This window comes from Hetaerina americana, unplaced genomic scaffold (assembly GCF_022747635.1).
Source record: "Hetaerina americana unplaced genomic scaffold, ioHetAmer1.1.p SCAF_8, whole genome shotgun sequence".
In the NCBI taxonomy this organism is placed as follows: domain Eukaryota; kingdom Metazoa; phylum Arthropoda; class Insecta; order Odonata; family Calopterygidae; genus Hetaerina; species Hetaerina americana.
This window is the reverse complement of record NW_027287427.1, coordinates 52,816,681-52,960,859: the sequence shown is the minus strand read 5'-3', so window position 1 is coordinate 52,960,859 and position 144,179 is coordinate 52,816,681.

The following is a 144,179-nucleotide window of genomic DNA, read 5'->3' as shown; positions in this document are numbered from 1 at the left end:
CCGTGAGTGGCGTCGCTGTCTGCCCTTCATTCGACACATCCTCCTCACGATGCCGTACAGCTGTCAACACTATGAAGTGCTAAAATGCTGCTAAAATGTGTTACTCTTGGATTACAGTTGCTGGAAACGACGTATTTTAAAATGAAAGTCCCTAGATGTAACAATGTCACGTGGACATATGCTCATTTAGCCTCCTCACTTGTTCATCAGCTCCATCTGGTGAAGTGTAACTGATGTTGTTCAGTGTTTTTTCTAAAATGCTACTGATACTGCTTTGTCTTAATTTGCGCGAGTGAGTTTTTTCTCAATCTTTGGTGAATTTTTGAATAAATTTCACCGCTCAGAATGGAAATCAGCAGTCTTTTCAGTCTTAAAGAATGGAAGAATTCAGTCTTCTCATCTGGAAGAATCTTAACTGATATGTGTTTGGTGTTAGGTCACGGCTTGAGCTTTTCTTGAGTTTGAGTTTTCTGTGTATTTATGTGTCTGAAACTGTGTTGTGAGTGATGTTTCTAGAGCATTTACAGTACTTCGGTGCCTCAAACTTTGGTGTAGTTTTCAATGAATAGCATCACTGCAAGACCTTTTAATGTGTTGTCTACTTGACGTCTAATTATATTTTCCTGGAAATTTCTCTTTGGGTTTTTCTTTGGTTAACTAAATTCGACATTGGATCTGTGAATTGTGCGTTTGAGTCAAAAAACGGACTTTACAAATGGATATACATACCTGTCCTGCGTTTGAATTCACTTCAACAACACTGGAGGATAATGGATCTATGATTTTAGTTATTATAGTGAAGAGAATTTCGTTTGTAACTGCGGCTTTCCTTTTTTCCCGAGGGTTAAGTCTTCCAAGTGAATGGAATGAAGTGATGCTAAAGTGACGTGAAGAAATCTGAAAGGAATCACAAATAATTTTTACGTCCCTTGCTGTCACCTGTGGGCGACAATGCTTCTGTGCTTGTGCGTAGCTTGTGGGACAGGGACAAAGCCTGTTGGGGATGAAGTGGGACGAGAGCATGGTGGAGACAATTGAAGGCGGATTAAGTCGGCCTTGCGCACGCGGCCATGACAGATTAACGTCTTAGCGCCCTGCTCACTACAGTGGTTTTAATCGACGTGCTGGTTTCCATCCCACCCCCTTCTCCTTTCCTCCCCCCACTTTACCCCTTACCAACCAAGCTCCCGCACCCCATGCGTATGCATCGCTTGCTCCTTGGCCTCGAAATCTACGAGAGATATTCCCTTCGATATTCGTAAATATCAATTGATACTTGGTGAGGTAAGGAGGGTAATGTCAAAGAACTGTTCACTGCTAGTTAAGTTGGTATTTTAGAAATAAATCGCTATTAAACGCACACATTTTTTTACATAGCAGCACCATTTTTTTATTCAATATTAATTTTTCTATTCAATAAATTTCAGCTATTTTTATACGGTAATTTAAAATCTTCGCATAGGAGAGAAAATGATTGAGTGAGATTGAGAGACCCTGCCGGTTAAAACTGATCCGATAAAGCGATAGTTACTTTTCCTAAATACGTGATAAAAGATAATTGCCTATGTGCTACATATAATAATTAATCCTAATCATGTGTTAGAACTTAATACATGGTATTTTTTATTTGAATAATCCCAGAAAGGCGACAGAAATAAGGTTCTAATTCAGGATGTAAGGAGCTTGATATTTTGTTATAGTTCGGAGTATACCGTATTTTATGACGTTAAAATTGAGAATAATAAGTTTAGATCAATGGAAAACGATTGTAGGAAAGCGTAAGATATTGAATATTAGCAGTTTTTATTATGAAATTAAGAATACGGAAATAGCTAACATGGCTGAAATACTAAAATAACTTGCTCACTGGATATGAATGCTTACTGATTAAAAACATGAACATGTTAGATTTTCATTGTAATTTATCATTGCTTTATTTTGTAACACTACAATACGTTTTCTCAAGCACCTTCTATAAATGATATTTCGAAAAGATAATCAGTATTTCAACCAGCATAAAAAATTAAAGAAGAATGACTGGTAATTCATGCGGAAAGATAAGATTGATATAATAACTACACATTCTCTAACTAATTTATGTGGTAATCTTTTTTCACCATTTTTTGACGACGAATATCCACGGAATTGAAGATAGTGAAATATGATTTGCTTCTTTTCATTAGCGATTTATGGTGTTTCTCTGAACATGTTTTTACGTTATTACCAGTTACCAGTATATGCATGCGTATATAGTTTATTTGGGCATATTTACGAAGGTTTTTCGAAGAGTAGAATTAGGAGTGGAGTCAAGAAATTACTGGAGTAATTGAGCACGACGTTTGAAACACTCATTTGAGAGAATATTTTGGCCATGTCTAAATATTTTGTATGGTTACCGGAAAAGTTCTCTTGGGTAATCAGTGCATTTTCCTTAGCGACAATAGCTAGAATTAATTGCCGTGACAACTTCAATTAATATAGGAATAAAAGATGTCAGAAGAACGTTTGATTGGCCCAAGAATATCCAATTAAATGAAGGTATTTTTCTGTTTCCATAATCCTAGCATATTCGAAAATAATATGAATTGTAACACTATAAAAAATTTTCAAAATCTAACTATAAGTTTAGCACTCTGACGTGATTGTATTTATATAAGTAATAATTCACTATCAACTCCAACAGTTTAGATCGTTGTATGGAAGTATATTTAAAAAGTCATGAAAATCTAAAGGGATCGAATTTTTCGGCCAGCAAAATTGTTTGAAGGAAAGAAGATTGATCCATTTTGAAAAGGATACCGGTATAAATATATTAATTTTAACTGTCACAAAAAAGAATTAAGTTTGGCTCTTCTTCTATCAATGAAGATATTCCAAAGGTTAATACCCTTGCGATAATCGATATACAATTAGTAGTAAATCTTATTTAGAGGAACTTATGCGATTGGAATTTTGAAATGAATTTAGCTCAGTATTAATTGCTTAGCATGCCAACAGAATTCATATATTAGGAAGAAGATATTGGCTTTATAATGGGTATAACCATTGAAGAGGCTACCAAATCCAATTCTATACCCAACCCAATGATTTCTACTCGAGATTCAGGGGCTGCAAAACCTTTGGATGTTGAAACGAACAATAATAAGATAAATAGGTCTCACCGCTTCAGAAACTTTAAGATATGTAATTTACAGCTTTATTATTATTCGTTCGGTTATGATAAAATATTTCTAATAGTATCCATGAAAAATGCGGGTTATCGTCACTATGTCCGATAAAGAATACAAGTGGTTACTCTTGCAGTATTTTGGTAAAAACTACGGACAACCAAAATAAACATATAGAAAATGAGACAATTATCTCCAGATGCAAAAATATTTTATTTTGTGTGTTTACAACTGCAGGAGAAGTCGAAAACAAAATATATAAATCTTAACGAAATAATATGAAATAAGTTAAGCACGGAGAAATAAGTAAACTTCTACCAAACAGAAAATTAAAAGGTGACAGTTCTTGACAAGATATTTCCCCTCAAATATTTTCTCTTAATGGTGAGGATAGGTTTTCTTCTACTGCCTTTGATGAATAATCACTCTACTTATCTGCACGAATTTGAATTTTGTCATGCCTGCATGCGGGGTACAAGATATGTTAAATCATGGCGAAAACTAAAATCTAGGTTTATGTATTCATCGTGGTTGCCAAGCTACAACTACAGGAAACTATTTAATGAGAAAATGCAAAAAATATCGAAATTCCCTGTCATCCCTCCATTTCTTTTTAACGAGGGCTCAACAAATTACGACATAATTTTCGAGATGTAAACATTGCTACTTCCTTTGAGAGACTTCATTTAAAGTAAATAAATATTATTGAAGTTTATCAATCAAGGGAACTGATGAAGTGTACAATATTTCAAAACAGTTATAAAAATCACTACGAAATTAACAAATTTACTATCAATTTTAAAACAACCAATGTGGATGGTTGCAACTAAAAAGGGCCATCCATAATCTTCGATAATGACCGAGTCTTCTTTTCAATTCGAAGTGACAGGGACTTTGCTGGGGCATTTTCAGCAAAAATACACCATACACAGTAGAGTATTAAATAAATTATTTCGTGTTAATACTTTGTAAGTTATACTTCTACTGCTCGATTTCATTTGTTTGTACCCATAATCTAAAATCAAATATTTTTCCCGCTATCCGGAAAAGATATAACCACTATTCAATGTACTCGAGACGCTTAACGATGTAACATCATGGCAAAGGTAATATAAGCATAGGTACAATGACTCTTATCAATTTATTTCCGCATAGGCAAGCGAATTTTTCAAATTATAATATGCAGTTGTCACGATTTTATAAAGAGATTTTACAAACGTAACTTACGTGTATATGTATCCAGAGGACGTGGTGAAAATGAAATTTATATTAGGTTCTTCCCTTCACACCTTGCTTACTTAGACACTTAAGCTTTTAAGAAAATTGTTAAGAGTTTCAGATTATATAATGCGATAGTTATACAAAGCGTAACTCAGGGAAATGAAACGCCTGCAAGCCATATTATTTATTTTCGTTTCAGGCTTAATTTTATTCTCATAGCCTTTTCGATTTACTGGCAAACTTACTGTTTTTCGTGAGTGGGGATACTTTTTATTATCATTAATATCCGCAAATAACTTCATCCCTTCGCAGGGCGAGGGGGAGAATATCATCCAGACCCAATCTATGATAAGTGACACCAAATATTGGTTGAGTTTACCAAGACTCCTATGTTATCATGGCTTTGAATGATGGAATATGAATAGCGACATTGTTTCACTGGAACAAAAATTAAGATTATCTGCGGGTTGAGGCGAAGAAGACCCTACCCCCCCTGTGAAATATTTTATCTGTACCACAAAGCTTTTCGAAAAGCCAAACATGAGGAACGTCAACATGTATAAAAGACATTAAATCTTCTTTTCGCCAGGTTAAATTGGTACTTATCTAAACAGTGCGTCATATCGGATTTCTTTTCACAGAACAGGTAATGACCTGAAATAGAGCATTGAGAGCCGTTTATTATTATTCTTCTCTTCTATTATTTCTATATTCTAAAAAGGAAACCTTTTGTCTCACTTTCCAGTTAAAATACCTGGCCTGGTTGTTTATCCTCTATTCTGATTATTTATGGTACCTACTATTTCTTTTATGTCATCATTCCTCCGCAGTTGTCCCTACTGGATGACTTTATATGAGTGATAACTTCTTTTCCGCAAACGCCGCATGATTTATAATTGTTGGCGAATTGATTAAGTTAACACCTTATTTATAGACCTATACATTCGTAATTTTTACTCAGTATTGATTTAGTATGACTCGTGGTTCTCCGTGAAAGAAATAATTGACTTTACCGGAATTTGAACCGAATATCCCAACTATCGTTTAACACCTGCATTAAAAATTCTCTTAGAGCTAGGGAAATTTCTACTCGGAATTATTAACCGATACTTAACGTTAGCAAAATGAATACAAAGCCGGTGCAATTTTTAAAAACATTTAACTTTTAGAATTATAATAATTGGTTTTCCATGATTTACTCTCATGGAGAACCACTTTTAGGCAATGTGTTTTGATTTATGGTGTCCGAGAGTTTTAAAATTGTTATTCTTTGAAATTAAAATAAAGAAAAACATTTGTTTTTTACCCTCAAATTTACAGTTTTCTGTACACCTATTTGGCACATGCACTTAAGCGTTTCGGGTTTGGTTGCCTTCTGCATGTATCTACATGATTAGTGCGGGAGTTGAAGCTATAAACCAAGAAACAAAAGGTCTACTGTGGTAAAAAGCGAAGCGAAATATTTCCACCCCGTCGGGTACCACGACAGATGTGAAGAAAGCGACAGGTTACGGGAAATATTAGAGGGGTGACAAGGTCGAAAACTCACCCTGCAGATTCATGCCGGCCGGGAACATTGCGGCAGCCGCCGCCGCCGCAGCCCTATGGTGGTGGTGATGGTGGTGATGATGGTGCGGGTGATGTGGGTGCATGTGGTCCTGCGGCCGTCCTCCCATGACTGCGCACTGACCTGGGGCCTGCATGGCGGCTGCTGCAGCCGCCGCGGCCGCCGCGTGGGCTCCTCCGCCGCCTCCGGTCGCCCCTCCGTGCCCCATGGCCCCTACGACCGAAGGGTGGTGGTGGTGGTGACCGTAGGACCTCATGGCTGCCGCCGTCGAGTAGGCCGAGCGGTAGGCCGCGGCCGCCGAGCCCATCTGTCCCCCACCGCACTGCGAGGACACCACGAGGTCCCCGTGGTAGGCTGATCCCGAGACGGAGCCCCCGCTACTCCCCACGGCCCCGCCGCCTCCGACCGAGCCGCCGCCCCCGGCACCCGAGCCTGCGGCGGCAGCCGCGGCGGCGGCTGCGGCCGCGGCCGCCGCCATGTTCGCCCCCGCCGGGTCGCCCATCCCGGATAGGGAGCAGCTGGAGGCGTCGAAGCCGGCCTGGTTGAGGTAAGAGTAGTCCATGGCAGCCGCAGCTTCGATAGCCGACGCCACGGCGGAGTAATCCACGTGCAGATCAATGATTTCGGCCTTCTGTGGACAGGGTTATCGAGAGAAGAGTTTTTATTTCCTTTCCCCTTGAGAGCCGACTTGTTTTTTCTATCGGAAAGGGCCCCTCAAAACAAAACCTTATGTAATATTACCAGCCCACTTTCGGCATTTTGCCTACATAGATAAAGCCCATGATGGTCACCAAAACTTTAACACGATGCTGGAAAAGACTCTCAATAAACTTCGAGTAACTGAGCAAATGTCCTCAGTTTTCCAAGCACGTTCAGATCCTTACTGTTTTATTAGGTAAGCAAAAGCTAAATACCTCTTCACGGCTATAGCTTCCTCTTTAACCAATGATTTTCTTCAATAAGCCTCATTAGACAAGAATTCTACTCTGCGTTAATGCTTTGTTGTTTGCTCAAAACCTGTCGAATCAAGTCAGAAAGCCCAACGCAATTAAAGAGCGTAATACGACAATTCTGTGGACCTTGTTCGTCCGGAGTTCTTCATATAATGTTTTCAAGTGTCCATTTTGGCATTGCAAATGCACACTTCACCCACGCACACACGATTCTTAGACGAGTATGTCACTGAATGTTTTTCTTTTCCCGTCGATTGAAAAGTCTTGTGGGACGGTGCCTCCGCAATACCCGAAGATTAAAAACCCTGGAGTGTGTCCCGAAAACCCCTCGGTTAAAATTGACGATTGTTTATGTAAGAGCGGGGAGAAAAAAATATATATCCCGTCCGCAAGACGGAAACGGAAGACGAGAAAGGGGCGAGGTGGAGAAAGAGTAGACGAAAAAAAGATCACGACGATGATGATGATCGCCTTATTCTCCCGACCGACTCGCTTCGGGGATGGGAGGAGATCCGGTCGACGGCTTGTAAACGAGGTTATCGCTGAAGAGCTACATAATTGCCAATCTTCCCGTGTTCCGTGGCGGGTTCCGAAAGGGATGAGATCGGGGCGGGGGGCGGGAGGGGTGTCGGAAGGGTGGAAGAGGGTGACGGAGTGTGTGTGCGAGAGTGAGAGAGAGAGAGAGGTTTATATTGAGTGGGCAAAATGATTATGGAATTAACTTACTCACGAGCTTCGGGAGAGATGGGAATAAAGAATGGGAAGCGAGGTGCGGAGGAAGAGTTGGTAAAAGACGTCGAAGGAGACGGGGTGGACTAGAGGGATGGAGAGAGTGTGTGAGAGAGAGAGAGATGGGGATAGTCAGGCGAAGAGGGTGAATAAACGCTGAAGAAGATGAGAGAGAGAGAGAGAGAGAGAGAGAGAGAGGGAAGTGCGTTTTGGTGGAGCGTGTTGTGTTGCCTGGGCGGAGAAAAAAGGTCTTTACAGGGCAGATCGAGGAAGAAGGGCGATCCGCGAAAGAGCACACCGAGATCACGGACGGAGCAAGTCACCCACTCACACAGACAACCTCCGGAGCACACCCACACAGATTCGCACACATACGTACGGACGGGACGGAAAGGCCCACCCTCCCCCTTCCTACCCGCAAGGTCTCTTCTCCCAGCGCCGAGTTATGTAATGAGATCAAGGCGAAGATAAGGAATCTATAAATGAGTTGGGAGTGCTGAGTGGAAGCTATGTTGAGAACGGAATGAGATTTTGGGCCGAGGGTCAAATCGATGCTAGTGGGGAAAGGGAAAGGGGGGGAGAATGGGAGAGGGGAGGGGATTTGGGGAGAGGGTGGGGGAAGGACTGGCGCGAGAGGGGAGGGTCCGGGAATGGGCGGAGTGTGAGAGAGGGGAGTGGTAGTGGGGAGAGGTATCTGGGGGGTCGAGGGGGGACGTCTTGGAGGGAGAAGAGGAGGTGAGAATCGTGGCCGGGCGTGGTGTAAGAAGGGAGGATAAGGATGCCGCGGGACTTGTGAGAGGTGAAGGAAGGTTGCGATGGAGTAAGGAGTGGGCATGTGAGACGCAAGAAAGACGCGGAACACGCTGAGACTTCAAAACCGGCAAAAATAACAGAGGAATCGTGATTCAGTTCCGTCGAGACTGTTTGGAGATGGCATCAGAGCTTGAATGTTTGACTCGGGTTTAAAATTGAACTACGGAGACGAGCGAACATTGTGCGTTTTTTGTTGTACTAAAAAGAAGCTTATCTTGATGTAATGCCGTGGAATGATGAACTGAGGAACGCTCGGGAAATTATTTTCTACTTTTACATAGAAAGTATTTGTTTCCATTGGTGTTAGTCTCTCTATTTGTTCGGTGGTTTGATAATTGGAGCATATTATCTCTAATCACTTCAAGCGGTAGACAATAGACCTGTTGGGCTGTATGAATATTGGATCAAAATAATTCTGTATCCATTTCCTCTTCAAGTTCACGGTTCCACGATTTCTTTGAAATTGTGTGCCAAGTTGTTTCCAATCAATATTTCGTCATTTCCTTCCAGTGACGACAAAATGTGTTAATCTTATTACGTATATATATATATATATATATATATGTATATATATGTATGGTATATATATATATATGTATATGTATATGTATATATATATATGTATGTATATATATATATATGTATATATATATATATATATATATATATATATATATATATCTTTATGAACTTAATTTATTCCACGTGATTTAAAACCAAATAAATTGGAAAAATGTGGACGAAATTACTTTTATATCGACAGCCATAAATCCTCGCCATGAGGCTGGAGGACATGGTTCCAAGTCACACAATTTGAAAGTGGGTTGCGTCTTTCTTAGAAGCTGTGACCTTTGCGGCCATTGTCACTTGTGAATTTGACTCTTAATTAGCTCGGGCGAAAAAGGAAGTGACATTCGCGTCGGAGGTTGTGAATCCGTCACTGGAAGGAAGGGCGGAATAGTATGTTTTGGGGGTGGGGGAACAGAATTAAAGACAGCGTTAGGACCGTCCCTTTTTAAAACAATTACTTTTACCAACCTAGGACAAGTGACCAAAACGAGAGAAGTCCTCCAGGGTCCCCTCCAGCGTTCTCCAGGGTCGTCTCCCTCCTCCTCCCGCAATTTGAATCCTCGCTCTCCCCTGGATGTCAGGTTCACTCTGATTCGCAGAATCCCGTCGCTCCGCCCTCTCAAAGTGGAGTCCTTCCTCTTCTTGAAAAATGTCTCGCTCTCTCCCTCCTTCCACTTCGCTCCTCCCAAATCCTTCTTTACTCCACCCCTTTCCGACTCCCTCTACCACGGGAGACGTGAATCACTCACGGGGACACGCGTGATGTGAGGTGCCGGGCGGGCGCCTCTTCCCCCGCGCCTTCCTCAGTCCCTCTCCTTCGGCTCCTCCACTGCCGGACGTAAACAAACGCACATTTCCCCAACGGATTGTGGGGATGGGGTGAGAGAATGAGGAGAGAGGAAGGAAGACAGCGGCTGTCGACGGCTTCGCGAGACGCGAGTGGGGGGCGTTGTACACGTGGACACTCGGGGGGAGTCGTTAGTCAGGCGTGCAGAGAGGTGACCGGACCGCAGGGCCGGTTGATTGACAAGCCAGTGGATGTAAACAGTGGTAGAGATGTGCACATGATGATATCTTACGATGTCCGCTTCCGTTGGTTCACTTTTATTCACACCGTCCTTTCGAATTGAGTGGGAATTAATCCGCCGCTAATGAAACGGAAACCGTCCTTGAAGAGCCTCGTCTTATATTCTTCTCCCTCACTTTGGTTGGAAAGGGTGTATTATTTTTTTATACGAAGGGGGGGGAGATAAAGAAGAGTTGGGGTGGAAGAGAGGTTTGGTGGATGAGCTGAGTGGAACGAGGGGAATGAGGGTTGAGTGGGAGAGGTAAGGGATGAAGTGGTGGTGCTAACTCCCTTATCTCCTCGCGATGATCGTAATCGGATCACACTTTAGGGGGGCGGGGAAAGGGGTTTCGAAGGTAGCCGAAGGAAACACCTTATCACCTCCTCCTCCTTCCCGATACACCAATCCTCCCACTCGGATCCTTCTCCTCCCAACTCCCCCCTCCCATGAAAACCCTTCCGCCCCCAGTGCTCTCACCCCTAACCCTCGAAACCCCCTTAACTAACACGCCACCCAAACACGATCTCGCCCGCGTTCGCTTCACTCCTTAGGACTATGGAAGTCGACCTCTCCGGAGTCGGGGGATGGTTCAAGCGGGGCGGTTTGGGGAGGGGTGGATCGGTAGAGGGGGGTTAGGACGAGGCGCAATATTAAATTATCGCGATTACGGATAATATCCGAGGTAAGAGGATGAAGATTTCGGGGGCTGGGAGGAAGGAGGGTGTTTGTTGGAGGGAAAGGGCGAGGGCTAGTGGGAGGGGGTGGATGGTGGGTCGGGGAGAATGGAGGATGCCCTCGGAAGACGAGGCAGTTGGACGATAGATGGAAGCGAGGCTCAAAGAGGAGATGAGATGTGGAGGTTCGGTGTGGCGGAGAGACGCCCGGGGGGCAGGAGGAAGGAGGTTGGTGCGTTAGTGGAGTACAGCGGGAGGGGTAGATGATGCGAGCCGGGCACCGTTGGCGTTCTTACGGCGAAGGACCCAGACGGGACCGGATAACTTTCTCACCCTTAGTACGTTTTGGAGACTGCGCGGGAAGGTGGGGCCTGCGATACCGGGAAACGACACGGCCGATCGGTCGGGAAGTCCGCCTAAAAATGCCTCAGCTCTCCGGAGAAAACCTGCGAAGGACGAAAGTTCCCGACGTCCGAGTGTAGACTCGCAAAAAAGGGTGACTCGGTTGCTTCCAAAACAAAAAAACCTGAGGTCTTTCCAGGAGAACCTCCTTCTACTATCCTCCTATTTTTTTAAAAATTCCCTGCTCAACAGAATTGGATGTGACCATAAACAAGAATCTGTCATTCCTACTCTCCGATCCCACGGGCAGAATATCTCAAAAAACCAATGAGAAAAGGAAATTTTTCCTTCCCCACCCGACCAACCCTCCCCGGAGTTGATGGTCAACGGAAGGAAAAATATATTGCTAAGAATCAGCTTCTAACCTTTGGCAGGTCGAAGGCCGGGGACCTTAAAGAAAAACTCGTGAAGTCAGCGTGAATCAAAATACAGGGCTAGTAGCACACGTGAGCGCGTGGGTTAAGGGTTCCGAGGAGCCCCAGACCGTGACACCGGACCGCCGCCATCCAGACACGCGACCTCGCTTTGTTTTTCCCGCGCGCACTTTCGCACGCGAGTTTTCGGGACCCGCGACCCCGACGGCGGACGAGAAGCCACGCGGGCGATATCGGCGCCGACGGAGGAGCCGATGGGATGGGAGAACGGCGGAGTCGATGGGTGGAGGGCACGGGGGGAGGAGGAAAGGAAGGATGGAGATTAAGAGGGTGGTTCGCCCTACGGAGTTAAAGAGATAAGAGGCCGAGAGGGTGAGAGAGAGATAAAGAGACGGCGAGATATTTGGGAGAGAGATTGAGGAGGTGGAGGTGTATATGGCGCGACCGTCCTCCTAGGTGGGCAGAAATCAAATGATGGCCCTAATCCAATAACGAGCGGGTGGAAAAACGGAGCCTGTTTGGACCAAGGGGTCTCTGAGAGCGTAGGTTGGGGAGGGGCGGAGGGGAGTGAAGTAGAAGGGGAGGGAGGGGTATCGGGGAGAGTCAGGGTTTGGATAGGGTAGGGTACGGCCGGGAAAGTGGGGCGAGGGTACGATGGGTCGGGGGAAGGGTGGGTAGGGGAAATCGTCCCTGAAGAGTAAAAGGGGGGCGGAGCCTACGCCGCGGGGCGCACGAGGGAGGGGGTAAGAGGGGTGCGGGTTCAGTGGGTGGAGGGGGGGGGTGTGGATGTAGGCGGGAAAGAGAGGGAGAGAGGGGGGATGGTAAGGGGAAGTGGGAAGCCTTGCGGAATCATGCGCGGGGGCGGAGAGGGGGGGACTAGGGGTATGAGGGGTGAGGGTGGGACAGGCCAATGGGAATGGAGTAAGGGCCCGACGGCCGAGGAACGCGATTGGAGTGTCGCAGGGATGACGTCACGTGACGGATGCCTCCCTCCCCTCCCTTCCCCTTCCACCAGGTTCTCCCTCTCTCGCCCCTCTCTTTCTCCCATCCCACCCCCAACCCCGACGCTCTCTCTCTCCCTCAATATCCCTATCCCTTCCTCCCGTCCTCTTCCTTTCTTTCCCGTTCAGACCGACGCGTCGTGGCGCTGTTCCCGACGCTCTGGCTCCCGGTGAACGCCGCCGCCGTTCCCGCCGAATCTCCGTCGGACGGTAACGGCGAGAGAGGGATAAAAAAAGAGTGGGCTTCAGGGAGGGAACATTCAGGGAGGGCTTGGGACGGATTGCATTACTAAATAAGTGGCCGCGGAATGAAGTGGAGGCAAGAAAGGAAGGGATGCGAAAACGCATGGGAGGAGGGAGGGGTCCGCGCGATTAAGGGGTTTAAGCGGAAGGGAGATTTGTGCGGGAACTCGCACCCGCGGCCAAAAACTGACCCAGTTGAGGCCGTGCGAGGTTTTTATGGCACGGGGTTTTCTCTAGCCTCGTAGGATAGCGAATTAGAGGCAGGGAAAGGAAGGAATGAATTAGCCGGTTGTGTACAACCCCCTTTTGTGTCCTAAATCAATGGTAAATCAAGGGGTGGCGATCGTATAGAAGCAGGGAATCGTCCTTCCCACACGAAATTTATGACCGAAGAATAATCGAAGGGAAATACGCCACGCGGGGTGGAGTGAATGATACCATGCCTCACTCGCGTCATTATGAGCACAAAATAGGAGAATCTGATTCTCCGATTAAACTAACTGTGATAGGTAATTGTAATGAGGAGTAAAGAAAAGGTGGAGTGTCAGAATTTTTTGGTCGCGTTCCTAAAATTACGCCTTTAAATAAGCTATAATTTTATGTTTCTTTTACTTAAAATTGCATCCACTTGGAATACTCAGTACAATACAACACTTGGAAGACTAATGATAAGCTGTTGAAGAGAGTCGTCGAGGGAAAAGCGAATGATGTAATTAGATTGAGGTTTAAGTTTGTGCAGGAAATAGTGATAAATGTCATAGGGAAGAAAAATAGTGTTAAATAGTTCATATTTTATAGTTTGCGGCTGCACCTTTTTGGCATTAATTCATTCATGAGTTAAACATACTCGGTGATGTGTATTCTATTACTCCGAAAGCTGCCCACCCCCATCACCTAACTGAACCTACGACTTGAGACTCCTCCCCATATCCCCTTCCCAGTCATCCTAATCCTGTTCGACCATTGGCTTGTGTATTTAAGGGTGACTCGTTTTGTTTATCTTTCAAATTAACCCATGAAAATTATGCCAAGACGTCGGAACTGGTCGTATATATATTCAAATAATAATTAATCTGGAATAACGTGTGAGTGTTCTTTTTATGTGTTCATATATTGTTTGTTTGCGTCCAATTTTTTTTATTCAACACTTCCGTGTTACTTCCAAGTAATTATATATATATATATAATTTATATATATATAATTTATATATATATTTATTTATATATATATTTATATATATATATATATATATATATATATATATATATATATATATATATTATATATATATATATATATATATATACATATACGCGGATCGCGGTAGTCCAGTGGGTAGAGCGTTGGACTGCTGATTGGAGGGTCCCGGGTTCGATTCCCGGGCAAGGCACTGTGTGCACCTGCAGCTCCACCCAAGCTTAAGTGATTTTTCGGGTACCAGATCTTCCTGGGAAACCATAACCGGCACAGGGAAAGGAACTGGCCCCCCTACCCTGATGTGTGAATTTCACACGCCGTATAGGGCATAGTACTGGGTGATCTCTACCATCACCTACTAAACCGACCTTCGGGTTGATTACTGTGTTTATGGTTTTTTTATATTCATACACCTGTATATTCCAGGTCCTAGTTTTTATTTAGATTTGAAACTAAAAGTGGAAAGGTTCTAGTACATACGAAATTGTTAATTTAGTGAATAAACCGTTGGAGCCAGCCATTTATATTTTATTATGAACGTGTTATTTTTCCTAGTGAGAACAATACTGGTACACATTTTCTCATTTCGTACATTACTGTCAACCATTTCTACTCCAGTTACATATTTTGGCTCTTGCTCTAATATTGAAGTAGTATATTCATTGGTATACCTTCCTCATTTGAGAGACTCGATAGAACACTCTTTACTCATTCAATAATAGCCATATGTTCGATACCATCTGTTCAATTGGCAAATGATAGAAACGCTAGTGTTTCTGGCAATATCCTACCACTGGAAATATTCATTGATGGATAAGCAATTTTGTTTTAGCTGGACGCACCTATTCATTGTTTAAATTGAAAAATGACCAATGCCACCTCACAGTGTTTGGACTCGTATCGGAGAATTTATAACTAACTGCTATATACGTGTATAGTACTCACATGTTCGTTCCGGTAATTTGGACAAAGGTCAATAGACTAACGTTTAGGCAAAATAAACCATATATCCCCAGAGTATACTTTTAGAACTTGCAACATTTGCCTTCAAACGCCCAGCGAGCTTACTGTGGTATTTTGTTGCATTTTCATCCACTAAAAACCTAATTATTGACAATATATTGATCAATAAATCAATAAAAGTATTGTAAAAAGGGCATAAAGCTACACTGAACGAAATACATCAATAACCGAATCGGATCGCGTGCGTTGTAGACTAGCCAGCTTAGCTAGATTTGCTAAACGTTGTAATAGTGAACTTAATAGTGTATTTAAGTTATTAGAGGAACTAGGTTGAGAATCACACGGATGGACGGTTAACTTGTAGATGAAATCTCTTATAATAATTGGAAGCGGGTCTTTTCAGTGATGATGTGGAAAATGTATAGTTGTAAAAATGGAATAATGGTAGGAGTGATCACGACAATAAAATTAAAAAGGTTGTGTAGAAATGACAGATTTAGATTGTGTAGAAATGACAGATACCATGTAAATACGAAAAATAATCGGAATAACCATAAACGGTCATGTAATGGGAAAAGTGTTTTTATTTTTTCATTAGCCTAGTGTATTGTCATAATTTCACCTAACCTTTATTTTATTGTCTTTATTTTTGCTAGCAGCCTTTCTCGGATGCATAGAGAGGTTTTCACACTTGTACACCATATTGTCTGTACATGTGGCTAACAATTTATATATTATTTATATAGCTTGCACATATTAGGAACTGGCTGACAAAGCTTAGTTTAGAATGATGGCTCAACCCTTGCCACTCATCCCGGCGGTGATATGCAGTTTACCTGTTTCCATAAAAATTGATATAAATGGTCGTGTAAACTTACAAAACAGTAGGAGTGAAATTCCAAAGGTTTGGTGGACTGAAATTAAAATATATTTACGGGGAAAAATTAAAAAAGGAATAGGAGAAGGGTATCACATTGAGGTCATTTGAGCCATAGAGTCGTAAAAAACGAAGTAACGCCCGAGAGGATAATGCTTTTGGAGCATTATGAAAAAAATTCTCTTTACTCAGTACGTCGTCCACATAGTCATGAGAAAAACCCTGCATTTGTGAAATAAATTAAGGAGTTAAATTTATCCCTTACACAGTGATATCAAAAATACTTCACGTTTTAACGATATGTTTATCCAAAAACATAAAATAAGAGCATTACAGCCGAGCACTTGTGAATTGATTAGACTGCCTATTTCCTATGAAATACTCGTCGTCTCATGAAAGCTAAACTTCAACGCTCCAGTATTTTTTAAGAAAACACCTTATTTTCGTGTATTTTCCTTTATCAGCTATACACAATTCCCTAATTTTAAATAATTAAGACTCCTGTTATGCAGCCTTGCAACTTTATGAGTTACTGAAGTGAGTTTTTACTCTAGTTAGCCGCGGACCCAGTTGGTTTCCGCCTCCAAGCATTCAATTCAGCATAGTTCAAGCAATATCAAATCTTTGAATTTGTAAAAGAGAATAAATCTGAATTGAAAAAATGTTCTTTCTGCAGATGGCGTTCTTTTAGCTGCATTTTTAATGTATTTGTACGGGAAAGGAAAATACTATTTTTCCTTTGATTTTCTTCAAATTTTATTATTCATTCTCGCTTCAAGGTTTTGTTTCGTTAAAAAGTTCTTCTTACAAATACTATTTCCAGTTAAACATCTATTTATAAAAATCATCTTATAGTACTTATTATATCCTAAACTGTATCACTGCATGTTCTTTATATCCTTTGCGGCATATTAATCAAATATGCGGACTCAGAATAATTGAAGTTAGCCACAATCTGTGCCCTCCCCTTCACTATTTTTGGCTATTGCATTTTTAATTGCTAGTGAATTATTAATAAACTAAATTGATATACATTGAAAACATGCATTATTCTTAGATTCAAAGTGCCCCCTTCTCTACCTTTGTGTATTTCATACGCCGTATGGCTTACTACGAGGTATATTTCCTCTGACCAACCAAATCAATGTTTGGAATAGTTACTGTGGTTTTTTAGTCCAAAGTTATGGAGTTAGTATTTTACATACACGGTTAGGGTTAAATCTGTGATGTCTTTCAGAGAAGTCAGCGATATTCTAGGTAATTCATGCACAAGTCTTCCATGACAGTAATATTTTTAAGCGTGAATAAAATTGTGTCTCAATTGTTGAGAAGGAGGTCTAAAATTTCAATTTCAAATATATTTGTGGATGTCTTTACGAAGAAAATTGACTATATCGTCTGCATACATACATTTTGAATAATTCATAGTTATATTAATTGATTTACTTATAAAAATTTAGTTTGGTGATCAAGTTAAGACATGAAACATGGGTTAATGTTACTAATTTTTTAAATTCAGTCGATTCTTTAAACGTGCCAATATATTGAGAAAATTGCACTCCCGAGCGTTATAAACTTATAATATTTGCATGGTGCTAATAAAAAGGAAGAAGTCATAAAACAATATCAGTCAAGAGGAGACAAGATTTGTATCTGTTTCTGGGTAAACGTCTTTTTTTGTGGAAGAGCTTTGTTTTCTAGATATCTTTATTTTCAATGTTATGTGGGCAAATATAAATCAAGAGATGGCGATTTGAATCCTGCTTTGGGATACGCCGCTTAATAGACGCCTGAATTCTTACATCAATTGCCTAATGAAAAGGTACGATTGGGCACCCTGAAGTAAATAATAAATCAAAAGCGTCGGTTATAATATAATTTTTCAAAAATTTGTCCTTATTTTTTTAAAGTGGTAATTATTAACTCAAACACTGCAACAATTATGGAAAATTTTGGTGCTTCTTGAACCGAATATTGCATATTAAGGCGTTGAAAATGCAAGATAACTGACGTGCTCGTGGATCGTCCACCATTTAGATAGGCAATTAGGAAAATTGATAGGTCTCCTCTAATAGAATTGAGTTTTGTTTGACCCCTTATTCCTTTTCTCTCCTCTCTGCGAAACATTATTCTCTTCATGATTGATTACGTTAAGGTATGATTTAATGAATGAATCAGAAAAATTAGGTATAGAGAACAAATGAAATGAAATATTTTATAGTAATCGCTATTATTGGAAACGCTCTGTTATTTACCCTAAAGTCGGAAAATTTTTCGAAATATCGGAAATTGTGGCGTTCCTCGGGTGAAGACTTTAGTGATTGTTATATTCCGCCCTTCTTGGAATTTTGCTCGGAGAGCATAACGGTGAAATTTTACAAAAATGGACGCCCAATAATACGATTTTCTTTTTTTTATGACGACGTTGAACATCGAAACCTGGGTCGTGTTTTAAATAAAGTGTGTGGAATTACAAAGTCAATAATTTCATCTCATTTTAAGAAATACGATTCTCATTAGAGGACACTGGGAAAGAGATTTCTTTGTATGCAGTTACTTAGATGTAATTGTTTAATTGCCACATTATATTAACATAGTGTGCCATATTATTGTAATTGGTATAAGTATCTCTCAAATAAGTCTATTTTAAAATAAAATACATTGAAGGCTTAGCTCCCAACGTCTTTGGAAATCAAATTACCTATATGAAATATTTCTTCACGTCTTAATATTTTTCTCTCCCTTTGAAGAGTATTTGTTCTGCCGGATTTATGCGTATTTCATTTTGTTCATATATGCTTGCAAAAAAGCAGGCTCTCCTTTAAATAGAGCACATAAAAATAACAAATCGTGGGCTTTTGGATTTAATATTGGAAATAAAACCTTTCATTCTCTTAAGGATTTCTTGTAATGGAAATTCCCACCTTAGTTATTTCATTATTTGAAAATCCGTGGTTTATTGTATGTATTGTACGTATTGTGTATTGTAAGTATTGTATGCATTGTATGTTATGATTGTATATTTGCTGATTCTATCGACATTTTTATTAGGCGCCAAAGATTTTAGCTCTTGCATTGTGGAATTAATATTTTACTTCACCCGCATTTGACACTTTGAGTAGATTAACAGCAATGTGTTGAAGTTGAATTTAAGTTTCGAGAGACACGGTGACAATAACTATGTCTGTCAAAACGCATATAATGTCATAGTAACCGTATTCATAATTCTATGCCTGCACCACACAGTGTGTGTGATGACATCCGCATTGGCTAATGTAATTTAAATTGGATTAGACCAATATTATTTCGTTTCGACAATGATTAGTAAATTTCACCTGACTTTTGCTGTGATTTTTGAGTAAAAACAGGGCCTAGGTACATCGATAGGGATCTTAACGCTCGTGGAGACTATTTGAAATTTATTAATGGAGTCGTAATTACGCAGTTTCTATGTAGTCCTTCGTTCGTTTTATCGGTATTGGCTAACTTAGAGAAATTAAATAACCTATTGCTAACTAACTTAGCGGTTGCCATAAATTGAACCAAAACATGGAAAGGTTTTATTTATTCAATTGTTTATGGCTCAACTTTGTGGAAGTTCATGTTCATTAAATGAAGAACCTCTGTTTTTTATTTTCGTACTTCTAGTTGCAACGCTTAGGCGTCCTAGTGGAAAAATACATTGTGTTCTTCATTTTATGATGGGAAGATTTGCTTGTATTGAACTCTGTAAACATAAACCTTACTAACTAAAAATGAGAGGATACGGGTACGAATATATCTATATAAGAATGAATCTACGCGTGAAAAACTAGTAAAGTCTCAATGTAATCCACAGTAATATGCTTGTGTTAATTTGATTTGTAAAACCTTTTTATGCTAGGTTAATTCAGTTATAAATAGCTAGACTCTGTTAGTATTGACATTGAAATTGTTTAGGGGAAAAACCCATGTTTATGTAATAAATGGTCAAATACGTCGAGAATTTGATGAAAATACAAAGAAAGCATTAATATCTTTCCTTATTTCTTATTGGTTCAATGACATTTTCGCATTTCGCCAAATTTAATAGATCAAAAATGGAGACCAGTGATTATTAAAAAAGATTTTTAATAGCTGTGAAACTATTCATCGGATATTTTGCCGTTCGTACATCCTAAAATATTTATGATACCCAGCTCTGTTTCTGTGTTTCATTGGAACCGCTTTGTGGTAATACATTACAATTCTGGACTTAATGTGTTATGTAAACTATTCGTTTTGTGTTATAAGTATTTCTTTAAATATTCTTCGTTAGTCTTTGATCTCTCTAAAATTATTTTTTCAGTTTTCTCTAATATTTGCTCTTTGTAATTTGTGTAATTGGGAACATAAATTGGAATTTTTGACCAAGATATAGGTGTGTTTGTAATGTTTGGGACAATTTTCACTCTAGAAATGGACGATTAATTTAAACATGATTCTAATATATTTTTTGAACTATTATTTCTGAAGTTTTGAACAATAGAATCCAGCCAATTGAAGGATGAGACGCACGCATCGATTCTAAAAAAAGTTGATGAACAGCTCTAAGAAAGGGCTCAATGAACTGACTTACCGGCAATGTAGACACTCTTATTTATTTGCAGCATAATAGTAATCAGTATCCGTTGGCTGAGATGTTTTAATTGAGAGTTTAAAATTTACATGAACACTTTTGACATTGGGTCTCTGTCAAATTTAAGACGGCTTTCAATGCAAATAAGTGTACCGGTGCCCGGTAATCTGTGTATGAACGACGATGCTGTGATGACGTTAAAGGAGATATTTTTTTCTAAACTGGAATCCCCGTGCATTTTCTATGACCCCGACAGGTAGGCAAAAAAGAAATAAAATCGACTGCCATGGATTTGCGAATGTGTGCGCGCGGATGTGTGTGTTTGTATGTGTTAAGGGGCCGGAGATTTTCCTTTTTTTTCCTCCCCCTCCGAAACAATTTTTGCACTCGCCATGGTTTTTAACTCTCCGAATAACTGGGGATGGGCTAATCAAATTTATCACCTTGGAGATAAAGCGAGAGACGGAGAGAGCGAAAACTGCTTGTATGGGGGATAACTCACTTAACGAAACCAATTCTGCTCAGCCTCCGCTCCGAACCTCTTCTCTCTCTCTTTCTCTCCCTACCCTACGTCCCCATTCCAGCCTCCTCCTCCCCTACCCCCACGACATTGCCACTTTTCCCGTGCCTCCACCTCCTCCTCCTCCACACTTCCTCCGGAATCCCCTTCACTCTATCCATTGGGGAAGATCTCCTAGGAAGCAATGGATCCTCATCCACCGCCCCCCTCTACTACTTTTCCGACGCGAATCCTCAGATTCCGCTCCTTGAATCCGCACGCGCAACACTTCCTCGTTTGCACGACCCACACATATTCGTACACACACACACACATACACACACATCTTCAGTGTTTCATCGTCCCCATGCTACTTTTGTCTTCCCAGTAGTATGTGAGAGTCATGCTTCTGTCATGATTAATACTGTACCTTTCCTTCCTCGTTTTTCACTGTAAAAAATATCTCTCGGAAACGTTCGTGGTAGGGTCAGGTGGATAAGATTTAAAATCCAGGATGCATTCGGATCTGTCCCGTTGCTGAGAACACTACTCGACGGAAGCTATGCACTGTTAAGGAGAAGCCTCTTTTTTATACTTCAAAAGAGCAGAAAGACTCATGCTTTTGCGACAAATATTTGAAGAATACATGGATGGTAACTTATAAATGTTATAATTCAATTTTTTGATTGAAAGATTTTGCGAAAAAAATGAAATGAAAATTTCAATTTTAGACAACATTCTTGCTAGCGACAATCCGTAATTAAACTTATTTATAACAAATGTGAATTTAAATATCTCAAGATAGATATTTTTAATTAAAAATATGAATTAGTGCCTTCCAACCTCAAATAATTTTAAACATAATGGAATACCTACAAAGCTGTAGGCCAGATGAATCATCAATGACACCAAGGATCTTAATTTTTAAATGCATTCTTTGATGTCGTCCTGTTGGAATTCACTACAAACTTTTTTAGAAAAATTCCCTTTTTTATACTATTCCTCCTTCAATAAAAACTGAATTTTTTAGATATGAGAGATCTGTTTACTAGCCGCCGCACTAATTCAAACCAAGGAGGTATAATCACAGGTATTGGTGGCAATATTGCAATTAATTTCGCAGTAAAACAAAATTATTTTCCGGAGTCTTCATTTCTCATAACCAAAGTATAAAAATAGTTTATTTCATGCTAATTTGAAATGATTATACTTGAAATGCTTTAACTGTCCCAAAGCTCCGAATGAACGGTAGAAGTGGGGATTGCAGTAATCCTTATAAGTAAACTGGAAAATAAAGTGAAATGGATCAAAAGACAAAACTACGTACATGTTATTTTCGTAAAAATCGAGCAAAGAGAATCACAAGAATTTATAACTTCGACAAAACAACGTATTGAAGTCGACGTAATGGAAATAATATCAAAATTATTTTAATGCTAGGAGCAAGTGATTAAGCCCCCTGGAGTTTTAACTGTACTCGAAGCGAAAGAATTAGGCAACCGACGAATTATTGAAGTCAATGAAGCCACACATTAGTATAACCCCAACTAAACATCATTTGCTACCGCTTTATCACTCAAAGCAATTGATTTGTGGACTGAGTCATTCTATCTAATGGTTTAAGGTACATGTGAAAATATTAATTCCATATGAGTTAGTCAAAAAAATTCATTAAAAGCTTCACATGAACTTATTTCCGCTAAAGGTCACGCATTTCTCACATAATCTTGTTAATTACAGACATAAATGCAGCTTAAAATGTGCATACCATTTACTAATCCATTACAAAATATTTCAATTGCATTTGCTTCATCTCATTTTACTGAAGAAATAACCCTCCCCAGGAAACGTCTGCAAAACTAGCCAGTATCAATATTTTACTCCTATGACCACAAATTTCAGTGTTAATATACTATTCTCAAAAACGACAACAGAAAAGTAAAGTTTGAAAACACATTCTACTTCATAAGGTGAGCATGAATATTATAATTGGGTACATAAAATTGGATAACTAAATATGCGAATGGAAAATAATAAAATTAACTTTCAAAGGTTTCAGTAATGATGAAAAATATGTACATGCCCTTATTTGAAGGATCTAATATATTTGGCTTTCTCTTTTTGCTTAAAAACGAAAAGTGAAATCGATTCACACTCAAAACAATCGTACGTTGCCTCACACCGAAAAAGCGGAATTTTCATGATAAGGCGTGCAAGAAAAATGAACGCATAAGGTGTGAATAAGGAAGCATTATCGTAATGTAGTCGGCAGGTGATGCGGGGCCCCTTGCCCAGGGAAATGCAAACTTTGTTTTCCTAAAGACAATGCATAAAGTGAAATTCCATGGCTCAATTTGCTTTCATGTTCCTTTTGATCATAAATATGAAATATAGAAAGTCCGAAGCATTATTGTTCATGTGCATCAAACTAGGCCATTGTTTATTCCAATTTTAAACTAGTTTCCAAAGAAAATTATAAAATATCCTATACTACGTAGTATATATCATTATGGCCGAGTCGTGAGCTCTTCTGAAAGGAAAATCGGATCTTAATGATGTGAATGTTACAATAAAATAATGTGGTATTTTTGTCTGGGAAGTCATTTTATTTCTCCTCCATCCATCAAATTTTTACTGTAAAATGGCGCTACTGCTGTATGTGAACAATGTTTTAAAATAAAATAAAAAATAAATGAAATTTTGTTTTGTTGTTAAATGACAATAGCTGTGTTAGAATTAATTATGGTTGTGCATTGACTAATCGTGCATGAAAGTTGTCACTCCGATGGTTTCCTACAAAGTAGCTTCACTAGAATTAATGAGGGCGTTCGACATTGCTACAACATGAATTCTCTGCGTGCTGGTATGATTTCACTTTTAGCGCATCGACTGGTCTTGCGTGAACGGCGTCACTCCAACAGTTTTTATTGCTCTTTTACTTGGCCGCGATCATTAATTGCGCGCGTGACCGGTCAAACGAATGCTAGCTGCCTCGCGTCTCCTATGTGCCTCCACAAGGGTGTCATGTCACGTACCGCCAGTGCCTCTTCTCCTCCCCTACCAAACCAACCCCTTCACCTCCCCGTCCAACCGTCCTCCCCACCGCCTCCGTTCGTCATCCGGGCCACTCCCTCCGCCTCTCGCGCTCGTGAAAACGCGAATCCCAAAAGCGCGTCCTCTCCACTCGCTTCTCCCAATGGGATTCCGGTGGCGGGTAGCTCGCACACACAAACGGACGAGTCCTTCATCCATCTATATCTCTCTCTCTCCGCCTCTCTTTCTCCCCATCCCAATACATGTACTCTCTACCTCCAACCCTACTACCCCCTTCAAGCCAAACGCAGTGGAGAAAATGGAATTAAACGCTGGTACGACGCGTCATATGGGTCGCTGGCGAAGGTGGCACCTTCATGCCCCAGAACCCAGGGGGTGGGAAAAAATCAACTCCCCATCGTTCTGTCTCGGAAATCCTCTCGAAGCTCGCTTCGTAGAACGCTTACACACATTCCCTCCTTCCTTCTTTCCCTTCCCCTGGACGTCCCAGCCGCTAGGCTTTCCGATCTCCCCGATTCATCTTGCATCTCCACGTCCTCCTGTCTCTCTTCTTTCTCCAACCTCCGATATTGTTCTGTGTGTTTCTGAATCGTAGCGTCGTTGAAATCCGCGACGGAGCGCTATGGTTAAGTTGCTAATATCTGTGGGATATTTTTGTTTCAAGCCTCCTTATTTTCATGGGCGACTTCGAGTACTCGTTTTTACTCAAAGTGGTCTGACAACATATTTTACCGTGACGCAAATGTGATCTCGACTATGAGTTCAATGTAAAGCAAACACCATGTTGTTATTATATGTATATAAACACGGTGATTCCACGTGTTCTGATTTTAACCTAGAACATATTTCTATACCACGTCCCTATTTTCATTTCTTTCGGAAAGTAAAAAAAAACTTATGCAAAGAACAGCATCTTTTATTTTACTCGTGATGAGCAATCTGTGTCCCTGAAAAGTTTACTAATTATTTCCATTCTTAAATCGAATTTTCAAAGTTTGGATTGCTCGATATGGATTGGCATGATTTGATGATGATGCTTCCTTCAATGCATATGTATCATATTTTAGTATGTTCACAATAGGCTGCCTCTCTCAAAATACTCTTTACTACTAGATGGCCATTATAAGCGTGAAAGGGTGGAGAACATCGTGGATCTTAGTCCCGTTCTAATGCCTTTACAATTAATAAATATCCGAAATCAATTATAAAAATGTATCCATGGCTCTTGAATACTTCCGTCAATGAGATTTATGTTTTCATTCTGTAGTTATTGCTCGACTATCCCTTTCTGCTTATCATCGATAAAGTGATAATGACTTGTTTGGCATGGACTATATTCCGTCGCTTAAAAATTATGCCCTTCATGGCTTGAAAATAACTTTGGAGCCATCATGTTTATCATAGTGTATCAACTTCATGTACTCTAGAGGAACAAAATTTGGTTATCCTTTATAAGACAAGACAATCGTTTTTCTACTCTCACGAAAAAGCAAAATTGAACTCCGAAGGAATTAATTGACGCCTGCGCTTTCAGGATGAAACTTATAAAATAACACATGTAACCACGTTGATACTTCCTTAGGCTAGAGATCGGTGGAGAGTCGGTGGAATTTCCGGGGGAAAATAATAAAATAATAATTTTTCGGAATGGAACTCGGACTTTTATCCTTTCACGCATTAATATGTACATGATACTCAATTTTGATTCAGTTCTTATTTTATTTATCCTCCTCCCTTTTCAGTGGCGGTAGGATGGGGCGGATGAGCCGCTGCCGCCCGTTCGAATGACTGTTGGGTCAACAAATACCGGATATTGTATGTTCAGACATCCATTCGGCTGACTGAAGAATATTCGCCCGCTGCGCGTTGGCCGTAATGCTAGTCACTGTGAAGAGACGTACGGGTGTACGCCCCTCACCCTCCCTCGAATCAAATATTCTCGACAGTGGCGAACGGGCAAACATGCAAACACCGGCGCCAACGGCGTTTAGTTCCAGGTATGCTCTCACGCGAAAGAGGAGACGTGGTATGGCACGAGGGGAAAGGGAACAGTGGGGGAAAGGTGGCATGGGGAAAGGATGGATATGGGTATAGCGAAGTTCATATGCCTAAACATATATGTATATATGTATGCGTATGTATATATGTATATATATGTATGTATATATATATGTGTGTAGAAATATGAGTATATATATATACATTTATATATATATATATATATATATATATATATATATATATATATAACGATTGTACGGAAAAACTCACACGAGCGGCACAATAATGGGATGCACAATAGAACACAAATAGAATAACAACATTTAAAAGGACACACGGTAAATTGTTCGAGCTTTCGGCCCTCTCAGACTCTCAGTCTGAGTCAGTCAGAGTGAGTCTCACTTGAAGAAGGCCTCTGAGAGAGCCGAAAACTCGAACGATTTACCGTGTGAGTGTCCTTTTAAATGTTGCTATTCTATTTGTGTTCTATTGTGCCGTCCCTATATATATATATATATATATATATATATATATATATATATATATATATATATATATATATACACACACACACACTCACTCACACGCAAGCGCCAACATATGCTTTACATGTTTTGAATAAAGAAAAGGGGCGCGGGGGGGGGGGGTGGGGAATGAAGGCAGTAAAAAAACTGCCAAAAGCGATTCCCCGGTTAACAGATGGGTTTGAACAATTTCTTTTTTTTCAGGAAGAAATCCGAATTATTTTCTTTTTAAGTCTCGCCAATCTACAATCCACTGGCAAGTGGGTACCATTAATGATTCAAATTATTTGACGGACGACTGGAGGAAGCTCTAGCTGCTCGAAAATTTTCGCCGATGCCTTGGGAGTTTTTTTTAATGCCCTTTAAAAACGAGCGGAGTCGATAGGATTTGGGATCACTATTTCATGATATCAGATTGACTCAATTCTTCGCGGATTCATGAGGCGTATTTCCTTTTGCTCCAAGAGAAAATCGTGTAACAATTAAAAAATTTATTGAAGGAATATTTTATAGTAGGAATTGTATGTTCGTTAATATTTAGCATAATTTTATTGCTTTAAGAACTATTTTAATGTTTATTTGTAAAATATTTTCTCTGGTTTGAAGGTGTATGCTGTTTATTTTACCCAGTACTTATATTTTGGGGTAAATGTATAAATGTATGTTACTCATTTTTTATTGACCTCAAAGTTTCATCAGTATTTATAACAGCTTGCTTTACTTCGATTAAATAATTGAGTTTATATGTGATTGCGACCACTCAGGTCATATTTCATCGTTCATTCAGTCATTGAAAATCCATTAAAAGACATTTAAAAAAATCCATTGTGAGCAGGATTTGAACCTTAGATTTCTAAGCGAGCATGCAAAAGTTTAAGTGACCTCGCTAACCGAACCAGGAGGAAATTTCGTCAAAAATTGCAAGTATGTTAAAAATTCGCGCGGAAATGAATCTCTTCAAAATATTTCATGCATAATTTCCTGTTAAAATTACATAGCTTATGAGGGTATGTAAGGTGCCGAAGAATTTAATTAAGTAATCGGCTTTTAAATGATTTAGTACTTGCTGATTCACGCCAAAAAACTTTCGTCCGGTGTAAAAACCAACATTTTGATTTACTTAAAATAGATGCTATAACGTATTATTCTTATTTATGAAGTAATCTACCGGTTAAGGTAGTTTTTGATATTATATTTTGATATTCTTATCACTTAAAAATGTATCCGAACTCTAATACTCATATAGTGATATATGAGTGTTAGATATAGTAGTAAATGAAGCTACAGACCAATTACATTGCAATTCCTAACGTAAACCCTCTAGCTCCTAGGGATTAGATACGGGCACATCTACCTTGACGAACACGGTCGCATAACTGCCAGGAAAAGGCAGTGTTTGCCCATGGACTTGGCTAAGCGATTGGATATGCGGGCCATCTCCCAGAAATCGTCACGGTCACGTTTCAGCCTTCGTCAATTACTTCCAGAAAGTTTCATCCAAAACATAATAAAAAAACTAAATTTCAAACATTTACATTTTTAATACAGTAATAGTTCGTGCGAATCGTCGAACAAAAAATATTGACGTACTTACTCGTGAGAAAAAGGAGGAAAATATGTAAAGAATTGAGCGTGTTAATGTGTAATGAAACATGGATAAAGTACCCAGGCATACTAACCATACTTTTCTGTGAGATAATTCATGCATATTAATGTGTAACTTCAAATTAATTTCACATTTATTTCAAGACTAATGTTCAAATAAATTCACCGCGGTTGCTTTTACTGATGCAACAGCGATGGGCTGAGTAGGTTGTACAAGTATTTAGAATACTGATTCAGGGGAACCATGCAGCCAAAATCAAATTAATAGAAAAGTAGCAAATGGGTTTTTTAATTATATGAAGCCTCGTATCTGATTAGGCCTCTTTTTTTCTCTCGAGAGCGGGACCTGGTTATTTTATTTGGGAAGTTTATAAAACAACTCCCATACCAAACTGATGAAAATATTGTACTTCCTCTAATGTTAAGTTTATTTACAATCGTGTAATCCAGGGTTTATTTGAGTCAGTGCGGCAAAAACGGAAAAATTTTGTAAAGAAAATGAATGACTATTCGAGAAAAACCTGTGAATATTTCCTGATGAAATTTAATGTTAGAGTTTCTCAATACTGAAACAGGTTTTCATTGCTATTCAGTGAAGTGAATACAAAATTACTAAGTTTTAAATCTCAGGTGAATTGGAATTTCAATGATATTTAGCCTGGGCCACATTATTTACTCTCATACTATTAGACCGGTGGTGCACAACTCCACTGATGACCCCTGATTTTGTTTGATTTGAAATTAAAAGATGCATGAAGTTTCACATTTACACTTATTCTTATGGTTGTGGGTGTGAAGAAGAGCGGAGAATAAAAATGGACGGCAAAGAAACAAACAATGAAGTTCTAGGCATGACATTGGCGGCAAGATGGCTGTTTAGGAGTATTCAAAGAGGCCAGGAAAAGTAAATGCAGGGGTCACTGAGGCAATGGAGTGCTACAGATAGTAGTTGAGCGTGGAATCCTGGGAAATTTATTTATTTATTTATCGACTCAATTTGGCGAGGTGGAGACTTTGACAGTGCCTTCTTCCAAAAATAGGAAAGAGAAGCAGAGAGAAAATAGAACGCATTTTCAATCGATTTTATCGGGGAAAAAAGCTTAATCAGCAAAAGATAGATTTATTGTTACGTGTATTAGGGGTCATCAAAAACATACCCTTAGCCGTTAGACTACAGCTAATAATAATATAATTCTTAATTTAGTTGAAATAATTTAACCTATTTTTTATTAAACTTAATTTAATGTTATGTAATACTTAGATAATCTTAAGCAATGAAAAAATTTCGGCAATTTCATAATTTCTTTAATCACTGAAATCATCCCAATGCCGCCCGAAATCTCGTAAAATATATAATGTGAGACCCTTTGATGGACATAGTTTATGCATCACTGTTTAAAAGAAATGTTTGTGATTTGACCTTTATTTTTGACCATTTGGCTACACATGGAAACGCTAGTGGACTTGACGCGAACGTACCCGAAGAACCAGTCGATCTCATATGTTTTGGGAGCCTCGCACATTTTACGAATCGACAGATTGGAGAATGAATGGACGAATGGGAAGTAATACCTGTCAGTTCGAAAACAGGCGAGAAGAACGGTCATCCACAGTTTCCCTGCGCCACTCCCGAGTAATGGGAGGGAGGGATCGAGTTGAATCGAGGGAGGAAGATTTGAAAGGCAAAAGACGGTGACAAAACAATCGAGGGGACGAAGTAATAAGCTATAAATTAATGATGATGCACTAGAACCCCGCCGTTAACTCCGGGTTTGGAGCGTTGTCTGGGATCTCACCAAGTCCCAACGGCCTTCAGAGCCCCACCACTCTGCGACTGACTTCTCTGGTCCCCCCCTATCCGAGAAATTACATTCAATTCTACCTCGACCTCCCCCATCACAGTCACATCTCCAGGGTTCTATCCCCCGCATGACGATCTCCAACACCCACCCCATGTTTGATTCTCTGCTCCAGGAAACTCCCCCATAGGGTAGGTACCGCGCTCCGGAGAAGATCCGCCAAGAAAATAATTACCGCAATTAATGTATTAATATTAAGTGGATTTTACGGTATTGGAACACCACTATATCCACTGGAAATGAGCGAAATTACTAAGAGTGGATTTAATGCAGCTTCCGATGATTGGCCAACTCGTATTTCAGTTTTAATACTGTGATTTCTTGAATATTTTACCATAAAATATTAGCATAGGTAATCATTATCAGTTAATAGATAACATTCGTTGAAAATTATCGACATACACGGATTAAAAGCCCTGATTATGATGAAGGAGAAAAGGTAGAGGGACCAAGCCTCAGAACTCAGCAACTGACCTCAAGAGGGAGGTGAGCTCCATTTTGAGGTCGTATCCTATGGATGTGTTGTCGGATAAATATTCTCCTCAAGGCTGTTTAAGAGGATTTGTATGACCGTTGAAATATATTTATAAAAATGTAGTGTTCAAATATCTATGGTACAAATAGTATGTCTTTGCAATATTTGAATTTGTACTAAGCTTTTAATTATTTATTTCTTTTTAATTTGGATGATCTATTTTTGTTTCAAGTCAATTTGTTCCACGATTAATATTCTGCCTTAAATAAATTTCATTGACGTTTTACATTGTTCATGTTTTGCGAATAAAATAGATGAATGTAAACATTTTTTGCAAATCAGAATTTAAAAACAGCTCATGGAGGAAATTCATGGCCTCAAACAATGCAGTGTCCTCTATGGGGAAACATTAATTTCCATCTGCCTAAATTTAATAATTATATCCTTTGCTGAATTTTCACTTTTTAAATTATATCATTATTTACTAGCAATCTTAATTAGATATTAGTGTAAAATTACCTAATGATGGTAACTGTTAGTGAGATGAATTCTGATCATGGAGGATAAATAAGGTGCTGGTATTTTGAGGGGGTAAGGTCTGAGCATTTAGGAAAATATTTGAAATTATCCGTCCCATTTGTAATTTGAATGCGTGCACAGTTTTTTTCAATATGTCGACCGATGTTCGAATATGTAAATAGGTAAAAAATAATCCACATAAGAAAGTTATGCTTGCTATCTTTAATAGTAAAAACCATCAAATTTACAAATGATCATGATGATACATGTCATAGTTCTTTGTAATAAAATAACCACAATTATCAACCCCAAGATCGGTTTGATAAATGAGGGTAGCTCACTTTGTACTAAGCCCGATGGCGTGTGAAATTTGCATAACACGGTACGGCGCCTAGTTTCGTTCCTTATATCGCCTGTAGTTTCCTAGAAACTTCTGGAACCCAAAAATTTACACAGCTAGGGTAAAGCCGAGGGTCCCCAGAGGCGTCTCCGGGAATCGAACCCGGGCATTCCGGTCAATCGTCCAGCGCTTTACCAACTGGACTATCATGTCCTTTTATTCAGGAATAAAGGCCAATACTGCTATAGAAATTAAGACTGTGTGCAGCAATAATATGACAGTTTAACCTCATGGAAAAACTTCAGAACGATTGGGATCTTCCTACACTTACTCTTCAAGCAGATGCTCCTTTAGTGGACATTCATGCTGCTTACCTTAATTGTATGGCTATATTAATAATATTAATTTGTTTCCGTTAATTATGAGTGAAAATCATGATATCATAATACTCCTTGAGATACTTTTAAATGTGAATATGTACCCATCCTTTCGGGTACATTTTCCTTGAAAGTACCCATCTTTAGACGATTATGCCTAAGTGGCTCATGAGGTCATAACAGCAACTCTCGTTAATCGCACTCACACACACCCAGGGTTTGCAAGGATTTTGAGTTTTGCAGTGATTTTCAGTGAAAAACTGCTATGCAGATTTTCAGTTTTCCTGTATCTTGTCACCCCCTTTTTTTAAATACTCCCCTTAACAAACCCAGAGCAATCAAGTTTATGGTCTTGATAAAAACTTGTTTCAGAGATTTAAATGCGTATGTTTGAAGTTTTTGTTGAAGCATAGTTTGTGTCCATCCGAAACCTACCTTAACCGCTAGACTATCGGTAGTATTTATAATGATGTATGAGCATGATTGCAACTGATAAACTGTGACTTAGAGTTGCGAGGACCTTTTAAACATTTCTCTTCCTCAAATGAAAGTTTGCACCGGTCGTATTGGACAAATGAAAACCCGCGATACATCACCCTTCGCAGACCGCGACCTCGCGTAAGGTGGGACGGACACATCACTCACGCGGCAGTAACCCCTTTTGCGGGGAGACGACACCTTCACCGGCACGAAAACAGGACAGGGATAAACGGAGGGGGAGCATTCGAAAATAAACAGGAAAAAAGAGCGCACTGCCGCACCTTTGAAGGGAGGGAGGAACCGGGGATGTGCAGAGAGGGGGGGGGGGTGCGAATGGCAGACGAGAGCGACCGGGGAGATCCGGCCCTGCAGCGGCGACGTCAATCCCCGCGGGCCGACCACGTCACTCAGTTCAACCGGGCACTGCCAAATGGGATTATTGGGAGCGGTATGCTACCGCTGGGACGGACGGGGGGCAGAAAGGGGGTGCGGGCCTGTACCCACGGAAGGGGCGGGGAAAGGGGTCTCCCGGGATATTCCCCTGGGCCAGGCAGGGGGTTGAGATGGGGAGGGACTCTGGGCGAGTGACGGGGAACGTGGTTGGTAGGGCCGGGGACGGGCATTGCACTGGCGGCGGCGGCGTGGCCGCGGTCGGGAGCGGGATCTGTGAGAAGTTCTCCCGACCCTCGGACAGAGGGCTGCGCCGGTCGTGATCGGTGACATTCGATGTTGGAGCCGGGCGAGAGGGTTGCCGTGGTGGGCGTGAGGGAGCGTCAGCACGCGGGTCGTGGGAATATGTCGTGGGTTGCTCGTGGGTTGCTTCTGCATTTATAAAACGACTCGACCAACTCTACCGCCAACCCGCCGTCAGAATCCCCGCGGGAGAGACCCGGGGCAGGCCGGGAAGGGGAGATGATTGCCGCCGGGGGAATTCCTCGCGATTTTACTGCAGTTATGGGGTCATGTTCCCCACTCCCAACACACACACACACTCCGTCGCTCTGCTATGCACTTTCCCCGCCCTTAACGTCCACAGAAGCCCACAGGATTTCCCACGCGTTCCCTCAGAAATTGTCCGTTTCCCAGGCCGTCTTGCAAATGGTCGCTTTTGATTTATGTAGGAGATCTTGCTCCTGGAGGGTGAATGCGACGCGTTCACTTTTATATGAAAAGGAGGTAGCAAAGTAAATTGAATGGATCGAGGAGTAAATGAATTAAGTTTGAGGAGGTGGGGTACTAAGACGAAGCATTACGCTCCCCGGAGACTGGTAGCCGTTCGAAATATTGTTGAACGATTTGGACGGTTAATCAATGCAAAGCAGAATTACGGAAGATTCACTCTTATCCCTTTAGAATATTAATATTGGCAGTAAGAAGGGAGTAAAGTTGGATGGTAATTGTCATTTTATATCGGAGAGTGTTACAATATACCTTGAAATAATGTTATTTGCTGAGTATAATTGAAATTCCCGTAAATATGATATTTGAAATTAATTCACCATTAGTGAAATGACTATTTTAACTAGAATTAGATTTTAATATTTTTATAGTTGGGCAGAATACCTTTAAATATTAATTATTTTTATCAATTCCAATGGTTATTTTGTATCTATGTATTTTCGGCACGTGGCATACAAGTTTAATATTAATTAAGCTCTTAGGCTCAGTGTTAGTGACTTAAACATCAACATTATACTGTTTTCAAAATTCAATTACAGCTTCTACTGCTAACTTGGAACTTACCTATGTTTCAGTATACATCCTGTAAATGCTTTCGTTGGGTGGGCGCAGAACCAAATGAGACGTAACCCTTACAGCATGTGAAGACTTAATTTTTAGTTCGTTATTTCGTGAAAAGTTTTTAGAAGTTGTAGGAAGTATCTCCATAAAATTTGTCTTGCCCCTTAACGAGATGGGGGCGCTCTGTACATTTATTCTTGTTTTATTTCATGTTCTTTAATTTTAAACTCAATAAAAATTACCCTATAGCGAATTTTAAAATTTTTAAATCCATAAGGCAGGATATAAATCATCTTCATGTGGATATATTTATGCATAAATAAATTTTGATGAAACGATATAAATGATTTTCCAAAATTTTTACCTTCATAATCTAATGAAGCAAGTCCTTTCCAAAAGTTTTAAGACAAAAATTACAACAAAATATAACAATGTAATGTCATGCGTAAGATTGAAATATAATTGCTCATTTAATATTTTCAGGTATTTATTACATTAACGCAGTCCAATGCAAAATGTACCCACTTTATCATTCTATTCTAGGAAACTAAAGCAAAATCGTACCAAATCTAAATTCGGAATTAATTGCAATATTATAGATGTTTTCAGGAACCAAAGGCAATTTTACATTATCTAGGATTAGCTATGGAAATAAATTGCCGGAACGGTTATAATAAATGGAAGTTACATTATAAATTGAAGGAAAATATTTGAGGTTCGCCCTGCGTTGTCCTCATGGCTCTCAGCACCGCATCAAACCATCCGGCGAGCGAACAAATCGAACCAAATCCACGAGTTCATTCCACTTGGGAGATACCTTAACCTCCCTTCAATTTTCAGCAGGCATTCCACACGGTGGCAAAACGAAAGGAGAGCTATGCGATAAAAACGCGCCCACACTATCCCCAAACATTCATCCCATCCCATCTCCTCCCCCATCTCGAAGCTTTCATAATGATGCATGACGGCCTTGTCCGATCGGAGCATCGAGCTCTCTCCCCTCCCTCCGACCGACCCAAAGGGAACCTAAGGGACGGGAGAGGGGAAGGGACAGAGGGCAAATGGCGGAAGGGAGGGAAAACACTCGATGGGACACACTCATTCCTCGCCCCTTAAAATGCACCAAACAGACTCGCCTCCCACAACAACCCCTCCGGTGTCTGCTGCGGCTGGGGGCCCCCTTTGGCTTGGTGTGGTGATGGGGCGCTCGGGGGTGAAAGGAGGAAGGATGAAAAGTGCCACGCGGGATGCAGCACACTCCATCGTTGGGAGGGGTTCGTGACATCCTTCCCCCCTACATATCTCTCTCCACCCAGATACGCACCCGCCATCTGCGATGCCCAAACCCACCCCATCCCCTCCGACACCGCCCCTCGCGGTCGGACTAACAAGTGACTAAGGCGACAGGGTGTGAGAGAGGGGGAGAGGACCCACACGACGTCTCCTGCCCTTGCTACCCAAGTACACACCATTTCCCAACCCAACACCCACGCGATCCAATGGGTTCTATATTAGGGACAGTCTTCCTTCCTCCCATCCCGGCGGAGATGTTTTGCTCGGGTAGGTGGTTTCTGGTGGATGACTGGTGGCTCGCTGAGACTGGGATCCCAAGGAGTGGTGAGGGGGTTTTCACTCCCTTTCCGCCTGTGAGTGCGGGGGTTGATTGGCACTCGGGGGATTCTCGTATAAAAATGAGCCATCTGCAGTGCCCTGGGCGCGCGGTGTTCGGAATCGCCTCTGGCGTGATGAGCGCCAGCGAATGGGGCTACTGCGCGCCAGGTGATAATCTCGCGGGAGCTTCCGTGGGGGGCCTGCGAGGATCCGTTGCGGCAAGCAAAGAGATAGATATTGATGTTTGGGGAGGAGTAGCTGGCTTCATGAGTGAGGGACGTGATTGGGTAGATTTTCCATGGGAGTAATAATAGCAAGAAAATAAAGTTACTTATTTAAATTTGGAACATTAGATCAATCAGAGTTTGACTATATCTAAATTCTTAATTAACCCTTGGAGTCCACATTCCCTCCAAAATGTAGCCCGATTCTTGTATAAAGTCAGCTAAAAATAATGATATGTCGTAATAATATCAAAACCTCGTTATTTCAGCGTTAATTTATAGCTAATGAGCATATTTCATTGGGTGTCATTCCCTTTGAAAACGAATTTTGAGATTAACCACTTCTTTTAATTGTGCACCCCTAGCTTACTTTGAAATTTAGCCCGAATGAACGAATCTCTATGGTATGTAGGTGTTGACGAATTAGTCGATTTTATTTTGATTTCTGGACACCATTTGTACCGCGATTAGCCATATCGATCGTTGTCAACTTTTTCATTTGTTGAGCCGAAACCGCGTACTTTGAGTAGGAGGCGACGCCATTCTACGCTGAATTAGGATTGTTGGTAGAAATATATCCCATATTTTAATGGCGCGTATGTGAATGTCACCACTTTAGATTTTAATAGCTGACGGGTAATAAGCGAAATGTATATCAATTTTAATTCCCGCACTGGTACACCAAATTACTTCCTATGAAAACATCGAAAGCGTCTGACAGAGCAGGATTATGCCATAATCGGGATTAAACCTACAATATATTAAGTTCTGGAATTAGTGTGCACATTAATCCGTGCCTTGAACTAATTGAAAAAAACATTTAAGCTTGTTTACAAACTTTGTTATAAATATGCTTATAAATGTTTTTCATCTATATAGATATATTTATCTATATTTCATTCATATATATTTTATTTATATTATTATTTTAGATGGGCACAAAGAATTGTATCAGGTATTTCATCAAAGGATGGACCTAAGACCGAGCATATGAAATAAATTAAACCCCTCTGCGGAAAAGATGACGACATTGATCATGAATGAGTGAGAATGTCGAAGAAAGTAAGTAAGATACTGAAATAACGTAAAAATTGTGATTTATAAGGGTCTTCGTATTCTTTCAATTAATTCCCCACCTTTCTGGAATCCATACGACGAACTATAAGCATGCAGAGGTGATACCTCACTCTGCGATAGCATTAACCGTCTGCAGACGGTGTTTGGGTGCGCAGTAAAGGAGATTTGATCGCATTTTGGAGCAGCTAACCATAGTTATGCTGGCACGATGCTAAAATCATGTAATCACCCGTGGAAGTATTGAAACGGGGGTTTACGACGGCTCGCCACTGCAGTGGTTTATGATACCGTCCCGCTAAGCTCTGGAATTGGGGCCTCCCATCCAGACGACAAAACAATCGGCCGTAGAAATTCGGCCCTCAACCTGCGGCGATTAACGAAGGCAATGATGGGATGACATAGTGCGCCTAATATCCGACCAAAAGCGAATGATTACGCCGCACTTCTACGCTCATCCTCCCGGGGAGAAAACAACAACAGGGAAGGACAACGGTGGTGCGTCCCATCCTCTCCCCCCATCCTCTTTGTCGGCCGTAATTCGACTCCCCCCCTGCTTCAAGAGCGTGGACCCTTTGGATTCACGGAAAGGGGAAACGGGACGGGAGTTTGGGGCATAGAATGGTGCGGGAGGGCTGTTAATTGTTATGGATCAGCTGCATTGTTAAGCGTCATAGCGTTGGAAGACAGTGCGTCAAATAGTAGCCAGTCCCTGGCTTACTATGGGGCATCAAATCCTCAGTTTTACCATTTTATATCCCATTCTCTACCCTCTCGTGTATTGAGGTTGTTACAGCTTTGCTACTGTTGAATGGATACGATCATTTTCGCCGAAGCGGAATGCGTGTATTGTGTATAGAAAGGAAATGTGACCAGTGCCATTAAAAATGAGAATATCAATTTTTTTTATCATTCTTTTTTCCATTTCTAGAGAATTCCATCATCTTAGTCCGAGGTCGATATTAGACAGGATTCGATTCTGTGAGTACGCAGTGATGTCGATGTGAAAACTTAACAGTAATCGTCTGATTGAAAGTTTACGAACACCATCTTTTCGGACGCTATCAAGTTGCGCTAACTGGGTGGGAGCGAAATATTCCTCAGACCTGAGCGTTGAGCATTGTCGCTCAGTTATGACGCGATGATGCTCACCACCGGTGTAGCCACTTGAACTGAAATACATGGGCATGATTAGAACGCACTGTCACTTTGAAGCTCTAGCGTTCAACGGCCTGATGCTTTCCAGTTTAGCCGAGCCCGAAGGCACGTGCTTCGGACGCCGGTTGGGAGATGGAGCGGCGTCCGCGGGTTTCCTTGCATCGGGGTTACTGGTCCTGAGAGGGCTTGCAGGGGGATGCTCGGAGGAGGAGGCAGGGGCGTGGACGGTGATAAATGAAACAAGGAGGCATCAATCTGTGGGAGGTGGGGTGGGAGTGGGGCACTGAAGGGAGCCACCTGCCGGGAGGATTGCGAAATGGATAGGAAACAGATGAAGGCGAGGGTTCCGGAGTGGGGAGTCAAGGGGAGGGGGCGAGGGATTGGGGAAGTTGAGTGTGGAATTCTGTGGAATAAGCTTTCCTTTAGGGGTTGCAATTCGGGCAATAGTCCGCTCTTCTATCCGTTCAAGTGACAGCGTAGTTGGGAAAAGAAGAACTTGCTTAAAAAATAATCAGTTACTAGGCAGCGTTAATGCGAATAAATCTATGGAATTTAACAAGTTGAAAAAAATGGTACTGTTATATTTCCATTGTTTATTACAAAATTCAGAAAAATAAAGTGTAGAGTAACTCGCCACTTGAACAGACTTCTTTTCAAAGTGAAATTTGAAATTTTATTGGCATTAGTAGTAAGTAGGTACTTTTCCAGTTATGTGGCCATCTTTCAAAATGCACTCACAATTTTTGGTCTATGATATTATTACTTCATCACACACAATGGCAAGTCAATTTGAATGAACTAAGTCGCATCTGATTTTAATTTCAAAATTTGTATTTAAATTTGCATTCACACATTTTCTAATGTAGTTGTATGTGCGGAAGTGGAATGATTGGCAAAATTGTATACAAAGTACAGGCATAAAGGCATTCATTAAATGCCCAGAACGGTTCTTTATCATGTGATTATTGTATAGAATTACGGAAAAATGATTATCTCCCTTTGTAAACACCTTCAGCCATAATTAAAAATAGAGCATGCATAACAAAGAGCTCCCTAAGGTATCGTATTGATTCAATACGACTTTTTTAGTGGTTTTAAATTGACAAAGAGAGGGGATGGTGTCATTACCGTTACATTTTTACAACAAATTACATTTGTTGGAAGAGAGTTTTACTAAAAAATCCTTGAGAATAATTTGAACCTACCGGTAAGGAGGAATGCGAAAAAAATCAAAGTTGACAATTGTTGTTTATATCCCATGAATATTTCGGACGAAGAAAAATATACCGTATATATATAGTGTAAAGAGTTAATACGAGTACGTCATTTATAAATGCAACATTTGGCAAATTTCCGTGATGATTTATAAAATAACTTGTTTAATCACAGTTAAATATAAATATTTTACTAACTTCTCTGTGACGAATTCTGTCTAATTAATGTGTATCATGAATTATATTTTGTCTTGCATAGTAAGTAAGCTTTTTTTTGATATTGGGAAGTTAAGGGCGGCACTCTCTCGGGAAAGTTCCTTCCTTGTTTAATTTTTTCTTTGCTGTTTTGGACAAGTCGTTTAAACTTCAATTAGCATATTACAGAACTGGATTCAGTACCATTGTGTTATTTGCGCCTTGGTAGTGTGTAGTAATTTTTCCTTTGGGCTCCAAGGTATAAGAGAGGCTCTCAAATGCTCAATTGTGAAAACGTAACATATTCACATTAATGAAATGAAAGCACGTCATTTTGAAACGTTTAAATAATTGGATTTATCCAAAATAAGTCTCAAAAAGGAAAGTTTTCATTTTGTATACATTCCATTTGCTAAAATAGTATATAACTCGCAGGTAAATTTTGAACGGCTCCTAACGACTGCTACTGCTTGTGTGTAGTAACTAAAGCGTAACATTCAGCTTGCTTTCCGTACATCATTTCTTTCTAAAGCTTTTCGTACTTTATACTGACCATAAAGCGTATTATCTTTCTTCCGGCAACCCGCTTACTTCACATTCTCCCTCCCTCTGTTACGGCTGTCAACATCCCACTACCTTTCAATATATCCTCCATCTACATACATTTTCTGTCTTCCTCTAATTTCCCTGGGCGAATTTCCTCTTTTTTTCCAGCATATCCAAAGCACCGTAGTTGGCTTTCTCTCGGTCCTACTTATTTCCTCCACTATTCCTTATAACCATGTCTCATATTTCTCTAACCTCCGCTCGTTCTCTTGTCCTTAAGGCCAGGTTTTGGACACACAGAACACTGCACTCCATATTAGTGTGCTTTAATCTCTTCTTTCACATTTACTCAGTATATCCGTCATCGACTTCATCTTTCTTGCATTTGTTTCCTTCTCCAACGCCGTTAATCTCCTCCCCAGAAGAAGATGTAGTGCAACGATTCCCATCAATGTAGCGATTCCTCCGTTTCATACCCAATCATTTTTTATGTTTTAATCTCACCTCGCACGTGGAAAACGAACCGTGCGGGAGGACACCATCGCAGATGGGAGAAGTCAACCCCAGGGGTGGAGGGCAAGAGAGAGAGCTTGCGAGAGACAGGGCTTTGGGGGAGGGACGCTAGGAGAGATCGGTGAGGGGAGACAAGGGAAGCGTGACGGACGGGGAAAAGTGAATGAGGGCGGGAAAAGTCGGACGAGGAGCAAGGGCGCGGGGAGTATGGATGGATTTAAGGTGCGCCGTGGATGTGGGCGGATTGGGATACAGAGGGAGGGCGCGAAGGGAAACGAGGGTGGAAAGGAAGGTTTTCGGAACAGAAGCGAGAGAGGGAAGGGAAAATAAAACAGGGAATAGTGGGGGTTGATTCTGGTCGGGATGAATCTGTCGGCGGGGTTAGGGAGGGATGGAGCGGGGTGTAAGGTGGTGGTGGGGAGCTCGGGGCGGGTTACCGGAGGGTGGTATGAGGGGTCGGAGGGGGAGAAGAGAGGAAGGAGAATGGGGGAGAAAAATGAGGCCGGGAATGGGAGGGTGGAGAGCTGTTAACTTATTTCTCCCTCGGGGGAATGCGAGTAAGTAAAGCCGGAGAGCGCCGGAGCTCCTTCAATTGTTTTCACTGTGGGAACGACCTCGCTGGAGTGGTCCCAGTGTTTGCGGAGAGGCGAGTGGCAGCGGGTTCCTGGCGCAGGGGGCCGGGGAGGTGTTGGGTGGGAGGGGGAGGTGTTAGGAGACGAGATGGGGTGGAAAAAAAAGAAAACGCGCGTGGCAGAAGTGAGATGGGTATGTGCATGAGGAACCTAAGTATATTTTTTCATGAAAGTATAGCAATAAAGATCAAAAGTGCATTTGGAACAAAAATGATCAGTGGCATTCTTCAAGAATAAAATTATTTTATTCACGTATTGAAATCACAATGGTTCACTTAAATGATTGAAGTGAAACAAGAAATATGAAAGAGAACTGGAACAATTGAAGTAAATCGCAAAAACTTGTCAAAAATTGTACTCACGAAAACATTATTTTCCAATAATTTGACACGTAGATGAACTCCCAATGAAATATTACTCAGGACCGCCATGACTTACAGTTACAGTCAACATATGAGAAGGAGACTCTTTTGATGAGTAGCTGCGGGCTCTCCGTTGAGTGTAGAGCTAAAATAATAAGAAACCTGTGGCTTTTACAATGTTAAGGTAGTTATTCGCTGTTAGGGTTTTAGCAGTAATGTCAAGTAAGACTAGGAATCTTTTCACAAGCTACAATTTTAATAATCAATTATTTATTAAATATTGATAAATATATTTCAATATTTATTTTTTAAATGTAGGAGGTTTTAGGATATGGTTTTTGACGTGATCTTTGTAACCGATTCATGATTGAAAGAACTCAAAACTGTCAGTAGTTCTACTGTAAAATTTTCGACCTGAATACCTTTAGATGTTCAGCGACAAAACCTGGGTCATGCAATAAATATTTTAATGTAGAATTGCTAAGTATTTTGAGGTCTTGTAATTTAGGAGCCTATTATTTTCATAGATAATACTTTACACATTTCCCCACTAAAAACTGATGACTTGTGCAAATATTTGAAACCTTACAAACCAGGGTTTTAGTTTGAAAGCCAAATTGAAAGGAGAACGCAAAAAAACTTACATTCCTAAAAAGTTCAGTGTCAAAATGACAGAATTGATAACTGAATGTTCTTTCTTCATTGAAACGCCAGCGCATTCAATGAAGAACTTAGGAAAATTAGATTGAACCGCCCTCATTTCAAATTCGATTACTTACTCTCTGAGGTTTTATAGCACTAGTAAGCCTGATGTGTTAAAGCTTTCCCATAATTAACAGTTTAACCCATGAGTTTTGTCCGACAACAATGGTAATCTGCTGTTGAAGTATGAAATAAGGAAGTGTTCCTAGTTGTAGTATTAAAAGGCGAGAAATAAAAAGCACAAAAAGAGTGAGGTATGATAACATTTTGATGGGTAAGCAACAATATATGTGTGTGTGAGTGTGTATATTTATGCATCGGGCAACTTATGTTAATAAATTATTGCATTTTTGTTTTGTACCACTACTTGAAGGTTGTGAGAATATATTTAATATTTTTAAAAAGTGCTGCGATCTTTGGAGCACCACCTAGAAAAATAAGATAGAAAGGATTGAATCGAGGAAACGTTTGAAAGAATCACGTTGGTGTTCAATGACCATCTACTTACTCGTAACTACCACAGGTACATTCGCACGTTCAGAAAAGCTTTCACTTATACTTTTGCCTTTGAAATGGGCAGTATATTAGGCGCAAACAATTTCCACTTCCTCCTTACTAAGCAATATCGTCTCTTTTTTCTAGTGATGAGTTTAGTTACGACTTAGGAAGAAGTGGTTTCCTTTCCAGTGAGTTTCTTTGCTTGGGGAATAAGAGCAGGAAAAACTGAGGGTATTTTCTGCTTCCTAACTCTTGCAAAAATGTTATCGTTATTTCGTCCAGTGGAGATAGCATCATTTTTCATTTTCCCTTAATTTTTGTCTGAGCGATGGAAACAAAATATGGGCAAGAAGACTCCTTTTTTAGTAACGCAGGATTTACAACGGTTAGTTTCGTTCATTATAATAAACATAATATCTCGAATGACTTCATCTATTTGGAGATTACAACGATAAACAATGGGAACAATTTTTAATGAAATGCCTAAAGATTTAAAAATATTACTGTCAGTAAATGCTGTGAAAGGCAGAATAAAAGACTGGCTTGATGAAGTGTTTTCGGGTCTTCCACCGGATCAGGGGTTCCATATTGGCCGACGTTTCGATGCCCGACTCGTGCATCGTCCTCAGGGTAGATGAGGGCCACTCTGTTTTTTTCAGTTTCAGTTTAAAAGGTTTTTATTTCCGTAAAGAAAAGCGTGCAAGGAATGTATTTAAAATATAACGGAAGCATAATAGAAACAATACGGAAACCCCGTTTTAGGATTAACTCCTCTTCGGGGAGGAAAATAACAACATAGAAAAGGCTACAAAAAGGGCAGCGGTTGCGGAAAAGGCCAATCTCAATTCATTCAATTCAATTCAAAAAGGTGTTTATTTATCCAGGTTGTTGTACATAACATTTATAAGCAACAAATAACAGGTAACAATGTAACAGTAAATATAAACAGTAAGTTGTACAACAAACAAGGAAGCCCTGTTTTAGGCTGTGCGCCTCTTCAGGGTCTAAAACTGTTTTATAAAGTCTTTCGTTCAGCTATTGCATGTATCTTTTATCTTTTCGCGGGGTAGCATTGGCCTGGCATTTACCCTAGGCGAAGGGGAAACCCGAAAAACCCTTCGCAGGCCGCCATAAGGAAGTCCATAACAGTTATGTCCATAAATAATTAAATAAATAATAAATAAATAAATAAATAAACATGAATGTAAAATATAGTATAAATAGTATAAATAAATAAGTAATCGTCTTTGTTTAAAACACACTATTCACTGGCACTTTTATCACTACGCAGCTGTTTCCAATTGCGGCTCTTCTTCAGTCCCTTGTTGTTTTCTCCGTTTCGTTTTCTTTCGGAAGAGTGGGTACTCCTCGATGGGGCGTAGATTCTCGGGAACTGGTAGAATGCTGCCCAGGCGATAAGGTGGTAGGTGTGTCTCTTCGTAATACAGGTGTAGTTGGTCGCTTATTATTCTTGCTGGGGAAATTAGTTTCGTCTTTGGTCGTTTCCCCAGTACTGCGTTGGCACTCTGCATTATTTCCCCTAGGAGAGTTTCGTTGTAGGTGGCAATCCGGTTTGCAGCTCTGGCGCGGAGACGGCATAACCTGTGAAGGATAGGTTCAGTATTAGAAATTAAGTATACGTCAGTACTAGGATGCATGGGCGACAGAAGATGCAGCTGCCTGAGCACTCTCCTTTCCAGGGCGGCCCATATGGTCATATGAGTGTTGTTGAAGGGAAGGATTGCTAGCGCGGCGTATTCCATAACAGGGCGGACAAAGGCCCTGTATAGGAGCAGGCAGCACTCCGCAGAGACCCCCTTCCCTCTCGCCCGGACTGCTCTCAATAGACCACTCCGACGACTGCATCTCGACCATACATCCCTGATGTGTGCATAAAATGTAAGGTGTCTGTCTAAAGTGACCCCCAGGTATTTGACGGAGTTGGACGTCGGGATTTGTTGCTGCCAGAGCCCAAGTGTGGGTTGTCGCAGTCCCACCATCCTTCGGTCTAAGTGACTCGTAAAGATGATAAGGGTGGATTTTTTAGGGTTAGGCCGTAGTCGCCACTTTCTGAACCATTCTTCCAGTTTTTTAGCTTGTTTCTGGAGGTGTGCCATTGCCGATTCTGGTGTCTGTGCCGGCGTCCAGATGGCCGTGTCATCCGCATATTGGGCAGTTGTTACGCCCCGATTCCTTGTGGTATCTGTTGGCATGTCCCAGCAGTAGGCTGCAAAGAGCAGCGGGGACAGGACTGTGCCTTGAGGCACTCCAACTGAAGGAAAAAAGGGATTGGATAGTGTATTGCCCACCTTCACTCTAGCAACCCTATTCGACAAAAAGGTGTGAATAATTCTTATTAATGAGGGAGAAACTTCTGGCATCGTTGATAGTTTGTACAGGAGTCCGTTGTGCCATACGTGGTCGAACGCCCTTTCGATGTCCAGGAAGAGTGCTGCCATAAATTTCCTTTGATTAATGGCCTCCGCGGTTTCTGTGGTGAGGAGTGCTAGGGGGTCCTTATATACTTGAGCTTTCGGGTCAGGTGACTTTTGATTGGCCCGAATCGAAGGAGCCTCCTGATTGGTTGCCGGGTCGTTGTGGTCTATTCCTTCTTTTATTACCTCCATTAGCACAGGTTTCCATACATCGCTGAGGGAATAGCCGGAGTCCTTGTTGAAATTACGTCATGCCATTCTAATTCCAACTGTTTCCTTGATTATTAGGCCCTAGTAACCACCGGCGCGGGCAATTAACTTCGTCCCGTTGAAGTTAATGGAGTGATCCATCCCAATGCTGTGTTCGGCGATTTGCCCATCCCGATGCGGTGTTCGAATTCTTTCCAAGATAAACTATCCGGGAATAATTATTTCACCTTCGTCTGTTTCAAACATATTTTCATGTATGGTATTCTGAGACTTCAAATATTAATAGTCTTGAAAATTCTCTTTAACTACGTTCACCCATGATTTTCTTGGTTTACCCGACCTACCTTCACGGTTTCTCAGCCTACTATTCTTAACTTTCAAATGTCTAAGAAAATCTCCAAAAAGTAAATAATAAATAAAAATGCTGGGTATAAGCACCAATGGGTACCTAAAGGAAGTAGCACCAAATGGTGGTGGAAACATTAAGTGAGGACAGGGAAACAAGTAAAGTAGAAGAAAGATGGGAACATTTCGAAAAAAGATTATCGAAAGCCGCGATGTATAGGAAAATGACAACTGAAAAGTGGATTACTGACAAGATGATTAAGAAGATAGATGAAAGAAGGAAATGGAAGATTGTGAACACGGAATTAGGTAGAAGAAAGTAAAAAGTGTTGAATAGTAAACTAAGGTTAGAATCTCATTCGGCGAAAGCAGCAAAATCAATGACGCAGTGCAAGAATATGGGAAGCCTACTAAGTAAGAGTGAAATGGATTCAAGGTATAGAAAGTTGAGATATATATAAATGGAGGATGTATTGTGAAGATGTTATGCCAGAAAATTAAGACATAGAAAAAGAGCATGACAAGTGAGAATAGATTTTGTTCAGACACACTTGATTGTGAGATAGAAAGGATATTAATGAAATTGAAGTGACATAAGGTTTTGGGGTTAGATGACATCCCCGCAGAACTAATTAAAGGCTTAGGAAAAGGTGGGAGAAAGAGTTTTTATGGCATAAATCGTAGAGTTTATGAGGGAGAAATTTGGTCGGATTAATTCGCCAGATCAGGGTTAGTAACCATCCCGAAAAAAGGTAAGGCAACCCTTTGCGAGAGCTTGAAACGATTCGAGTTCACACGTAGCCCGAGTAGTACTGAGGATAATCAGAAAAATAATGGGGAGGGGGCAAAATGATTACTTAGGAGATAATTAGTCTGTGTTCAGGATAAGGAAGGGTAAGCCTGATACCATAGTAGTATTGAGGTCACTAATAGAATTGAACATAAATTACCAGGAATTTTTGAGAGAAATCGATAGTAGGCTGGAAAGGTGGATGAGAATTTTGATAGGCGATGGAAATTCAAAGACTGTGATAGCGGGAATAACATTTAGCAAGAGTGGGGAATATAATATGCATGTTGTACGGATAAAGAGAAATAATGCGTAGACGAAATTGAAGAATGTTTTTCCATTCATGTAAAAATACTTATTCTCTGGTATAATACGTAGTAGAACTTTGTTCTTTCATAATACCCGAGACCTGTAGTCAGGAAGCAGGCATTGTCATAAAACCTAGCTAAAGAGAAGAAAATACTACTTGGAGGATATATGGTGAAGATGTTATGCCATAAAATTTAGACATAGAAGAAGAGCATGATAAGTGAGAATAGATTTTGTTCAGACATACTTGATTGCGAGAAAGAAAAGATATTAATGAAATTGAAGTGAAATAAGGTTTTAGGGTTGGATGACATCCCCGCAGAACTACTTAAAGGCTTAGGAAAAGATGGGAGGAAGAGTTTTTATGGGATAATTCGTAGAGTTTATGAGGGAGAAATTTGTCCGGAATAATTCGCCAGATCAGTGCTAGTAACCATCCCGAAAAAAGGCAAGGCAGCCCTTTGCGAGAGCTTAAAACAATTCGAGCTCATACTATTTATTTATTTGATATTTTCGGCGATGTAATGTTGCGAACAGGTCCTCAAGTTTGAAGGGCATTCTGGGATTCGGAGAGGCATCAAAGCCGATGCAAGTACGTTATCAATTACCGCGAAGGAATGAATCCTTCGCCCTGAACTACATTCCCGCCGACGCACCCACTGGGATGAGAGACGAGCTCCATTATCCCATGGAATGAACATATTTTTGGCTCGGCGAAGGGGAGGAGGGAGGACCACGGCGACGTCTCCAATTCCTTCCGAGAATGTCTGCTTTCCACTCCGCATCCCTTACTCCGCGGCTAAAAATAAATGAGTCGCCATGAAAGAGAGACACGAGGAGTAGGAGGGATTGGGGTAGAGGACTGGGCTAGGGAGAGGGTGTAGGAAAGCAGAGGCTGGAGGAACGCGATAGGCGCCGTTTGCACGCCGTGTCATCGGGGTAATCTTGTTCGTACCAAGACGCGGTGTCCCTGGGGAGATAGCGGCGGCGGGAGAGGGATCCTCCTAGGCGGAGGTCGGAGCGTGAAGAGTTGAGCAGAGCAACCCCAATATGTATCTTATACACGTATTCTGCAGTATTTGCAGTTTCAGGTTCAAATTGCCAGCTATATCAGAGTAAATATGGATCAATATTCAAAGAATGGGAATAGTAATAATCGAACTAACTTTTTACGAAATATTAGATGTTCGAGAAGCCAGAAGTACAGGTCCATACAAGCCTGTATTTTGGCTGGCATGGTGTCCTGTATTTGAACACATATTGCAACTGTATGCTCATCCGAATTCAGAGTTTTAATAATTGTGACACCAAAGGTGATTATCACGTTTGATTAGTCAATCTTTATGTCTTGAACAGTGATTTTATAAATATTAGTTGGGTTAAATTTACTTAAAAAAGTCGCAAATGATGATACATAGCTTTACTTGGATTATTTCAGCCGATTTATCGTCGACCATTTACATATGGCTCTGATGTCTGAGTTGACTCTAACCACGGCATTGTTTATTTCCCTCGAAGAGCAATGAATGTGAATTTAAATGATAAATAATTATCCATTTGTAAATTTTTTCGATAAATATTTAAAAAAATAGTGGCCCAAGTAATTAATCTTGAGGAATCCCTTGCGAAATGGGTAGGAACTAGGAATCGTTTCCGCATATGCTTGTGCTGTTTGGTTTTGATGGGAATATCATGAGTTAAACCAGAATAGCATCAAATGCGAGAGCCTTTACTGCTGTGAAGTCTCATTCCTGGAATTAATCGGCTGAAGAGCAAAACGACTTTGACATAACATGGTAATGCGTTTTGCCTCATTCGAATTTCAGGAATAACTTATTTTCCAACCACACAGAAGTAATTTAACAATTTAAATATTTTTCAATTTCAAACGGTTCACTTCAGTTCTAGGAATGTCTCTGCTTTGCAAGGTGTTGGAAGGTTTACCAATGTGGGAGGACAAGTTCTACCACTTCGTAGCCTTCTGCGCATTCTTTTCATGGGTCATGTTACAACTCTCACACGCTCTTGCGGTAGTTTATCGGAGAATAGCGCATGTGTGAATCACATAAATTTTAAATTTTATATGATAGGATTCTGTCGTAAGAAGTAGAAAAGGCAAAAAAAAATACTCATCGATTAATGGAAAAAAGTGATTTTAATTTCATACATTATTTCATCATATTGCATGCACTATAACTTTGAACATAACTTTAATTTTTGATAGCAGAAAGCCCCCTCTCTTTCTAATGTTTTTATTTAATTTAAATATTCATTATAGCTTATCCCTCCCCGGACTACAACCTTGACGTGGTGGAAGGGCTTGTGCGTTCCGATGACCCCTAGGGCTGTGCTGGCGGGAGTAATAAAAATTGCTCCTGGTAGGGTCACCCATGCCAGATAGGTCAAAGGCTAGGAGCCAGACGAAAGGTAGTCCACGCAGCGTCTGTTCCTCAGTGAAGCGGCTGCAATGGCGTCTGACCCCAGTGGGGCGGCCAGTAAGTGATGGTGTCACGTTAAAAACACTATTGAGGAAGGCAACGGGAAACCACCTCAATTATCATTCCCTAGAAAAATATGATGGACAATAGAGATATTTTGAGTCCTGGCAACCACGGGGCTCGGCCCAATCGGCCGTGTGTCGTGCCCGGCAGCGGGGGAGGCAAGGCTTCCGCGGTCGTCATCCCACGAAACCCTTGCAGGGGAAAACCAGCAGCAGCAGGACAGAAGGTGCAGGAGAAGAAGACGAAATTAGTTAGAATAGGAACGTGGAATGTTAGGACAATGATGAGGACAGGGAAATTGGAGAATGTTAAGCGAGAGATGGAAAGGGGAAATATAGATATTTTAGGTCTATGCGAGGTTAGATGGAAAGACAGCCGGGATTACTGGAGTGATAAGAATAGACTAATATACAGCGGCGGGGACGAGAGATAACGAGGGGTTGCCATAGTATTAAATGAAAAGGTAGGAAGAGGCGTAGTCAACATACAGCAGGTAACGGATAGATTATTACTAATAGATATAAAAGCAGAACCGACGAACTTGGATATTATTCAGGTATACATGCCACCGAGCAACCATAAGGAAGAAGAGGTACATAGGACATACGACCAGTTAGAGGACATGATCGCGTGTGTTCCTGCAGGGAAACATTTGATAGTGATGGGGGATTAGAATTCGACGGTAGGCGAAGGAAGAGATGGTGATGAGGTCGGGGACTACGGTTTAGGCACGAGGAATGACCGCGGGGAGAAAGCGGTTGAGTTCTGCAGGAGACAGGGGTTAGTAATCACCAACACTTGGTTTAGACACCACAAAAGACGCAGGTATACATGGAAAATGCCAGGTGACTCAGAAAGGTATCAGCTAGATTATATCCTGGTGAGACACAGGTTTAGGAACAGTGTGATAAATTCCCACAGCTTCCCGGGAGCGGATGCGGACTCTGACCACAATTTAGTTGTTATGAAATGTAGCGTACGTTTCAAAAATATAAGGCAGGGGCGGCGAGTCAGAAAATGGAATGTAGAAGCATTAAATGTGTTGAAAAGGAAGGAATACAAACAGGCGGTAGAGAAAATCATGGAGGATGGTAAAGGGCTTAGTACTATCGAAGAAAAATGGGAAATGATCAAGAAAGGGTTGTCTAAAGCCGCAAAAGACACTATTGGAACCGTTAACGCTAAAAGGACTAGGAAACCATGGATCACGGATGACATGATTACAAAGATGGATGAGCGGCGAAAATGGAAGAATATAAATACAGAATTAGGCAAAATGAAGTACAAAGAATTGAACAATAAATTGAGGCGGGCAACAAATAAAGCAAAAGAAGCATGGTGGAAGGCGCAGTGCGAGGATATGGAAAGTCTGCAGAGGAAGGGTGTAATCGGTGCGCTGTCCAGCAAAGTTAAATCGTTATCGGGAAGTAAGAAAGGAAGAGCTATGCTAACAGTTAGAGATAAGGCGGGTAAGGTAATAGTTGACGCAGGAAAGATCCAAGAGAGATGGAAGGAGTATATAGAAGAACTGTATAGTAAAGAACTCAGACCAACAAAGTTAGACATTGAAAAAGAAAATGACGTAGAGGAAGACAGCTTAGGTCCAGGCATACTAGATAATGAGATAGAAAGGGCATTAAGGGAGATGAAACTAAATAAGGCCGTGGGGGTAGATAACATTCCCGTGGAACTTTTAAAATGCTTAGGAAAATGTGGGAGGAAGAGGCTATATGGGCTGATCCGTAGTATTTATGAGGAGGGAATCTGGCCGGAAGACTTTGTGAGATCAGTTTTAGTTCCCATTCCGAAAAAGGTAAAGGCCACGTCATGTGAGGACTATAGGACAATTAATATGATATCCCACGCAGCTAAAATTGTTCTCAGGATCATAAAAAAAAGGATAGAGAGTAGGGCAAATGATTACTTAAGGGATGATCAGTTTGGGTTTAGGAAGGGGAGAGGTACGCGTGATGCCATTGCAGTAATGAGATTATTAATCGAGAGGAATATAGAACACAACCAGGAGGTATTTGCCTGTTTCGTAGATTTCGAAAAAGCGTTTGATAGAGTGAATTGGGAAAACTAATGAGTATATTGCAGAAAATAGGAATATATTGGAGGGAAAGGAGGCTAATCCGCAACCTGTACATGTCTCAGACTGCTCAGGTGCGGTTGGGAAACGGGGAGTCAGGATGGGCAGTGTTAGGAAGGGGTGTAAGGCAGGGTTGCCCATTATCACCGTTGCTGTGCAACCTGTATGCAGAGGAAATGATCAAAGAGGCATGGGAAGAACTGGAGGTAGGAATGAAAGTGGGCGGGGAATTTGTAAAATCAGTTAGGTTTGCTGATGACCAAGCTTTAGTTTGTCAGTCAGCCAAGGGGCTGCAAGCATTGCTTAGTGAATTGGAAATTCAGTGCGACAGGTATGGAATGAGAATCGATATTAATAAAACAAAGGTTATGCGATTTTCTAGAAAGAAAAAGGCCAATCTTAACATTAAAATAGGAGGGCAAAAAATAGAGCAGGTAGAACAGTTTACGTATCTCGGTAGTGTTTTGGACCAACACGGTCAAAGTAGTACGGACGTAAGGAGAAGAATTGCGCTAGGCAAAGAGGCTTTCACAAGGAGAAGGGAGTTGATGACCAGGACGTTGAGTAAGGACATTAAGAAAAGACTCGTAAAATTTTTGATATGGAGCGTAGCTATGTACGGTGCGGAAACGTGGTCATTGAAGCAGGAGGATAGACGTAGATTGGAGGCTTTTGAAATGTGGGTGTGGAGAAGAATGGAGAAGGTGAAATGGACAGAGAAGAAAACAAATGAGGAAGTACTTGGTATGGTGGGCGAAGAGAGGGGTTTGTTGGGAGCAATCCTATGGAGGCAGGAAAAGTGGATGAAGGGGGTGTTGACCGGCAGTGGGATGTTGAAGACTGTGATAGAGGGTAGGATGTTGGGCAAAAGAGGAAAGGGAAGGAACAGGATAGGGATGTTGGACGGGATGAAGGGAGGAAGAAAGTACTCAGAGATGAAGAGGGACCTGATATAGAGTAGGATGATGGATTTTGTGTTTTGTTAGGAGTAATAAAATATTTGTTTGGTAGTTGTGTCCATCCAAAAACCTACCTTAACCGGTAGATTACCTTAAAAAAAATATAGCTTATAATTTCCATGTATCAATTTTTCATCTGTTATATCCTGCTAATGCTAGGGTTTGTTTGTTGATATTTTGAAAAAGTGCTCCAGAAGTTTACTTGGATGTGAAATAATTTTCAGGGGCCGTCCAGGACCCTTTCGTGAGGCGGTAGATCATCTATAATAATAATTATGAAGAGAAACTACTCTGTTGCTCAAATGTTCAACTGCTGAAATATTCTCAGTATCTTAATCACAATGCCATTTCATTGCCCTCACTCTTAAGTTTGTTTCTTTTTTAGAAATCCCCGCAAACGCGCATTATTCACCGAAACAAATAAAAAGTGCGGGGCATAACGTTGAAAGTGCCCACCCAAAGTGCGATAGATATGGGATGAAAATTTGAGAAAGTGAGTGGGTGGAGCCATGGGAGTTGAGTGGTGTTGGAGGGATTCGGCAGTGAAGAGGAGTTAGTGGAGGACAAGGGGACGAAGAGGGACAGAGCGGGAGAGGGGGTTAGGATGCAGGGGAAGAAGACGCATGACCCCTGAATTTTTCATAGTCCATGAGAGGGGCTCGTAAGAAAAAATATACGCTTCCCGGGGAATGGTAGAGCAATATTCCGGACACGGAAATGTGCCGAGACTTTAGCTCCCTTTGAGTGATACTCAAAGGATTGCATCTTCATCATAACCGTGAAAAGGGAGGAGGACCTCAAAGTAATAATAAAAAAAGTCAACGGACGCGCGAAAACATTGTTCGAGAAAAATCTGGTGGGTCCTCCGTTTTTGTCACGCTGGGAAAATCTTGTTAACCAAAGTGTCCACTCCGGCCGATTCCCAAGATTAGGCGTAGCATGAGCATCATTGCCGAGGGATAATTAAGACGAAAGGGAGGACAGGCACGGCAAAAACAAAGTCCCCAAAGTTAGGAATGGCCGAAGTTGCCATCTGTCCTAGGCGAGATGAATCAAAGTGGTCATGGACTTGGATTTACTGCCTCGGGTGCGATAGTGGATGCATGCAGGATTAGACATGATGACTTAGGACCCTCGTAAAGCTAGCACGCATTTATTCCAAATGGCAAATAAATATATGGGTAGACAATGCAACAATTTCAGAGTGTAAAAATCATTCGCCTTGACTCAAGGCGAATGATTTTTACACTCTGAAATTGTTGCATTGAAATACACATTAGCGGATGACTCCGTTAAAAGTTACTGTTGCGGCATCTCCCACAGTTACTTTGGAATATGGGTAGACATTTTTTGAAGCATCAATTTATTGAAAAAATAAAACTAGGGGATTGGGAATTTATAAATTTTACTTTCGCATGATTTTTTTAATCATCCAGGATAAATTCATTTCGCAAGGAATCAAAACAAAATTATAATCAAATTCAACCCACCATTGCAATAATTAAGTATTGATGGCCTTAAAAAGGAATTTTACCATCTCATATTGCAAGAGTAAATAGTACTGCCATTAAACATAATTTTGATGACTGTTACTAGGATGTTATTGATCTCAATAATTATTGAAAAAAGCAATCTCATAATTCATGATAACTGTTACTAATTCCTTTTCACACGAATGAAATAGTGTCTGGGAGACCATCTTTTCGTCAGTTCTGTTAAGTAAATTATGACTAGATTTATATTGATGTCCAGCCCTAATATTTATTATCATTGTTTCTTCTATTTTCATGCCTCTTGATGGATTAAACATTTAATAAACTGGTTTTTCCGGCAATGCTATCTAAAAGATGCTCATCCTTAACTCGTAACTTTAACGTTATTCAGGATATCACTGAGAAATTTTTCGATTTTAGAGAAATAAACTGCTTTTATGTGCACTTTAAGATTTGCAAAACTTAATTCAAGATATTTTTATGGTAATATTTTTACCGTGACCGCGTAATCGTGTCTAAACAGTCTCGCAAATGGAATTCATATTTAGCGAATATATTTGTTATTAATTATTGTATGAAGTAGTTCTATTTATGCATTTAATTTTGATTATTTTAAAATTCAATTATTCAATTCACTACAACCCAATTTGTCTCATGATATGAGTTTATTGAACGTTACTATCAACGTAAAGTCAACATTAGGGACGAAATGGATCCCTGGGACCGTTATCCTCTTGTTAAACCCGATTTTTTATTTGTTCGCATTCCTTCGTCCCCCTTAAGGTTATGGCTTACGAAATTTATCCCAATCATAAAATTTACCTTCATAGGAACCATGGGATTCAGGAAAATATTTCGAAGAATGTGGTGAATAAATGAAGCACCAAAGAGATCGTCATGAAGGCAGGAATATTAGAATAACTGATGTACAGGGAATATAATTTTGTCTAGGTTGTGCATATATTTTGATTGAAATTAAAATTAAAAAGAAAGCCTTGAATGGCACTTAATTTTTAAGGATCTCATGTCAAAATAAAAACAAATAAATCCATTTGACGAAATTCCATATACTTTGAAAGAGCGTACTTCCACTTCGTATCAGTCTCGATAAAGTGGCGCTCACAAATGTTTTGACTTCTAATGAAAATAATTACTGCAGCTTTGCCGCTCAATGAACTTACGCAGATTAATCCGTGGCAAGAAGTCATAATTTATTTTTGACAGCTGTGGTAACCTGAAGTACAAATGTTTACCTCCCCTCTGCTATGTAACGAGTCCCTAACAACTAAATTAGCGCGTTTAATCCTGTTTTGGCTATAATGATGAAGTGCGCAAAAGACAAATAAGCATGCATGTAGCTGTTATCATTTTATTTCTCTTATTTAATCCAGATGATAAACCAATATTGTGATATGAAGTTTTTAATTCTCTGAATGTTATAATCTTCTCTGTAATAAAAGAAACCATTTCTCTGTGAAAGCGATTCCAGAAACAAAACCACTTCCGAAGCAGGAATTGAACGCAACTTTAGCAGACGTTCAAGTCTTTCATCTGGTCAAACCGAGAGGTGATATCTTTTCAAATGATTGACTCACATTCTTCCAGTTCATAATCCCGACGAAAAATAAGCGAGGAAAGTAAGTCTTATGCCCTCATGCCGACTCCGTCCAATTCATAAGGGTGCGATGCCGTATATCTGCAAATTCGAGCAACTGGAAAAATCGCACAATGTAAATGAGTTTTACGCTTTGAAATTCCTACAGTTTGTATTCCTCCTTTCTCATGTTGCAGTACCTGACATCGAAACCGTCCGCGGATTTGACTCCTCTGCCCCCAATTTTGCACTGCCCACCTGGACCAGTAATGGAGGCCAAATTCGAATCCGGAGCACAACCGTGTCCAGCTCCTTGAAAACATTTTGAACAATTTTTCCACCTCAGTTTCTCACCATCACTCAATACGCTGAGGAGGCAACAAGGCGGGGGCGGAGCACGGGAAACGAAGAACAGGGGAAAGTGCAGGTGAGTTGTGTGGGAACGAGGATTCGGGAGGGGTGAACTCGCTCAAGTTCGGGCCGAGAGAAGACGGCACGAGAGGGAGGGAGTGGAGAGGAGGAATGGGGTCGACGGGGAGAGCAAGGGAGGACGGAAGGGTGATGGGAGGGAGGAAGTGAGCACTGAAATCGGCTAACCTTTAAACATGGGGTTAATTAGCTTAGCGCAGCGGCTTGCCTAATTCATTGCCAGGGTCTACCTACCTTGAGAGGAAGGGAGTGGTAACCGCTTCCCTCAACCCCCGACAAAGGCCGCTGCTCACACACCCGCTTCGCTCGCTCGCTCGCTCTCCTGCCTGACTTTATCCTTCTCCTCCTCTTCCTCCTTTTTAGCTTCTCCTTGCTCACCTCCGCAAGCCAGCACAAGTTTTCCCTTTCGAGGTAGTCCCACTATGGGGCGAAGGGAGCATCGCCCGTGGATTGTGCGCACGCCCGGTGAATAGAGGAATTGTGGTCGCGATCGTGTGCACGGAGGATCAATCAGTGCACTGATTGAGCCTACATTCACGCCAATCATGTGCTAAAATAGTCGGAGATGTTTTTAGCCAACTATGGGTGAGAAAGTGAATTCACCTAGTATGGTATCTCATAGAATTTAATTGCACTTAATTTATTATATGCTCAAAGTAATGATGATTACGATCGCTATCCTTTGTAGGACATTTATCTCACAAAATATAGAAATCTGTCCTCATTGACGGGATTTATGATGAAAAGTTATTACAAACTATGTAAATCTTACATCAATGCCTGGAAAACTTTGGTCATTTTTCCAGCGGCAAATTAGTTACAAGTATGAGTGGTGTTCCTAGAGTCGAGCGGCAGAATAACACGCTTTGGTCAATCACTCATAAAAAGATAACTAGGCAGGAAATTGTTGCAAAACAACTTAATGGACCTCATTTTCTTTTTATTTGAGAAAAGGAAATAGCAGTGGTGGTTTGTGTTTTTTGTATTTAAATTAACTAATACGATATTGTCACCTTATTGTAACGCTATTATATGAAACTTTGTCCTGAAAGCCTAAATGGCCTAGTAACAAACTCTATTTAAAAACTTAATGGCTATTAATTGTGGATGCAATTGAAACTAAAGAAATACGTAAAAAATAGTACATATACATTTTAATGCTCGAGCAAAAACTTGTTTCAATGCTTAAACATTTTCACACGACCGGTTTCCGCTGGATCCCGGGCCTGGTTCTGAGAAAGACGGTGCACGAGAAAACTTTAGCCTGCTTTTGATAGAGTAGTTTTTTATATTTGCTTTAAGAAAGCGTTTTTTACTATTTAAACTTATTAGAATATTGAATTTTACTGGGAAAGCAGGTTTATTACATCACTGAGTTGCGGGATCATCATTCCGCGAAATTACTGAATTGTAACTAATTTCGCTAACAGCCGGAAATACGTATACCCCGTCTAGCTTGTGCAAAGCTTATAACCTGTTCATTAAAAAGTAGGCACCTTGGTTTGTAAATTCTTGGGTGTATGCAGTTCTATATTGATGTTTTTATACGATTACAATTAATTCATTTTCAAAGCAAAGTGTGATATCCAGTTACAATGTAACATGCGCTCATTTAACTAGTATTTAACAAGTTGGTAAATACCGACTTGGAATGCGCAGATGTATAAATAAAAAGATAACATTTGAGTTGACAACTGCAAGGTTACAAAAGTGATGAGATTCGCGAGAAGTAATAAAGCTAGGTCAAATTAAATCAGATGGAAGTAAGCTTGAGCAGTTGGAGAAGTTTACGTTTTTGTGCAGCATGTTAGAGGAAAATGGACATACCGTAGTAGTGGAGACATTAGGAGAAGATTTGCGTTGGAAAAAGAAGAATTAGCAAGTTCATGTACCAGAGAACTGTTGAAAGAATTGCTAGTTGACAAGTTGAAAAAAAGATTAGTAAAGACTTAGAAAAGGAAGCGCAACGCTTTAGGGATGGTATATGCTTTACATCCTGGGGTTTGAGGCATGAGGATGTGCGTAGATTGGAATCTTTTGAGATGTGGAGAAGGGCCGTGAATATAAATTGGAGAGAGAGTAAGAGAAATATGGCCTACCAAGAGAGAATGTTGCTGGAAAATCTAAAACGGTAGAAAATGCAGGTGGAAGAAATAATTAAAGGTAGTGGGATGTTGAAGACCGTGTTAGAAGGACGGGTAAGTGGAGTAGATGAAGAAAGATAATATACTTTTTAAACAAAATGAAAGCAGGTTGAAGTTACAAAGAAATGCAGGAACGAATAAACTACGACATTCAAAAGGAAGTTCTCAATGCACGTTGAAGAATAGTCAATGGGCATTATCCAAAAGCCTACGTTAATTAGTTAGACTACCTCGAATGGAAGTAGTTGTGGAAGGTTAAAAAGAAAATAAATTGACCAGTTTTAGCCATAAAATATAATTAATTAGCGGAGCCAATAGATATAGAGAAGGCAGAGGGAATGCATAAACAAATATATATTATAGCCGTTACGTCACTATATGTCAAGCGGCAGGTGAATTGAAAAAAAAACTTTACTGGACATCCTTATCGCTGGGTATTTTACGATGAACTCTTTCAAATTATTTTTCACTGCATGAGCATATTAGTTTTCCAAGAAGCCTTAATTTCGTTAAAATTAAATTTTAATTGTGCAATTAACCCTATTCATTGTAATATTCCATGTCAAATTTAAACGGGTATATTAGTAGATTTTATTATAAATGTCTGCTATTATGGCGCTATATGAGGAATAAGTTCATCTGAGAGACTACACTCTATTCGTACTCAAATGATTTTCCGTTCATATCATTGATTTAATACGCGATTGCAAATCGATATCAAGGCTAAATAATTCATGGCTTAGTTATTCTTCTATTGGTTTTCACATGTGCTAATTCGGGTGCACAAAAAAAGTGAGATTTAAGTATGTATACCAAGAATATCTACATCTACATAATACCCCGCAAGCCGCTGCAAGGGCGTGTGGCCGGGGGTGTTAGGTCACTATGATATGGTGAGGTCAATTTGATAGAATGACATAGACTAAATTGATAATATCAAAATTTATACTGCAAAATTATAGTATAGTCTACTTACTAACAATATAATTGCAAAAGTCGTTGGTTAAAATGTGAATTCCAAAATTTGTATTAAATTTCAGATATTTTCCATAAAATTGTTTGACTCTTCGTTTATCTTTATCACTAACAATCAACTATAGTAATCAGCTCTTAGGAGGGTTTGGTAGATGAGATAGACTAAGAAGTATGCAGAGCCGCAGAAATATGCAGAGCCGCATAAGTATGCAGGGCAGAAGTATGTAGCATAATCAAAAAATAAAGATGCTCTTTTGCTCTACGGAGTGCTAACGGCTAACAGCGTAATGCGAAAGTCAAGGAGAAAAATACTGGTGCAGTACACGTAGGGATGATCTTATATTTGGATTTTGCTATTATGATCATTCACAATCATTTTGGGTAATGTATCAATTCAAGTTCTCGTCTAATGGAAGTAATGGGGAAATATAATAATACAAATAATTATACTCATGATCAATGACAAAAAATAATTTTAATGCAGAAAAATACAGGTGAAACCGTTACATTTAAGAGTAATCTATAAGTAAGATATATTAGAATACGAGCATTAACTGTGGATCACAGACTGGAAATGATCAACAAATTGTTTAGCCAATTCGAAATTAAATTTTTTTTCATTTCAATACTAAATAGAAAAATAGATAATGATCTATTTTTTTAAATCTCTCCTCTTCCTATCTCATCGCCATCTATGAGTTATTTTATAATGCTTCAATAGGGCGTTGAGGTTTTCTTAACTCCTTTCGACGTTATGCTGATGGTTCAAGGGAGACAATGATGGAAATATTGGGCAGAATGAAGGGTAGGGACAAAGGATATGATACTACAGCAACTGACATTAAATTCGTTAGCTTAAATTAGTGAGGAATTTTTTAGAGTAAGATGTTTATGTAATTCAGAGAATTATTTCGCAAGCTCTCAGCTTTTGGGGGTCTTTCAATGCCATCCTAAACCTATAGCTGCTCGTGACACTACTAAAAATCTTTTTAATCTACCTTGCATCTTCAAAGAAAGATTCCCACGTAACATGTCTCAAAATTCTGTTGCAAACTCATGGAAAATAATACGTTTCTCCTAAATTTTAAACCTAAACTATGTAGGCATTATTTTGGTCATCGATTCATTTATGTTAAAAGTAAAGTTAAATATTCAGAAATATAAAGAGTCTATAGAGTAATTATTATGATTTAGGAAATATTTTCCCGTTTAGCATTACATATATTGGAGGCTGAAATAATTATTAAAAAACAATTTTAGGTTTATTAGCCATGACTTATGCTTTTCTGATAAACATGAAAGGGCATATGAATTATTTCAAAGCATAAAAAATTAATACATTAATATCCGAATTCTAACAAAGAATAGCTTTAAAGTCATAGAGTGTTTCGATAAACTCAAATATTTTAAAATAAAGTCCCATTTTTTAGGTTTATGGGCATGCAGTCATGATGGTTACTCCGATAATGAAAACTCCGATAAATTGTTCACACTTTAAAAATAAAAAAAACCTCTGGTGAAATGATTAAAATGTTTCCCGAATGATTTTCTCCGAGTAAATTTCTCTAGTGCTATTAATTAAGTTAAGCCACTGTGAATTATAAATATTAATTAAGAATGGAACAAAGAATACTTCCATGGAAAAATTGCACCAAAATTGTAAAGAATTAATACCCACCCTTGATTCTGGTGTTAAAAAAAAGGGTGATTATCAGTATTATTCGAAGCCTATCTCTTTCAGCGTGCATTCAGTAGCGGTGGAGAGGAAAATCGATAGCACATGCGCCAAAGGCGGTACGTATGAAAGAAAGTCGAGAGAAAACACCTATGAATAAGCAATACAGCAAATTTAGCTCCATTACGCTCTGAACAAATCTTAATTCCGAAAACATTATGGAGACGATCGATACCAAAGCAATTTAGCTTAATTGAATTTATGGGCGTTCTAAGCCGAGTAAAACCTGAATTTCCTCTTGGGGGATGGAAATAAATAATTAAATCTATTCGTTCTGCATTGGTAACTTGCTGGCAGTGACTCTTAATTTTCAATAATCAGGTAAATTGAATGGATGATTTCAATCAGGAGTCCTATAATTTTCTCCTAATTCCCTTTTAACCTTTCGTAAATTAGGTGATAAAATAATTTCCCTCCGGTTATCATGACCTCGTCTGTTAACCCTCACCTCCATAGTTACTTGACTGAGATTTTATGCTTAATAATTTTGCAGCATAGTCAATAAAACTTCGATTTCATTAGCAATACATATGAAATAACGCTGCGCTATTCCGCGCTTATTTCGTAACAAGCCAAGGTTTAATGAACAATTATTACTAATGCAACACGTATGGCGGTTCCGTTCGCAGCTAAATATACTTGTGGCATATACATTGGTATAGCTGACACTAGCGTAATCAGTGAAGGCACGTTAACATTTGAATAGGATTGTCAAAGTAACGTTTTTGGATGGACACAGCCTGAACACGGCTAGGTACCCTACGCTACCGTGCACTAGAATAAACCTTTCCTCAATTTCCTATATCTTCTACATACCTTCATTAGATTCAACATGCTTCTTCTTTACCTTCCCCTATTTCGTCTGCATAACTTTCTTCCTCTATCGGAGTCTTTCACATTCCAGTGTCAATTACCATACTCTGGGTAAATCTTTCTTTCCTTCTTTGGATTTCTGCTGACAAACCGCCTTCCTCCCCCGCCATGCCTAGTACTTTTTGATTGTTTTCCTTCGTGTCCATTTTACCTTTTCCATCCTTTAACTTCCCAGCATCTACAAATCCTCCAATCTATGCCAATCATCTTCAGCGACCTAGCCTCCGCATCATACAAAACAACGCCCCTCATCAAAGTTTTTATTAAGATATGGGCTGTTATTTAGTGTGAATACTATTATCAAAACGTATAAACTGAAAGCATATACCTGTATAATTAACATAGTATAAACAGGTTTAATGGGAATACCTTATGAGACGAGAGAAGACTAATAATTAATTACAATGGAATTTAGAACCATTTTTAAGGACGCAGAATCAGAGGTATATTATGTTTCTCTGACATTTCATGACGACAAACACTTGAATTTGGCACATTGATAAGTGACACGTCAAGATCTTCGGTTTACTCTCCTCCCTCTGTATTACTCTAAACTTGTGATTGTGATCACTGGATGCATATAGACCGCTCTCACTCTTTCTTCATGTGATCAAATATTCATATTTGCAATTCAGTTTTCCTATAGTTTGAATCATGTGGACTATAAGCATTGGTCAAAGTTGTTAGGCCAATTTTGTGACCCGATTGATATGCTCCAGCTCATAAAAAGTGTTTCCTTTCATTGTTTTTTCACATCCATTCAGAGTTTACCATTCTCTCTGGGCAGCCATTTAATCCTTAGGACCAGAAAAGGACTAGGAAGAAAAGTGATAGGTATTGCCGTTAACCATGAGATTCTTTGCTTGAAAACGGCAAACGAATTAGTGCAAACAGTTGAAAACAGTTGTCATTTTAAACAATAAGCACTAGACAGTAAAGGTTTTTGTTGAAATTCAAGCGCTAGCATATTTTTTTCTGGGGAAAATTGGCATGCAATTCATTCTCGTAGTTCGTATTTGGCCTTCATCCATGAATTTTCCCCTCTTAAATTCCTTTAATTACGGTTTCAGCACGCAAAATTCTCATAGTTAAAGAATATACTCCATTATTTTTCCCGTTCCTGCCTCTAGATTAATTTTATCCACCCTTTGAAAGACAGCTTCATTAGTGCCATGGTTGGACCTTTTTTTGACCGTACAACCAAATTGCCGTCACATTCAATCCTTCATTTTCTCTACTGCTGCTTTTCCACAATCCTCACAGACATGAAGCATCAAAATCTGTTTACAGACATTTAAGAATCGTTTCCTAATGTTCTGACAAATAATGTTTTCCGAGATGAAGACCGCAACGTCTTATAGGTTTGTCAAACCGAGCAGACCGGCCAAAATATTCGCGAGTTGAACCAACGGTGTATTGCAGGCTGAAAAGTAATCGCAGTCACTTTCTTAAGTTATGCTTCTTCCGTGGTATAATCGAGTTCTGCCAAGGCGAGAGATGTAAGTCATAAGAGACTTCTTGAAAGGTGGAATGTCAAATCTTTCCAAACTAAAAAAATGACATCATTTATCTTAACTTTTCTTCCAATAGCGCATTGAACTTCCCGCCCGCAAACCCTCGTCTGACCCCCATCGTTCATTTTTGACTCTTCAACCGACTCTTCGCGACGCTCGGGTGCGGATTTTCTTCACTACGGGTGGAATGGATGCTTCAAAGAAAGAGTTTTTCACCGAGTCCGCCTCCGTATAAAGAAGAGGGAATCGGATACTGGGAGGGGACGGGGAGAGGATTGGATTGCACCACCTTTGAGAAAGAGAGACTGCAACTCGGAGGAAGTTTCGAGATTCTTTCCACCTTCCCTCCCTCACTTTCCCATCTTTTCCCTCCCTCCCTCATTTAGACTTGAGAGTCACGGATTCGTAATCATCCACTCCCTTTTGCCTCTCTCCCACTCCCTCTCGGCCATCTGCGATTCCTCTGACGACACCCATCTTGGGCACACGTTACAAGAAAAAGTTGATTAAGCATCACCTACGGGGGGGGGGGAGAGAGGATGGTCTAGAGGAGAGAGAGAGCGAGTTTATAAAAGGACTGAGGAGTTAAAGGTGTTGATCACCTCATCGCCTACACCTCCTTTTATTTTATCCTCTTCCCCTCTTTTGAGGGAAGAGCGCACGGCTCTCGCGGGGGGTAGGGTGGAGTGTAGGCAAGCTTAACGCCCGCGAACGACTCGGAAAATCCGTTTAAGGGGTTCAACACATCGGACGTGAGAAGTGGCGGGGAGTGGAGGGAGCGGTGAGGGCTGGTGGAGGGAGGAGGCAGCTCAGCTTGAGGCTCCAGGGAGACCTCCGGCGGTGGGGGAGGAACCTGGTTTGGATTGGAGGTTGAGTGGGGGAGGTCGTAAATAATTCAGCGTTCCTTAATCTCGACCTGGAGAATCCGTACTGGGGAATGCACTCTGCCCCATACGTTTCTACATTGAAGGGACGGAAGCGAAATTTATATACTATACAGCTCTCCGCGAAGGAAAAGGGTAATCAGGTTGCTTGAGTGGACGAATCGAAAATGAGTGCAGACATTTTTTTCATAAATTATATATTTGACGTTCCGGTTCTCGAAGTTCTCGTTGCCACTACCCCCTCGCGTCATGGATGCATCGGTATATAGCAGAAGTACTATATATGATGAAATGATGTTTTCGGCAATCGGATTTCTGGAATACTGGCTTCTGATTTTGAAGGTCCTGTGACGAATTCAGCTGGTGGTTAATGTTCTTCGGTAAAGGGCCGGAGCATTATCATGGCATTCCCCTTGGGTAATATTTTTTCTTTAAAAATTCAAAATAACTACTTAAAATTTAACAAATCATTTTTCAATAGATACTGTCCCACTAGCATAAAATTATATGAGGTAAAGTTTATTCCGTCTATAAATTAGTACAAATGTTTTCAAATTAAATTTTATTTTTAACTTTCTTTTTAGAAAAATGGCTGTAAAATTATTGCCGTTTATGGATGAAAGTTGCTGTATGCTTAGAAGTTTTCTAAATCTTCCGAATGCTTCAATAGTTTTCTAATCTGTTAATACGGGGAGAAATTGATGAGAGATTGTTTTAAAATGCATGAATGTAGGAACTCGAAATAGTATGCGGTCGGGTACCCGGAGCATAGAGGTGAATCTATTAACTGCCTAGGATAGACGATGAAGGGGTGAAAACGAAAATGCACTTTTTAATTACACAAACTAATTTTAATAGCTCTCATTTTGTTACGAAATGGTCATCATTCCTCATTTATGCAATATTTAATCAGAATATTTGTTAGCATAGCTTAGTAACTTATCTACTTGAAATTTGTCAGTAATTACAGATATGACGATGCCATATACCTACTCTGTTTACTCAAACCCGAAGTATTCAAGACGAGAAGCTCGGAAGCACCTTCGAAGCCCCTTTCTCAACCGAATACCTAGTTCTTCTTAGCGACAACAAAGTCCGTCGCTCACCTTTGTTGTGATCTGTTTATGCAGATGTGTGTCTAAACCCCAAATTTAGGTGGAAGTATTACCGCTAAATATTAAACATTTATTTAAAATTTGACTTAGAAAAACTCATTATTACTATCATCCAGTGAAGTCAGGTTGGAGAAAAGCTGACATATAAAATTCAATATGTCCATTGTAGCCATAGGGCATCCGATTACTTGAATAGTTGATTCTCTCATCATGATGCTTATGATGATATGGGATGCATAAAAAATGAATCCTTTTTTATTTCATATTCATATTGGTATTAGATTGCAATAATTTTCGAGCGCCTTACATGAACTTTGTGACAGTTTCGAGGGCCATATTATAAATAATCAGAGAACAGAAGTAGTGTACCAATGTAAGCAAGACAGTGTCAGTGAGTATGAAGATCTTATAATCACTAGACCAGTAATAGAGATGAACACACAATTAGCAGTTATGATATTTGTGTAATTAATAACATTTTCTAGAAAAACGTCAACCGAAAGAACAGGACTGATGACTAGAACTCACGAGTATGGGCGTACACCAAAGATTAGCGAAGTCCGATTTTGTATTTTATCGTCAGAAACTTGGCCATTGAGGAGAGAGGATTTCCGTTAGTTGAATTATTTCGAGGAGTAGGTTTGGAGGAGGACAGATAAATTTAGATGGACAAAGATGGGGTAGATTGAAACCAGATGGAGAGAATGGGTGGATACCGTTTAGGAAATCGAAGAGGAGTGAGGAAAGAGGTAGAGATGTCCTGGAAAGTCAGAGCCGGAAAGGAGAATGATGCGCAAGAGAGAGACAGAGAGAAAAATGAATAGCTATTTTGAACGGCATAAAGGCATAAAATAGTGCGACGAGCTGAAATATAAAATTGAGTGAATAAAAAGGTGTCCAATTCCCTTCAGGATTGCTGAAATGTAATTTTTTATGGGAGTCTTCAAAACCTTTTATTCCCCAATCGGCACCAACGATTAAAAGGTTAAATATATGATAAAATAATTGTAAATGCGGATATGTGATAACATTTGTTGCCGTAGTTATTGATAAGAACAAGTGAGTAGATCAGTGTCTTACGCAGGTTTATAGTATACTTAGTCGTTGAAAGCACATGTCGTTAACGACAGAAAAACAGCTACAACGCTGCTTTGCCTAACGTTTACGAAAACTCTATTGGCGGTGAAAACATGCGACTACACAATCTTACAAGGTGTGATCAAAAAAAGACTGGACTGATTTTATTCTGCGCAAACTGTGAAGTCTTTTAAACTGATAAATTCAAAAACTCCTCACATTCACTTCAAAACATTCACGGTTATAATCGAAAGAAGGTGAAAAACTACGCGATGCGCGTCAACTCCAATGATACATTTTTACATTGATCCGTTTTTTTCTTGAACTGCCCCTCTTTTGAGCTTTTGAGACCTTGAAGTTATGTTTACATTTTCTTCGACCTCTTAACGTTCATGTAGCAGTGGAGTTATTATTCAGAAAATCCGAAATTTTGAGAGTGAAAATATGAAAAGATACTGAAAAAATTATAAAATCATTGACTTTTACAGAAAAATTGCTATTTTTTTTACAATATTGCTGATGAAAAAATATAGTTTGCATATATTTTGTCGTGATTTTCTTACGTGTCTTTTTATACTTCCAAAAGATGTTACAAAGGCCGCATTTTACGTAGATAACGCGAGCGCCAACTGATATTCAGAACAGCTCAAAAGTTCCCTCCACTCCTCTTGGAAATATTGGATAAAGACTAATGAGCGAAGGGGTCTAATGTCGAAATAATATTCAACTAAATTATGTTAAGTTACGATACATTAAATTATGTTATGCAAACGTTTTTCAGTGCCACTGGAACTAGGAAATAATTGTTAGAAGCCATAGAAACATGTGGAAGAAGATTAAGGGAGTTTTTGGTGTCATTAACCTCAAGATTCAATTTTGGTATTGAGAATTGTTCTGTCCGAATGTAACGTTGTTCCTTGTGTGCGGCAGCACTTTTGAAGCTAGAAGCCACGGTGTACTTTCTATCAGGTATATGGGGACCTACGAGGGTGGTCTGAAAAGTTTCTGACCTCAGAAAATTTCAGAAAACATATATTGTATCTTACTTAGGGCGGAAAATTTTCAGACCACCCTCGTAAAAGATCAGCGATTAATAAAACTTCCCCTCTTTCTGGCCATCTTTACCATATGTGTGGATTTAGATACCCTTTCTTAACCTGACACGGTTATCAAACATTCCAGGTGCCTTTCATGTTTTTCTATGTCACATCATGACAGCCAATATAATTTTTGTTAAAGTGGTGTTAAGAGGTGAACTTAATAACTCCAACCATTCAAAAGAGAGTTAGGGATCTGTAAAAGAGAAATATTTTTAATTAATTCATATCTCTCCTTTGAATAATATTAATAGATGCATTCAAAATAAGGGAGACTCGTATATTAAATAATAATACTGAATAGTTAATATGATAAAGGGCAAATTTGTATTAATTATACAATCTCTCGTTTATTTTATATTAATATATGTATTAATTATAGGGAAGTATGTATAATTAATACGAATGTTAATATGCATGAAATTTTGAATCAATTATACAAATCCACTTCTTTCTTCCAATTATCAGTGTTTGCCGAATACGATATAAACAAAGCGAACGGTAACATATTTTTCATTCCAAATAGCTGTTGATTAGAGTGTGCGGAAAATGCCAGTAATTAGTCGCATGGCGTATAAAATTTGAGGATTGAGGGACACGGAACAGTTTCCTTACTCTCTTCCACTTGTGTTTCCCAAGAAAGGTTTGGTAGCCGGAAAATTACTCAGCTTGCGTTAAGCTAGGGATAGACAGAGGTGTCACCTGGATATCATACCCTCGAATAACTATTTATTAGTACTATATATAGTAATTTAGTTATTAATGAATCTCTAATAAATATCTCAGACACCATTAGAAAAAGAAGAGCTATGCTTTTTAACTCATCCACCAAATGGGCCAAGGAAGATGAACCAATGAAATATTGAAGTTCTTTGAGGATGGTAAATTCGGGGTGATCTGGTTTCAAGAGGTTTAAAGATACGTGCTGGAAATGGAAGTGAATGAAACAGAGTTTTGCAAAAGGAGGGACTTCAAATCTATGAGCGAACCACCAAGAGTTTCCGAGATAGAATGCAATGCAGAAAACACCCCAGACAGAAGAGAGGTGGAAAGTACCGAGTAAGAGTATGGAGTACTGGGCGAATATGAATACTGGATTAGCTGGTTTGAAATCAATGTTTCAGGATCGACCATTGTGGAAGAAAAACCCAATAATCAATGGTAAAATTGAACTGAGTCATATTTTTCACCATCCAATGTAGAATAAATACTAAAAAATGGTTTTCACCTAATTAATATGTTCCATCAAGATTGGAAGTACGCTTCATATGTCCCATCGTAGTTTGAAACACACGGATTGATCTAAGAGAAAAATTATCATTGCCTCGAAGCACATTTTACCGAAAACTCTGATCGTTTAGTTAATGTCACGGAGGACAAATTTATTCCAAAAATGTTCCGTGATACTTAAAATATCACAAAATAGAAAAATCAAACATTTTAAGTACCTAATGAGTTTTATAAGTTATTTATCATACCGCAAATAATAACTAATAAGTTTTTATTAGAATTATTCGGAATTTGTGACGTTGAATGTGGTGAAACAAAGCTTCCCGATAATGGATCAAGCTCCCTTAATGCGAGGAATTCGTAAAATCAGTTAGGTTTGCCGATGATCAAGCTCTAGTTTGTCAGTCCGTCAATGGATTGCAAGCATTACTGAGTGAATTGCAAATTCAGTGCGATAGATATAAGATGAAAATCAATATAAGTAAAACAATTGTTATCCGGTTTTCCAGAACGAGGAAGGCTAAGTTGAACGTTAAAATAGGAGGGCAAAAACTAGAGCAGGTGAAACAGTTTATGTACCTCGGAAGTGTTTTAGACCAAAAGTGTCAAAGTAGTAGTGACATAAGGAGAAGAACTACGTTAAAAAAAGAAGCTTTCACAAGGAGGAAGTAGTTGACGATAAGGATATTGAGTAAGAATGTTAAGAAAATGTCTGTTGAAACTTTGATATGGAGCTTGGTTATGTACGGCGCGGAAAAATGTTCATTGAAGCACAATTGTAGGCGTAGATTTGGAGGCTTTTGAAATGTGGGTGTGGAGAAGGACGGAGAAGGTGGAGAGGACAGAAAGGAAAACAAATGAGGAAGTGCTCGAGGAGGAGAGGGGATTGTTGGGAGAAATCATGAGGAGACAGGAAAAATGGATGAAGATCATATTTATCAGCAGTGGGGGTGTTGAAGACTGTGATAGATGGGAGAATGTTAGGAAAACGAGGATGAGCAGGAATAGGATAGGAATGTTGAACGGGATGAAAGGGGGAAGGAAGGGTACGGAGATAAAGAGGGTCTTTTTGCAGAGGATTTTGGGTTGTTTTGTTAGGAGAGACAAAATATTTCATTGGTAGTTGTGTCCATTGAAATCCTACCACAACCGGTAGATTACCTAAAAAAATTCTCACTTAATGATGTTCTCCCTGCAATGCTATGTCAATACATTTTATATTGCCAGCGCACGCGGATAATTTACACGTTCTGATTTTAGATTTGTGTGTATTCCTAACTGCTATTGCGTACGAATTTGTACCGTTTCAAAATTGCCGACAACTTCGCACATAACCTCGATCGAAGGGAATTCTGGACGACACATATGTACACACACACACCCAAGTGGAACATTCGCACGAGTTTTTTTCCCTTAGTTGTTCCCGTGTGAAGATAAAATGAGTAGCTACTCACCCTTGAGTTAAAAAAATAACTTGGCCGCTCCCCGATATAAATCGAGGGTGGCCCCTTGAGATTCGCCGGGGGAAGCGAGCGGCACCCCTTTGCCCTTCCTACCCTCTCCATTCCTCCCACCATCCGCCCCCCCCGACCAAAGTCTCCCCTCCCCCTCAGCCGACACCGTCCCGAGAGAGGCGACGATCGAGATAAGCCGCAGCGGCAGCCGGGACAGATGTTACCCCGCCACTGTGGCCTCGCCCCGGGCTAGAGGTGGTGTGTCTCTCGTTCCCCAGGGGGGCGAGAGCCGTTCAGCTCCCCCGACCCGACCCCGTACCCGCTCGAAGGGAGTGCGGGAAGGGGGTCACACTTCTCACGGCTATAGGGTGACCCTGAGAACGATTGCCCTCGGATTGATGCTAGTGCGATAAGGTTGGGTCAACGCGAGGGGCGCTTTACAGTCACGAGATATCATCGCGCGCAGAAGTGTGTATTCAACCCCGCACCTACCAATTAAAAGGCGATCCTCTTTTTTAATTCTTTCGTCCTCCATTTAAGGGTAGGCACACGCCAGGGACGCGCTCTCGTGACCTTCCATCTCGACCTTACACTGTTCGCATCGTGTCGTCGGTATCAAAACACGAGTGGACGGTTCAAGTGAGTCCTTATGCCTTTAAATTCCTTGAACGAGCCCACTCGATTTTATCGCGGCTGGAAAATTAGGGATGTGTGTGCTCAATTTCGTAAATTGGAGAGTGATGACCCCTTCCTGCCTTCGTCGTTGATATGCATACGTCTCTCTGGAACGTCGGCGGAAAGTTCCTAACCAATCACAATGCTTTTTGCTGAAGAGATTTCCAAAGGATGCCCTCAATTTTATTTTAAAAGCATCACTCTATTGTCAGCATCATTTTATTGCCGTCTGGTTTAAATTCGCGCCTATTTTGTAGCACCGCTGTTCTTGGAGGCAACGTGGAAATTGATAAAAATAATAACATGAAGGAAAAATACGTCGATGATACCTGACGGAAGCATAAAATGGAACTATAAAACTTGCCAGAAAAGGTAATTAGAACGGCATAATGGATGAGGACATTTTGGACATCATTAGAAGAAGGGATGTGAATCTAGTGTATTATGTAAAATAAATTTACATGGAATATCGTGATAATTTCAAATTTCACCCAATTAGAATATATACAATGTTTAACTCATTATCATATACTTCATTTCACCATCAGGTAAGATAAAATAAATATGAAGAGATAGTCACGCGCTATTTAATACAAAATATGTCTTTTGATTGTATACGAGCCTCTGGTCAGGGGAAGTGGAACACTAATGGTAAAATAGGAACACCCATGAACCAGTAGAGAAAACGGGAAAGAATTATGACCCAAATGGGTAATCTATCTACCAACTTCCAAAAACTTTTTGCTATAAAGCAAGAAATGTTTATTGGAAAACAAAATGAGCTGAGGAAATGGCATTTTAACGAAAACAAGGAAATAAATAATGCATCCCAGTCTATTTACAGAATAGGTGATTAGCTCAATGAGATTGTTAAGGAAACTTCTCTTGCGAGGAGAAGATTGAAGATTACTGATTTAATGGATTGTTATAAAACTAAAATAAATTATTTACCTATTCGATACCAGAGTGAAGATTCACTGAAATTCAAAATATATGCAGATGGAGCAAGGGAAGGCTTTACAAGGAACCAATAGCAATGGGAAGGATAATATATGGATTTTGCATCCAACTTGAACAAATTTGTAATTGCTTAATCATTCATTCCTTCAGCATTATTCGTTTTGTTGTACACACCAGTTATCCATCCACAGATACACATATCTTCTCATTATTTTAACTAATCTCTACGCTTAATTATCCTTTTAAATGGTGTCGAACGCTTTGAAATTTGAAAAATATTTAGGCATTTATTCAAATTCCTGAAGTACTTGCAATAAAAAGAAAAATATTTTCCCTTAAATGAAGTGAGTATATTCATGACATTTCAAAATATTGTAAGCTTTCTTGGTAAATGTTGAGGAGGCTGGAGCAAAGATGGAAGGTAACAGAGAGCGAGCAAAACAGTAAGAATATGTGAAAAGCACGGAAGAGTAACGATAGTCTCCGTGCAGGGAATGAGGGAGCGGGGGGTGTTAGGGGAAACTTCAAGAGAACGGGAAAAAGAAAGAGCAGACGATGAATCCTTCAACCCTAGGGTATCTTCTCCCCTAGGGGTAGAAAAGGGGAGAGGGAAGGAGAAGAGGGGACCGAGCAACTTGTTCATTTCGTTAGAACAGAGGAGAGGTAATATGTATGGGCGTGGGGCAGAGAAAAGAAGATATATGTCTGTACCTATGTACTTGTATATATCGGCCAGACAGTATATTTATTTTTTATCCAACTTCAACAAAAGTGTAAAAACTGAAATTCTTCATTCCTTCGGCTTTATTTGTTTTATTTTATGCGTGTGTATGTATATACACACTCCTACATTTATATATATATATATATATATATATATATATATATATATATATATGTATATATATATATATATATTGTATAAGTATATATATATATTATATATTTACGAAAACTCGCCATATGGCGTACAAATATTCATACATTGAATATATATATATATACACACATATATAAATTTATTTATACATAACAGTGTGTGGGTATGTATACACAACACAAGGTATTCAGAGAGGACAGGAGAAAACCACACAGGACATGGCGATCCCGCCGGAAGACGGACGTCCTAGTCACGCGGTCCGGACGCCATTTTGTCTTCTCGAGGCGCTTCATCCCAACATGTCAGCCCTCCCGCACACTCTCTCCATCTCTATTTCTCTCTCCCCCCCGTTAATTTAAAGAATTCGGCGAATTTCTCGCATCCCCGTGGGCATTGTTCGGCGGGAGAAGTCTCTGATATTCGGTGGGATGAGGGAATGCGGGAGATAGTAAATCTCGATGGAGGGGGAGGAAGAAACCGGACGAGGTGTGAGGATAGCGCTCGGACACGAAAAAGAAGGTGAAAAGGCGATCTTTTATCTTCAAAAACATTCCTTTCCTCCTCCTCAAAGAGGGAAATGAAAGAAGAAGGGGGGAAGTGGAACGGACGAAGGTCGCGACGGTGCACACAAACGGCATTCATTTTATTCTTAAAGGCTCCCCCTCAAATTTCACGGAGTGGAGCGGACAGGGGTAGTGGATGAGGCGAGCAAATCTGTATTAATTTGAACTTTGAACATAATGAGAAGTTACATCGATTCGTCGGTAACAAAGTTAAAATGAAGAACGGCTCGAGAGTATTCATTCTCCCTCTTTCTTGGGGCCCAGTAAAGTTTTCGATGAGCAAACTATCCGAAGTGAAATAATCGTCTTATGCTTTTCAGTACTTCTCAGCAAAACGAGGTAATATTTGAAAGAGAAAGATATATTTCTGTTTGAGATGGTGTTCCCGTCTGGATTTTAAACTAAAAGAATAATTATTTAATCTTTGATAGCATTACAGTTGTCAGTCGGCTCGGATTATCAATTGCTCGTCTAACAGTAAGTCCATTGACGCACGCGTGGGGTTATCACCAGGCAGTTGAACACGGTTTAGTACTTTCGCAGTTTTTTGAATTAAAAAATGCGCGAATAATAAACTAAACCACCTAAACAATCTGATCCCGTGGAATCATCTTTAGTTTCGTTTGATTAATTTCATTAAGTAGCAACTTTTGGTGGTTTCCAGTAAATTTTGGGTTAGAATAGTTGGCTCAATATCACCCATCACGTTAAATTGAAATACTCGGCGGAATCGGGACAGTGCGGTGGATAATTTACTATCTCCATACCTGTAGGGCTCGGGCTTGGATCCCGGAGTTGTCAAGTTTTTCGGTGATATGCTGATCCCTCCTTTGGGAGTTACGAAATGTGGAGAACATTTATAGTGGTGTATACGCCGATGGTATGATACCTTAAATTGAGGACCCTTTGACGCCTTTTGTTAAGATTAGAGTAATACCGACATCTAGTTTCTCGCCATTCTTTCTCCATTCTCTGAACCTTACCTTTCCCGAGTTACCCACCTATCCCTAATGGTGCAAATGACTTAAGCTGTCGGTTGCCTCCCCTAATAACTTGTATTAATCAAATACTTCGGCAATATGATAGATAAAACTGGAAGTTTAGATGAAGACATTAAAGGAAGGATACTAGTAGCTTGCTACAAATGGCGACAGGTCACGGGCGATAGAAGAATCCTGATGAAACTTAAGGGGAGAGTCTACTTAATTAACATTTGACCGGTACTCCTGTATGACGCAGAAATCCTGCCGACTAAAACTAGCCACGAAAAGCTACTGTGTGCCAATGAAATGCGTCTGATAAGATGGGCCAGCGGAGTTAGGAGACAGAATAGAATACATGGGGATTTTTATAAACAAAGTGTTACCGTTACATAGAAAGTCTAAGAAAGTAGACTAGGGTGGCATGGCCACGCGCTGAGATGCGAAAAAACTACGTTAGTAAAAGAGTACCAAGAGCAAGAGATAAGATTAGAGTAGCCAGTAGTAGTTACTCGTAGAGGATCATCAGTAAAGGCCTGGATGGATTATGTGAGAGTAAGAAATGATATCAGGGAATGCGTGCTAAAGAATGAATGGCCGTAGTCATAAATAAATGCAGGAAAATGATTCAACCATGCTGACACCAGGTGAAATCGGAATAGAGAAAAGAATAAGAAGAGTAGAAATAATATTACATGGATTTTTGAGCAACAGAAATCTTGACTCGTAAAAGTTTGAGAACAGTCACAGAAGACTTTGGGATATAAGCATTTAATTAAACTTCGACAAACATCGAACGAAAGGAATATGTCAAAAATAAAACTGAAGGAATAAGTCAAATAAAAACTAATAATACTAAATACGGTTCAATCATGTGCCGACTCAACTCATGAAAACATTACGCCGGCAAGTGACCTTTACCTCCTTTTTTCTATATGTGCTTCGTTCTGAGAGGAGAGCCATGAGAATGAGAGGAAATGTACGACAATTAGAAAAGCATTTAAGTTCAAATATCAAGCAAAGGCGAATCACGTTCTTGTTTTGCGATATCCTGCACAATGATGCAATTTCTACGATATTTGGTATTTTTTTAAGGTAATCTACCGGTGAAGGTAGGTTTTTGGATGGAAACAACTACCAAACAAATATTTTATTACTCCTAACAAAAAACAAAATCCATCATCCTACTCTATATCAGGTCCCTCTTCATCTCTGAGTACTTTCTTCCTCCCTTCATCCCGTCCAACATCCCTATCCTGTTCCTTCCCTTTCGTCGTTTGCCCAACATTCTACCCTCTATCACAGTCTTCAACATCCCACTGCCGGTCAACACCCCCTTCATCCACTTTTCCTGCCTCCATAGGATTGCTCCAAACAAACCCCTCTCTTCGCCCACCATAGCAAGTACTTCCTCATTTGTTTTCTTCTCTGTCCATTTCACCTTCTCCATTCTTCTCCACACCCACATTTCAAAAGCCTCCAATCTAAGTCTATCCTCCTGCTTCAATGACCACGTTTCCGCACCGTACATAGCTACGCTCCATATCAAAGTTTTTATGAGTCTTTTCTTAACATCCTTACTCAAAGTCCCAGTCATCAACTCCCTCCTCCTTGTGAAAGCCTCTTTGCCTAGCGCAATTCTTCTCCTTACGTCCCTACTACTTTGACCGTGTTGGTCCAAGACACTACCAAGATACGTAAACTGTTCTACCTGCTCTAGTTTTCGCCCTCCTATTTTAATGTTAAGCTTGGCCTTTTTCTTTCTAGAAAATCGCATAACCTTTGTTTTATTAATATCGATTCTCATCCCATACCTGTCGCAATGAATTTCCAATTCACTAAGCAATGCTTGCAGCCCCTTGGCTGAGTGACAAACTAAAGCTTGGTCATCAGCGAACCTGACTGATTTTACGAATTCCCCGCCCACTTTCATTCCTACCTCCAGTTCTTCCCATGCCTCTTTGATCATTTCCTCTGCATACAGGTTGAACGGCAACGGTGATAATGGGCAACCCTGCCTTACACCCCTTCCTAACACTTCCCATCCTGACTTCCCGTTTCCCACCCGCACCTGAGAAGTCTGAGACATGTACAGGTTGCGGATTAGCCTCCTTTCCCTCCAATCTATTCCTATTTTCTGCAATATACTCATTAGTTTTTCCCAATTCACTCTATCAAACGCTTTTTCGAAATCTACGAAACAGGCAAATACCTCCTGGTTGTGTTCTATATTCCTCTCGATTAATAATCTCATTACTGCAATGGCATCACGCGTACCTCTCCCCTTCCTAAACCCAAACTGATAATCCCCTAAGTAATCATTTGCCCTACTCTCTATCCTTTTGTTTATGATCCTGAGAACAACTTTAGCTCCGTGGGATATCAAACTAATTGTCCTATAGTCCTCACATGACGTGGCCTTTACCTTTTTCGGAATAGGAACTAAAACTGATCTCACAAAGTCTTCCGGCCAGATTCCCTCCTCATAAATACTACGGATCAGCCCATATAGCCTCTTCCTCCCACATTTTCCTTAAGCATTTTAAAAGTTCCGCGGGAATGTTATCTACCCCCACGGCCTTATTTAGTTTCATCTCCCTTAATGCCCTTTCTATCTCATTGTCTAGTATGCCTGGACCTAAGCTATCTTCCTCTACGTCATTTTCTTTTTCAATGTCTAACTTTGTTGGTCTGAGTTCTTTACTATACAGTTCTTCTATATACTCCTTCCATCTCTCTTGGATCTTTCCTGCGTCAACTATTACCTTACCCGCCTTATCTCTAACTGTTAGCATAGCTCTTCCTTTCTTACTTCCCGATAACGATTTAACTTTGCTGTACAGGTTATTTGGTATATGTTTATGAAACTGTTGACTGAGGAAAAGGGTTTAATTAGGACCCAAAACGAAACTACTGCTTGCTGGAAAAAAGTCCGACCTCGCGCAAATCGATTAGAATGCTCCCTGAGGCTGTAGCCTAGGCTAATCTACCTCTCCTAATGGCTTTATTTTTATATACGAAAAATGCGCTATCATACTCTCAATTCTATAATGAGGATAAACCTTCGAACCAAGCAACGTCGGTGGGAGAATCCGAAAGCGGGCACAATATGTCTTCATCTACCGCATGGCGAATTCAAGGTAGTCCCTTAAAAGGAATTATAAGAAAATGCATTTTTTCATTGCTGATGTATATGTTAGTGTCCTTTTGCATTTATGTATGCTGCTATATTTGTGCTTCACGCACTTTTTCGTGTTATACGCATCTTGGATACCAAGTGTCGAATGGTGTTTGAGGTAACCGAACTCCAAATTAATCCTTAATGGTATCGTAATAGTATGATTTTTCCATAAAAATTGAATATTCCTTCGATTTTATTAATTCAAATATTGTAAACTTTTATACATTTTTAATTTAAATCAAGGAAGTTGTATATTTTACGCGGTAAAAAATTTAAAATCCATTACAGCTTTTTGAAACGAAGTCTCATACTCTCATAAACGTAGATCGTTGTTTTTTTCACGATCGGTAAGGTATAAATTCAGTTAATAAATGTGTTTTGTAATATTTCCTCATATTTTAGCATTATATTTTGCCAGAGTTCACTTTCGGCTCACTTGTGGGAGATAACCAATCAGACAAATTACTCCAAGTTTCAATAATATGACACAGGTAATTAGTTAAAACTTTCTTCAAAACGCAAATTGATCTTTTCTCTTGGAGAAAACATTCTTCGAAGTAATGCGATTAACACTAAAATAACTAATAATTACATATTTTGAACTGGTGAATTATTAAGGGAAGAAAAGGATTAAGATTATTCAAGTTTAATCATTGCTACCGCTCTATTTCAATGCTTTGTCGCTTATCTCTTTTAATGTTACACGTCAGTAGTCGGGCAATTTCAATGCCAGTTCTCTAAGCTGTTTGACTCTAAAAATAGTCCGTTAGCGGAAAGTGAATGGCATTTATTGATAAATCAATCAGCTCTAATCACATGACGATATACGCATTAGCTAAACGTACTTCGGCAATGGGAAACTAGATTATTTAGATTGAAAATCATTTTTATATAGATATTTCATCAGACGTATCAACATTTCATATCTATCTCATGAGCGTCCTCGAGCGTGTCCCATAATGGATTGCGACATAATTCAGAGTCTTGGATGATGCATCAACGCCCAATGCATCCATTAACCAGTTTCTACGTGAACGACTCCAATTAACGTTGCCTCGCATCTGTTAAAAGTGACGGAATTTCAACGTAACATTTTCGAATATGGGAAGGAGGCAGCCTCGCGTTCGGCCGATGGCTACATTTTTGCAATTACTGAACAATCAAATGTGTAGGGTCAAACAAACGCAAATATATTATTCGATGATTGGCTCATTATTTTGCCTCATTACGCTGATGTATGTCTCCTGTCACATGGTATGACTTTAAGCGTTGCTGCGCAGCATTGTCGAGTGCTCCGCTGATCAAAAGAGAATGGTGCGTTCAGGTGCGTTGAAACATTCTGAATTAGCATTCGAAGTGAAATTATTAATCGAATTATAACCGCGAGGTGATGGGTGGGGGTGGAGGAGGAGGGAGTGGGTGGAAAACTTTCACTCGTCGTTTTCGCGTTGCCATGGGAACCAATTATTCAGCGCTTCTTCATGAAATTTTAAAACTCTGGATGACAAACATTCCCAGGCATGACTGGTTGAAAAAAATCGAATGCTCCATTGTAATGCAAGTGAATTCTGCTGCATAAAAGCGCATTGATTGGGCATTTATAACTCTTGGAAGCAAGGGAAAGGTCATCATTTTTTCCGCGATGAAACATTTAAAAAAATTTCAAATCCTGAAAACATTTTCAATGTAATGCACATCTTTGATATGGATAGTCTTCACCATATGGAAGTCAATTGAATTTTTTTAGAGAGAAGTGATAGCCATCGATTGGTTGTGTTTTATTTCTATGCATGTAAATCGTATTTTGAGTTGGTTTTCAATATATTTTTCCAGACTTGTCCACCGGTTTTAAGATATGTATCGACTTCCACCATATTTAGGTTTATCGGGACGAGGATATCAGAACTAGGGCTTTCAGAATGGGGTTAGGGACATACAGACTTGATTTAAATTCGTCCATTTTAGATACAATGTATTCAGTCGGAGGAATCAGATTCGTTGGGTGACTATTGCAGTCTTTCCTCGCTGAGGAACCGTTTACGAATCCTACTGTTGGGGGTGGTATTTGGTATTGTTTGGATTTCATCTTACAGTTTGAGGGGAGTATCTAAAGTATTAAATACTTTATCCAACGGGTATCAATACTTTGAACTCCCCGAAACCTTATGTCGAGACTGAGCAAGTGATCTAATCGAATTCCTCTTCTTCCTTTCTTCATACCCTAAAATCCCATCAAACATGTGCTGCCCTTCTATTTCGAGGCTCAAGTGCTTACGGCAGTAGGTACTTAAGCTGAAATTAATAACCCTTGCATGTATTACATCCACCCAACTTAGCATAATCGTAGTGATGAGTTGCCTTGTGGCAAAGCTATTTTATTTTTAACTAAAAAGGGTGAATTTAAACTTAGGTTGTTGAGGAAATATTGCATGTAGAATTCCTAACTGTCACTTCTTATTACCACAAGTGCGAATTTATATGCAATCAATTAAAATACTGTTCAGAAAACAAGCATGAAAAATTAGCTTCAGGGATTGAATTAATTAACTTATTGGTATGCCGCAGCGAAACAAGATGAGGCTGAAAGCCAAATCACGATTATGTGGCATGGAGAAGGTAGAGTTAATTCATTGGTGGAAGTAGATGATGGGTATTTGGGAACGAATTGAAAGACTATCAGGATTGGAGGACGGAACAATAAGGAAGTATAACGGTTTATTAAATTGAAATCGATATTCTGATAACAAAAAGAAAGTGGTAAATCGGATGAATCTTGGAAGGTTGCTTTGTCCTGAAGAGTGAAAATCCAAAGGGCTGCGCAGGTTTGCATAAATTTCGAAGGAAGACCAGCGACGCATATTCCAACTATGGAAATTGCACGAACCAAACAGGCAGCTATTACTTACTTAGATGCTACACTGGTTATATTCATGCCATTTATTTAAGTAAGGAATTTTGGCTTCAGGAATCATGCTACTGTTTCCTCAATTTGAATGATAGCGTTGAACTCACTCCTATGCTTTCAAGAATAAGGAAGCCTTATCTTGTGAGATATCCACTCAGTATTTTAACGAATAGATATAGTGTTCTCACGTCATAAAACAGTAGACTGCTTTATATGAACACTTTCCAGGGTTCCTTGTGTGGGTATACTCGCGAGATAGGGGTTATAGGACCTTACATGCTGTTGGTTTAGAGGAATCGAAAGTGTAATGGTATCAAATTCCGAGTGGCGGAAGAGCAAAAGCAGCAGCCGCGGATGAGAGAAAAAGATAATGAGATCCGAAGCCGGGATAAAAGTTGTTAAACAACAATTATCAAAGACTTCAGTTGTAGGGGAAGGGCGAATTTTAATGGGGCCGGCAATCCAACCCCTCGCACCGGGCATATAAAAAATAATAAACTCGCCAGAGAAGGTTGTGAGAGAGAGAGAGGGAGGGAGGAATTGGTTGAGAAGGCGTGCGAGCGGGAGTGAAAAGGAGAGCGGTCGCCGGAGAAGCTGGTAAGAAATACCGGGTAAGGGGGAGGGGGTGAAGGATAAGCAGGGAGAGAGGCGGAGGGAGGTTGAGGACGAGCAAAAGTTAGTTCCATCTGCAATCCCTGGAGGGGGTCGGAATGAGAGAAGAATGGGAGTGCCCGTCTTCGCGGGGAGAGGGGGAGGAAGGTGGCGGGCGCTGGATGGGGGAAGACCTTTTGCCGGGGGGAGGGGGCGGCGTGGGTGGAGGAAGGGCATGAAGTCTGTAGAGGAGGAGGCGGAAGGAGACATTAAATAAATTAGAAGTGGAGGAGAATTAACCCGGGACCTCTGGAAGCGCTTGTTGTTGCGTAAGTCTTCGGCCCTCAATCTTCTTCTTCCTTCTTTCCTCTCTCTCCAGCCCACCACGCCTTCTCAGAGACATCTCTCGGGGGAGGCGGCCGGAACTCGCTGCCGCTTATCCTCCCTCCCCCCTCCAACTCTCCGCCCCACCAGGCTCCTTACCCCCGGCCCGACTTTGACACCGGAGGGACGCGCGCGTACCCGAGCAACGCCAAGCCCGAGGCTATCCTTCAGGTCCGTTCCCTTCGCCTGCGATCAATCTCTTGTGTCCCCACCCTTCCTCACGTTTTACTTCCAACTCCCCCACCCCTGCACCCCTCCACCTCGTTGTTTCCCCCCTCGATGGTTCATGCGCCAATTATTTATGCGGGGGGATCCATATGATCACCTGTCGCCCATTGAGATTCGAAGATTGAGACGTAAATATGAGAATTGAGTCTTCGAGTTGGTCATCGATTCCATTGACTTGCTTGTTGCATTCTGATTGTCGGATTACACTCTAAATGAAATCCGAATGGGTTTAATTGCTCGTGGCTCCTGAGTTCTTTTAAGAGTGGAGTGCTTTGTCCAAGACGCTTTGTATCCTTGTAGGGGAGGCATGTCACGCGGTGGATAATGGAAATTGAGAGCCTCGCATTTGGTAAGGGATGTGCAAATGTAAACGTCGAGAGTGAAAACAGGGTTAAAGTTAAGCTGTTTTAGCGATACAACTTAGGAATTTAAAAAAATGTACCTCTTCCGCATGTTATTCGTAGTACTACCGCCTTGCTCTCTCTCTGTAGGTTTTGAAAATGTCAATTTTCCTCATTAAAATTCATGAAAATTATCAATTTAGTAAAACCAGATATAAATATGTAATATTATATTTCAATATATTTTGCTAATATTTTTTGAAATCCCTAACAATATGAGTCAATCATTATTCGTCAGTAAGTCTTTCCTCAATTCATGTCTATTTGTATATGAATTTAAAACATGTCCTTAATAGCAAAGCATCTGACTTAGATCAAACGACTTCGTCTCCAGATCCAAGTGATACCTGTCATGCCATAATCTAGGTTTCAGATCCACAAAGGGGATACAAATAAAATAAAAATATCTGTATTCAACAGTAGAATACCAAAGAACAATTATTTAGGCATACAAGAGTGATTGGATATAGCCATATGCATCATAGCAGATTCAATTTATTACAGTTAGGCTCGTAAATATCATCGACTGAGGTGGTGAACGTGGTAAATGATATACATTTACTGATACTGTAATTTTTCTGCCACTTAAAAACGAAATGACCAATCAAGAGCGGTTTATCTGAACTGTCAGGGAACTCGGAGAAAAAAATAGAAAAATAAAATGGGCCAGCAAACGATATGCATAGAAACATACTGGGACTCTAGGAAGCAAGGCATTGGTAACGTAAGACGGTTTCCGAAGTATTCTCTTTCACGCAGGAAGAAAAGAAAACAATTGTTCGCTAAACATTTGACGTGCCGTTGATTTGTCTCGTTTGCTTTTGTCGGCGAGGGAAGACAGAATGTGCGCCTCTCATTAGAGGCTCAACTCAAACGGGTGCGTCGTTTGATTTGCCCATCTATTAGCATACGGTGTTTGCCTGGCAATGTTTGTGATAGTTTAGGCCCGATTTATAAAGGTAGCGGTACTTTTTCATTTCAATCCCACCCAGAAAAATAAATGGTTTTTTTACAAAGTCTCTCGAATTTAAACATATTTTAATATCTGGACGATTGATGATTTTCGCATTTCTATAAATGCGACATTGAAACCGTCCTCTCCTCTATTTATCAATAGCCTTGACATTTCTAGACATAAGGTAATCGCAAATCATTCAGACCATTTGATTTCTGTTTAAAAAAACCTTTTTGTTTTTTGTTATTAGCCTAGTAGTGTGAAAATGTTCCAAAACTTCATTGTGGTTTGTATGTTTTAAAAGAGAAATTATTTCATCGACGTCCAAAAAAATATCGTATTTACACAAAACAAAGGGAAAAGGAAAATCGCCGAATTGAAAATATTATATATACATAACATGGACAACCCTGTGGTAAAAAAATAGGTTTTTAGTCAAATATGCGCATTTGCTTCATTTTGAAAATACAAATAAGTAAAAACAAAATCCTATTGCAATTTTTATCAATTTATACTAATATTATTCTAATAACGGGAAATGGAAATGAGATGACTGTAGTTATACAAGGTTTGTCCCAGAAGTAGTAGGACTTATTTTTTCCTGGATAGACGGAAGGACGGGCGGCGGTTTCTCTAGCTGGGTTCGAAGGAGGGGGGGGGGGGTCCCAGGAAAGGCTGGCGGCTAGTAGCAGCTTATGGTGATAACGTCATGGGTAGATTGGGTGTTTTTTAGGGATGCAAGTGTTTTCGGGATAGTAGAAAAGATGTTGAAGACGCCGAACGTTCAGGGCGCCCTTCGACCTCAAAAAGTGACGAAAATCTTGCGAGAGTGAAGGCTTTGTTGGAGAGGGATGGCAGATTAAGTGTTGCATGGTCTCTGATGAACGTAGTGTCCCTAAAAGTGATGTTCATTGAATTTGAGTGAAAAAATGGACATGAGAAAGGTGTGTGCGAAGTTGGTGTCGCGACTGCTCTCGGACGAAGGAAAGGAAACTCGCATTCGGATCTACTAAGAGCTTCTCGACAACGTGAGTGAAGATCCAAATTTTTTAGACAATGCCCCACCAGGCTGCTTCCTCTTACTCCGCCGCAAATCCGTGCAGAAAGGATGTCACCACGGCTCGAAGAAAGCCATGACGAGGGTACTTAGCAGTACTCCCGGCGCCGCCTTCCTTATGAGACGTGAAAAACCGACCGGCAGCGGTGTGTGGGCGTATAACGGTGCTACTTCGAAGACTTTTTAGTGAATGTATGAATTCTGGCAATACATTTTTTCAATCGACTCAGTGTTGCTACTTTTGGGCCAGACCTTGTACATTCTTACATTTCAGGTGCTACTATGCTTGAACCTTCTTCTCAATTCTGATCGCCCTTAGAGCCACCTCAATATACATCTACATCTACTTCATACCCCGCAAGCCGCCGCAAGGGCGTGTGGCGGGGGGTGTTAGGACACCACCCGTAATTTAGAAAAGAAAAAAAACCGCATGCAATAACCACAAAATCATATATCCACAAAAAAAAACATGGCATACATTCATGCATGAATACTTATACCCCACACCCATGCAAACACTCAATCTACATCTTGCATACACATGCACCTGAAAGTATACCTAATAGCTTTGCAGTGTTTAACTTTGCTCCGTTGTAAATTCAATGTTTTCAATATTTCTAAAGTGACTTCGGTTTCTTACTATTATGATTTCTGATTGTTCGGGGAAAGAATGAGTATTTGTACCTATCTGTCCTGGAATCTATCTCCCTTAGTTTATCTTTGTGGTCTGATCTACCTAAGTAGTGTGGGGCCATTATAATTCCTTCAGTGTCATAGTTAAACTCTTTTGTTCTGAACCTTTCTAAAAGTCTAAGCCTCGCTTGTTCTCTCCGCACTTCAAGTGGTTCCCAGCCTAAATCCCCTAAGAGACCTGTCACACTTGTGTTTTTATCATAACAATTTTTAACGAATCTAGCGGACTTTCTCTGGACTTTATCTAATTCTTTTTGCCAAATTTTCTCCCACGGATCCCAAATACTTTCGGCATATTCCAAATGAGGTCTAAATATAACAATTGCCTATATTTATCATGAATTGTGATTTTATGGAGAGTAAGTATTTTTAATGCAACAGCAGGTACTTAGTGGTGCGGTATAAAAACGAAATGAGCTGCATAAATTAATGCGCGGAATATTAGAGCAAGTGATGTTTACGGACGCTCATTTCTTCCACAAAGTGATGCCACAAAGCGGACGATCGTAATTTGTTTTAGATGACGGTGAAAATAACACCAAGCTACCGAATTCACATACAATGGTAATGACTGCTTATTTTCTCAGAGATCAAAATATGAAATACACATGTATAGCATTGCAACAGACACACAATCACATATTTGTACATTTGAAAATGTCTTATGGCTTGGCAGAATTAACTTCCTTCGAGTTATTTTAATTATTAATAGGTGTACGTGAGAAACATAATTTTTATTTTTTGATGTTAATCACGAAAATTTCTTATAGCTCAATTAGAAACCAGTTGTACAAATCAAAACCTGTGGCCGATCAACTAGTTAGTAGTAAGTAATAAGCGAGCAATTTTTAGTAAGGATTGTTCGGAGATGGTTCAGGTGTAAGTCGTTTTGCGTTCAGTTTATGAATATGATCATTAGTTTATACTGAGTGTATATTCTGATTTATTAAGATCGTTAAATAAAACTCGTGTGAACTGGGCGTGGTAAGGATTTTTTTGCTTTCTGAAATGAGGTCTACCGGATGTCCAGGATGTCAAATTTAACATTACTCTCACAACACGTTTTTGGGAAAAGTACACCGTGTTTTACAATGAGGTCACACTATCCCATACCATTGTACAAAAGTTGCTCCATTAGTAAAGTGACTATGGTAGAGGGGAAATAAATTATTAGTTAATGCTGATTACTTAAGAAATCTAATTCAAAGTTCAATGAACATTGTTACACTCCATATGATTTATCTCACCTGATATAATCAAGTTTTGAGACTAAAAATATTTTTTGAAAAATCATAAGATTGCAATATTTTTGAACATAATTTCTCTCAAATAATTAACTATTTCCGCGACTTTCTGCTATATATCAACAGCACCTTCAAGGGTCGACCCTTGCGACCCTTCGCGACCACGTCCTCGTCTCCAGCGAAAGTCTCCAACGGCCGAGGTTTTCGGCAGTCGTGACGTCACATTTCTCTCTCTTTCGGTGTTCTTGGTCGATACAAGTGAGCCTATGTGATGTCAGAAGTGTAAAAAATAATATTGAAACAAACATTAAAATGAATTGAAATCAGAAGTTTATCCGGTTAGCAAAGCATGTTTTTCATTAGCAACGTGACAGCAAGACTTGAAACTTCAGCTATGTTGACCCACCAAGCCTCTACTCATAGGCCTCATGTTCTTTTCTTTTTCGAATAACACAGGGGAAGAACAAAAAATTCCCCAAATGTTGAATTGTTTACGAATGCCCAAAGATACAACGTGACTGCCCTTTACGTAATCAGGGTATTATTAATTTAACTAAGTGCCCGCTCTATTGTCTCATTCCGAGAAGGCGATCCAGTTTGAATGCAAAACATGAGTTGGTGCTCAATACGGAACCAGTTTCTCTTTTCCAAGAGCACCTGCTCCACCCGTAACCACATGCTCTCATATCCGTGTACACGTGTCGAGTTCCTTATTTTGTGAAACTTATCTGTAGATATCTCAGTGGTATCAAAATCGGTAGTTTCCCATGCCATGGCTGAACCTATAGGTATTGGCTGAACAAAATAGTTTTCTCTCGCTGTTTCTTAGTTTTATAAGTTTCACAGGCACAGATTAAGACTGTCGCGCTCTGCTTAGATTTAATAGAATGAATGTGGATAGCCAAGAATTTTCCACGAGAACGTGTTTAATAGAGATCAATTAATGACATTGTAATAGTATTTTTTGTTTCACTGAGGCCGAAAATGAAATTTTCAGTCGCATAGGATTCTTAATATTGAGCGCTGATTCATAAGTAACCTTATCTTATATAATAAATTATTAAACCCTAGCAGTAATAAACCTGTTTGGTGGTTAAGCACCCTTATACACCTTGTATTGCCACAAACTAATAAATTTCAATTAGATCAAGGCGTACCGGTAGCAACAACTATTCACTGTTAAACCAACTCGGTTGTTGCGCAGTGCTTTGACCGTACTTCCTACAACTTCAATCGAAATATTGCGGCGTACCATGCTGGTAAATCTCTTATCTTGATTGCATTCACCCTAACAGGCACGAAAGTACAATAATTTACATCAAGATTCTGAAATGAAATCTACATTTTAAGGCACAGAGAAAACAACAAATGGAAGTACCAAGAGGTAACGGCCCGAGGCTTCCCGTTTCATGGAACCAAAGAGGGTGTGAGTCGGTGAAAGCGTTGGAGAGATGGAGGGTGAAGGATAGTGAAAGCCATCTGTTATGAATAAATTTACTCTACCAATTCTAGAATTATCCAGATACAAGCCATGGCAAGGAAGAAAGATAAAAGATTTGAAGGAAAATGTCCAAGTGTCGGCTGAGTGACTAAAAGATACAGGCACCACCGTTCACAAGGAAGCATCACAAGGATTTAGGAAATAGATTTGGAACGATTGCGAAAATTCTAATGAAATTCCAGAATAATGGCATTAAATATATATGTATTGGATTGTAGAAAAGTTTTGCTTACGCGAAAATACGATATATTCTGATAACGAAAGCATTGTTGAGCGTCAGGATAATAATTAAGGTATAATAAATAAATGACAATATGAAAGCGAAACACGCAGAGTAAAAATACGCTCTGGATTGTAAACAATTGAATAACCCCTACGTTAATTGTGGGTCTCGTGGAATAAGTTAGTTAAAAATCAACCAGAACGCATACGGACGTTAAAAAACTAATAATTATGTAATAATCTTCCGTTCAAAATAATTACGTTTTAAAATTCCAAAAAGCTACAAATCGATCAATGAGAGTAGTTAGTGCCTTTTGAAATATTACCTTCCAATTGAGGAGCCATATTTGAACGGCAAGAGAAAATTAATATTTAAATTCATAATTTTCAGTTTTAAGTTTTGGACGTATGAAACATAAATCTCTTTTGTGGAATAAGTATGTGTAAGTACCAGCTTTGGGAAAGGAAAGTTTCCTAATATTTTCCCCGTTCCTATGAAAAACGTAATGGGAGGGACTTGCACACATGTATATCATAATAATGTCAGTGTCCATTACTATTCTTGTCTCATTGTGATTCGTGGAATTGTGGTTTCGCAAAATTTTCTGCGCCGTACGTACATACATAAGCCCCGCAAAAACCTCTTAGTGTTTCAATTGAAATTGAACGATCATTTCAAATATCCTATGGTTCTGTTTTAATTCTCTTATTAAAAACTTGTTTTCCAATAGAAAAAGGTTTTCGGTAAAGTATTTCTTCCATTGGAAAAAACACGAGAAAAATGAATCCTGGCGTACTTTGCTGCGAGATAGAAATATGTTTAATCTTAGCCTTTGATGAAAAAATATTCCTCTTTATAAAAAATTATGAGGTATTTTTTTCTATTTTATAGCTACCTTTTCTCTTCATTTGCAACATAACGAAATAACCTGTAGAAGGCTATATCACATCAACTGATGAAAGCTGATGCAGCATCTGGATTTACAAGACTTTTATGTTAGAAACCAGACAAGGAATCGCCGAAATACACTGACATTGATGTCATTTTCTTTCAGAGAGTTATGAAATTTAGGTTGTTATGAGCGAAACGAATTACTTTTCATTCACTTTCCTTTAAAACTGACCTACATCCTTTCTATTTGATACTGATTGAAGGGATTATAAAATTAAACATATAAAGATATCCGGAATAATTTCATCGGAGCAGAAGAAGAATACCTCAAACTAGTGCCACGTATCGGCTTAAGACATTCTTCTCCTAGGGACATTCTCGATCATAACCGAACTCGTGACGTACTCATTACGTTTGTAAGAGAGGCTCACCTCATTTAAAATTCAGCTAGCACGTGGAAATTGTTTGAGAAAAATCACGCAACCTCTCAAGCCAGAAGGGAGTGAATAAAACAAAGAAATAATACCCACGAACAACTGCCGACTGGGAAACCTCGTTCGTTTCGCAAACGAAGTTGCGCGACATTTTCCATTTCTCCCTCCCTCTCAAAAGAAAGGGAACGGAGAGGAGAGACAAGCAGTGAAATCCTTATGAGCGGTATAAACTCTTTAAAAAAAATTAACCCTCTTCATTTTAAACTCCGCCCCCTCCTAAATTCAAAGAACGCAAAACTCACGCCGGAATATAATATAAATAGATTTCAAAACCATTCAAATATTTCGCTGGGACACGTTCGTCTTTTCCTCTTCCCCCGACCTTCCTGTTGGGAAAAAAAATCTTTTCTTCAACTAATATATTCCTTTTGGTATGAAGAGAGAGATAGAAAGTGGGAGGCAGGTATACAGAGAGAGAGAGAGAGAGAGACTTAACCGTGGAACGACAATGTAAAGAGGGCCGGAGGGCGGTTAGGAGAGAGGGGAGAAGTCGATCCCTTCCTCCCCGGGAGACTGAATGGGGGATTGGTCCCGAAGGGTTTTAGTCGGCGGCAGCAGGCAGGGAGCCTACGCAGTAGAAGTTGGTGACATACGTGGGTGGAGATGAGGGGAGAGGACCTGAGTATCAGGGTTCTTTCGGCAATAGGGAAGGATGAGGGTGTGAGTAGGGTTCGAGAGGAAGAGGGGGTAAGGGAATGTTGGGTTTAGGGAAGGGTGAGGGGCACCGAAAGGAGCGTGGATGTGGGCTCCAGTTGTGTGTTCCGATGGGGACAGCTCATTAGTTCTTCAAACAGAGGGCCTGACAAGGGGGGACTCGCCAATGAATGAGAAGGGGGGAGAGACGGGCGGGGAGAAGTTGAAGAGGCAGTGGGAGGGTAAAGGAACAGTATGGAGGTTGGTGTGGAATGAAGGTTGGGCGTAATGGGGGTGGATACAGGGTGAGCCACTCCCGTTTCTGAGCGAGGGGGACGTTATAAAAGTAGTGGGATGTGTATTGGGAGGGGTGAGAGTTTTAAAAGGTGTTCCACTCAAAGGGTCCAAGTGGGACTTCAGTGGAATCCATTCGCGGCCGGCGATAGCAAAATCTCAAATTCCTGAAGATTAAAGCGTGGATCTTTGGCAGAACAATTTTAGGCGATGCGGTGTGAGGGAATTTACCCGTGATGATTAAACAACACTTGGTCATTTTTCGTAGATATTTTTTTGATACTAAACGGGTTTCGGTATTTTCATATGATTATTTAAATCAGGAAAATCTCCTCACGTGATGAACTATTTGTAGTAATATGGTAATTTTGATAATTGTGTGAAAACGTCAAAATTGCTAATGTATTAAAATAAATTATTAAATGTGGAACGCTTTTCAATGTGGTTTTTAAGTCAAATAATCTTACCTGAAGTAGTTCTCCTTCATCTTGTTGTGATGCCCTTTAGAGTGAATCATTAAGTATATAATTTTGACTAAAAAAGCACTAATTTACGCTAATTATTACGAAAACATTTTCTGTTCAATCCTTTGAAAATAGCAGACTTTTTTGCCCGTTAAATTTTAAGTGCTACAGAGCTGTAACAGTAACATTAAAAGAATAATATATCATAAATAAATTTTGTCAAAATTATTTATCTGCCTATCAAACGAGTAAAACCAAGCGAAGTGATTACAAATAGAATTGTTGCGTTGCATTAAGTGCCAGAATTAAAAAAAAAACTTATTTCTATCAAATGAGCAAATTTGCGGACCCGAAGGAAATCCCTGCCTGAGTAACAAATGATATTGCTTTACTGTTATGCTTTTCCATGAATAAGCATTTCAGCTACAGTTATCCTTTCCTTCCAAAGGAAACGTGTATTAGCGACTTTTTGTTTTCTGGATTCAAAAATAAATTACTGTTAGCATATCATTTAAAATATGGAGGATTAGTTTTGCAAAAATTAATAAAAATGGCTATTTTGACATTATGTAATGCAAGTTTTCGTCGGATTACCTGATTACGTTAAAAGAAAAACAGTAAATCGGTTCTAATGAGCTAAAAATGTCTGAAGTAGAGTAAAACGCCCCACAGGAGAGCATCGTAGAGCCAGCCATTAGATACATTCTTATAGTGAGGATAAAATATTATACGCGGACCTCACAATGCGTTATAGAGAAATGTGGTTCACCAAAATTGTGAAATTTTCGTCATTAATTATATTTTTATAAATAGGGCTTGAGCATTAATATGAAAACACGGCAACGAACGTCTTAATCACCTTATTTGGCGTGATCGTGACTTATTCATGCGTTTACTTTTTTCTGTTTTGCAATTGTTTTTAACAATTACCTGTTGTGATCATCCTAAAGTTGAAATATATAACCATTAAGTAAGTATTATTCAGAATTACCAGGTTCAAGAAAATTTTCATCCAAAAGAGGTCTTAGGGAATTTTATTATTATTATCACATAGTACCCTGAAAACCACCGCTAGGGTGTGCGGCAAGGGGTGATACCTTAAGTCTATCTGTTTTACTTTTAATTTCTCTATTTTATTCACATGATCTCTTCTTTCGTTTTACGATTGGGCTAATGAGACTCCCTTCCAATTCATGCAAGAACTTCAATATGTAATTTAACCTTCGCTCCGTATTGATGCCCAGCCTAGCTCCTCTAATAATTTTGATACGCTACTAAGTTTATAATAATAATTTTTTTTAAATCCAGCTCCTCTAAACTGTAAGCGATCTGATTCGGTAATCAATCCAACTTCATGAAGATCCCATATACTGGCAGCATCTCTATCTCAACTTTAATTTCTTGAATCTTGTTTTGTTAAGTTAATTTAAGACTAGTGCTCTCTATTTGTTTACCTATTGGCTTAGAATTTACTGGTGGTTGTTTACCTATTGGCATTTACTAGTAATACGTACTCACGTAACTACAACTTCCACTTATCACGGGGTCGACTTCATGGTAATCTCTTTGGGTATAATTGTAAACTCACCATCTTATTTAGTAGATAGTGATACGAGAGTTCTGTTGTTGCGTCATCTAGTGGTAATGCCATGCATGTGTTTCTTTTAACCTTGCAATGCGGCTACGCACTATTTTTTAACTATAAAAATTACAAATATTGCTACACTAGCTTCCAATTATTTCTGCTGTGCTAGCCAAAGCAAACCTACTCTTCGGTAAAATAACCACTCCCAATTATTCCGTGCAGGGAGATGCATAGAAGTTTAAACGAAAGGGGCAAAATAAGAGAATTTGACCTCAGAACGAATTGATACAAGATACGAATAATAGAGTTACATATTTAATTAGAAATGGTAACATTTTTAAGCCACTCCAAGGATTACTATTGCAACGCGACTCTTGACTCAAAATGACCGACCATTCAAAATCATTTAAGTTCATGTTAAAACATTGTTAGGCCATTGGAACATTTTTTAAAAAACGACCTTATATTAATAATTATCCGATACTTACAAGTTTCAGGTGATTTGGAAGTATCGAGAGATTGCAGAAGTGCATTGGTATATTAGCATGGATTGCCTTGTGTTCCTCATTTCCCGTACATTTCCCTGAGAAAAGAGAAACATAGTTGATCTTCCATCGGATTCTAATTAGAATAAAATTTGGAAACTTCAAGATATTATCTTCCTCAAAGTGTCCATAATACATAGCGTATTCGTCCTTATCCTTTTACTGTGAAGCTTGACCTTAAAACTTGATTGAGGTAGAATGAAGGAATTTATTCACTTATCGACCGAAGTACGATCAAGATTAAAAGTAGTGTAATGGTGAATTATGGACCTGTATTTAGGGTCAACAATTTAGAATGTATTTTTTGAAGTGTAGATATGGTTATAAGGCTATAAATAAATATATATAAATATACAACTATCGTTGGCGCAAATTCATGTATCTCACGTCCTTTTATAAGACTGTTTTCATGGAAACTCGCGAGTAACTTATGAAGCCTCTCCCCATTCTTGCTTTCCACTTGAGAATTAAAAAAATCGTACCCTGAAGTCTGCTAGCTCTTATACGCTCGCACTTTCAGTCGACGATCATCCAATATCCCTTTGTGGATTTTCTTCACCGTTTATGGAGTAAGTATTGCTTGTCTTCATCAAAATTTTTCATCGGAAATGCATGCCCTTCATATCGTTTTGATCATTTTCTCAGTGTTTGTTGGTATTTATGGTTTGTGTGAGCGGTAGTGATTTTGTGGACCCATAGCCCAAGAGGACCAGCTAAGGAAAGAATACGAGGAATTAAAAGTGACGAAAACGGTATGCGGCAGAACAGTGTATCAAATAAAATGGAGAAACGGATCACTAAATGAGGACGTATTTCGAAGGGAGGGTGAAGAGAGAAGTCTTTAGAGGACAATCGCGTGGAGAAAATGGATCCTAGTTGGGCATACGAGCAACTGAGGTACGGTAGCCTACCGTAGACCAGAAATTAAGTAGTAAGCAAAGAGGGAAAGAATGCAAGGATGGATTTCAAAAAGCAGGCAATGGAAGATATCAGCCCAGGGAAAAGTGAAATTTGATATTGTACACATCTCTCTGAAATATAGTATTACGTGGAGTAGCCATGTTTAGAAAAGTAGTATTTCAATGTGAAATGAAAACGAGGTTTGGTGATCTCTAAGAAGGTCAATTACGGTCATTTAAAAAAATGTCCTGTCGAATGGATTATTTACCATTGAATTCCTGATAACTTTGCACGGGAAACATTAAGCTTGACTAGAAACTGAATATTTTTTAGTTTTTTTTTACGTTTTCTAGCTATTAGATTAAATAATAATGGCGATGCACCCGTTTGCAAGTTAGCAATAAAGGAAATGTGAAAAAGGTAACGCACTGGTCATGTCAATTTTTTTTAATTGTCAATGTTCTTTGAATTCTCCTTATTATTACTAGCCAATCAAATTGATTGCTTTATCACAGTCCTCCACTCAGTTCTTTTTTTCGATTAATTCTCTCAGATCTCCATTTTTTCCCTTCAACGCATGTTATCATTTTTTTCCATGAATATCATCTGCGGTATATAATATATTTTCCAATTCACTTTTATCGCGACGCTTGTCTTTATCTTGTCATCTTTTCTCAAAGCGTACCTCATGAAGTCCTTTTCAAAGATTTATCATTATAATCCTTTCTTCTCCTTCTCTTCGTAGGAACTCATATTTTTATTATTTAAACTTTATCAATATCCAAAGTACCACGTTTCAATTTTTCCAGGGTTTATTTTCAACTACTTTTATTCCTCATACCTCGTAGTGAAATATACGTTATGATCCAAATGTGTGTGGGAATTGTTTCTGATTTCCATAAGCCACCGAAAATGTATGCTTGCAATAAAAATGATGTGTATTAAAGGCTCGGCCGTCACCAGGTGAATAGGGCCAATATTGAGTAAAATTGACTCAGTATCCATTTCCAATCCTGAAGATGGCATGGCTAAGGTACAACCGTGTTGGCCAACTAAAGAGTTATAGTGAATATGAGCTCAAAGATAATTTTACCAAATATAATATGAAGCGTCCATAGTAAAAAATCGAGTTAATTAAAGCCATAACTCCTCATTCCTTATATGTCACTCTGCTCTTTAACATGATCATCCATTCTAGGTGTGCCAATCTCATGTTCACACTCACCACTAAAATCGACATTGTTCACCACCACCTGGTATAACGCAAAACCCTCTCCTCTTCCACCCCCAGCTCCCTATTGCTGCCTTCCTAGTATCCTAAAACCCTTTCTACCTCACCACCACGTCTCCCTTCACCCGGCATAAGGCGTTTCCCTTCCCTTCGCCTCCGGAGGCCTTTGCAAACACGAGGGAGGGTCCCAGGTTCCTTTAATCCTCCCCCCGGACCTTCTCTACTTCCCCCTTCCTCCCTCTATTGCCTCTCACCAGCCCTCAACCCACACCCCTTTTCTCTCTCGCTCCTCCCCCCTCGCCACCTTCCTTCCCCGTTAGCTGTGACTCGCTCTCGTCAAATATGGAAATCGGGGAAAGATTTTCGGTGGTCCCAGGGCACGCAAAAAGAAAGAGAGGGGGTGTGGGAGGTTAAGGGGGGGGTTTGGGGTGAAGGAACAGGATCGTCCCCGGAACGAGGGAGTTTGCGAGGGGGGTGGGGAAGGGATTCTGTGGAGAGTGAGGGGAGGAAATGTGGCGAGGGTAAATGTCGAGGGTGGGAAAAGGTATAGCAAGAGCGGATAGCAGGATGAAGAGTTGCGGGGCGAACCCGAGGAAGCGTCCCGGTGAAGAGAGCGATACGTACGGAGAGAACTCAGCGTTTGCCTTCGAAGGCATGGACTCAGTATATCGACGCGATAATAGTTCAACCGTTGCGGCTTTTAACATATCCCGGTACATTAAGAGATATTTTTGGGTCTTGAACGAGTTAGACACAAAAGCATTTTATTGACACTACCCATTTATTAGAAGTCTATAAGAGTATATTATAATACACAGGTTTGGAATTCTACCTTTTAGGTAATACAATGTCAATTTGTAGAGATTGCAAGGGCTTCTATTTTACAATTATCTCAACTCTTATGGTCATCATGTACAATATTCATTCATTAGTGTTTGAATGTGAACATTGATTGACTTCAGCCCGCCATTTTTCCCTGTCCAATTGATACCCTTTTACATCCTATAGCTCTTCCATATCTTATCCATGTGTCGTCGGCTACTATAGTGACTTAATGATGGTAATGCGACTTATGGGCATGGAGATTAAATGGTTCGATGCCTCTCCCACATTGCAGTTAGCTGTTTCGAGAGCGAATCATTAGTGGTTGCTAGTTTCGCCTGCTTTTACAACTATTTCTGCCTTTCTCCTTTTGTCCATTGAGCAAAAAAGGCTACCGTTGTTGCTGTAATTTTACAAGGTCCATCATTGTGATCGGTCAAATCAAAGAACGAAAGGTATCTGAAATCCCTCTTCATTTTTTCTATGCATTCCTCCTTTTATATTCCCATTCATTGCCCTTTCCATTTTGTTCAAATCTATCGCTTCTCTGACCAATTGATACGTTTCCTTATGATAATTTGATATCTTATTTCTCTTTAAAATGGTTGAATTATATCATTTCATTTTTATGTCGCCTTTCTCTGAACAACTCACTGAGAATTCGCTCTCTGAAGTGTGGACATAGCTACTGAATAATTTCTTGATGGTGAAAAAGACTTCATTAGGCCGGCTGGTTATATTGTTGTACCTATTCCTTTTTCTAAGTTAATAGAACTCGTAAGATGTGGAAAATCTCTCACCTTTTTCTCCCAATCAATCCACTTGTAACTTATTGCGAATATTCGTTGACTTAGTTTTAGCTGATACGCTTAATAACTGGGTCACCCAGTAAATTTTACCTTTAAAAAACTATTGACTCTTTGCTTAGCAGTGTAGGAAATATGCGATCTTTGAATATGTTTTTATGTAATTTTAGTTTTTCTAATCATCGTCATGATTGGATTGAAAATATTTTGCAGTAGTAAAAGTTTGCCTCAATACTAATGTCTTGCCTTCAGGAGTTCCTTCAAAATTACGAATGTTTTCTCTGATCGATAAATAAATACGTTATGACATGAACCGAAAATATATAATTAATTTAAACAAGTATGTATTATAAATGTACATTTTAAGTTCACCGGGATTAACAAAATGCCCTCGAGAATGAAAAAAGAGTTCCTTGTTGTCCCCAAGTATTGTTTTGGAATAGGACAGAATTGTGAATTGTTAGTTTTTTTAAGTGATGGCATTAATTGAATAACGTACAGTTAGGTGCGAATTCACGAATATTTACCATTCGGTTCATCTTAGTAGGTAGGATGTGGGATCGCTTGATTGGTGGAGGGTATGATTATAATATTCATCAATGTACTCGTATATCATGAAAATAAAGGTGCTGTGTTTGAATGAATTTATCTCTTAAGTCAACAGGTTTATGCATATATAGTAGATTCTTTACTGTTAATTGCCCTTTTGAACGACCATACCTATTGATCGACTACTCAAATGATGTAAATACTTAAGTACCTCCCTCATCTCGCAATTAATGAAATATTTCCGAATGCAGGGGTCGTAATTAATCGTTATGTAAAGCAATTTAGTTTCTCATTGCCTGAGATCTGAAACTGGCCCCTTGTTTGTTTTCTAGACTGAAGTTTGATGATTAGACGGCACTGAATTGCATGCATTCTCTAGTAGGACAAATATCATCACACGAAACTTTTACGTCGGAAAGTCCAATTCCCAATTTCTCCTGACTTTAATAATTAGACAGTCATTACCACCTGCGCTACATGAGGAGGAAAATGAGCCGGATACGAAGAAGTGATCGGTGCAATTGATTATCATATTTCTCATTAGGGGGCATGGAGAGAGAATCAATTTTTCAGGATACTCACACTAAATGACGAAGAAACCGCATTTATTTGCCAAAAAAATATATAAATGCTTATTCCATGATAATGTGATTTTAATATAAATGAAAGTTCTTCCGACTACATATGTCGCTCAAGATACGATAAGAAATTTCTATAATTTAAAAAAGGTTGAATTGAATATTTGAATACATATTCTATGATTTTATAAAATAAATCTATTTATAAAATACTCATATACAATCGTTGTGGGAACTGCTAGCCAAGGAAAACATGGAAAATACATTTTGGCTACTTTATTTGTTCTGAATTTAAAAGTTCTATGAACTGTACATTTATGATTTACAGCATTTTAGTGTTTTCATTCAGCGTTAAGAGAAACATATATTTTTTAAAATTAACCAATCTATATATCCGAGACACATGAATCACATCGAAATCAATTACGTTATGAGCATTTAATGAATTTTTATGAATACATATACAAATAATTATCGTTTGTTGGTCTCTCTGAAATCTTCGTAGTATATTATTATTAGTATGGGTACTTTCTAATATAAGTTCGGAGACACAGGGGTATTTACTTTCTTAATTTTTTTACTTCACTTTCAGTAATGTATCTTCTAGCAAATGATCCACGTTAAGTTTAGGACATATAGAAGGCATATTCATAAAGTGAGGGCGGTTTGCTTATATTTAAATATTGGCGCTTCAGAACACAATTTTACTCCTGCAGTGCCATCTACTGATTCATTGAGAATCATTGTTCTTGTTTCAGAAGTCGTTTGCTTGTCCGTGCATGCAAACAACGTCCGCGACAATCGTTGATCCCGCCAGCTGTTAAGTGCGTTCTGTCATACGATTCTTGTATACAAAAGGATTGTCGGCTGATGAAATTCATCGGAAGTTATGCCTAGTTTATGGACCTACAGTTATGAGTGAAGGAAAGGTTAGACAATGGTGCCGTAATTTTAAAAATAGACGAACAAATGTCCATGACGAAGAGCGAAGTGGCTGGCCCAGTATTCTGACCGATGAATTTGTTTCGCAAGTGGAACAAAAATTGCGATAAGTTACGTCGATTGACGATTAATGGCCAGGCTGAACAATTTCCTCAACTTGGACGCACTACTGTCTACAATATTCTCGCGAAAAACCTCGGATACCACAAATTGTCTGCAAGGTGGTTACCGAAAATGCTCACCGACCACCACAAAGAAACCAATAAGAAAATTCAAGATTTTCGTTGGGAACTCTTTGACCACCCACCGTACAGTCCTGACCTTTCACCTAGCGACTACTTTATCTTCTTGCACTTGAAACAGTGGCTCGGTGGACAACGTTTCGAAACCGAAGAGGAACTCATGAACGGCGTTGTCAATTGGTTCAATTCTCAGGCGGCGATCGTCTATGCAGAGGGGTTAAAGAAGCTGGTGCAGCGGTAGGAAAAATGCTTACGAGTGAACGGCGATTATGTAGAGAAGTGATGTAGGTTTGTAGCTAACTAAAAGTGCCAATAAAATTTGTATCATATGAGTATATTTTTTCCTGTGGCCAAACGGCCCTTACTTTATGAGCATGCCTCGTATCTTCATAAAATATGCGTACCCTTATTTCTAAATCTGTTTCAGCTAAATGTTTTTGGTCAGGTCGGAAATCTTTCAATGTTTTCCACTACCATTATAATCAGCATTTGTGTGTACCCTGTACATTTTCTCACATTTCCTTAGAACTACTCGATTTTTACTTAAAACAACGTGCTTCTTAATTGATGCAGTTTATAGTAACCCTTGAGTAAATTTGGCAATAGGTATTTTATCAATTTAAATTATTATTATTTATTAAAAATTATTTATTATTTAAATTAATTAATGTACTTGATTTTATAATTAGTACTTGGCTATGACAAGAATTTAAGGCATACCACGGGACGTAGTTGATGCTGAGGAAAATAGGGGAACAGTAACTATATCTGGAAGTAGTTTTGACTCAAAATAAATCCACTGACTCTGAAATTGATTATGATTGATACGTTATTTCATTAATATTTTAAGATCTACTAATTGAGCTACTAAATATTTTCTAGTAATTTAAAAATTGGAGTGAAACAGAAATCACCATTTTGAGAAAATAGAGTCGAGGTAAATTAGTCAAAATAAAACAAACACATTGCATAAATGTTAACACCTTTATTTAACGACATTAAACCCTTCTTAAATATTATCCGTAATGAAAATTCCTTTCGCATTTTCGCAGGATATTGTTCCTCTCATATGAATCGATTAATATTTTCACCATGTCAATCCATTTATCATGCTGTTTTGATTATTCCTTCATGGATAGAATTTTACCATTGGTGGTGAAAGATTAGGTCATGCCTTACTTTTACGAACCTTCGTGCGTCAATACATTTTCATCCGAGCTTTCATAATAACATTATGACAATGATTATTTTTACCACCAACAACTTTTTTATTTCAATAAGCTGAGTAGTTTTTCCCCATATTTCAATAATATTCGAAAAATTAGTTCTCTCGGAAATGGATTCCGGTGGCATTTTTCGGTATAAATACAAAAAAATAGCCATTTAAACGAGCGAACTAATCGAAGTCCTCTGTGTAAAACGGAAGCAACGTTGGATATCGTGTATGGAGGTGGGGAGGGAGAAAATTAGACCTTTGCGTATAGAAGAAGAAGGGATGGAATTCATTTTGATACGACCAGGCGGAAATCAGTTATCAGGGCGGCGGAGGGGTCAGGGAATCGCCGCAGCAGTCGAAGGGGGCGACGAAGCGTCGCAACTCGTGATTCATAAGACCTGTCGACGGGGAATTAAATCAGAGCTGTCGCGTCCGCTCGTTTCAAAGGGGTGGGGATGAGGTTTGGGGCGGGGGGGGGGGGAGAGAAATCGGGACGGAAACTTGTCCCGAGCACTGTCATCGTACTTCGAAACCTAGTTTCGTCGAATGTGGGCGTCGCGTTGCCGTTGTCTTCGACTCTCATCCGAAAATTCCTTTCCTTTCGGATAGTAAATATAGATGTTTGTATATATAGATACATATATATGTATAAACACACCTACATCTGTATACACACACGAATACAGATGCAGCGCCACCTCTCCGCAAAAATCCTGCCTCTTTCTCACGCCACTCCCTCCTTTCGTTTCGCCCGTTTCATAATTTTCCGTCCACGATCTACGGTTGAATTTTTTCGGCGTGTTAAAACAACAACAGAAAAATAACGAAGGAACGAAACGGTGGCAAACGAAATCCTGCCCGCCATTTCTTCGCCAGCCCCCTCTCCAAATTACGCGTGATGGATGTCTCGACGGTGACTACCAATCCTCGTTCGGTTTCACAGGTGACGGATGTGGATGGATGTATATTACTGAACCGGGAATTGTTATGAGGAGAATGAGTGCGAGAGGGAGCGGACAGGATTGGATTTTGTTTCCATTCCTCTGGGGCCTAGTTCCTTCGTTACTGCATTTTTCAGTCGAGCACAGATTAAATTGGTCGGAATGAGTCTTTCGGAAAAAACAAATTGTTTGTCACTTCCTAGAAAGGAATCCCGGAAAAATAACAGCGGCCCAGGCGTTGGTGTGAGGTGGGTTAGTTTTAATGGGAAGTTCAACCCGAAAAAACTATTCCAGCTAAAAGTATGAAAAAGGAGTCATTATTTTTTGTTCAAGTACTACTTGACTCGATGGATATCGGAAGACTAAAATTATTAGGAGTGGTAAAGTAAACTTAGAAGTACTGTTCAGGCAATCATCATGCTGGTAAAGTAACTATTTGTTGAATACGAATATGCAGACTTTCTGCTTATTGGGCAAAACGGAGTATTTTAAGACCTATGAAAATCAAAATTTTCAAATTAGTTTTTACTTTCTGCGCAAATGTTGAGTCACGCTTTTGAAGATGAACTGACTTAAGAGACATAACGATTAGAGAGCGCTTGTGCTGATTTTAGATTTTGTAAATATATATTTTATTTCAATTACTTGCGAAACCACCCGTCTTTTCCCAGAAAACATTTCCAAATACGAGTAATTATTATTGTTTGATATCTACCAGTATCTGTGGGGCTATGGCCAAACGAATGAATGAAATAGAATGCCACGATAAATGGAATATTTATGGGAAAAAAGCAAATATTCTTCGTCATAAGTGACTTTCCACCCTCCCAAAGCCGCTCCTTCGCCTTACTCGCAATCAAAAATTATCATATCTTAAGTGCTTTTCAACAACTTACACCCTCTCCGTGATTCAGTTTGGTATTCTTTTTCGAATTTTCCCCACTCGCTCTTTTTCCTCCTCCAATCTGTCAGACACTTCTTCGTTGCTTTCTCCCTCCCTCAAGCTTACTTTTCCCGTTCTTCTCCAAACCCATGTCTCAGTAGTCTCAGCTGAACCATCATCTTATAGTCGTAAAGTTGAGTTTCTATACCATGCAACGCTGCGTTACCCGTGAACATTTTACTCGGGCCTAATTTACTCGTTATGTGAAGAGTAACGATATCCCAAACAGTTTTCAACCCGAATTCAGTTTGCTAGGTGAGAGCCTAGCTATATACTAGCCTATTACTAAGCCCGACGGCTTGTGAAATTTACTCACCCGGGTGGGGCGGGGGAGTTCCTTTCCCTGTGCCGCTCATGGTTTCCCAGGAAGATCTGCAGCTCAAAAAATCGCGCAGCCTGGTCGAAGCTGAAGACGCCCAGAGGCGCGCCTTCAACCCGGGCCTTCCGGTCAGCAAGTCCATTGCTCTACCCCCTAGACTACCTCGTCCTCGAACGATGATAAATTCTTCCCTTTTTGCTAATTCATATTTTTTACACTAAATTCACCGCCCTATGAATATATTGCTGTGTCCATTTTTCCGAAAAGGTCTTACCGATATTGGAACATTTTTACAACTATTTTATTCAATTTCTCTCTAATGTCATACTTAATATTCGACGTCGACATTATTACCCCGAGATCCACCAAAGGGTGTGGCAGGGGGTGCAAATGTCACGTGGAAAGGGTTAGTGATAAGAGAGGATGTGGGAGAGGAAGGGGAAAGGGAAAATATTTAGTAAAAATATATCACATAACGTGCAAATTTCTCTACATGCTGGAGGAATGCTCATTGAAAAATGGGTTCATTCGCCTAATAAATTAGTTGTTTGTTATACGAAAAGAAGGAATAAAAAAAATGCAGTTAGTCTGATTTTATAGTGACTTGAGTTCATTTTTCTAAAGAATAGTTTGCGTCATTTAAATCTAAGAGCGGGCTTCGGGGAATAAATTGGATTGCAATGGTTAAATTAGTGATTATAGAGGATGAATGATAGTAAATTAAAAAGTTATCAGAAAAATAATTTATTTTTAGCATTTCTTATATTTTGCCCCCGGCTATTCAGTTAACTTCACGAGAAAAGACTGCTTTCTTTTTACAATGAAGATAGGATATGTAAGTTCCGAGTCAAGTAGCGCTGTGACTGTATTGGTATTGAAACAAGTGGTATCGACCCAAGTCTTATTTTAAGCAATGCTGTTCCACCATGTCACTCCAAAATCGTTTGAATTAATACTTATCAAGTTAGATGAAAATGAAATATCTGTAATTATGCATTTAATCCCAGTAAAGTAGATTCTTGCGAAGAAAAACAAAAACATTGTTATCACTCGATCAGACAAGATTTGAATACCTGTAGAAGTAATCTCACGCCTACCTTTCTTATCTACCGCCCATCTTATCTTGGGATTTCCATGTTGTGTGATGGATACGATGTTTTACTGATTTTAATTCACGTAAGAAAAATTATAAGGTCAAATAATAAAAAAAAATCCGCCTTTAGATATTCAAAGTGTAGAAGTAAATGACAAAATTTAGATGAAATATACATTTTGCACATTTTCAAAGTGAAAGCAATAGCGAATCTGAGACTGAGACATAATAATCCGTAGAGTTTAAGCTCTCGTGTCCGGCACCCGCGCAAGCTTGAAGAATACCAGTTTTTGTTATACTCTGCAGGTGTAAAGTATTGTATTTATTATTATTACGCCTTCCTAATATTTGTGCCGAAAACATATTTCCGTTAAAAGAAGAACTTGACAGTTTTTTTCTGTGAGGGCAAGGGAAGTGACCGGGAAAATTGTGAAATTTTAAAAAATTCAAGGGTTGGAATGAGATGCCATTCCGTAGTTCTGCGGGGTGATGACATCACTCGATTGGATTGTGACATGGTTTCTCTCTGTCTGCCAGCTTTTTTGAAAAAGCTTTGCCAATTAGGGAAAAAGGCATCAGGTTATGCACTCATATAGGCATTTAGCATATGCATTAGAATTGGAAAGAAGTTATATGAGACGGTAAAAATGCACAAAAACAACACTCCTTTTCATCATGACTATGTTAAAACTAACCTTAGGACCTGGGAATCTCTTGTTTAGTGCATATGAGTTATCTATGTGGAGCTTTCGGGGATCGGGATTGGTGCGGTGGCTATCGTACTAGCTTCCCACCCAGGGGGCTCGGGTTCAAATCCCGGCAGTGTTGAATATTTTTCAGAGGTATCCCAATCCCTACTTGAGGTGCTTTGTGGAGGGCACTTTGAGTGAGTACGCCGTCCGTGGGATGGGACGTTAAGCTGCGGACCCCTTGGCGCCTTTCGTAAAGAGTAGGCTAATGCCGACGCCGGGTTTCTCTCCACCCTTCATCCTTTCCTGTCCATCCCCTATGGCGCAAATGACCTCAGTAGTCGGTCGCCTCCCCTAAATACTACTACTATGTGGAGCTTTCTAAGTTTCTTATACTTGGCTATAGGAGTTTACTTAACTTCACATTCACAGCCAATAGCTCGCAGGTGTCCGTTTAATTGTCTAAGCATATTTTATCCTTTGGATAAAATAAAATATCTACTGTTTTCAAGAAACATAACTTTTAATTGCTTTCTTTTCTGTACTATATTGAGGTTTCTGCATCATACCCTGTGAGCCGCCGCAAGAGCGTGTAGGAGGGGATGGTAGGCCGCCAGCCACATATGCACAACTATTGGTTCATAGATGCATTTTGATATATATTTGCTTATATATGGCAGAAAAGTGTTTGACCAAATGTTTTATTGCGAAAGCTTTTACGAGACGACTATTAATGTAGATAACAACAGGTAAATCCGTTACTCTAGTGCAGGAAATTGTGTATGGTGACCTTATATTCTATCCCTAATCTAATATTCTAGTTGCAGAAAATCGATTTAATACTGAGACTTAAAGGCTCTTTGTAGCTCAATTCATCTTTGTGACTCACTATATCTTGCCACAGGAGGTGATTATTATTTAATGGGAAGCCAAAAACTGTTTTATGTCGAAGAATCCTTATGGCTGTATGAGAGTAGCGGCGGTATGAATCAGTTATGAAATGTACGTAAGATCAGTTCTTTGACATGAATTGGAAAAATTAATTTTATGCAATTCATCAAAACTTCTTCCTTTTAAATACGAGGTCTGTTCACGAATTGTGAATTTCCGCGAGTTACGTATATTTTATTTTCGATTTTTTGGGGCGTTATGTTGGTATTAATGCCTCTCTCTTATGCGGAAAAATGCGGCCATTTTGAATGTTCAGTTAATTGTTGACAGCTTATGCTCTTGGACGTGTTTTGGCTTGTCTTCGATTTTTGCCTGTTCCAAAAAATGGATAGAAGGATCTGCATCAGTTTTTGCATGAAAAACGATATTAAGTCCGTTGTCGCATTCCGAATGTTGACTGTGGCATATGGACTTGGACCGAAGCAACGTTTATGCAGTCGAGAAGATGTGAATGACGAAGAGCGTGCCGGACGCCCGAGCACGTCAACAACAGACGAAAACATTGATGAAGTGAAGAAAATAGTATTGGCCAATTGCCGAATCACCATTAGAGACGTTACTGAGGACCTAAACAAATCGATTGGCTCGTGCCATTCGATTTTTACCAATGATTTGGGCATGACACGGGTCGCCGCGAAATTCGTACCAAAATTGCTCAATTTCGACCAAAAACAGCAACGCATTAATATTGCTAATGAGGTTTTGGACTCTGTCCGCGACGACCCAAATATGCTCCAGAGGGTCATAACTGGTGACGAATCATGAGTTTAGGATTATGACAAGGAAGCTAAAGCTCAATCATCCCAAAGGAAGCTTCAGCACGAGTCAAGACTGAAAAAACCGCGCCAAGTTCGGTCGAATGTTTAGGTTTTGCTTACAGTTTTCTTCGATTGCAGGGGCGTGGTGCATCATGAGTTCTTGCCACAGGGTAGAATGGTAGATAAGGAATATTACCTGCAAGTTATGCGCAATTTGCGCGAAGCGATCCGCCACAAACGCCCGAATTTGTGGAAGAACAAAAATTGGCTTTTGCACCATTTCAACGCCCCTGCTCACACATCGTTACTTGTGCGCGAATTTTTCGCCAAAACAACACTCTATATTTCTATTAGATGCCGAAGCCACCGTGTTCCCCAGATCTGGCCCCCAGTGACTTTTTCTTTTACTTTTTTTATGGAAACCTTGTATACTGATCAACGAAATCACCCCCTCGAAGGCCTTGAAATAAATATTGACTCCGTTGCATTCGTGACGAATAAAAATTTGGATGCCCCTCGTGGGTAAACTTTATAGTAAAATAGCCTCTAATTCAAGCATGAGAGCATTACGTAACGCGCCAACAAAAGCAAACGAAAACTGTGCGGAGATTAACTATAGCCTACAGACGCAAATTAGGGACGATTAGTCTCAATTAAATGCCTAAATATTGCAAGAAACTTTGAGAACCAACCTTGGAAATCCGAAAAATGGAAATAATTGTCACTTACATGAATATTATCCCCTTCATTCCATCCTGGCAGTGCGGAAACCTTCCTCAATAATCTGGACCCGAAAGCCAGTGGCATACGCGCGTGACGACCGAAGCATCTAAAAAACGAATGCATTTCCCCTCTTCCGCTCCCGAACCGCGCTGGCGGAACGGCCCTGCACGTCGTCATGCACACCAGTTTTCATCATTTATTTCCATTTCGCATTATCTTTCTGGGCCAGCCAGAAGAGGATCCTCCCACCGCGGGCGCGTATGCAATTCGGGGGCTTGGCTCTCCCCTTTCACCCCCTCCCCTGGTACCGTCAAAGCCCTGGAGTGGGAGCGGTATTGAAAAAATACAAGAGCCGAGCACAAAATCGAACGCATCGAGGGAGAGAGACCGGGGCGAAGGGGGGGGGGGGGTAAGAGTGAAATGGAGTGACGTGCAAGTTGAGAAAAATGCACCGAGAGAGAGAGGGGGAGGGGAGTCGGGGAGATGAATCGGACGGGGAAATGATGATGTACGTGCGGGCGTAGATGGGGTGGAACGATGTTGCGGGGAGGAGCAAAAAAATATAAAAGATTTCGGACGTTTTTCCCAAATCGTGCATACACACAGCCGCGCGGAAGCAAAAAAAATATACATAGACAAACAAACGAGGTACGAGGCCCGGCGGAATGAATGCTTACCGTGCCCCCCGTCCCGAAACGACAGGACGAGTGAGAGCGGTAAAGAGACAGCGGAGGGGGTTTTTTGGCAGGATGCACCCGCCGTTACCGCTGCACCCGCCCCCCTCCCTCGCACACTGACCCAGCAACCTCCTCCTCCAACGCTCGGACCCCGCTCTGGACCCCTGAAACCTTTTGTTTCCTCTGTACACACCCCAACTCCCTGTTGTTGTGCATGAAGGGGGGGGGGTGAAAGGTGAGAGAACTGCAGTGGTGACGAGGCCGCGGCATAGCGTAGCATCCGTGTAATTGGAAAAAACCGGAGGGAGGGAGGCTTGGCGTCGGGGGTTGGAGCGCACGGGGAGGATGGGTTCGTGGTAGCAGTGACCCCAACCACCCGTGGGACGAGTCGGTCATGAGGGGTGGGAATTACGTCGATGACGAGAGAGGGAGCGAGTGATATTGGATGCAAAGGACTGCATCCTGATGTTATTATTCATGGTAGCCCATCGGTGAAGTTGGGTTTTGGATGAACACAGAGACTTGAGTCTCATCCACAACAAAATATCCTACACTGAGATGATCTATTCTCCAATTCAGCACACTCCCTGCCTCCCTTCGTCCCGTCTAACATGCCTTCTACTATTTACCTTCTACTATCTCTCCTTTCAAGCATTCTTCCCCCAATCACGGTTTTCAGCATTCCGTCTCCAAGCTAAATGCTCTGCATCTTATTTTCTTGCTCTTTTGGATTTTAATCAAGAACCCTCGAACCCCTCGTCATGTGTACAACTTCTTCGTTTTTCTTTCTGATAATTTTACTTCCTCTATTATTCTCCCATACTCAGTTCATAAAATCTTCAAAAAAGCTTCGCTTCTCCTCTTGCCTCATCGGGTGAGTTTTCAAGGCGTAAAGAACAATTCCCCATGTTGAATTTTTCCCTCGTCTTTCGTTCTTAAAATCTCAAATATTCTGTCATGACCATCCTTCGCTTGATAAAGCATAGTTAAAGCAATTCTTCTACTGATTTCCCCACTGCCTTGACCATCTTCGTGCAATACACTTCCTGAACAGGTAAACTGCTTCATGTGCTCTATTCAATGGTCTTCAATATGCTAAATATTTAATTTAATCTTCCTATTACTTGAAAATCACATTATTTTTTATATTTGCTTTGATAATTATCTCTGAAACATCAACCTGGTTTTGTTACGTTGAAATTAGGTACACACAATACTCAGGAGTATATTCTGGGTACGCGAACGGAGTAATAGTTCATCAATTATTTTAAAGATACAGGGTGTAAAAAGATTAAGTAATGAAATTATTTTTTTAAAGTAATTTATTGAGCAGATTTGCGCAAGCACTCAAAGTTCTTCAAATTACTTTCATTGGGACTCTACACATTTTTTCCACCGACCTTGCCATGACCGGTACGCGCCCTGGAAGGCGTCTTCGGGGACCTATCACAAGGTCTTCGTCACGGCTGATTGGATCTCTTCTATGGACGAAAAACGGGTTCATTTCAGGGCTGCTTTAATCCGAGAGAAAAAAGCGGAGTTTGCTGGGTTGTCGTCAGGACTATGGGGGAGGGGGGGTAGCGATGGCACCAAGTATTTGACCAGGAACTTGCGGACTCGTAGCGCGTTGTGGCAAGGCGCATTGTTGTGATGGAGTTGCCAGGTAGCGGAGATGTCTTTTCTCATCCTGATGACCTTTTCGGAGTCTTTCGAGCAGATTCATGCATTAAGCAGCGTTAATTGTCTGTCCTTGAGGAAAAAACTTCTTATGGACCACTCCTTTACTGCCGAAAAGACAATGAGCATTGTTTTTACTTTTAATTTGCTCATTCTTGCCGTGTTTGGGCTTGGAGCACTGGTCGGTATGCCACTCAGAGCTTTGAAATTTTTTTTAGGATCGAATTCATAAACCCAGATTTCATCACCAGTGATGATGTTGTCCAAATAATCAGGTTCATTTTCAATACGTTGTAAAAGTTCACTTTAAATTTCCTCGGGGAAGCTCGGTTGGTCTTTTAGTCGTCTGACAACACCTTGGGCACGATGTTCGCGCACACTTTTTCCATCGCTAAATCTTCAGTGGCATTGCTAAACACAACTGTAGACGACAAGTTCAGTTCATTGGTAAACCATCTTGATACTCAATCGATGGAGACAGAGTCCAACAATTGTCGAGCACGAGCCAAATTGTTGTCGGTTTTGCTGGTTGACGGCCGCCCAGAGCGTTGTTCGTTGTGTACCTCTTCCTGGCCCTCCTTAAAGGCCTTTAACCACCTCGAAACTTGTAATTATGACAGAGCAGAGTCCCCGTAAGCCCCTCAAATCATTTTGTTAGCCTCCTCAAGAATTTTTTCGGTTTAGCGCAAAACTTAGTAATCGCGTAACGATGCTCGATCGTCGATTCTATTTTTTCGCGACACGGTCGGCGTGCAATAGGTTTACAATAAATGGCGTACTACCGCTTCAACAGATTGGAGAGCACTGAGACCGGTATCGCGGTAAAGCTTAGGGTCCCCCCAAGCCACTCCAAGTGATTTAGTTCCACTCCGACCAATAGGAGCGGCGAGAGAAATTCAATTGCAGTACTTTCGAAATGCACCCTATACAATGGATTTGTATTCTGAGGTAATATTAAAAAAATAGATCATGTGGATAATAATTCAGGCAAACAATGTTGATAGGTGTTTTCTGAAAATATGATCTACATCATATTTACATATTCACCTGTAAACATATTTAGACGTCTCACTTGAGATGATGTGAAAACATGTTCATATTTGCAGCGTTGACGTCAATATGAATGAGTTTGAAATTCCATCAGCAGAATTATCGGAAACTGAAAGTTGGTACCTAATCTTTATTATCATCAATAAGGCACTCTTCTATTCATCGTAAAATAACAATTTTAAAGATGGTAATAACGTCTCTTTGCAAACGACATGTTGTGTGGCGCAACAGCGTTATGAGCATTTATATTTGTCTGTCTCTCTCAGTAGAAAGTCTCTAGAATAACTCATCACATTATATAGTCATGAATTAGCACCTAGTAAGCCGTAGATTGTATTTTCCGCAGTTTTCGGTTTGATGCACAGAAATCGCCAGGTTGCAGAAAACAGATATTGCAATTATCAACAATTCGTATATACAGTCTGTGATTAGATAATATTCTCACGTTCCACCACGAACGTAATATAATAATAATAAACAATAATAAACAATTTTTATTGCTCCGGGAGCAAAGTCCCTGGGAGCAGAATACATGTTACATGAGGTTTTGAAACCTATGGAGTGAAACAGGTTTACATAATGCATAGAATAAGGTAATTAAACCAGTCACAAAACACAATTTAACATCATTTGAACGAAACATATAGTACAATACATACATACAAGTACAAAGAACAATAGTTAAATATTTAGCCTGATAGAACAGTAATAAGATCATTTTGGTAGTGTGGTAGACATATTCAAACATGTTCCTGTTTAATTGGGATGTGTTCCTGGATAATTTTACTTTATTAGGCAAAGAGTTCCATCGTTTACAGGATGAAATACTGAATGAATTTTCATATATAGCCGTGCGGTATTTGGGAAGATGGAATGTTTTTGTAATGCGGGTTGATCTGTTTGTCGTAAGTGAATTGAATATAAAATTTTCATATAAATATGAAGGGGTTTTAGAATTCAGAACTTTAAACAATTGTGAGGCCTTTTGAAGCATTCTCTTCTTTTCGAGTTTTAGCCAATTCAACGTTTTATAGTAAGGAGTTACACGTTCACTAAAACGCATATTAAAGAAGAATCGCAGACAAGAATTTTGGAGCCTTTGTAATTTTGTACTTAGCTCCTTGTTCACATCAGCGTAGACAACTGAGCAATGGTCGAGATGTGGTAATACTAATGTTGAACAAGCTTCTGGCGTAATGTTATAGGGATTAGGGATTAATATATGTATAAAATAAAACTCGATGAGCAAATCAAGAGTTGGAAGAAGGGAGCGGCAGTTGATAAACTTGTGCCGAGTCAGACAAACAAAAGTGCAAATAATTTTGGGTAAATGAGCTTACGTAAGCCGTGGGTAGTGGACCATGCATCAAATTAGCTCGAGGTGGATCAGACCGGGTGCTCTGGTGATCCAAATGTCGCGGGTTTGAATCCCACTGTGTGGATTGCCATGGCGTTGCGCTCCGTTTTGAAATGTGTCAGCGGTGCACGATTGGGGGATGGGACCGAGGTGGACTCGAAATTCATTCCGGAGGAATAAGTAGACTGCATGCCTACGAAAATATAAATTAACCAATTTTTATTACAGGTATAGCGACGCGTGGTCGCCGTAGATTAATCCGCAAAAATTACGATTCGACCGCTTCCGGCGTGCCGATGGGCTCTCGGCGACTATAATTTCGCCGTCGACACTCAAAGTAATCAAAAGGTTTTCAATTAATTAACTTCCATCGCGTCCTTTTTTAAAAATTCTCTCTTGCGACCTTTCTCTTCCTCACTGATGAACTGCCGGTGACACACGGCGGGCCTAGTGACGGTCATGCCATGTAGAGGGTTGTAGACTCGCCTCTCACTGACGGGGTTTAGGTTTGACTCCTGGAAGTACCCAATGAAGGATATGTGTCCATCCGTCCACGGCACTCTGGTCATTCTAGGTTTATCTAATCGGGTTGTAGTTCCCTCACTTGCGATTCTGTTGCGTCGTGGCGTGATGTTTACAATCAAAATATTTCTCGATATAATAAAAATTCCGCACGACTTTTCCGGATGAAATCTCACTCCGCTGAGGCGAGAGTATCGGTGAGGTAGTGAGGAAAAACAAATGCCGCAACTTACAAGTGTTCAGAAAAATACTTATCGTTATGGCCTCAGACCGTTTGTCATTGACCCTGAAAAGAAACTGAATCCTCACCACGGATGTTTTTTCATTTACATAACTTATCCCGAGTGCGTTATTTGCTTGTAGATGGGCAAGAGAAGAGGAGAGAAATTGACTGGCTAGGAACACTCCAAATCCATTAAACCGTTTCCTAGACCATCGATCGCCGACCATTCGCAATTCACGGTCTTAATTATTAATTTGAAATCTTGCCGTTGACATGAAGTTATATAATTACCTGCAAACTGTCTTAAAATAATGGCCATACGGGTATTATTTATTATTATAATATAAATCTCGTTGTAATTAGGCAATTTTCCTGGTAGCAACGGTCAAGTCTGGTCAACGGTTACTCATACAGTGCACATACATTCAAACAAAAGAAGAATACCTGTAGATATGAGACAAAATGCTCTCATATACAATGACACTTACTGATTACCTACCTTACCTGTACCATCACACATGGTCTTGGTTCACGCCATACATACAAGCACCGTATTAATTTAATATGGAATAGTAATTTCCCTTGAGTATTCACAACGAAATTACGACTTCTTCTTTAATCATAACAATTGTAACTCTTATTTAATTGTCATTGGAGGTTTTTGAGATGCGGGTTTGGATTATGGAATATAAAAAAATGGACGAAAAAGAGAACACACGAAGTTGCAGGCATTATTATAGCTGTAAAGAGACAGCTACGGGTAGACGTTTGAAGAAGCAGTACTAATGCAGGAGAGACTATTGGATGTTGAAAGCGATAATGAATGGGGAAATTCTGGAAAAGTGAGGTTTAGGTAGGAAAAGAGTAGACGTTTTAGATTAAACTACGGGAGGTTAAAAGAATGCATAAATAAAGGACGAGTTCTTCTGATATCTAGTATGAGGTTTCAGGATTTTTTGTGCCATGTTAGTAGGGATTATGTGTACAGAAGTATATAGTGCCAGGGTCCATCAAAAATCCACCTAAGCCAGTAGATTACTGTGAATGATTTGTCGCTGTTATTTTGAAATTTCTCCACCAGCATTTTGTCACGGATCTAGAGCCTAATATTTTGAGCCTATTCATAAGAGTAATTAGGTTGACGCCGGGTTTACGATCATCTCGCCTCCTCACCTCGTCACCCAACACGCCCAAACCAATACTTGCTAGCCAAATCAGCCGAGCACCACTTGCGTCGGTGATGCGACCTCGAACCAGAGACTTCTTGTTTGGAAACTTCTTCCGGATGATGAAAAGGTCCACCATCTTGCGAGGACCCAATGACGCACAAATTAAACCGATATTGACATTCAATTTCGATATGGGAGCATTTTTTCGTAGCAGACAAAATGAATAAAAATGAGTGAATGAAAATTAAAACGTTTTCAATCCCTTAAATACGATTATCCATTCCAAAAAATTGTTCCGTGGCCCTTAATCAAAAAAACATTTCAGCCACGCACGTCAGTCAACGGAGGGGCGCGTATGAATTTGTACATGTCCGGGAGAGAGCCCGGTTAAAACTGTTGCCATCGGTTGAACACTAAGGAAGCTACTTTTGGCTCTATTTACTGCATCCACCAACTTCATTTCCCCTGGGACCGACATAGACATATCACCTCCTCCTGATCGTAGGTGACGAGAAATGTGAGTAAACAGCATTGCTTTGGTTGGTAAGATATCTAGAATACTAAAATTAGCTAGGGTATCTTAAACGTGTTGTAAATAGATATAAATTAAGGTGCCGGAAAGCAAAAATTCTATGAGTTTCATAATATTAGTAATAATTCCGTCATTCATCCATAGCTCTGAGTGGTAGCCGAAACAACCCATGTATAAGAGTAGCAGGTGACTACGCGACTTTACACAGATAGAATTATCCTAAACATTATTATCAATATAATCGTCTTAGAGTTCATAAAACACTTCCACACAACATGATTGCCTTTATCCTTACATTAAATCTCACTAAATCTCCTAATATTGCCTACCTCATCATGATTCCCAAAATTTGTATTCTTTCCCTTCCTCTTGCCTCGCTTACCTCATACATTCTTGTTTCACTCGTTGCCTTCTATATTCTATTTCCTCTTAATATCTCAACGGTCAAGGTTTCAGCCTTCCTCAAATTGCCACGACTAGCTTCCCACTAATGAATTAACGCTTCCCCACGGACTGCAGGGCAGGTGAAGGGAGAGTGGAGGAAAGAAAGAAGGAAGTCGACAAATGATTGAAACCGAGAAAGTTAACCAGTAGATATGAAGAAGAGATTGGTGAATAGACCTGGAGAAGAGACGACATGAGCGAACAGAGGCAAAAAACGATCAAAATGATAAGAATTATCCTAGAGTTCACGTGTATGTCGAGGATGACAACACGGGATAAGTAGGCAAAGATTTGAGGCGTAGATTTCTGTTGATAGCTAAAACATTTGCATTCCTGGACCAAAGGGATGTTTGTAGAAAAATAATGATGGAGAACGGAATGGCTGAAGTACAAAATGAAAGTATGCAGTGAGGTTATTCAGCCTGTTAGGATTTTAAATGATAAAGCTATATTTAGCCAATCTATTCAAATGATTGAACTTTTGGTATAACAGTTTAATTGCTTGAAACTCAGTACTAGAATTGAATATATAGATAATGAAAAAGAAACCACAAAAACAAAGGCAGTGAGATTTTGGCGAAAGAGAGTGTCATGACGGGAGGACAAAAATTGTGATAGAAGGAGGATTAAGCAAGTTTTGGAAGTATTTTTGAAAGAAAACAGACACTGTGGTGTTGGTGAATTAATTTTGAAAAATTGACGTCAAAATAAGGAAGAAATAATGATGGAGACATTGAGTAGAGGGGAAAAGGAAATGCAAGTTCAGAAAGTTGTAAAAGCGTTATTGCTGGACGATTTTTCTCATGTGCTGCAAGGCTCGGAAAGTATGACTGAAAGATAATTTATCATAAGCTTCAATTGAATACTTTTGCTGTGTGTCTTTGGAACAATAGGTGAAAAAATGCGCTAGATAAACAGAGATAACAGATTATCCCTAATCAAAGGTGGTATGGATGAAAACAAATCCCATAGCCGACTTACCAGCATCTAACGTATCTATATCACTCCGCACAATAGCTAACACGATGATAATCCCATTTCTGTTTAACCTGTAAATTGCACCGTTTTTTAATCAGCATGTATAACTTTTAATCCTTCATTAATCCTCAAACTCCTGGTTGTCCGCAGCTCATCAATCCTCTCCTCCTCTGCTCATCTCTTCATCTACTGGCACCATCCATATATTCCACTTGACTGATATGCTGCCTTATTTCTCGACCTCTAAAGTGTTAACGTCTACTCAATCTTAAATTATTGTTAGGTGAAGACTTTGGTCCCTCATAATATAACCTATCACCCTAATTCTTCTCCTAATCACTGTATTTCATTGGTTCTCTTTTCTTTAACTGCATAAATAAAATTCTCATTTGAGACCTTGGCTGTCAACTTGTTTTAGCCCCTCTCTTGAAACACTGGATTTCAAACGCTCTCTGTTTCTTTTATCTTTGTCGATATTGCTCATGTTTTTTAACCATAAATTACTTCATGATATAACTCTTGGAATTGTTTTATAAAATGGAAGAAATGTAAAAAAATCTCTTTTGAGTTGAAAAACCCAAGATTATTATTCATGTTCTCTTGTAAAGTGTAAAGTCAAGCAGCACTGGATATGTTGTACATTTTTACAATAACATTTTCATTTAGCTGCTTACATGACCAAACCGTTCCTAGAAAGCTGACTTGCTACAAAATTTTCATTTTTATGCAGGCATTTTAAAACACTATTTTCTTGACGCCGATATTGACAAGCATCAAATGAAAGCGAATGCCCATTTTTTCACTGCGCGGCAAAGTGAAATCGTATTGAGTGTCCCATTATGAGTAGCCTTGTCGTAATTTTGGTTTTCTACTTTTTTAACGAAACAACTATCCAATTGCAACGGGCAAGAAGTTCTTGGGGGGTTTTAGTCCAAGAGGTCTCAACTACTAAATATTCCTAAGGAACACACTAGAACATGGCAATCTAAAAAGAGACGTACAATCTGCTACTTTGAATTGTTGGAGAGCATTTTTTTTGTCGCCCACGTGGCTGAGATTTTTGTTCATCTTATGTATGTGCAAACTCCATATCGCACTTTATATGCTATTTTTGTAATTCCTAAAACCTTTCTGTATCTCTCTCCACAAATAAGCCAAATCTTAAAGTACGTATTTATGATTTGAGATGAGCAGAGAAAAATTTATGTTTTAGAAACACAAACGGACTATGAGACCACCGTTTAGCGCTGGTGTGTTTCGCAAGGGGAGACAAAATGGTTTAGTGGGTAATGAACCGGTTTCTCCCAGGATTTTTCAGTGGTATCCCGATCCCAACTTTGGGACCTATGTGCAGATCACTTCAAGTAGAGTTCGCGGTCCGTCGAATGGGAAGTTAAAATGGTGAGTTTTTTAATGAGTGGGCTAATGCCGACGCGTCGTGATGGTAGGTCCTTTCTTCCCCATACCCTGAAAATCCTACTCCTATCAAATTATCCATCTATTCCTAATGGCGCAAATAACCTCAGCTGTTGGTCATCTCCACTAATAACTACTTGCAATACTAAAATTTTTTCGAACGAAAAAAGTTTCAAACAAGCAAACCTTTGCATGATTTTCATTGCAAAATTTTGTTAATGCGAAGACCGAAAGGAAAAACAATGCATCTTGACGAGTTTGTATGGTGGGATATTTGCGTTGCGAGAAGTGTATTTGTCCTATTCGCAATGATGGCCGGATGATACAAACCCGCAGATGGCCTGGAAAATCGTTCGTGCTCTTCATCACTGGTCAAACGAATGCGTCAACTTCTATACGAACACACTCAGAAAATTCAGCAGAGGACACTATAATGTTGTTACGACACAGTCTTTCATCACTCTCTCTCTCTGCTCCGACGAAGAAACAAATAACTTTCGAGGTATTTTCCGCGCCCGCGAGTAGACACGTCCGAAAACCATTCGCTCTCGGGAACGGGAAAGAAATCTTGCTTTTTTCTCCATTTTTTTTCAAACGAAGGTTTTGGGGACCAATAATTTAATCGCCACAACGGAGGAGCGAGACGACGCTTAAGTAATGAAGGACTCGACCATTTGTCAATTCCATCAATTTTTACGTCCAATTTCTCCCGCTTTTTTTCCACCACCACCTCCCCCTCTCCTCCCGGTATCCCGAAGTTTTCATCACCGGTCGAAAGCACTCTCATCGTCATCCCGACGAGCGGGATGAAGTAGGAGAGAGAGAGAAATGCATAAAGGAGCGAAACCAGTCGCGCACATAAAACAGGACAAAATTCATTCGTCTTTTTTTATTAGTTACACTCCCGCCCCGCTCGCCTAACATTTTTCGGGTGTCAACGTTTTTTTTTATCATGAAAATTTCATCGGGAATTCCTTTTGAAAAAAGCGCATCGGGCAAATTACATTTTAAATCTTCATCGAACTGCCTCACGCTTGTGTGTACGTACCTATAGATATAGCTATGTGTGCGTCTGTATATACATATGCTAGTATATATATTTGTATTACATACACGCACTGGCTGGTTCGCCCCTACACTCGAACCTTTTTCCCTAACACCCACCCCTTCGGAAGAGGCAAAAAAAAGAACTATTTTTTCTCCCCCTCTCCCTTCCTTAAAATACCCTGCCCACACCCATATCCCCGCTCCATTCCCACACTCACACAAACACTCACAGGTCTCACGCACAGACCTCTCCCCAATTCGTAATGCGGCCACCATTTATTTATTCCGCCGCAACTTTTTCATCACGCTAAATGCTTTCTGCGGATCGTGATGGACGTGCATTGGCATTTTGACAGCCCGCCTGCCCACCCGCCCGGAGAGCACGCGGCACGCGATAAAATTTTCAGGTGACGCGAAAGATCAAGCCCCCCCCCACACATACGCACACCAATACACGTACGCGATGTACGCACACAAGCATGCATTCGCACGCACGCGGGACCATGTCCTCTAACCCTTTCACGCTCACCGCTCTCATCCTCCCTCCACCCTCCCCACGTCTCTCTCTCCACCCCCCCGCCTCCCTCCATTTAGATGTTTCCCTCCTACCCCGAACGTGCTCCACCCCCCATCCCCTTCCCCCTCCGTGAATCCCTCCCGAACGTGTTCTCCTCTTCCCTTCGTTGAAGCCCTTTCCCTGACTCCCCATCCCGATTCCCTTTCCGCTCCCTCGACCCCTCCCTCCATCCCTCTCCCGACTTCCCCCGCCCGCCCACGCAACCGTCCGAGGTCTCTTCCAAGCCCTCATTTTCAACGAAAACCCGCGTACCGAACCGCAGCATACCGATCGGACTAATCGTCCTACCAAATGGTGGGAATGATTCTGAACGGTACGGATCAGTGTCCCGGGCCCTTTGGGCAGCCCTTGCTCTACACCTCTGATGATACTGTCGTCGTCATAGGATAGCAGTTCTGTGGTTGGTTTTCATCCGCTCCTGTACTCTTCCAAACTCTCGATCATAACCATATGATGCTAAAATTGATATTGCTATCTCCACAGCTTGGCCTTCATAATGAGTCCTAGCCTTACTCAGAAGCTCTTTGCTTCAGTAATTCCGTACATTTATCTACGTACTTCGTTAACTAATACCCATCATACTGTGATCCATGTACTACATTCATCTAATCTTTATAATTACTATGTCTAGACCTTTCTCTTCGCCTATCCTTGGAAGAGATTCTTCATTAAAGACTAGGATAGGACGAAGACAAGCGATTAAGTAAAATAATACTTCTCAGGATGCTTTAGCAACCTCGAATTGTAACTGTTATTGATTGAGCATCTCCACTTCCATTACGTTAAACAATGGTTTTTTTGTTGTTTTTTGCTATTCATAAAGATCGTTTTTCCCAGTGAACGCTCCCTATTTAGCCAAGTTTTCTACCTAGTTTCTAAAACGAGCTTTCTTATGCAAGGTACCAAGGCGGCATTATTTGCTCTTTTTTCCTAATTGTTGATCAAAATGTGATGCATAGTATATGATTGCAGGTATATATTTTGCATGCGAGGATTGGGACCGTGTGGTGGCTTTTGTATTGGTTACCTACCCCGAATGTCCGGGTTCGAACCCCGGGGGGGTATCGATATCCCTACTGGGGATGCTATTTTTTCTGTGGTATCGAGATCCCTACTGAGGGTGCTACATATGAGGTATCTTATGTCGAGAGCAGTTTCAGTGCTACGCCGTCTGTCGGATTGACCGTTTATTTGTGGCCACTTGGCGTATTTCTTTGAGAGTAGACTAATGCCAATGCTGGGTTTCTCTCCACCCTTTCTCCAATCCCTGAAAATCGTCTCTCTGTCCCACTGTACATACCTATCCCTAGTGGCGAGAATAAACTCTGCTATGGGTCACCTTCGCTAATGACTACAACTACTAATTCTTTACATGCACTCTGATAAGGGAACATAACCAGGATTCCTGAGCCAATGATCTACACATCTGGTTTTAAAATAAATGCACATGAAATGACTGCATCCAGTGCCGTGAACGTTGTAATCAGAAACATTTACTCAGGAAGGTATTTACCATAGTTTACTGCCTTATTCTTCCAAAACTTTCCGATGTAATGAAGTTCATCCCAATCAACGTTGATGATTTTTTGGAATAAGAAAGATTCCCTCACGAACCCGATTTCCCTTCCAAATTTTACGCTTCCCTCCAAAATAATCCCCTCCCAAAAATTCCCGCTCTAACGATGGTGGCCTGAAATGTTCTCTGTCTCGCTTATAGATGGTGTCACTTATTATTATTATTAGGTAATCTACCGGTTAAGGTAGGATTTTAGATGGACGTAATTACTAATTAAATAATTTGTGACCCTAGCAAAACACAACATCCTACTCTACATCAGGTCCCTCTTCATCTCTGAGTACTTCCTTCCTCCCTTCATCCCGTCCAACATCCCTATCCTGTTCCTGCCCTTTCCTCGTTTGCCTAACATTCTCCCCTCAATTACAGTCTTCAACATCCCGCTGCCGGTCAATACCCCCTTCAGCCACTTTTCCTGCCTCCATAGAATTGCTCCCAACAAACCCCTCTCTTCGCCCACCATACCAAGTACTTCTTCATTTGTTTTCTTCTCAGTCCATTTCACCTTCTCCATTCTTCTCCACACCCACATTTCAAAAGCCTCCAATCTACGTCTATCCTCCTGCTTCAATGACCACGTTTCCGCACCGTACATAGCTACGCTCCATATCAAAGTTTTTATGAGTCTTTTCTTAACATCCTTACTCAAAGTCCCAGTCATCAACTCCCTCCTCCTTGTGAAAGCCTCTTTGCCTAGCGCAATTCTTCTCCTTACGTCCTTACTACTTTGACCGTGTTGGTCCAAAACACTACCGAGATACGTAAACTGTTCTACCTGCTCTAGTTTTTGCCCTCCTATTTTAATGTTAAGCTTGGCCTTTTTCTGTCTAGAAAATCGCATAACCTTTGTTTTATTAATATTGATTCTCATCCCATACCTGTCGCACTGAATTTCCAATTCACTAAGCAATGCTTGCAACCCCTTGGCTGACTTACAAACTAAAGCTTGGTCATCAGCAAACCTAACTGATTTTACGAATTCCCGCCCATTTTCATTCCTACCTCCAATTCTTCCCATGTCTCTTTAATCATTTTCTCTGGATACAGGTTGAACAGCAACGGTGATAATGGGCAACCCTGCCTTACACCTCTTCCTAGCACTGCCCACCCGGACTCCCCGTTCCTTACCCTCACCTGAGCAGTCTGAGACATGTACAGGTTGCGGATTAGCCTGATGGTGTCACTACTGGTATGATTTTTCCTCATGTTGGTACAATAGTAGTTAGAGGCCGCGTGAAATTTAAAACCATTATATCAAAGCTGTTCGCTGTAGAGAGTTGTTTGAACCAGTTGCGGTGTGTTGTTAGAAATGCAAAAAATCGAGTATCGCGCAGTGATGAAACTATTCTTAAAAAAGGTTTAATACCAACCGAAATTCTTTCGAGGATTGTAAATGTGTATGCGAACCATTCTCCTTCAATTTTCACCGTGAAGAAATGGGCGGCCGATTTTAAACATGACCGTGAAAACCTTCCAAGACGATCCACGTGAAGGGCGTCCGACAAGTGCAACCAACCCGGAAATTATCGAAAAATTGTACGAAATGGTTTTTAAAGATCGGTTTACGATGGTGCGTAAAATTGCTAATACTGCATGGATATCAAAAGAACGCGTCCGCTACATTTTGTACTAGGACTTGCACATGGCAAAATAAGAGTAAAATATTGCATCGATAAAATAAAACACGAAAAATAAGAGTAATTTATTGCATCGATATATAAAAGTGAAGTAAAATTGATTCGTCAATACACATCAGAATCGAAATAACAATCCATGCAGTGGATAGAGGCAGATTCTTCAGCTCTGAATAAGGTGGGAACGGTGCCTTCGGCGGGAAAGATCGTAGCATCCCTTTTTTTGGGATGCAAAAGGAATTCTGTTGAAAAAAGTAACAAAAAATAAATTGGGAGTGCTTTTCTAAACTTCTAACAAAACTGGAAAGAAATATTGGTGAAAGTAGACCCGGCTTGCAGAGGAAAAATACCGTTTTCCATTATAACAATGTGACTGCCCGGAAAAGTGAATGGAAGAATAGAGGGATTTGTACTGCATAGTGGTGCACATCCACCCTATTCCCTGCATGTGGCTCCCTTGGACTCCCACCTCTTCCGAAAACTCAAAAGTTTCTCGCTGGTCAACTTTTATGGTCCAATCAAGAAGCGATTGCGGCTGTAGATGAGTACCTTGCAGCACTTCCGGGAGAACACTACAGTGGGGGGATACTAGCGCGGGAACATGAAATGCATGAATACTAAAGGCGATTATCTTTAAAATAAAACTTAAGTTGTCTCTCACATCATAAGGATGAAAGCTCGTCAGATCACCCACATGAGACGTTTTCCCGAGCAGTGATGTTCAATTTTTGGAATAAGAGCTATTCCCTCACGAAGGCCTACTGCTTTAGAAATATCGAAATAGAATGCGTGTATTCGATTGAATACTTAAGCGTTACCCTCAATCACGACCTCCACTGGGTGAAACATGCATGCATGCAGAGATTATTAGGACAATCTAACAAAAAATTAGAATTTATTAGAAAAGTATTGAGTAAATGTGAAAAAAGGTTAAAAATCAATGTTACCTTTCCTTAGTTTGGCCTCAATTAGAATATTCTGCTAGCACACATGTATGGGATCCTTATGAGGTTGGATTGATTCCCAAATTATACATGCAACGTGGAGGAGATTTGTAAAACGTTGTTATGATAACCTGAGAAGTGCATTAAATTATTAGAGGAGCTAGGCTGGGAATCACTCACGGAGAAAATGTTAAATTACAGATTGAAGCTGTTGCATAAATTGGAAGGATATCTCTTTAGCAAGGATGTAGAAAATGTATTATTAGCCTCATCGTCCTACAGTATGAGAGATCACGTCAATAAAATTAGAGAGATTTAGTGTAGAACAGATAGATTTAAGACGTCACTTTTTCCGCGAACGATAAGGGATCAGAATAACATTGTCCGACCGCGATAGGATCATATTCGGGTCAAAATTAGTCCGGTGTGTAGTCACTCCCTGCCACACACCCTAGCGGTGGCTTTCAGGGTACTATGTTAGTAAATTAATTCATAAAAAATTGATTTTGCTGACTCAAAGGTCATATCCTATTCCGTTATCGAATTAATTAACTAATTAATGAATGGCTGTCTCATCAATCTGTGAGCAGTCCGTTCAATCACAAGACGAACAAAAATACTTCTGTTGATTTAAAATGTCGGAAAGATTATGCAGTTTACTTAAATATATCTTTCACGCAAGAATGACTCAATTAAACCATCGAGATGAATCGTCCAACCTCGTTCGGCGTGGGCGATTCCATTCAAGCAGAATGTGAAAGATTCGCTGCGATTCGTCCACGATGTTAAATAATAGAAGCAAGGAAACGTTTCCTGGCACAAGCGTGGTGTCATTACCCTTCTGTGACCCAACCTCACGGTCACTTGCCACGTAATCGCTCAACCCACGCACCCAAATAGGCATCTGCATCATCAAGCGCCCTGATTGGCTGATCTGCTTACCAGTCCTCTGGCTGATGGTCAGCAGCACGCGCCGCGGCGTCATTTTGGATATATTTTAGTATGCGATTAGAAAAACTATAGGGAAGGGTAGTTAAATTATTTTATACTGTCTAAAATGTACGCATGTAACAATTTAAACATCATAGTGAGACGCATGTATTATCTCATTCCGGACGACTTTGTGACTATCACTTCAGTAATTCCCGCTATCTTTTACCCTGCACAAGCCATCTGCACTCCCTTTCTGTATTGCTCTTGGGTGCTTCCTAGTATCCCTATTTTCATTATCGTCATACCATACAAATCCCCTAGAGTTGGTTGTTTTCTTCTGCGTCTTCTTTTTCGCCGTAGTTAACCCAAAATTATACAAAATATAAAGTGATGATGAGTAAGGAGACCTTGCCATACTCTACGACTACCTTCCCCTGTGGATTGAGTTACTTAATATCTTATTTTATTGCCCTAAAAGCCATCGTTAGGGTGTGTTTAAGGGGGTGAATATACACTATAGACCTTAGTCTCTTGATACAATATTATACAATATGATTGATTACAACCCTTCGATCATAACTGACCCTATCAAGGAGTGCCATCATTGCTTCCACTATTAATGGTACAACCTTAAAAATACGCCAACTCTTTATCTCTCCAAGATTGTAGTCCATATAAAAGGGGGGGATTGTTTATACATGCAGGACAATTATGATGGCAGGCAATATACATTCCTGCGTTTCTTACGAGTCGTGCGGTAGAGCTTAGAGGACTTATGTAGTAATTCCATAGCTGAAACCACAATGCTTTCAGTTGAGAGATGCATTACACGATGGCAGTTCTCCATACGAATTTCATTGTATTAAAAAACGAAGTTGTCATTATCTCTATATAATTGGCACCTGACATATCCTATTGCCGACCCCGGTGGCGGCGGGGTAACGTCCTCGTCTGCCATTCCAAGGGTCGCGGGTTCGATTCCCGCCTGGGTGAGTTTTCCTCCACCTAGGGCTTGGGTGTTTGTAAATGTGATCATTGTTATCGTTGTTAAGAGTTCGATGTAAAGGCCAGAATGCGCTGTTTTCGGACTTATACTGAATAAATAAATAAATAAATATAATCCGTCCATTATGAAAACTATTTTTTACGGACGGTTACGGAAAGAAAATATATGGTTTTTCTGCTTCACCTGTTGACATCCTTGTCGCCTCAACCTGTCAATTAAGAAGAAAAAACAACTCCTCTCTCTCTCTCTCTTTCCAAGCATGAATTGCAATATTTTTAAGGTCATTAATGTTTCTTAGGATAACGGAGCGGACATATCGAGGTAAATTTCATATTTTCACTACCAGGTGAATGATTCTTCTTCGGCGAATAGTAAGGAAATCACTCAGAGGTTAGTAAGAAAACCGGTTGCATTGCATGTGGCTTTCTATGAAATTTAAATCCTCGATGTAAAATCTACTCCCTTTCTCGTTTCCAATTTTCCGTTTTTGGTCGACCGCGCGAAGTGCAACGCTGATCCGTGGCTATAATTTCACGAGACTGATTAGGTTAGTTGCATATTTTTTTCTCTTTCCAAACTTCCTTTGTCACGCGTGAATTCGACGCATCATATTTCCATCGTTCCTTATTTTTAAATTTTCCCCAACACCGATTTCAGCCTCGACACGATGCAACAGACGTAATTACGCATTCGGACTTCAAAGGGCTGGTAGAGGTGGATATATAATGGCTCGTCCTTGCATTTAGTTCCAAGTAGGCATTCATCGGAAGATATATGTATGTGTGTGTACGTATATATAAGTATACTAGTATATATCATTACGCATGTTTTGTTAGGAGTCACAAAATATTTATTTAGTAGCTGTGTCCATCCAAAAACCTACCTTAACCGGTTGATTACCTAATGAAAAATAATCACACATATGTATGCATATATGTATGTGTATATATATATATATATATATATATATATATATATATATGTATATATATATATATATATATATATATATATGTATATATATATATATATATATATATATATATATATATATATATATATCGTACGTATATATACTTCAACTAGAGTATAGAGTATGTAAAACTGTTCAACTATTTAGGAACTTTTTTTAAAAGAAGCTGATTGAATTATAAGAACATTCAAAGGAGAATTGCGTTAGATAAAGAAAATTTACGAGGATGGATTCGATGAAAAGAACTATGCGTGAAGATGTACTGAAAACATTAATTGAAATTGAAATATTTAAGACATAAAGTAATTTTTTATTCCTCCGAACTTGGAATATTGACCTAAGAGTAAACGCATAGATTGGGGGTTTTTGAGATGAGGGCATGAAGACGAATGAAAAAATGCAGTGGCCAGCAAAGAATATAAACAAAGAAGTTGTAAGGAAAATAGGCGAAGTGTTAGTATTGTTTGGGAGATTTTCAAAGACAAAACAAGTAGATTCAGTAAGCATTGGGATAAGGTAGGCAATGGAATGATGAAGACTGTAAAATAGGGGAAATAGTTGGGAAATTAGTGTAGAGTTCGGAAAACAATTTTGGCATTTCAGGTGAAATCAAAAGATGTATGAAATATGCAGCGTGATATGTAATAAGCGGTTTAAGGTCTTTTAGTGCCTATTTTGGCAGAGCTTAGAAATATCACGTATACATTTTGCCCCTGAGCATCGTAAACCTACCCAACCCGCTGGACTATTTTAAAAGATAATATTCTAGCAAAATCCTAAGAACCCATACCCAAATTCAGGGATTTGAATGGTCTATCTGAAGTGGGAGAAATTTACTCGACAAACGACTAGATATAAAGTGGCATATTAAAAATATTATCGCCGAGCCGATATCGTCCCGCTCGACGAGCTACGGGAGAGGATCGCGCGGGGAAAAAAAATTCGATCAAATATTTCACCTCTCGGGACAAAATATGCATATAAATATCGGTGGCAGGGAGCGTGAATTATTATTACCCGCCGCGCGAAATAATCACGTGAATTCTTTGGATGTGTGCATCCGTGCGCGCGCGAAAAGTGACGTGACTGGCAAATTATGCCTGTCATCCCGGAAAAAGTGAAATAAAAAATAGCGGATGAAGATATTCTTTTTTTTGAACGTATGTCCCCGAACGAAAATGCATGCATCCCGCGTGCACGGAAAAGCTCTGACGCTTCGCATTCTTTTTTTTCACTGTTTCCGCTCAATCATTTGCGAGGCGCAACGTAATGGCGGGGAGAGGAGGAGCACACAGCGTTGCACCCAGAAAGGGAAAGCAAAATTATCGGGGGTTTTTCATTATGACGCATGCTGACCACCCCCTCCACCCCCATCATCCACCCCACTCCACCCCCAGAACGTTTCCGGCCCGATCAGTGCCCCCCCTCCAACCCACCCTGTTTTCAACTCTTCCTCACCATACCTCTCCTCCCCTTCCACACAACCCCAAACACGCTTCCATTCCATCCCCCTCTTTTTCTCTTGCTTCTCTGGGCTGCATCAAACGAACGCTTTCAATTTTCAAAATGTCACTCATCCGCTAATCATTCGATTCAGAGATTAAGAAAATCCCTCAAAACAACAGCAGCTTCGCGTGTGTATGCGTGTGTGCATGTAGGGAGGAATGGGATGGGGGTGGTGTAGGATTCGAAGCTATTTTCGGGGGGGGGGGAGGGGGGCGAGGCGATGCAACGTGCATGGTGGTGGGGAGGGGGGTTGTTCGGTGAGAGTTGGGGTCCGCTAGAGGGAGAGAAAGAAGGGAGAAAGCGCGCGCGTTACGAACCCCCTCCCCCCTCCAGGGTGTCCACCAGGGTGGACTAATTACCACGTGACGATGCAAAAGGTGACTCCCTTCCCTGCACCGCAACCCTCCTTCTCACCCCCCCCTCTCATGCAACTCTCGACCCCGCCTCCCGACCCTCTCTCATCCCCTCTCGTCCGACCTCGAATTATTCGTTCCGTTCGACGCGAAATTATGACAAACCCCGGGGAAATGCAATTAGCGCGATGCTCTTCGGTGTTTTTCCCCACCAATTCCTCCCCGCTCTCCCCTCCTTCTCCCACTCTTGATTGTAATAAATTAGGTCCCGGTGCAGGTGAAAATGTGAGAGTGGGAAGAGGGTGGATGATATTGAGTAACACGTCAGGAATGGCTAATGGTCCGTGAACCAGCGTGGATCACGAATGCATTTTTTCCCCTGACCGTGTCGGTTATTTTGTCATGACGGGTGGGATGGGGGTTAATTTTTTTTGGATACCGCTCGATTTCACCAGATTTTTCTGTCCTTCAATAACTTTTACGGGATTCCGGGTGCATCCAAATTTGACGTCGTACTGCAAAAATGTACGTTATGATGTTTGTTTTGCGTAGACGAGCATTTATATTATATGTATTTGTAGGGATTTATCCCATCATGCATCCATATTGCTGCTTAAATGGACGAAATAGTGTTTACTTTTGCCACTTCTGTAGTTACACCAAATTCAAACTCGCGTTGACTCTTTGGTTGGTTGAACGAAAGTTATTTTTTCAATATTTTTGCTAGAATATAAAATTGAACTGGGATCCCTTCCAGTCACGTTTTAAATAGTTGAATTAAAAAAAATGATTATTAATGGCATTTAATTTATAGTTTGTTAATAAATTAATGTATCCTGCAAAATATTTTACAATGATTTATGAGCTGTATTTGCTAAGGTAAACATTCAGTTGATTCTGTTGTGTGATTATTACGAATCTTTATTTATGTGCATAGTTTTAACTTTTGCCAGCATGGAAGTTGGGATCATGAAATGAGTTTTGTCAAACATTTGGGAGTTATGTCTCACCAAAGTAAGAAAACGCGGAAGTTGTTTTTAATGCAAAAAATTTCCGTTTTTCTAATGCGATGGCTGTGGAGTCATCATTCTTTAAGCTCAGTTCAACCCGAGTTGTTCAAATGAGTGCAAAATTTTGACTTCATTAAAATTCGATGTCATATGCTCTTTCTTTCGTAATGTTTTTAACTAAAAAATATTCCGAAATGAAGTTGGGCAGCCCAAATATGACTGCCCTACTTGTTGGCCTAGGGCCAACGGTTATCGTGAATGAATTTTCACTCCACCAACCAGTTATTCCTTTTTGTCCTGTGAAGAAAGTCGCAATTATTTTTATTTTGTTGACGACTGACTCCATTTAATTTCTACGTTTCTAATGAAAAACAGCAGGAAAAATTGTATAATTGTTAGCATAATTGAGGAAAGCAACGGTGATATTACCAATTCCAGAATAAAATTCATATTTTGTTACCCATGGAAATACGTTAAGTGCATTTTTTCGTAGAATGACATGCTTTCCCGTGAATTGGGACAAAAATGAGTTGCTGTTGCACCGACCGAAACGCCAGGAGTCAATGAGGGATATGAGTGATGGATGACACCGAGGCTTATAACTCAGTGAACCTAATTACTCCCGGAGCCGTATTGTAACAAATATCCGTATTACATACGTGAAATGAGCTCCTGACACTGCCTGAAAATATCATATTTAAGTGATCCATTCTAGCGAACTCTGAATACCAGAAAGAAATTTATTTTTTATTCTACCAGGTGTCGGACCGTGCGGTACCTGGAATATGGATAAGCACACTTGGCTAGCTAACGGATTTGTCAGAGTCCAAGCCACCTGACGCCGGAGTTGAATCCAAAACCTTAGCATTCGTAGACGTACCGCACCATACTACTCACGAGACAAGTCAATCGTGGTCATACGGTGTGGAAAATTTGCTTGTGCATTAACGCCTTCCATGTCTACTTACAGCTAGACCTCGCTTTGTGAGTCCATTTGTTTTTATTCATCCAAATCGTCCCGTACTTTTATTTACTCATTTATTCTGCCCCCACAACCTGCTATTTGGAAAAACGTGTCGAATACCTTTCTTTTCGAAAATTTCAGCATTATTTACTAATCATTCTACGAGGGTAAGTCGCAAACGTCTGTTAGACAAACGCCGGAGACGCTACGGACATTTTACTTGGAACGCTTGGAACATCCACCGTACAGTCCCGAGTTAGTCCCCAGTTATTTCCATCTTTTTGGGTACCTAAAGAATCGTTTGGGTCACCGAAATTTTGAAAATGATGATGCCGTTGTCAATGAGGTTACTCGTTGGCTGCGGCAGCGAACGTAAGACTTTTATGCTACCGGCTATCAAGGATTTGTTAAGAGATGGGATAAGTGTCTGAATGTACAGGGTGAATATGTAGACAATTGAAATAAATATCCAGAAGTTGCTTTGATTATTTTTGCCTCTATCCAGTTTTGCGAGGTATTTATTGTCTCACGCTCGTACGTGGAATCACTGTAAAGTATTGACTTTAGGAATATGGTGTGAATTTTCGGATGGAAATATTTCCGCATGCCTCCTCCCCCCTCCATTAAACTCCCTCGTACTTACCCGGAAAACTTAACATGAGCGTCAAAATTTTACTATCGGGCCTGCGGAGAGTGAATAACCTCTTTCGGCCTATACGATTTCCGTCGACTCGCTCTTGGCACAGTTTTCGGAAACGTAGAATCGAATTTGAGTGAGAAAAGTTTGGATTAGCGAATGAATCATCATTCTTAGATTGAACCTCAGAGAAAACAAAAGAATTAACGTTGAGAAACGAAAGCATTAAACCTAAATATACACTTTTCATCCTGAGGGTGCGTGGTGGAGGTTGTTAGAATGCCAGTCATTCATCTCATCTACACAATACCCCGCAAGCCGCCGCAAGGGCATGTGGCGGGGGGTGTTAGGTCACCAGCCATGCATGCACAATTCATGCATAAATATGAGCTAATAAATAAATATGAATATAAATATGCTCATATACATAAACGAACACACATTCATGCAGAAAGAAGTTTGCTTTTGCCGTTTCCTGTGAAAATCAAACATTTATAATGACGTGCATTGCCTATTTTACGACAGTAATCTTTTCAGGAGATACCAATCGACCACGAGCCTAAGCTTTCAGCGTGTCCCGACGTGTGTAAAATCAAATAAGTGTTTTTGTTGCATGTACATAGTGCCAAAAATCAACTCTCTCTCTCTCTCATTACCTATTTAAAGTAAAGACATGGCAAAATGACCACTGATTCACCCGGACACGAGTCATTTGATTGACCTTGCTGGCTGCATGAGTCGCACGACTCGCCACGGTATATATATTAGGCACCTTTCCCATTATTAGGCACAAAGCACTGGGCATCCCCACGCATAATTTTCTTTATGGGAATTGATATAATTAAGTGGCATCACGATCAAAATTAAGTTATTGCTATTAATGATGATGAATAATATTCATCGGGTCCATAATTGGCCAAAATGATTTTCCAAATCTACGATAACGTGTTTGTAAGCCGTTAAATTTTCCAAAACCCGCATAACCTTTTAATCTTGTTCAGTTTGTACGAGTTTTCAGCCGGGAGAGTTTGTTTAGCGGATGAAAAAGAAAAGGAATAACTACATGGAGTGTAATTTTATTTTTGAAATTAGTTGAAATATGCTTGCGTGTACGGTTTATCCGTCGTAAAAACGACTGCTAATTAATATAATGGCAATAACCGTCCATGCCCTTAAGTAATTAAACAAGTCCAGTTTTAATTACCAGTTAATAAAATGAAATGAATTTCGAGCAATCCATTTTGATTAAACATTCCATTGGGTTTACTGACTGTCCCGAAATTTTGTGCTTCTTTGGCCGAAATATCCACAGGTTGGATTTCACATCCAATATGAATGATACACCCAACTATTTTTTCTAAATAGTGGTGAACAAATGTATCATAGTATGTTCGATCATTGTATCACTAAAATACGCTATCGTGATTCCGACTTTCTACCTACACTGCAATAATGCTTTTCCACTAGATATTAAGACATGTCAAATCATGCCCGTGGTTTTTTTCCTGAATCAAGGGCTGAAAAAATGAGACTGAATAAAGGAACTAAAAAAGGATACCGAGAAAAATTATTAATGGTACATCATTGTACCAAAGACCCAGCCATGTACCCGTTTCACTTTGGAAGACGCGATAATGTCGACCGCATAATAGGATGTTCCTCTGCAATAACTATGCGCTCAATGGGAATTCTGCGTTAAAATAACCGATTCCGTTCTGACAGTATATACAGGTATTACTCATAGACTGCATGGCAGACTAGTACTTATATGTGGAGTGTTTAAACACTGAGCAAAAGACCCCAGTCCAAGGCCTGGTGGACTGGGGTCTTTTGGACACCGTCAACTATATCAAAACCGTTTAAAAACGTTTTGTATAAAGCTGGCTGTATATCGTATACTCTCAGATGTTCCAGGGAACCCGTAGATGCTGCAAGAAAAGAAGCTTGTGCCCTTAATCTGAATTTATGAATTTCACAGCACGTATATCTAAGTCTGACTTCTTCGATTTGAATACTCTACTCGTAATTTGTATTTTTGGAAAATCCATATTGGCTTTAGTATATTTTATATTTTGGATGTTCACTGGTATTATCGACGGTCTGCGTCTATTCGCATCAAGAAGAGTTTGCCAACCAAACTTAAGGTTTGCTATAACGGCAGTAGTACATTTAAATAACTGTCTAATCTACAAAATGCATTGTAAAAAGCATGTGGAGCAATAATGATGACTCAATTTCATGTTAAATAATTTCAAACATAAGGCTAACCAAACTTCGGGTTGATTACTCTGGGTAACATTTATTCCCTATGGGTTTCCTACTTAATCATTTTTCTAAATTTATTCGCACGAGACTAATTTGTTGGGCTTGTGGGTACCATATTACGTTCAATCATAAATTTATTTACTCTCTTCGTCACTTTACATAATCGTAATATACAATCTATTTTCATATTATCAACCCAAAGTTGGGTTTGATCGGTGGAAATTGCCTCATTGACTCATAGTTTATTACGCTTTTGGCGTGTGAAATCCGCACGTCAAAGTAGTTTCTTAAAAAGAAGTTCACAAGTTACGGCCTGAAACCACGGGTAGCATAGACCCCCTGCCAACTGCCGTATTCCAGCTAGAACCGGCACTAGAAAAATCTCATGGCCTGGGTGAAGCCGAAGGCGAACAAGCCCGGCGAGCACCCACTCTTCCAACTAGGTTACCACGCACCCTATATTTTCTTAGTTGTTACACAACCGCTAATTTTCATAACTAAGACCCATTAAATCTCATAACTAGACTTCAACCAAGTGTTCACCTGCACATTTATATAAATGCCTATTTAATGCCTGGAATTGTTTTCATATTACCGTCGATCTCTTTACACTTAATGAGCAAATCTAATTTCACGAGGTTTTAGAACGAGGGAATTGACGTGTGTTTGTGGATGGGGTTTATGATTGGGGGTAGTTGTGTTTTCAGAGGGGTGTTTGGAGGAGTTAAGAGGGGTCCCGAGGAATTGAACAGCTGAGACTGCGCCCCAAACGGCTTCATTAAATGTTCTCCAAAAAAGCATTGAAATTTGCTGTACCTGTATTTTTAAACAAAACAGCTGACAGAATTAGTCTAGTGTGTATATGTATTTGCACCTGAGTATTTAATCGAGTCTACACATTCCATTTAGGTGTTCCCGATGCAGTAGGCGTTGGGGAGGTAATTGCTCTTTTCCCAAATATTTATGACTGCGCACGTTTTTAAGTTTGATTTTAATTACCAAGTGTCGCACCAGCGTTGTATAGCATTAAGGTCATCTGACAAAGCTGCTGTGTTCTAAGGATCACGGATTTCACGGTAAACTGGTGTATCGTCGGAAATTACTGGTGACTACGGAGTCATTGTCGTTAACGTAAAGTAGGAATAAAAGAGGTCCGATAACGCTTCCCTGGAGAACATCTGAAGTAACTTCTACTGCATTTGAGCTAACTCTATCTATGACTACTCTATATACCCGAGCATTCAAAAATTCTTTAATCAACCTCGGATATTTTTATCAATGCCATATGCTTCTGGCTTTACGAGTAGTTTAGTATGAAGTACTTTGTCGAATGCTTTCTTAAAATATGGAAAAATCGCGTCAACTGAGACATTTCTCTCTCCTGAAGTTAGAATATCATGAACTAAAAGCGGAAGTCGTGTCTCGTAAGATTCTACCCTTTCTGAAACCGTGCTGATTTTTAATAAAAATACCTGATCATCGCGGTGTCTCACGAGCGAACTATCAACTACATGTTTCATAACCTAGCACGAAATGGATGTAAGGAAAATAGGTCTCGGAAAATAGGTAGGAAAATTGCTCGGTTCCTCCTTGTCTCCATTTTTAAATATTAGTTTTACGTCAGCCCTTTCCCAATCTCTGAGAAACTTGTGATATACTTGCGGCTTCTTAAATTTTATTTCTAGATACGGTGCAATTTTCTTAATAACAATCTTAATTTTGAGACGCATAGCTTCATGAATCGCAATAATTTAATTTCAAGCGAAATAGGTGGTAAGCTTTTCTTACCCTACATATTTACGTCGCCCATTGAAATCACCGTAGCGGTCTTCAGACCGTTTTAGTCTGCCAGGGGAGCGAAGTGGAATTGAGAGAGCAGGTTTACCACGCTTGGAGGGGTATTTTAGTGCCCTGCTAACCACCGCTAGGGTGTGTTAGTAGGGGGTAATTAAAGTGCGTTTCGAAATTTATTTGCAATCCCTTGAGTCATGAATATTGAAGAAATATTGTTTCTAGTTAGTTACAAATTCCTCAGGTAGATGAAAAAATTGGAATCTCGGAGTGAGTTGAATAACTGCTGACACATTGAATCTATTTCGGTTTTGTTTCCCTTTATTCCGTTGCACCTCGCATTCTAATTCCATCCCCTGCAAACCACTAGATGCATATTACTTAAAATAGATAGACTTATAGATGTACTTTAAAAGTACTCCTTGATGAGAAACTAATTCTGGATATTATGCTGAATCCCTCCGGTATTTGGCGGCATTTTACCATGGGTTATTTACTCAGAACTACTTTAACGACTCTTAATCGCGCAATATTCTACCTTTCCCTGCACTATATAGTATGTCAGAATTCCAGTGGGTATTATTTGACTACAAGGCACAGGAGTACAGGTATTTTCTAAAAGGGTACATATTTTTTCACAAATTCTTTTGACACTGAAACATGCATTTTTATCAACATAAACTATGATTTCTATTGCGTTGGTGCATCTAATGTCCGTGAGGCTTGCTATTGCTTATGCGCTTAATCAGAGCAAATGTCACGGCCGTACGTATTTTGGGACTCAACAGGGACTAGATTTTTCTTAAATTAATAGATATAACAATAATCTTTCATTTTTAGTAATATTCCTTATAATAAACTCATATTGTTCACAAAATTTTCAAAATCGTATATTATCAACAAAAATGGATAATGAGTTAAATTAAAAACTTTTAAAAAATTTGAGTGGAAGTTTCTTTAATGATCGGCGGGTGAAAATCCGCCTGCTTGTCCTCTTTATGATTCTATCGTGTAATTTGGTTAAATTAATGTTCTCAAGACCGTCTCCGAAATTCATTTTATATTTCTGATTAATAATCGGGAGACTATTGAATAAATTACGGATTACTGCAGCCACGATAAGAATAAATTATCCGATAAAATGGAGTGAAAGAAGCTGGAGAATCATCGTCTCAGAACTTTGGTGGAGGGTGATGATTCGGGTTTCCCTCAGCTTAACCTTCTCTCCGTAGACCATATCCAACCTTCCCTGTTCCATCTCCCGCCCGTTTATACAAGCGGGCAAAGTAATCCTGCAGGTACTCTAAAAGTCTAATATGTCAGCTTCAGGTATGTTTGAACTTCGTTTGATTGTACAGGCCCATTTTATTTGTGGCGACACCAACAGTCATTATTTCCTTTTGCCTCTTATTGAAACTATTTTACCGCTTCACTCCTCGGACCTCTCCATCAGATTTTTATTTTTACGAGCAGAGCTCCCCCAGTTGCTTTCCCGTGAAAGCACTCACATTTAGTGGCGATTCTTAAAGCTATGTCACGTAAGACGTAGTGGAGAGAACGAAGGCGTCAGAACTACGACGCGGGGCAAGTGGAGGCTATAAATGGTAAGAAACTTTATAATCCCATATCACATGTTCTTACCAATTATTTTAACAGTCATATTGGCATGGGTATGTGTGTTGCATTGCCAAATATTGCCATTTAAAACGTTTTTGCTAAATTATTGCTTGAATGATGGCTTTTGTTATCCACTGTTGTTAATAATATAATGTTGACGCGTCTTGTAACACTTTTATCTTTTTCTTCACCTCTTAGGGAATAAGAATTTGTGACGTTTGTGAGAATTAAGAGCTATGTGAAGGGATAATCGGCTGGATTGGACTTAAGCACCGGTGGAAACGCGACTGTGGTAAGTGCTTTAACTGCCTATTTGTATTGATTGAGGACGCATGAAAACTTTCACTTTCTGGTTAATTCATTATTGACGGAAGAATTAGTTATTCTAAAGAAAAATGTTGATTTCTTTTGAGTTTGGGGTATTCTGAGAGTGACCTTTCATTTTTCGGAGGATTATTTCCTGGTGCAATCAGATTCGTAGCAAGCAACTAAAGACCCTGGTTTAAATCATGATTATGATGGATATTGCTAGTGAAATATCAGTTTTGACATGAGTTTTTCCGAGGGTTTGCGGAGAACAACTCGATTGCATTTCCCTGCCTATTTACTTTGCCATTAAACTGGGACTCCATGAAATTTATCCATAAGAATAGCGTAATGCTGATATCAGATGTTATTATTACCTTCCATGAATCTGCAAGGCTCCATCCACCCTTATATAGTCTGTTCATCGAAATTTGAGGTTAGTGCAAAGGATTTGCTTAAAGGTTATTAAGAGTAATTTGAAATGCATGTAATATGTAGCACCTCCCATGGACTACAACCTAGACGTGGTGGAAGGGTTTGTGCGTTCCGATGTCCCCCAGAGCTGTGCTGGCGGGAGTAGTCATAACGGCTCCTGGCAGGGTCACCCATGCTAAATAGGTCAAAGGATAGGAGCCAGATAAAAGGTAGTCCACGCAGCGTGTATTCCTCAGAGAGGTGACTGCTAAGGCGTCTGGCGTTATAATCGGATCGGCGGTATGTCGTGGCCGACATCGGGGAAGGCGAGGCTTACGGTCGTCATCTCAAGAAAGCCTTGCAAAGCAAAACTATCATCAGCGGTACAGAACACGCAGAAGAAGGCCGAATTAGTTATAAAAAGAACTTGAAATTTTGGACAATGTTGAGGACAGGAAAATTAGAGAATATAAAGCGAGAGATGGAACGAGGAAATTTAGAGGTTTTAGGTCTATACAAGGTGAAGTATGAGGGTCATCCGGAAAGTAGTACCCGTTCGTGAAATAAAGACACAAAAGTAAATATTAACAAACATAAAAAATTTTATTTGAAAGAGGATACTTTAAACTACTTCTCAACATAATCTCCAAGCAAATTAAGGCATTTGTCATAACGTGTGACAAGTTTCTGTATTCCTGCTGCATAGTCCTTCGCCGCCAGCTCATTGAGATACGCGAGGGACCCATCTTGCACAAATGTTTGCATAATGCAGATGGTGTTTAACAATTTCATGAACAATTGTTCGAGAAACATTGGGAAAATGCTCACAGATGTCATCAATTGTGACGCGCCGATCGTTCCTCACGAATTCGTCAACTGAGCTCACCAGTTGGTCTGTAATGACAGACGGTCTCCCCGAACGCTCATCGTCGTGTGTGTTCCCCCTCCCCATGTTGAAGTTGCGACACCACCGCCGAACAGACGACTCGTCCATTACATTGTCTCCATACACCTCCTTTAATTGGCGATGAATATCACATGGGCGAACGTTTCTTGCATTGAGGAATTTAATCACTGCCCTCACTTCACAACTGGCGGCGTTCTCAATTTTTTTAAACATTGTAAACAATCACAGAAACAACACAGGCAATGCTAGCGTCACGCAACTTGGCTCAGAGAAGGCAGACAAGCCACTGAAGCTATCTGACCTCGTCCAGCGGCTACTCGCGTCGTCAGCACTTCATGCGGCACGAACGGGTACTACTTTCCGGATGACCCTCGTAGAAGGATAGCGGGAATTACTGGAGTGATGGGTTATATGTATGGTAATATACAGCGGAGGGGATGAGAGTCGGCGAGGGGTTTGAATAATATTGAATGAAAAGGTAGGAAGAAGTATATGGGATTCGAGATGGTGCGTTGCCTATCGTACTGGCTTCCCACCCAGAGGGCCCCGGTTCAAATCCCGGCGGTGTTGAATAATTTTCAGAGGTATCTCGATCCCTACTTGAGGTGCTTTGTGGAGGGTACTTTGAGTGAGTACGCCGTCCGTCGGATGGGACGTTAAGCTGCGGACCCCTTGGCGCCTTTCGTAAAGAGTAGGCTAATGCCGACGCCAGGTTTCTCTCCACCCTTCATCCATTCCTGTCAATCCCCTATGGCGCCAATGACCTCAGCTGTCGGTCGCCTCCCCTAAATACTACTACTAGGAAGAAGTATAGTTAGCATATGTTAAGCAACGGTTAGAATATTTCTGGTGAAGTAAAAGCGAAACCGACGAACTCGGTCAGTGTTCAGGTAGGTATACATGCCACCAAGCAATCGTGAGGAGGAAGTCAACATGGTATGCGATGAGTTAGGTGGACATAATCACGTGTGTTCCTGTGGGGAAACATTTGATAATTATGGGGGATTGTAATGCGATGAAGATATGTATACAAAGTTGTCTTCTTTGAGGACCAACAACGTCCAAATCTAGGTCGTGTTCTAAATATAAAGTGTGTGGAATTACAAAGTTACTTAACTCATTTCAATATATTATGTAAATTCAATCAGTTACACTGGAGGTAACAAATTTCAAGAAGGTGTACCATCAAGCTGTGGAGAAAATCAAGAGTGAGGGAAAGGAGCTGAGTTCTTCAGGAAACCTCTGTCGAGGAAAGCTGGGGATATCATTTATTAAAAAAGGGATATCAAAAACCACAAATCCATGAATTACGGATGGGATGATTAGGAAGATATATGAGAGAAGGAAATGAAAGTATGTAAATACAGAGGGATGTAGAGGGTATAGTTAACTAGTTTCAATAGTTAAATAATACATTGAGACGGATAACAAATAGAGCCATAGAAGCATGGTGAAAGGCACAGTGGGAGGATATGGAAAGTTTGCAGAGGAAGGGTGAAATTGGTGCTCTATAGAAGAAGGTTACCACTGTCGGGAAGTAAAAAGGGAACGTGGTTCTCAGGATCATTAACAAGAGGATAGAGAGCAGGGCAAATGATTATGTAGGGGATGATCAGTTTTGCCTGAGAAAGGGAAGAGGCACAGGTAATACCATTGAAGTAATGAGGTCTCTCATTGAGAGGAACATAGAATAATGCAATCAGGGCATAATTTCCTTTTTCGTAGATTTCAAGAAGGCGTTTTACACATAAAGAGTCGATTAGGAAAAACTGATGACTTTATTGCAGAAAATAGGAATAGATTGGAGGGTTAGGAGGCTAATGCATAACCTATATATATATATATATATATATATATATATATATATATATATATATATATACATGTTCGTATGTAATAATCTATTCATAACTTAGACTGCTCAGGTGCGATTGGGGGACGGAGAGTCCGGATGGGTTTTGTTATGAAGAGGAGTCAGTCAGGGTTTTCCATTTTCGCCAGTGCTGTTCATTGTAGATGTAGAAGAAATGATTAAAAAAACACACCCTAGAGTTGGCTTGTTGGTACTATAATAAATAGAAGAAGAAGAATTAAAAAGATATAAATTTAAAATGCCACAGAAATGACATACATATGTAAGCAATGAGTTTTGATTGAAAGAGATAGTCATTTTTACATATTTGGTAACTATTATTGAATTTCCTCAAAATATGTTCTTAGTGAATTAAACTTCATGGCTTGTGATGGAACATCATGATGTTTTCAAATGTCAAAGATGAAGTATGGGAAGTGAGCAGAGGCAATTTTTTCTAGGTCCGCCTTTCTCTGGGGTAGCAATAAATGATGAAAGGCTGAATTAGGTTCATTTTTCCTTTACTTTATACTCTAAGTTATTCTATATCAAATCACTGAATTCTATGAGCTCTTGGCTTGGATTGTCTTCAATATTTATTCTTGCATAGATATGGCCAAGTTACTCGGGAATTATTTTTTCAGAATTTTTTTGTCTCTCACAACAGTTTCACAAACATGAGGAAAATTTTTGTGACAAATTTTTATAACTTACTCTTTCCTATACTTTATTTATTTCAGCATAATTGGACTTGGTCACGGGCATTGGAGCATTGGATTGGATTAATACATATCCAGAGTAGGAGACTGTTTGCGATTGCTTATTCCAACCTCCCACCCTCCTTCCTTATTGTTTACATACTTCTAAGCACCCATATTTGTTTTTCATCCTTCTCCACAACCAGAACACAAAATCCTACAATCTATCCCTGTGTTCTATTCTTATACATCTACTCTAAATAATTCTTCAGCAGTAAAGTGCATTTTCAATGTACTCTTTGCAGGTGCTATCAAAAAATATTTGTTCTCGGCACTGTCATAGCATTTAGCATCCAATCCACTGTTAATGTTTACAAATAGCTTTCTGAAATGCATCATAAATTGGACCTTTATGCCCTTCTGAAAGGGGATTTCATTTGCAACATAAATAAACCTTGATTAAATATATTTTTGGAAAATGGTGCAATAAACTTGGTCATTAAAATGCATCATGCAAAAGAAAAATTCAAAGAATTTCGTTAGTGTTAGGGTCAACTTACCAGTTAAAATAACGCTGTAATTGATAAGTGCAATTATCTCAGTCTCTTTAAATTTTGGAAGTAAGTCTTATATGCTTTATCTTATTTTAATATGCATAATTTAGTGTATTAAATGCATAAAAGAGATTTTAATTTTATATAAAACAACAGAAAACTTTGGTGTTAGACCAAAAAATGCAGAATAAAGGAGCATAAAATCATTCCAAGGCTAACTTTCCTGTCACAATGTAGTGGAATTTCATGGCATGCTGGAAAACCAAATAATATATCTTGCAGCATGACAAAGCCTTTGCAAATTTGGTTTAAACATCCTAACAATTTTAAAAAAAGACCAAAACAATGTGCAGTGATGTGTGCCATAGAAATATTCTGATGGTTATTTACAAAGTTTATGGGTTGCTTCGCTTGAGATTAACTGTTTCATACTCCATTTGATGGGTATATATACATAATTGACATAGAAGAGGGCTAAGGTCAAAAAATTACCAAATTTCATATTTTTATCACTGCGCAAAGAAAAAGATCATAAATACAACTCAGCATTAAAGTTTCCGTTTAATTGAAGAATTTTCCAAATAGCTGCAAACACAAACTACATGGCTATGTAATGAAGCAATGGTATAATCACAGCAATGTCCTTGTACCATGGTGTAATATATGAAATGCCTAAAAAATTGAAGCATAACACAATTAATTCATAATTCTTACACTGTTTTCTAAGTGGTATCGTCTTGCAGGGATCATTTTCCTCCTCACTCGAGCAATCTGATTTGTCTACAACCCAATAATAATTTGGATTATCTGGCTGCTTGCAGGAGACTTCTACCCGATGAGGTGTCATGTTATATCATTTAATCCTTTCTCAGTCATTGTGTAAGTAGAATTGAGCTGCATTTCATTTACACCAGCCATCTAAAATGGAAATTCTCAATGCATACAAAGACTAGTGCATTTGTTTCATACAAGTTTCATGGTTTTTAGGGTTGCGTTTAATTTGCTCACCAGTGATTAAGTCATTAACTCCACTCCAGATGCAGATCACCATAAATAATCCATGACTTCTCCACTTGAGGATACAGGTATCTTGTCAAATTTCCTTCATCATGTCAGAGTTTCTTTCCTCAGCATAGACGACATTGTGAGCAAATAAAAAAATGTATGGAAATGTGACAAGATTAAAGTAACAAATTTCAGGGAATGTAAGCTGGCTATGGGATACAAGGATCATTCCAAGTCAATTCATCTACTGTCCCTCATGGAACCCACTACCCTGTAGTTGGATGAAATTTATCTTGGTTCTGCTCTACCTTTAGGTCCTTGTCCTGGTCTTATCTTTTAGAACAATTTCTAAAGTTTTAGAATAACAGACAAATAATTTCAGGAGGCTATCAATATAGAAGGCTTTAATAAAGACCTAACATTTTAACACATTATTAACTATAACAGCAGTTGTAGATTAAGGCAGGGTAGTCTAACAGGGTAGACTAAGACAATATCTGGAATAATTTGTCGCAACATGAAAATTCCTTTTTTTTTAATTTGAAAATCGAAATGTATACTTTACAACTCACATGTCAGGTATAAGTTAAATATTTATAATTAATCTGGTACATTAATATGATCAGAACATTAGGTAATTATTCAGCTTGAAAATCAGTTGAAATATAGTGAGTTGTATCATAAGAAGTTGACCTGTTACCAGTCTCAATTCATTAGTGAACTTGTTACGAGTACATACCTTTTTTTATTGCTGCAAAGAAATGTTTTTGACGTTTTTCCTCTCACCTGAAAGATTGTAATCAATTTTATTTGAAACAGCACAAAACATTATTGTGCAATATGGGTTTAGCATTAATTATGACAAGTCAAACCAATCTAATGACTTTACCAGTACATGCTTCATTGATACATCTTTTTTATCTTTTCGTAATTATTTTGTAATTAACATCTTACAACAGTGATATTAAAAAGGATACTGAAGCAACTCAATAATTATAGTTTTTTATGAAATCCTTGTTCTTAACAAATTAAAAAACTGGAAGAATAATCCAAAAACAATGTAGTAAAAATTTTGCTGCCAGCGATATCAGTGGATAATCAGCTTTCTGTTCCAATAATTGTGCGTCTATGCTTTGAATAAGGTGATGATAATCCCTGACTATGTTTTTTAACCTCTAAAATTAACTACTAATACAGATAATGTTTCCTTGAACTAATGGTGACTTGAATATTTAACAGGGATTGTTTTCCTTTCATTATCTAATCCCTTGTAAAATTTTCCATCCAATGCTAGCTGATTCGTATTAAGTGAACAGTTGTGTTTATCTCTATCACTGACCCTCATTTCATTTGAAGTAAAAGACATTTGGCAAAGAAGACTTTATAGAGACACACAATATGACTTACACGCTGACCTAATTCAACCTAAAAATTGCCCTGCAGCATTCCAATATCCTACCCGCTATACACCAGGTGATCTAAACCTCAGAAATGGGCTCCTACATGATTATATTACTGGCTGAAGGTTGACAAAGGGGACCCCAATATCCCTGCAGAAATAATGCAACTTCTGATTAATGCCTTCCACTCGACTCCTGTTCAGAGGAACGTTGTGGGTTGGGAAGAAAATTTCATTGAAGTGATTTGACTCGTAATATCTCCTGTCTAAAGAACGCCTTCATTCTATCCTCAAAGCAGCAGGATTAATGAAGCATAGTATTCGTCGTTGCTTCTTTCACCAGACAAAGTTTCCTCTCACTCCCTGAAATAATTGAAAATGATTGCTTCTATAGACAATCATGTACTGGCGTTAGTGGGGGATTACCACCCTATATCATTCTAAATGTAAGCACTATTTATTAATGTAGCATAGGTAATAAGATTGGGGGAGGGAGGAGACATACTGATCTTATAGAACTTTCAATTCACTCAAGTAATGAACTTTTGCTTTCAAATCATGAGTAGGGGTCTTTTATTTACTAACCCATGAATATCATTGGTATCTAAAAGGGCAGTCATATCGGTACAAAATACCAAAATAAATTGATGGGGGTTTGTTAATATTTTTTTTAAGTTTATGCATTAATTCCATTCCAAACTCCTTAATGAAAGCAATATTTAGATATGATCATAAGTTGATGTTTCTGCCAGAAAATCATACTCATGCATAATAAACTTGGATTTTCGGAATTGATGGAATGTTTATTGGAGGAATGTGTAAAATGAATTCTGCTGGAAGGAAAATCTTTAAATGGGATCACATAGCAAGTGACAGGGCTGGGTTCATTATTTAATTTACAGACCCTGGAGGTGGAGGTAATAATAAAGTAGTAAATTTGATTAATTTTAGTTGATTTTGTTTTCCCACACTCCTCACTTTACGCACAAATTATGCTCTATAAAATTTCTTCCCTTGTGAGTAAAGTGATAATTTTACCTCTCTTTGATTTCTCAGGCAAGATCAGAATAATTGATATCATAGATTGAAGGCTTTTCTGATGTTGGTTGTGGTGGAGAATGGAGAAAATAATTTGGGAAGTGACAAAAAAAATAATAAGAGTTTTACCAAAGATAGGCGAAGAGAATAAGGTGAATGGGCTAATGGGAAAGAGGCAGAGAAAGTGGATGGAAGAAATATTGAACAGTGGTGCGATGCACAGGTTGTGAAAGCGAGTGTAAGCATAGCAGAGAAAGGAGGAAAATTCAATTTGTAGGCAATATGAAGACAGGCAAACACTATGGAAAGTGATGTGTAGGGCTAGGAAATGAGCATGTGATCATGATATCTTTAGATGTAAATGGCTGTTAAGAATAATCCAAAAATCTACCTTTAAGCAGGACAATAATTAATTAATACCTCAAAATGAAATCAGAGTCCTTGACTTCCCACTTGTTTACACAATATCTTTCTATTCAATAATTATTACCTTAAGACAAAAGGGAAATTCACTCCTGATGACTTACTACATACACAACTGTTGACACCATTCAGCCATTATTGATTTGCATGAATAATCTTAGGTAACAGTTTGAAAGAGCAAAATTAAGCAAAATTATTTCTGATGAAATTATTACTTGAGGATACTAATCAGTGTCACGTTCTCTGGTCATTTACCTCTGAATGTCTGAAAATGTTATATCCCAAGTTAAAAATATAGATCAATGCAAGTGTTTGTGTTTTGCATGATTATATGTTTGAGAAAAAGATAAGTTTTAATTGTCCAGATGAATACATAGTAATGAAAGTGACCCTCAAAAGCTATGAGCTCACAAAAAGCTAACAGTATTTGCAACCCCTTGTGTCCCACTCACACATTTCTACATATGATCACGAGCAACTTCTAAGATACAACTTCTAAGATTGTTACCTCAAGTTTCCATGTCACTATTCAAATACTATATTTTTGGCAAACATATTCAACCATCTCAGTTACCTTTAGGAGTATGCACTGAGGATGGGAGCTGAATTTAAGCTCTTTCTGGGGACTTGCTCTCTTTCACATATTTTTGCCATCCCATCCACTACTTTGAGTCATACAACTTTGAGTTTGAACTTGCAAGAATGAGACTTATATGAATGAACGCTGCATACACCTTCTCACACTTACAGGATCACTTACAGGCAAACTTTGAGTTTGAATTTTTTTAAGTGTTGTCATTAT